General features: G+C 43.3%; 1 protein-coding gene across 2 annotated transcripts; it reads left to right on the forward strand.

The window, feature by feature from the left end:
* The first annotated feature begins 9,863 nt into the window (after positions 1-9,863).
* On the forward strand, positions 9,864-120,325 carry MIB1 (MIB E3 ubiquitin protein ligase 1). 2 transcript variants are annotated; one of them, XM_040354054.1, is made up of 22 exons: positions 9,866-10,300; positions 18,922-19,093; positions 22,756-22,885; positions 38,030-38,134; positions 42,888-42,954; positions 50,118-50,322; positions 51,701-51,884; positions 55,859-56,003; positions 58,111-58,244; positions 58,333-58,440; positions 63,169-63,366; positions 73,403-73,554; positions 96,481-96,613; positions 97,159-97,245; positions 103,296-103,460; positions 106,971-107,152; positions 107,785-107,977; positions 110,550-110,628; positions 114,412-114,525; positions 115,987-116,087; positions 118,439-118,572; positions 119,132-120,325. In XM_040354054.1, the coding sequence occupies exons 1-22, from the start codon at positions 10,072-10,074 to the stop codon at positions 119,178-119,180; spliced, it is 3,066 nt and encodes a 1,021-aa protein (XP_040209988.1). In that variant the 5' UTR covers positions 9,866-10,071; the 3' UTR covers positions 119,181-120,325. The 2 variants fall into 2 exon arrangements, with proteins under 2 accessions (XP_040209989.1, XP_040209988.1); XM_040354055.1 differs by lacking the exon at positions 119,132-120,325 and having other exon boundaries at positions 9,864-10,300; positions 118,439-118,579.
* Positions 120,326-144,179: the final 23,854 nt, after the last annotated feature.

Here is a 144,179-nt window from a genome sequence, read left to right on the forward strand (position 1 = left end):
TAAATCGCTGCTAAGACCCCTTTCACACTGAGGCGCTTTTCAGGCGCTTTGGCGTTAAAAAAAGTTTCCTCAATGGGAAGGGGGCTTTAGGAGCGGTGTATTAACCGCTCCTAAAGCGCTGCAAAGAAGCTGCATGCAGGACTTTTTTTGACGCCCTGCCAGCTCAGCGCCTCAGTGTGAAAGCACTCAGGCTTTCACATTGGGATTGCAGATGCAGCTTCTTTCAGGCGCTTTTTTTAACGCTAAGACCACTTTCACACTGGGGTGTTTTTCAGGCGCTTTAGTGTGAAAGCACTCGAGCTTTCACATTGGGATTGCAGATGCAGCTTCTTTCAGGCGTTTTACAGGCGCTTTTTTTAACGCTAAAGCGCTTGAAAAATGCCCCAGTGTGAAAGGGCCCTTACTGTAAATCCCCCCAAAAAAACAACATAGTAAATGATGAAAAACTTTATTTTAAAAACAGCAGTCTAACGTGAGTTATATTCTGGAAGATGAACAGAGACCGAAAATAATGTGTACCATATACACAGAATTTCCCCAGGCGTGGCCAGCTGTGTCCCGAAAACTGCATTGGCATTTACAGATTCTCCAGCCACTTTCATTGCCCCAAGCTGCATGAAAACACCCATGCGTACATTCTTCGCCACTTTCACAAAATAGCATCGACCTCCGAGGAGCTTCTGAAGCTAAGCCTAACAGAGTTTGAGGATCTCATCAACAAAGATGATCTTGTTGTTAAAAGGGAGGAAGTCATCTTTGAAACAGTCATCAAATGGATTGAGCATCACCCAACTCATTGTAGGCAATACATCACCACCCTACTGCCTAAGGTAAGGTGGACAACTCCATTTACCCATTGGGGTTGATTTACTAAAACTGGAGAGACCAAAATTGGTGCATCGGTGCATGGTGTTCAATCAGCTTCTAAATTCAGCTTGTTCAATTAAGCTTTGTTGAACTTTTTTGAGAAAAATAGAGAAAGTTTTCAACTTCTTCCTGTCTGCAGTTTGTACAAATGTACGCAAAATGTTATAGGTAATTTTAAAGTGGAACTCCATCCTAAGGGAAAGTTCCGCTTTAGGTCCCCCTCCCCTGTCACATTTGGCCCTTCATTTTGTTGGGGGGGAGCAGGTACCTAGTTTTGACAGGTACATGCTCCCACTTCCGTTCCGATCTCCTAGGTGATCTGAGCAGAAGTTCTCCTCTCCATCCCCACAGTCTTCTGGGACACGTCACAGGTCCCACTTTAAGTAAGCAGTGTTGGAGGTAACATGCTGGGGTTTTTTTTTTATAAATACACATATTTATATGCCATGTACATTTAGTATTTTTTAACTAAGGAGCCTGGAAAGCATTGCACCTGTCATCAGTGGATTGGGTACAATGGCAGACAAGCCATGACTTTCAGGGCTTATAAAAGAACTATAAGGCCGCTGATCAGCGACCCAGCAGTTTATTCAGAACTACAAGCCATCAGCCACAAAGCCTGACAGTACTTGTAGTTTATTTATCATTTAAAGCCAAACTCTGACACAAAAAATAATAAATGCTTGTTCAGCCTAAGGGGTAAAGCAAGGGGCTGCATTATCTACACGACTCTTCACTCCACCACTGCTATTTTCTCCTTGAAGCTCCGATCTGTGCATCATCACATACAATGCAGGGCTATTAACCATGTATTGTACATGGTGGAGTTAGGAGTGTGACCACAGATGGGAATAGCTTACCAAGGAGACTATAATAGATAGGTAGCTTGCTGGAGTAAGGAATAGATGCCTAACTTCTAGACTTAGTTTGGCCATAGATTATGCTAAAATTGCTCAATTCCCCCATCAATACAGTCAGTGTTGATGGGGGAATCTCTCCCTCTGAGCCATTGTTTTCTCCCGATGGGAAGCCGTCCCTGCTAGGAGAACACAATGGGGTGTATCTACTAAAACTGCAAAGTGCAAAATCTGGTGGGGCTCTGCATGGTAGCCAATCAGCTTTCATCTTCGGCTTGCTCAGTTAAGCTTTGACAAAAAAGAAAAATGGAAGCTGATTGGTTTCTATGCAGAGTTTCACCCTCCAGTTTTAGTAAATCAACACAAATTATTATTGCTTGTAGCTATAGCCGCTGGCAAAAACTGCATGTTAGAAATCAGACTTTAAAGTGTGGGGGGAACCACTGCATTTTTGTTTTTTACCCGGAGTTAGGTTTTAAGAGCAAACTCCTCTAGATACATTTTTATTTTTTTAGCCTTATTGGCCTGTGACCTGCGTTTCCTTGACTTTATAGCTAAGCTCCAACAATTCCCATGCCCAAGCCCATTGAGAATGCCCTTACTGACCACCGAGGCTACTTCACTGAAAAATGGAATGGACAACCTACAAGGCTTAGCCAGTACATTGTGGATAAGACTTGGAGATTGTCCAGTCCATCGATCAGTGAGGCAGTCTTAGCATCAGTAAGGGTATTTTTATTGGACATGGGCATGACAGTTGGTGGAGCTTAGCAATAAAGTCAAGAAAATCAAGTCAATAAGGCCAAAAAAGTAATAGCAAGAATCTAGAAGAGTATGCTCTTAAAGCCCAACTCTGGGAACAATAATAAAAAAAGAAAATACAGTGGGCACTTCCACACTGCAAGGGTTACATGCTATATTTAGACAAGGTCTTTCATGTTAAGTTGACCTTTAAGACCATACTCATCATCCTTGTGAATCCTGTTTGCCACATGAAGTAGAACACAGTAACATGTGTTGTCTCTTACAGGTCGGAGGATGTAATGGAGTCAACAGACTGCGCAGTGCCGAGGCCTATAACCCAGCCAACAACAGCTGGACCGAGATTGCCTCAATGTTCAGCCCACGCAGCAACTTCGGGATTGAAGTACTGGAGGATCGCCTTTATGTGACTGGAGGTTTCAACGGTTTTGAAACAACCTTCGAAGTAGACTACTATGACAGGAAGACCGATGAGTGGTATGGCGTCCACAACATGAACATCAATCACAGTGCCCTGGACTGCTGCATTTTGCCCGGCCTCCCCAACATCCGGGATTATGCCGCTAGTCGACACACATTCTACAGAGAGGAAGCGAGGCGGACATTATCCAACAACTCTTAATAAGTGTAACCGAATTAAGTGACTCTTTAAAGAACATCAATATAAACTGTAACTGGCAATAAACTATAAAACTGAACTCAAATATTACTGTTATTCTTTGCAAAATAAAGAGAGAACTCGCTCTAGGCATCTGTACCTGAATTCTTCCTTGCCAAGGGTGCCGGTTCAGTATGTAGAATCTATATGAGAAAATAAATATCTGGATAGTCGTTTCCTTTATTGTAGATACAGTCTGTATAAAACAGATTAAAATTGAAAACTGCTAAAGCGTTTAAGTAAAAATCGTCCCAGTATTTGCATTGGCCCCCTTACCCCCCTTAATACTTACCTGAGTCCTCACTCATTCCAGCACTGTGTCCATCTGTACTGGCTCTCTTCTCTCTCCTCACTCTCACAGGCTTTGCTAAGGCAGCAGACGCCATTGGCTCCTGTTGCTGTCAATTAACACTTAAGGACCGGAAGGATTTGCCCCCTAAATGACCAGGCAATTTTTTGCGATACGGCACTGCTTCGCTTTAACCCACCTGGCGGTATTCCCGAGTCTGGCTCAGGGTGGAATTTCAGGACCAAAAACGGTAACCCCCGAGCCAGACTCGGGACCGCCTCGCAGAGTCCACAGGCACAAGTTACTTACCTTGTCCCTGGATCCTGCGATGCCGCCCCACTGTGTGATCGAGCTGTGTCCTCCTCGCTCGATTCACAGTGCCGAGTGCCGCCGAGCTCCGTTCCCTGCGCCAAATTTAAAAAAGTAAATAAACACAATACATACAGTATACTGTAATCTTATAGATTACAGTACTGTATGTAAAAATACACACCCCCTTTGTCCCTAGTGGTCTGCCCAGTGTCCTACATGCACTTTTATATAATAAAAACTGTTCTTTCTGCCTGGAAACTGGAGATTGTCCATAGCAACCAAAAAGTGTCCCTTTATGTCAAAAGTGGTTTTAGATCAGCTAAAAAACAGCGATAATAAATTAGAATCACTCTCAGAATTAAGCGATAGCGACTTGTGGGGAAATTCGTCATCAAAAAGCTATGATTAAGCACTAGATAATAGTGCGAAACGCGTCAACTGTTTTACCCCTGTGTCGTGTGCTGTGACTTGTAGTGCATTTTTCCTCTTTTTAAATAAAGACAACCATCAAGATTTTTTGGAGTGCGGCTGTCCATATTTCCTCTTTTTACTTGTTGCCTTGTGCATTGCCAGCACCCTTGATTTCCTGAGACCATACTGATCATCTCAACACAATCCACCTGGAGCGGTAACTCTCTCTCTTTCAATAAATTATAATCACTTGCAGAATTGAGCGATAGCTATTTGTGGGTAAATTCGTCATCAAAAAATTAAAAGTAATAATTTTTATTATTATTATATTATTTGTTATAATTATTTATATTTATTTATTGTATTATAATTTATGATTTTGTGTTTAAAATGTTTTATTATGAAAAAAAGGGTGAACAGATATCTGCGCTAACTGAAAAAACAATGGTATTGAAACAGAGCAGCTAGCACAGTTTGTAGATAAGGCAAACAAAAATAGTAAAAGTTCAATAGTGCAGCGCTCCAGTGAAATTAATTGGTTAATAATGTCCAAATGAGTATGATCATTAATAAAGTTGAAATGAAGGACCTCCACCAAGACTTCAGTGTGCAGACATAGGGGTAGATTCAGGTAGATTTGCGCATTTCTTACGGAGGCGCTGCGTACCGTTTTAACACTGCGCCTCCGTAAATTACCTGCGCTACGCTTGATTCACGGAGCAGTAGCTCCGTAATTTGCGTGTGCGTTCCTGAAAACTGCCCGGCGTAAGCGCGCGTAATTTAAATGATCCCATAGGGGGCATGGATCATTTAAATTAGGCGCGTTCCCGCGCCGAACGTAGTGCGCATGCTCCGTCGGGAAACTTTCCCGACGTGCATTGCGGCAAATGACGTCGCAAGGACGTCATTTGCTTTAACGTGAACGTAAATGGCGTCCAACGCCATTCACGATTCACTTACGCAAACAACGTAATTTTTCAAAAACGCGACGCGGGAACGACGGGTATACGTAGCATTGGGGCAGCCTTACACAGAAACCGACGAACGCAAACGACGTAAACTGCGTACGCAGGGCGCGTGTACGGTTGTGAATCGGCGCAGTCGTAAACTATGGTTACGCAGAAGCAATTGCTTGTTGAATCTAGGCCATAGAAACACACCACACCCTGTACAGTCAAACTACTTACCAGAAAGACATCATTATGGGCATAAAAAATCTAATAATGCAATGGCAATGGCAGTCAATGGCAGTCACACTTCCAACCGGATGTATAGGTAGAAAACGATTATCCACAGACAGCATCAAGGACAAGGAGCATCCAAAACACATAAAGATCCAAAGGTGTATATTGCGTTCATCAGCAAGAGTGTAACCAAAAATGCAGAGAGGAAACAGCAATAGTGAAGCCCGTAGGTAAAAGCAACACGCAATTTATTGTATGGTACTTACAAAATACAAACAGGTAAACAGGCATCAAAACATCAAAGAACTCCGCGACCTTAACTGGAACAGCGGCTACAGCGGCACAAGCTGATGAGGTAAGCAGGTTAGTATGTAACTGGAAACAGCAGGGTCAGGGAGGCCGGGTCACAACGTGTAATCAGATGAACAAATGCGGAAGGTTGAAGCGTAGTCGTGGTGCAGGCAGGTGGGTCTGGCAGCGGTGGATCAATCAGAAGGGTAGTCAACAGAAGCCGGGTCAAGGGTTGGAGAGGTACGGGTGGTCAGCAAGCCGGGTCAAAAGGTTCAATCAAAGTTCAAGCAGATTATCAGATCTCAGATACAAGTTCACTCACAAACTGCAAATCAGGCAGCAATGTGCTGGACACAGCAGTGGGGTTTTAAAGTGGATTTGGCGCCAAACGTGCACGTGCGCGCTCCCGATTACTGTGCACGTGCGCGCGCCCGCTGAGCACGCGCACAAGCGCGGAACGCGCGACGGCGCGCAAACACAAAGGAACACTGCTGTTTCCCCTAAATGGTGGATGGACGGGATCGGAAGGTGAGTCCCTGACACAGTCATTTCAGCATAATTTTTTTTTTATTTACAACTTTCTTTAACCACTTAACCCCCGGACCATATTGCTGCCCAAAGACCAGAGCACTTTTTGCGATTCGGGACTGCGCCGCTTTAACTGACAATTGCGTGGTCGTGCGACGTGGCTTCCAAACAAAATTGGCGTCCTTTTTTTCCCACAAATAGAGCTTTCTTTTGGTTGTATTTGATCACCTCTGTGGTTTTTATTTTTTGCGCTATGAACAAAAATAGAGCGACAATTTTGAAAAAAATTAATATTTTTTACTTTTTGCTGTAATAAATATCCCCCAAAAATATATATAAAAAAAAAAAATGTTCCTCAGTTTAGGCCGATACGTATTCTTCTACATATTTTTCGTAAAAAAAAATCGCAATAAGCGTTTATTGATTGGTTAGCGCAAAAGTTATAGCGTTTACAAAATAGGGGGTATTTTTATGGCATTTTTATTAATATAGTTTTTTTACTAGTAATGGTGGCGATCAGCGATTTTTTTTCGGTACTGCAACATTATGGCGGACACTTCGGACACTTTTGACACATTTTTGGGACCATTGGCATTTTTATAGCGATCAGTGCTATAAAAATGCATTGGATTACTATAAAAATGCCACTGGTAGTGAAGGGGTTAACACTAGGGGGGCGTGAAGGGGTTAAGTATGTCCCTGGGTGTGTTCTTACTGTGGGGGGGGGGGGGTGGCCTCACTACGGGAAACACTGATCTTCTGTTCATACATTGTATGAACAGAAGATCAGCATTTCCCCCCCCCCCTGACAGGACCGGGAGCTGTGTGTTTACACACACAGCTCCCGGTCCCCGCTCTGTAAAGAGGAATCGCGGGTGCCCGGCGGCAATCGAGCCCGCTGGGCACACGCACGGGAGTCGGGGGCGAGCGGGGGGCGTGCGCGCGCATCCGGCGGCGCACACGCGCCCCTAGTGGCCGCTCAAAGAGCCGCCGTATAGCTACGGGCTCTCGCCCAGGAGAGCCGACCTGCCGCCGTATAATGACGGTGGCTGGTCGGCTAGTAGTTAAGGTGAAAAAACATCTGATAATGCCGGCCCCTCCCCGAGCCGCTGATTGGCTAGAGCGTATGGATGGTGTGTAGTTTGTGTGGGGAGGACCAGAGACAGCCGCCGAGGGACCACAGAAGACATGGAGCGGGGCCACTGTGTGCAAAACGAACTGCACAGTGGAGGTAAGTATAACATGCTTGTTATTTTAAAGAAAAACTTTTTTTCCTTTATTAACCCTTTAAATTGATTTAATTTGTTTTCGGAATCCATTTTGTTTATTCGAATACAAATCGATTCAAATTTTCCGAATTCGAATGATTTGGAATTTCATTAGAAACTAAATTTATTCTATTTGAATTTTGGAAGATTGTTATATACTTTCTATTCCATTCTATTCTTTTTTTCTATTCTATCCTTGTTTTCTATTCTCTTCTCTACTTTTCTATTCGAATTTTGGAAAACTTTTTTTTTTCTATTTTATTGGTTTGCATTGTTTATTCTATTCTATTTAAATTTATTCTATTCAAAATTCCAATTTTGGAAGATGAATATATTCATTCTATTGTTTTTTGTATAGTCTAGTCAACTCTATTCTTTTATTTTCTATTCAAATTTATTATATTTGAATTTATTCGATTTGAATTTTGGGAAATGGTTATATTCTTTCTATTCTATTTTTTTTATTCTATTCTTTTATGTTCTATTTTTTTATATTCTATTCAAATTTATTCTATTTGAAATTTGAAAGGTTTTAATTATTTTCTATTCTATCCTAATATTTTCTATTCTATTGTATGTGAATTTAAATGTATTCTATTTTAAATTCTAATTTCAGAGGCTGGTTCTATTCTCTTCCTTTATTTTCTATTCTATTTTATTCTGTTTTTTTATATTCTATTTTATTTAACTTGTTTCTTTTCTATTCTATCCATTTATTTATTATTATTTTATTATTCTTTTATATTATTTTATTCTTTTATTTTGTTCTGTTTTACTCTATCTTATTTTCTATTCTATTATTCTCTACTTCATCCCTTTATTTTCTGTTCTATTTTATTCTCTTCGGAAATTTGAATTTGATTACGATTTTAATTTGATCCAAAAACTATTAGAATTTTGTCCGAAAATTTATTTTGTTATTTTAGATTTGTTTAAATTCGTTACTATTGTAATCTGGAGATTTGGATACATCCGAATTTCCAAATAAGGAAAAATTTGCCAGAATTACAATTCGGAACGAAATGAACTGCACATGTCTACCATTTATTTTGGCCATTGGAATGAATGAAGGCTCATGAACTTAACGGGGCAGATCCTCAAAGAAATTACGCCGGCGTATCTGTTGATACGCCGTGTAATTTCCAATTTTGTGCGTCGTATCTTTGTTTTGGTATCCCCCAAACAAGATACGACGGCATCTGTGTTAGATCCGACAGGCGTACGCCTTAGTACGCCGTCGGATCTAAGATGCAATTTTCCAGCGGCTGCTGGGTGGCTTCACGTCGTAATCCGCGTTGAGTATGCAAATTAGCTATTTCCGACGATCCACGAACGTACGAGCGGCCGTCGCATTCTTTTACGTTGTTTCCGTTCGGCTTTTTCCGGCGTATAGTTAAAGCTGCTATCTGGTGGCGTACTCAATGTTAAGTATGGCCGTCGTTCCCGCGTCTAATTTTGAAAAATGTACGTTGTTTGCGTAAGTTGTCTGTGAATGGGGCTGGACGCCATTTACGTTCACGTCAAAACCAATGACGTCCTTGCGACGTCATTTAGTGCAATGCACGTCGGGAAATTTTAAGGACGGCGCATGCGCAGTTCATTCGGCGCGGGGACGCGCTTCATTTAAATGAAACACGGCCCCTACCCGCCGCGTTTGAATTTCGTGCCCTTACGCTGCGAGAAATACACTACGCTGCCGTAACTTACGACGCAAATTCGTTATGGATTTCAAACAAAGCCAAGTAAGTTACGGCGGGCGTAGCGTATCTTAGATACGCTGCACCGGTGCAGATCTTTGTGGATCTGCCCTAACTTGTCTAGCATTTTTAGGCTGAATGCGCTGGCTGTCCTCTGCTGAATGCGCTGGCGGTCCTCTCCTCTCCTGAACGCGCTGGCGGTCCTCTGCTGAACGCGCTGGCGGTCCTCTGCTGAGCGCGCTGGCGGTCCTCTGCTGAGCGCGCTGGCGGTCCTCTGCTGAGCGCGCTGGCGGTCCTCTGCTGAGCGCGCTGGCGGTCCTCTGCTGAACGCACTGGCGGTCCTCTGCTGAACGCGCTGGCGGTCCTCTGCTGAATGTGCTGGCGTTCCTCTCCTTTCCTGAACACGCTGGTGATTTTTTTTTACAGCCAGTGAGATTGGCCCTATCTTGTTTGGGCTGGAGGTCTGCTTTAACCTGGAACTATAAATGTACTGTGAAGGTTGATGGTAAAAAATGAGGGAAATGTTCTTTGTTCGGTGAAATGCGGCCTATTGTGACCATTTGAATGCCATGAAGCCTCCATTGTAATGAGAGGACAGATAAGACACAACAAAAGCTCAGACGTTTCCGAGGCGCCCGCCCGGGCCTCTCACACAGCCACGCGCGCTCCCGAAGTCTGCCATCAGCGCGGGCGCGCTGCCGTCTCCTGAGGCAGGGGGCGCGCCGGGGTTCCCACGCCTCTCTGGCTGCTGCGCAGACTCAGTGGCGCTGGGCTGTTGGTATCGGGGCCCGGATCACTGGCCTGCTCTTCTCTCAGGGAAAGTTTATTTTCCAGGACTGGAGCGCCGTACCGGAGGAGAGCTGCCCCGCAGAGCCCGCATTACATAACCCCGGTACCGGGGGAAAGACAGGCGGCCGGGCCCTCGGTCCCTGAACCCCTCCCGGGGAATGAGCGGCTCCCGCAATAACCGGGTCATGGTGGAAGGAGTGGGGGCCAGGGTAGCCCGGGGCCCGGACTGGAAGTGGGGGAAGCAGGATGGCGGAGAGGGACATGTGGGCACCGTGCGCAGCTTCGAGAGCCCGGAGGAGGTGGTGGTGGTCTGGGACAATGGGACCGCCGCCAACTATCGCTGCTCCGGGGCCTACGACCTCCGGATACTGGACAGTGCGCCCACCGGTAAGACCACTGGAGGGGGGTAGGGTCTGGAGAACTGGGATCTACTAAACGGGAGAACTGGGATCTACTACACAGGGGAGTCGGGAGAACTGGGATCTACTACACAGGAGAACTGGGATCTACTACACAGGGGGATCAGGAGAACCGGGATCTACTACACAGGAGAACTGGGATCTACTACACAGGGGGATCAGGAGAACCGGGATCTACTACACAGGAGAACTGGGATCTACTACACAGGGGGATCAGGAGAACTGGGATCTACTACACAGGAGAACTGGGATCTACTACACAGGAGAACTGGGATCTACTACACAGGAGAACTGGGATCTACTACACAGGAGAACTGGGATCTACTACACAGGGGGATCAGGAGAACTGGGATCTACTACACAGGGGATCGGGAGAACTGGGATCTACTACACAGGGGGGTCGGGAGAACTGGGATCTACTACACAGGGGGGTCGGGAGAACTGGGATCTACTACACAGGAGGGATCAGGTGAATTGGGATCTACTACACAAGCAATCAGGAGAACTGGGATCTATTACACAGGGGGTTGGGTCAGAAGAAATTGGATCTACTACACAGGGGGTTGGGTCAGGAGAACGGGGATCTACTACACAGGGGGTTGGGTCAGGAGAACTGGGATCTACTACACAGGGGGGTCAGGAGAACTGAGATCTACTACACAGGGGGATCAGGAGAACTGTGAACTACTACACAGGGGGATCAGGAGAACTGGGATCTACTACACAGGGGGATCAGGAGAACTGGGATCTACTACACAGGGAAATCGGGAGAACTGGGATCTACTACACAGGGGAATCAGGAGAACTGGGATCTACTACACAGGGGGTTCAGGAGAACTGGGATCTATTACACAGGGGGATCAGGAGAACTGGGATCTACTACACAGGGAAATCAGGAGAACTGGTATCTACTACACAGGGAAATCAGGAGAACTGGGATCCGCTTTATTGGAGGCACCAGGAGCACTGAGATCTGCTATATAGAGGGATCAAGTGCCAGCACTGGGATCTGCTATGTTATAAACATTCAGCTGACACTATGGAGGGTCCTGGTGCACCATCCCCTGGTTTGCAGTCTATATCCTGTTACTGAAGATTGATGGTGATTTCTAGTAATCCAATGTTAGGCCTTTGGCTGCAGGTCTGGTCACACAAGCTTTCTCTCATGTAAACATTGTATCAAAGTGGGTGTAACATAAATTCATATTTGTATGGCATATCTTTATTATACCTGCATTATTTTGTAGTAGGTTTTATAGGCACAACGTTTGTCCTTTTTATAAAGTCATGTTGACAGGAGTATTCTGTCCTGCAAAAATCCGATGTCAGATGTGACCCTCTGACAGAATAATCTTAAAGCGGAAGTTCCAGCCACTTTTACAACTGAAAGGAAAGGCCATCTCCACCCCTAGTTTTTGGATAATGATTTATTTTTATTTTTTCTTTCTTTCCTACCTTTTCTGAAGTACATAATGTAGCTCAGCCGCGGCCCAGTGCGTCAATTCTTCCTGCCCCCCCCTTCTGGGACCTATGTGTGTGTCCCAAAACGTGACCGGGCTATTCAGAAAGCGCAACACGATTCACACTTGCGCAGTAGGAAACCAGCGTGAAGCCGGTTTCACTTAGTTACAATGACGGCGCCTGCACCCGATCTCATGGGCAGATCGGTCTCAGGGGGCAACATAGCGGGCTCCCTGGACAGGTAAGTGTCCTTATTAAAAGTCAGCAGCTACAGTGTTTGCAGCTGCTGACTAAAAAAAATTGCGGCTGGAACACGGCTTTAACTTTTTTCTGTCATTGCACATCTTCAGTATTGCTAGTCCAGTTCCCAGCACAGTGCAACTGCCCAATCAGGTGCAAGGAAAATAAAAATGAAAAAAAGATATTTGCTTGTGCATGATTGGATGATGACAATCAGCAGAGCTGGGCCACATTCTTAAAGTGATTGTAAAGTCTCACTTTTTTATGTTAAAAATAACAAACGTTTTACTTGCCTGCCCTGTGGGGTGGATTTACACGGAGTAGCCCGCATCCTCCTCTTCTCGGGTCCCTTTTTGGTGCTCCTGGCTCCTCCCTCAGCTTATGGTGAATAGGACACATTGGAAATTATTATTTTTAGTTTATCATATGTCCTTTCATTGATGTGCTAAAACGCAGATCAACGCACTGGAGTGAATTGGCCCTTAGGCAGTCCATCACTGGAAATGCACATTAGGCCTCTCGCACATTGCAGCTTGAAAAAAACAGTACCCTTTTTTTTTTTACTGTGCTAAAATAGAGCCCAATTAATTAAAGTGGAGGTCCACCCCTTTTTTTTTTAAAGCCAGCAGCTACAAATACTGCAGCTGCTGACTTTTAAAAAATGGACACTTACCTGTCCAGCACGTCTGTGATTTCGGCAGACGAGGCAGAGCAATCGTTCGTCTCTCAAATGCTGCCGCCGCCATCCTCGGTGAGGGAATCGGGAAGTAAAGCCTTGCGGCTTCACTGCCTGGTTCCCTACTGCGCATGCGCGAGTAGCGCGGCACGCTGTCACTTGTCCTCGCTCTCTCCTGGGACCAGTGTGTTTCCCAGGAGACAGCGGGGGGGGGGGGGGGGGTATTAGTCACATGGGAGTCTATGCCCGGAAGTGGGTGCAAATACCTGTCTGAGGCTCGATTCACACCTATGCATGTTTCTTTTGATGATTTTTGCGGTGCTTGCTGCATTTATCTACATGCGATTTTACCGCGATTTGTGTTTTTATTTATTTTTTATACATTTTTTTTTTAGCCCCAATTTTTTTTTTTTTACCTTTCCTTTAACAACCAGCTATAAACGGGTAAAAACAAAAAAGCAAATCGCTGTAAAAACACGGTACTTGCGTTTTGGATGTGGGTCCATTGAATTCTATTACATGCAAAATGCTGCTTTTTGCGGGAAAAAGGCCCCAACTCTTTCTAAAAACGCAGAAGCACAAAAAAGCATTGATGTGAACATGTTCCATAGGAAACCATGTTAAAAAATGTCCCTGCAAAATGCATCAAAAACACATTAGTGTGAATGGAGCCTTAGACAGGTATCTGCACCCCCCTCCCCCTGAAAGGTGGCAAATGTGACACCAGAGGGCGGGAGGGTTCCGAAAAGCGTAAGTTCTGCTTTAACTGTAATGTGCCTATGTACACGGGTTCGTAAACGAGCGCTGTGCATTCTTCAGTTACATTTTTTTTGAAAAATCTACATTTTTGGTCAGTAATTTACACCTCATGTGTGCAAATGTATGAAAATGCCAATTTGCATACTGTGCAGAACGAGAATGCGTTTTTGCGCGAAAATGCACAAAAACGTGCGCAAATACATACGATGCAGATTTTTCTAATTTTGTTTACTGAAGAATGCACGGCGCTTGTTTACGTCTGAAAAAGTAGATGTTTATTTACTGAAGAATGCACGGCGCTTGTTTACGTCTGAAAAAGTAGATGTTTAAACAGGAGTATGGTGTGGCCTTGTAATGTAAGAAGTAAGCAAAGTATATTTTGGGAGTCTGGAGTGTTTGGCCCAAGCTTTTATTTTGTAAATCTGTGTTCTGCTCACTTATTGCGGAAGGTGAGGAAATGTATAACTTTTTCTAGCGTTAAAAGAAAATAAATAAATGGAGAATGACTGAAATGGAATTTGGTTAAATGTACCTTTTTAAATGAAAGAAGTTGGCAATTAATGTTGATGATGCAAGAATAGTAATCCATAAAATGCGTTGGATGCTTCTGCAGCTTATGTGCTTTTCATTCATTCATTGATTCTATACAATTTAATGAGCAGCTGTCACATGGCTTTCTTGGAGCAGTTGGTTCATTTCAAATTGTAACGACCAATCATTTGGCAGCTATCAGGGCTGTCAGCAGTGATGTCATTCTTTGTCTAATGGTGGAATAATTTGGGGACGCTGTGGGCACAGAAATGAGAATCTGACAAATCTTTTTAAACTCCTTTATGTGACACAAGTTATGGGACAAAAAGCAGTGGCAAAGGCGCTATCTTTTTTTAAAATTTTATTATGGTATTTATTTTTCTTTGAGTGTTTTTGATATGAATTTGTTTTCATTTAATAAACTTTATATATATTTTTTCATTTCTTTTTTTAAGGCACTATCATTTTTGTTGTGTGGATTAAAACCTAAGAGCAGAAACTTTGGTTTATGTAGCTGCTTTTTTTTTGTTCTTCCAGTTTTCATTATTCAGCATCAGTATATCTCAATGGTCCTTTTTATTTGTATAATATTGACAGATATACTTGTATCAGAACATCTGTTTATAGTGTTATACATATTTGGAAGAAAGGGCCAATCAGTCTGGTGCATTCAAAAATACTTGCTTACAGTAGTTTGTGTGGTTTTGGATGGAGTGAGACTGGATTAGATGCCCTGTAAAGTTTTTCTGCTATCCAGAGCTCTGTTTGAAACAGTCTGCAAAACATTGGTGCAATCTTGCTGCATTGTTAATAAATTTAGTAAAGGCTTGGACTTCTTGTTATACAGAGATGGCAGCTAAGTTCTAAGGGCATGGCTTTTACCATGGGTGCTTTTCGTTTTGCACCAGAAAATATTCCTTGCCTATAAGGCAGATCAGATGTGTGATGGTGTCAGGTTCTACAATGCAGGATTCTCATATAGATGCAACCTATGTATAGCACAATACCTCTTAGACCCCTTTCACACTGAGGAGTTTTTCAGGCGGTACAGCGCTAAAAATAGCGCTGCTATACCACCTGAAAAACTCCTTCACTGCCTAATCAATGTGAAAGCCCGAGGGCTTTCACACTGAGGCGATGCGCTGGCGGGAGAGAAAAAAATCTCCTGTCAGCGGCATCTTTGGAGCAGTGAGAGGAGCGGCATGTATACCGCTCCTTCACCACTCCTTCCCATTAAAAACAATGGAAAACCGCGGCAATACCGCCCGCAATGCGCCTCCTATAGAGGCGCATTGCGGGCAGTATTAACCCTTTATCGGCCGCTAGCGGGGGTTAATACCGCACCGCTAGCGGCCGATTCCCGCGGCGATCCCGGCGGTATAGCGCCGCTATTTTTATTTATTTTTTTAAAACTTTGTTTATTAGTTTTCTGCATTTACAATCATCAAAAAAGGGGTAAAGGTACATTAATCAGTACAAAATTGGCAGAGTTCAACCATCACATATTTGTCAACATTACCTCCCTCCCTCAAAGTACTTAACCCCGTCCCTCAACGGAGGAACAAGAACAACCTTCGTTTCGGGGTAGTCCCCAAGGGCCAAACGTGGCCACCTACCACAGATCCCCATGTCTAGTAGGGCTACCCAATAGGTACAGAACAGTACCCTCAACACTCTCTCACACACACACACACACACTCAAGCATCCCTCCAGACCTTCTACGCTCTACCATGCCCCCCCTCCCACCCCCAGACTGGCCACAACCCACCCCCTCATCAATCACCAGAACCCCCCCGCCCGTAACCCTTTATGGAGCGCCGATATTTTTAGCGGCGATATACCGCCACCCGGTCCAATGTGAAAGGGGCCTTAGTGCAAGTGCAGGAACACCAATTCCTTTTATATGTGACAGGAACACTAACCATAGATTCCTCTCCAAAGATGCTTTCTAGCATTTGGCGAGTGGATTTAAGCTGGGGGCGAGTGATGACAGGGCTGCATGACCAATGTCCCTTCAATCTGTGCCTACACTTAGAGCCCCGATGCGATTGGCGGCCGAAGAGGAAAGGTGCATGCTCGGGAAAAGTAGTCTGGTGAGCCGTGCGCAGGCAGAGCAGTACACAGGTGCTCCCCTTACAATTCTCATTAAGCCATGGGACCTAACAGTATGACCTCTCTGAGCCTGCCCCCCTCCCCCCAGGCCCCGACCAATGTTGCTAGAGAGCAGGGAGCAGGAAGTAATGAGTTAGGTGAAGGATTGCGAAAATTACCACTCGGGGTGTCCCAGGTAGGCAGTGCAGCGCTCACTGAAAGTTGCCCTGACATGAGAGTGGCAGCCTTCCAGTTTGTGCAGTTTTCTTCTCCTTGTGCTCTATGTAGGTGTCCAGCAGTTCAGCCTGAGCACTGTGAGCAGACTGGTCTCAATGTGTGCTGTGCAGTGTCAATGTGCGCTGTGCTATGGTGTCAACGGCTGTGCAGCGTGGAGCCGCACACACAGGCTCCTGATGATGAGATGAATAGGAGAGGGAGAGAGAGGATGGATGGATGGGAGTTGCAGAGGAGACAGCAAGAGAATGGGGAAGAGATCCAGTTCTAGTGCCCTGTCCCTCTGGTCTGCCCCCAGTGCCCTGTCCCTCTGGTCTGTCCCCAGTGCCCTGTCCCATTTTGTTAAAGTTGTTTTTGGTAATATTTAATTGTGTAACTTGATTCTGCATAAAACATTTAACAGTGTCATTCCATGAGATAATCTACAAGGGCGTGTTTAGGGGCGCAATTAGGCGTGGAGCAGTGTATGAATTAGGTGGGGCAACTGGTGGCGAGTAACTCTTGAGGCCTGGCTAGTAGCTCAGGGCTTGAAATTTTGAGCCCTGGTATAGATATAGTAAAACCTTGGATTGGGAGCATAATCCGTTCCAGAAACATGCTTGTAATCTAAAGCGCTTGTATATCAAAGCAAATTTTCCCATAAGAAAAAATAGAAACTCAAATGATTCATTCCACAACCATTTTTTCATAGGTCTTTCAGTTTATAGTCCATATAAAAAGATTATAGGAATGTGATCGGATGTGTAACCATAAAATGTCCATCCACAAGGGGCTTAGAAGAGAAATCCAGAGCTACAAAGTAGAGAAGAGAGGCGCCTCTAAGTGTAGCAAATATGTTGCTGTTGTACATTCATTAAATGTAACCATATTGCTGCACTTGGAGGAGCCTATCTTCTCTTTTGTACTCAGTTGTGACATGACGCTACTCTTATATCAAGACATCACTTGTATATCAAGTCAAAATGTATTAAAAAATGTTGCTTGTCTTGCAAATCCTAGAGAATAACGTGGCAGTTGTTGCGATATTTTATGTCTCATGGTATTTGCGCAGTGATCTTTCAAACGCAATTTTTTGGGGAAAAATACACTGTGCTGAATTAAAAAAAAAATGGCACATTTATTGATATTTTTTTATTATTTTTACACTGTTCCTTTAAAAAAAAAAAAAAAAAAAAAAAACTCTCACTTTTATTGCTGTCGCAAGGAATGTAAACCTCCCTTTTGACAGTAAGGCCACAGTCACACTGAGGTGCCTTACGTAAAATAGCGCCTCTCCTGTCAGTCTAGTGTGAAAGTCCGAGTGCTTTCACACTGGAGTGGTGTGCTTGCGGGACCGCTCCTTAAACGCTCTGCCCATTGAAGTCAGCGAGCAGCACTGCCGAAGCGCCACTGTGCAGGCGCTATTAATCCTGTCATGGATATGCAATAAAGTCTGGCAGCTTACCTGTATCTGTTCATTAGAGGTCTGACTCTGTTCTGGTTCCCTTTTTATCACTTCTCCTTCCTGTATGGCCCCACCCAGGCCATCCCAGGAAGTCTATATTAACTGTTGCACTACAGGTCTGCAGTGCTGTTCAACCGTGTTGTTAGCTTATGTTCCTGTCTGCAGTGTTCTACAATTACCTTCCTGTGTACCGTTTTTGGCTCGTCCCTGACTTCTCCTGTTCGCCTGTGACCCTGACCTTTTGCCTGTCCCTTGGTTACCCTTGTCTGCCTGTTGCCCTGACCTCGGCTTACCCATCACTATCGCTTGTCCTGCTTGCTGCTTCCCCTCTCCCTGCGAAGCGTGACCTAGGGGATCCCAGGGGTCGCGACCTGGATCCAGCTGCGGCGAAGGCCATCCTCACCACTAGAGGCTCTGGTGAACACAAAGCTGGGTCTTAGTCCCCGTGCCCTGGGGAATCTTGGGTTCACGCTTCCTCTCCGATAGAAGTCGGCTATAGGGTTAACTACCCTGTGGTGCATCCCTGACCCCAATGGGGTGCACTTGTCACCTGGCCACAGGTGACCTGACAACTCCCTCCACTGTAGCCAAGACACACTTGTCTTTGTACTCCTCACCTGGTTGCCAACACACACTTGACACCATCTATTCTAAACCAAATGGGTTTATCTTGTGTGGCGTATGGTCTGAGCATTGACAGGCTGACCTCTGCAGCAATGCTGGCAGCACTTATACGTCTATTTCCCAAAGACAACCTCTATATGACGCTGAGCACATGCACTCAACTTTCCTTGTTACAGCTACTTGTCAGCTGGACTTGATAATGTTCTTTCCATATGTAGATATGATGCTCATAAAATGCATACAGATTGATCCCCTTCACCTTCCTACTTGTCAGTAAATGCATTTAACATCGCCAGAAGCCTAATATGAGTAACGTTTATTTGTAATTTCTTTTGGTGTGTTTGACTCTGAGTCATTTTAATGCCGAGGGGTTTTTAGATGAATAACTTGGTTAGAATGTGGCTGGCTGGACCATCTATTTCTCTCTGCTCCTTTTATTTATACAAAACACATTGTTATTTTTTTAATTCTTTAATGCTAAAAAACGTCTATCCATCATGTATTGAAATTATATATATTTTTTTTAAGGTGTCAAACATGATGGGACAATGTGTGATACATGTAGACAGCAACCAATCATTGGAATCCGTTGGAAGTGCGCCGAGTGCACAAACTATGATCTATGCACTTTGTGTTATCATGGAGACAAGCATCATCTGAGGCATCGATTTTATCGAATCACTACACCAGGAAGTGAACGGTAAGTACAGTTTTGAGAGGGTTTGCACTTGGACGATTGTACTTTTGATAGTTGTCCATAAAGGGTAACTCAACTTTTGTGTGAGAAACATAGCAAATAAAAAAATATAGCATCTATTAGGGTTGTCCTGATACCACTTTTTTAGGACCGAGTACAAGTACCGATACTTTTTTTCAAGTAGTCGCGGATACCGAATACCGATACTTTTTTTAAATGTGTCCCCCCACATATGCAGCCATGTCCCCCCACATATGCAGCCATGTCCCCCCACATATGCAGCCATGTCCCCCCACATATGCAGCCATGTCCCTCTAGCCATGTCCCTCACATATGCAGCCATGTCCCTCTAGCCATGTCCCTCACATATGCAGCCATGTCCCTCTAGCCATGTCCCTCACATATGCAGCCATGTCCCTCTAGCCATTTCCCCCATACCTTTGCCGCCGCATGGAGAAAATCACAGCATTCATTTGAATAGCTGTTTTGGCCGCGCGTATAGACACTCCCCCTTGCTCTGGATTGGACAGATCACCCATCCAATCCCGAGCAAGGGGAAGTGTCTATACGCGCGGGAACACTACAGCTATTCAAATTAAAGCTGTGATGTTCCCGCAGGCCGTTTAACCCATGCGGCGGCTTTCAAATGCTTCGGTGCGATGCGGCGGCTTTCGATGCGGCGGCGCGATGCAGCGGGGGGGGGGGGGGAAGTATTCTATTTAGGTATCGGGGGTATTTGCGCGAGTACAAGTACTCCCGCAAATACTCGGTATCGGTCCCGATACCGGTACTGGTATCGGGACAACCCTAATAATATCAAAAGATTCTGAGAATCTGGAGAAATCTCTGTGCGCACGGGACGAGGCCAAAATGCAATATTGGATGCCCGTGATCTTCGGGCACTGATACGGCACTGCATTAAAAACAGGCATGATTCTGTGGTGGACATCAGTGCATGAGCTCAGGAATACTCCCAAAAATGACTGTTCTGTGAACACAGTTTACTGTGCCATCCAAAAATGCAAGTTAAAGCTCTAGCATGCAAAGAAGAAACCATATGTCAGGGATATGCAATTAGCGGACCTCCAGCTGTTGCAAAACTACAAGTCCCATCAAGCCTCTGCCTTTGGGTGTCAAGCCTGTGGCTCATATGCCGCATACACACCATCACTTTATGTGATGAAAAAAAAAACGACATTTTCTGTGAAGTAAAAAATGACGTTTTTGAAACTTCAATTTTCAAAGACGAAGTTGCCTACACACCATCGTTTTTCTCACAATGTTTTAGCAAAGCGAGGTTACGTTCACCACGCTTTTCCATTGAAGCTCGCTTCATAAGTAGCTTCTGGGCATGCGCGGGTGAAAAAACGTTGTTTTAAACGACGTTTTTGCTACACACGGTCAATTTCTGTGAAGTAAAAGTTGACGTTTTGAAAAACGACACATAAAATTGAAGCATGCTTCAATTTTTTTTGGTCGTTTTTTAGAAGACATAAAACAACGTTTTCCCCCACACACGGTCAATTAAAGTGACGTTTTTTAAAAACGTCATTTTTTTTTCATCACATAAAGTGATGGTGTGTACGGGGCATCAGAGTCTTGCTATGCCTCATGGGAATTGTAGTCCTGCAACAGCTGGAGGTCCGCTAATTGCATATCCCTGCCATATGTGAACATGATCCAGAGACATCAACGTCTTCTCTTGGCCAAAGCTCATTTAAAATGGTCTGCTGCAAAAAGGAAAACTGTTCTGGGCCAGACCAATTAGATTTGACTTTCTTTTTGGCAACCATGGGCGCCATGTCCTCCGGACTAAAGAGGAGAGGGCTTGTTAATGGCATCAGTTCAAAAGCCTGTATGGGGGTGCCTTAGTGCATATTGAATAGACAGCTTGTACATCTGGAAAGGCACCATCAATGCTGAAATATATATCCAGGTTTTAGAGCAGCATATGCTTGCATGTTTCAGCAGGAGAATGCTAAACTGCTGCATCTATGACAACAGCATGGCTTCCTAGTAGAGTAGTCCAGGTGCTTAATTGGCCTGCCTGCAGTCCAGACCTTTCACCAACTGAAAATATTTGGCGCATTCTGAAACTAAAAATATGCCTGACGACCCAGGACTGTGGTGCAGTTAGAATCCTATATCAGGCAAGAATGGGACAACATTCCTCTCCCAAAACTCCAGCAACTGGTCTCTTCATTTCCCAGATGTTTACAGAGTGTTGTCAAAGGAAGAGGGGATGTGCTGCTGCCATCATCTTCAAAAATTACCTTTTTTTTTTTTTCTTAAAATTATAATTTGTTTTTTAGTTAAAACATTTTTGATGTTTTCCAGGGCTCAACATTTCAAGTCCTGAGCTACTAACCAGGCCTCAAGGCATACCCGCCACCTGTTGCCCTGCCCAACCCCTACCATGTCCCGCCCCCTAATCCCGCCCCTAGACCCGTCCTCATAAATCTCATGAAATTACACTTTAATTATCTTATGCAGAATTAAGTTATAAAAATAAATATTAACAACAACTTTATCCGTGCCCAAAAATGCAGCCTGCCCATGTCTACCAATGCAGCCGGGAGTCCCGTCCCCCCCCACTTTGCAGCCGGGAGTCCCGTCCCCCCCACTTTGCAGCCGGGAGTCCCGTCCCCCCCACTTTGCAGCCGGGAGTCCCGTCCCCCCCCACTTTGCAGCCGGGAGTCCCGTCCCCCCCCCACTTTGCAGCCGGGAGTCCCGTCCCCCCCCCACTTTGCAGCCGGGAGTCCCGTCCCCCCCCACTTTGCAGCCGGGAGTCCCGCCCCCCCCCACTTTGCAGCCGGGAGTCCCGTCCCCCCCCACTTTGCAGCCGGGAGTCCCGTCCCCCCCCACTTTGCAGCCGGGAGTCCCGTCCCCCCCCACTTTGCAGCCGGGAGTCCCGTCCCCCCCCACATTGCAGCCGGGAGTCCCGCCCCCCCCCACTTTGCAGCCGGGAGTCCCGTCCCCCCCCACTTTGCAGCCGGGAGTCCCGTCCCCCCCCCACTTTGCAGCCGGGAGTCCCGTCCCCCCCCCCCCACTTTGCAGCCGGGAGTCCCGTCCCCCCCCCACTTTGCAGCCGGGAGTCCCGTCCCCCCCCCCACTTTGCAGCCGGGAGTCCCGTCCCCCCCCCACTTTGCAGCCGGGAGTCCCGTCCCCCCCCCCCACTTTGCAGCCGGGGGTCCCGGCCCCCCCCCCCCTTTGCGGCCGGGGGTCCCGTCCCCCCCCCCCACTTTGCAGCCGGGGGTCCCGTCCCCCCCCCCCACTTTGCAGCCGGGGGTCCCGTCCCCCCCCCCCACTTTGCAGCCGGGAGTCCCGTCCCCCCACTTTGCAGCCAATCTGTGCTGGGTAGGAGAGGAGCCGGAGCCGCTTTTTTTCAAACCGTGGAGAACATTACAGCTTTCAATTCAATAGCTGTGTTCCCCACCGCGCGCGTCATATACAGCCCCTCCCCCTTGTCTGGGAAACTTTGATAGACAGATCACCCATCCAATCCTGGGAGAAAGAGCAAATGAAGAGCAATATCTAAAATAAGGATATAGGCAGCAATAAAAATCTGACTCTAACCCTTCTCTGTTCTCTCCATGATGAAACAAAATTGTTTGTCTAATGTTGATCTTTACTCATCAGTTGGAAATTCTTTCTTTAACCCTCAGTGTGCTTTTGGAATCCCGGCGCAAGTCAAAAAAAATAACAGCACGGGGAATTTTTGCTGGTGGTAGAGTTGTACGTGGAGTGGACTGGCAGTGGGAAGACCAAGATGGCGGAAATGGGAGGCGAGGCAAGGTGAGAATTATAATACTGAAAATATTGAGTATTCCTGAACAACAGGCTATAGCAAGAACCTATGTTTATGTTAATCGGTTAAAGCTGAGCTACACCCAGAAGGGGATCTTCCGCTTTAAACATTCCTCCCCCCATCCTATGCCACATTTTGGCATGTACATTTTTTGGTGGGGAAGCGGGTACCTAATTTTCTCCCGCCCCCGACCGGAAGTTTCCTCTCCCTCCCTGCAATCTTCTGGAATACTTCACAGGTCCTAGAAGATTGCCCGACCATTAAGGAAGTGCAGCGCAGCTTGCGCATGCTCAGTGTGCACCCAGCTGTGAAGCCGCAAACTATCACAGCCGGTTGCCCACAGTTGTAATGCCAGCGCTGGGGAGAAGGGAGGGAGAGAACCGAGGGTTCAAGTGACCACATTGCTGGTTTGTGGGACAGGTAAGTGTGTGTTTATTAAAAGTCAGTTTTTGTAGCTGCTGACTTTCAAGAAACATAAAAAAGCCTGGAACTTTTTAAAACTGGGTGTATTACGCAAATATATATATTTTTTTTTTTCCTTTTTTCTCTGATTTGTAAAGTTTCTAAGAATGGGCCAAACATGCCTCCTCTGTGCTTTGACATTTCTTATATAAGTAAGATGGCACCGCCCCCTTCTGACATCACGGACTGGTGCATACAGGGCACGTGACATCCTGTGGGGGCGGGGCCACCATGTGACGTAGCTAGGTCACCCCGTCCGTTACCTATACAAGAAATGTCAAAGCACAGAGGAGGCTTTCAGCGGGAGGCCTCCCAGGAGATGGGAGCACTTTTGTTTTGTTTTTCGGGTCGACGAGTAGTGTGATTGACAATGGATTTACATATCGAAGGTCACTTTTTTTATTTTATTTTTTTTAAACATTTTTTTAATAAAGAAAATGTCAAACTGTCTCTTGTGTTTTTATTACTTTTAGAATTTTTTTGGAGAAAGGGTAGGGGTACTATGTACCCGATACTCATTCACATAGGAGTTAAAGCACCCACCCCCCATGTTGAAGGCATGTGGCCTGGTTATGGTTGAGGAGGGTGGCCGTTCTCTTAAACCCCCCCCCCTCCCCTTTCCTGACCTACCAGGCTGCATGTCCGAATAGGGGTCTGGTATGGATACTGGGGGGGGGGGGGGGGGGCTATGGTGCAGAATGCACTGTGCAGAACTCGGTGCATTGCAGGGTGTTCATCGGGGGAAACACCCTGAAAATGTGGTGTTCGGTGAATGTACTGGCAAAACCGCTCACCCATCTCTAATTTTTATTCTCACACCAGCTTTTATTGTTTTGGTACAACGCATAGCAAAATTAGTCAGAAATTATGTTTTTCCTTTTCATTTGCTTATTCAACAAAAACTTTACAAAATGAATTAAAACACATTATTATTTTTTTTCGTTCTTTAATGAGCCGTGAAAAATATCTAGCTTAGGAGAGGGTGGCGTTGAGGCTGAATTCACCCTGACTTGCGATAAAATGCAGGGAAAATAGATGTACAATTCCACCCGTTTTTTCTGCATGTTTTAACACGCTGATTCGTGCAATGCACTGCATTTAGCAAGATTTCCTGTGACATCACATCCTATGGGTCAGCGAAGGAGTGCGTTAAGATCTGATCTTATCTTTGTAATCTTTTTGCTGGGTGTTGTACAGGATTTTATGTGCCGGGCTACAAAGTCCTGACATGCTGACAGAAAGCAACTGCTATTTTCCTCACTCTCCAGTCCCCCAAAGATGGCTGCTGGTATGGGTGTTTGTAAGGGACAAAAACACAAAGCAAACTTGGCTTTCTTTACTTGCGTTATGCTGAGTTCTACATGCATTGACCTGTGTTCTGTTGTATTGTAATGCAATGCAGGTCAATGTTGCAGTTGTTACTAAGGCCCCATTCACACCTAGGCGTTTTTACGCCTGAAGCGCACTGCTCACAAACGCCAGAGGGGAGAATTAACATTATTCCCTATGGTGACTGTTCACACCTGAACGCCCAAACGCCTGTCGCACGAAGCTCAAACAAGTCCCGGACCTTTTTTTGTCGCGCGAATCGCGCGACAGCGGCGTTTGAGCGTTTTTTTCCCCCATAGAAAGTAATGGGAAACGCGCGTATTGAGCGTATCGCGCGACAACGGGCGTTTGCTATGGGCGTTTCGTCGCTTTAATCAATAGAACTTGTCGCCCATGCAGAAGATTAAAAAAAATCTACCAACATAGCAACAAGTGATGAAAAGATGATAATTTTTCCTATTGGCTAAAATAAGAAACGCCGAAGTACAAAAACGTCGCACGACGCTGTATGCAAACGCGCAAATAAGCATGAATACGCCCGAAAAAAAACGCCTGAAAAAACGACCGAACGCCCTACGCTCAGGTGTGAGAGCTGCCTGTATTGTATTTGTTGACATTTAGGGGTTTAACTTTTGCCAAAAAGTACCTAAAGCAAAAAATGGCCTGGTCATGAAGGGGGGGGGGTAAATCTTCTAGAGCTGAAGTAGTTAAAAACCTAACTCTAGGAGTTGAAAATATTTCACCCTTGCAGTTGGCTACACCCCCCCCCCCCCCCCCCCGCTTTCCTTCCTGAACTTCAAGGATTATATGCTTGTTATGTCTAGAAGTGTCCTGTAAGGCTAGGTTCACATCACGATTTTTCCATCCGAAAAACGGACCGTTAAATCGGATGGAATCGTATCTGTCAAAATCGTATGTAATCGTATGTCAAAAAAAATCGGATCCTGATTTTAAATAATGTAGGTTTTTTTTTTTTTTTTAGAACAAGGTTTCCCTTTCTGTAGCATAATATACAATAAACTGGTTCCCAACAAATCCGTTCCTAGTAATTTGTGTTGTCTCCCATTAGTAACATTATATCAAACAGTCATTGATTTTTTTTCACAGACTTGTGCGATCTGATGTATAAATTCACTGAATAATTTCACTCCGCTTGTTTTTTTTTATAAAAAATAAATTAAGAATATATATCCCTCTACCCTCTGCTTATACATTTCCCAAAGTTCCCAAAACTTACATTGAGCTATCACCCTATTGGCTGTAAATGAGAAGATGTTGCCTTTGGAATAAGTACAATTTCAATAAACATTGTAACATTGTATTTTTAAATGTACTTGCTTCTAAAGTAACATTTTTGCAGAATTTTATATCGGAACTACTGAAACAGCTTCAAAATCCTTACGGCTGATCACTGTATTTTAATTACAAAAAAGAACATTTGGAGATAGATAACCATAAAAGTCTGCTGTTGTCAAATGAAGTAAAAATCCGATTATTGTAATTGTATTTTTAAACGGAAAATTTAGTTCTGTGGCTGCAGGGAATACTGTATTAGCATGGCAAATGTTTTACCTTTATCGCAGCAGTTCTCTTTAGTACATTGGCGGCGTTAGCGGAGAATATCTTGTCACCCTGCAGACTTTTTGGGCACTTTTTGTGTGTTGAGAATCCAGCTGTGAACGGAGAGGGGGTCCTGTGTTTCCCACCATGAGTAGCCCGGAGTAGATCTCATTGTGCAGGTCATTGGGGACAGTAGCAGCAGAGAAAGTGGAAAAGTCATTACCAGGCGCTACAACGATGGTCCTGCTTATTCTGCCGAACATGGCAATCATAGACTGTCCTCCAGGGAGAGATCAGCTTCATCTTCCCTGAGGGCTAGAAGAGTTCTCCTGCCGCTTGCTGTCACTTCACTTCTCCTGCTGCTGCTACTGTCCCCAATGACCTGCACAATGAGAACTAGAAGAGTTCTCCTGTCGCTTGCTGTCACTTCACTTCTCCTGCTGTTCTCACGATTGTAGGTTTGAAATCGTATGGCAAACGGATCCATTCACTTCCATTCATTTAATTTAGGTCCCCAAGTGCATCCGATTTGATCCGCATCCGATTGTAATACGATTTTAAATCGGGACCAAAAATCGTGGGCAAACACGTTTTTTGATACGATTTTAAATCGTATCAAATCGTATGCGGATCAAATCGGATGCACTTGGGGACCTAAATTAATGAATGGCAGTGAATGGATCCGTTTTGCCATACAGATTTGGACGATTTAAAAGCAAAAATCGTGAGTAAAAAAAGGATGACAAAATCGTGGTGTGAATGCACCCTAAGCTGTGACCAGCTCTGGCCACACTCTAGCCCAGTATTTCTCAATTCCTGTCCTCAAGGTACACCAACAGGTTATGTTTTCAGGATTTCCTTTAGATTAAACAGCTCAGGGCTGTGGAGTCGGTAGATAAATGTTCCGACTCCGACTCCTCGGTTTTATGTACCTCCGACTCCGACTCCTCTGTATTAATATGCGAATGTATTTTATACATTCCTTGAGGGAAAGAAACGCAACCTACCACAGGACTACTGTCTGGGAAGCCAACAGTCTACTGTATTGCACAGTTTAAGCAAAAGACAAACACAATGAAAACAATCAAGTGGCTGGATAGTAGCAGCAGGCATAAACATCAGGAACAGGATCTTTACCAGTTCAAAAATACAAACCACATTATTTGGTTGTTTTAGAACAAAAACAAAGCTTATCTATAATGAAACAAAATCTGTAAAACCTAGAAATGGTTTATATTAATCTTGAAATGTAGTTCTAGGCTTAGCAAATGCAAATCAATTCAATGTAGAGTTCTAAGGAAGAGAATTGCCTCTGCCAGATCCTCTTTCATAGAGGCTCTTAAGTCAGACTTTATTATTTTTAGGGCTGAAAATAATCTTTCGACACTGACTTGGGTGGGTGGCATTGCAGTAACTATTCTGGCCACATCACTAACGATCTCTGGATAAACAAGGATGGCTTCTTCAACAGTAAGTTTTGATGAGCGATCATACTTTTCAACTTCTTTTAGTGCTTTATAAAACTCCTGTTGGAATTTTTTTATTTGGACACTTACTGGTTCTCTAACATGCGTTCCCTGTAAAAGCAGAACACAACACTATGGAAAGTATAAGTATTGCAGCTCCTAATTGTGCGTTGCGTGCCATATAGTGAAGCACATGAAAAGCGCGCTTATTCACGGTCACTTAACCTGTTCGTTTTGCGGTTACGTGAGGCACTGCATGCATTGGTCTTTATTCTTACAGTAGAGAAGTCATTAATTATAACTTTTTGTGAATTGGGACATTTAAACTTGCTTTTTTTTATTTTTTATTCCAATCTAAATTTAGTAGGAGTCGGAGTCGGAGTCGGTGCATTGTTTGCCGACTCCGACTCCAGGTACCCAAAATTTCCTCCGACTCCTCGACTCCGACTCCGACTCCACAGCCCTGAAACAGCTGTGGTAATTACTAAGGCAGTGAAACTGATCAAATCACCTGTGCAATATAATGGAAAGCCTGAAAACATGACCTGTTGGTGTGCCTTGAGGACTGGAATTGAGAAACACTGCTCTAGCCTTCTTAACGTGCAAAACAGGGTAATGTCCATGTATTGTACATTACATGGAGGCTCCGCCCACAGACCAGAGCTTGGGGAAGAGGGGGTGGGTTCAAGGACTGAGTGTATGGTAAGTTCAGGCCTTTCCATGTGGGGAGGCCCCACTGCAAGGGTACATTAAAAGAAAAAATATTAAAGTAGATGTTAACCCTCACATATACCCAGTGAAATGAACAGCCTCAGATGATGCACAGGGATGAAACAAATCTCCCTACATAGGTTTTATATGTATCTCGGCTGTCTTAATCTTTACAGTGATGAAAATAAGTATTTGAACACCCTGCTATTTTGCAAGTTCTCCCACTTGGAAATCATGAAGGGGTCTGAAATTGTTATCGTAGGTGCATGTCCACTGTGAGAGACATAATCAAAAAAAAAAAAATCCAGAAATCACAATGTATGATTTTTTTAACTATTTATTTGTATGATACAGCTGCAAATAAGTATTTGAACACCTGAGAAAATCAATGTTAATATTTGGTACAGTAGCCTTTGTTTGCAATTACAGAGGTCAAACGTTTCTTGTAGTTTTTGCACCAGGTTTGCACACACTGGAGGAGGGATTTTGGCCCACTCCTCCACACAGATCTTCTCTACATCAGTCAGGTTTCTGGGCTGTCGCTGAGAAACACAGAGTTTGAGCTCCCTCCAAAGATTCTCTATTGGGTTTAGGTCTGGAGACTGGCTAGGCCACGCCAGAACCTTGATATGCTTCTTACAGAGCCACTCCTTGGTTGTCCTGGCTGTGTGCTTCGGGTCATTGTCATGTTGGAAGACCCAGCCTCGACCCATCTTCAAAGCTCTAACTGAGGGAAGGAGGTTGTTGCCCAAAATCTCGCAATACATGGCCCCGGTCATCCTCTCCTTAATACAGTGCAGTCGCCCTGTCCCATGTGCAGAAAAACACCCCCAAAGCATGATGCTACCACCCCCATGCTTCACAGTAGGGATGGTGTTCTTGGGATGGTACTCATCATTCTTCTTCCTCCAAACACGGTTAGTGGAATTATGACCAAAAAGTTCTATTTTGGTCTCATCTGACCACATGACTTTCTCCCATGACTCCTCTGGATCATCCAAATGGTCATTGGCAAACTTAAGACGGGCATTGACATGTGCTGGTTTAAGCAGGGGAACCTTCCGTGCCATGCATGATTTCAAACCATGACGTCTTAGTGTATTACTAACAGTAACCTTGGAAACGGTGGTCCTAGCTCTTTTCAGGTCATTGACCAGCTCCTCCCGTGTAGTCCTGGGCTGATTTCTCACCTTTCTTAGGATCATTGAGACCCCACGAGGTGAGATTTTGCATGGAGCCCCAGTCCGAGGGAGATTGACAGTCATGTTTAGCTTCTTCCATTTTCTAATGATTGCTCCAACAGTGGACCTTTTTTCACCAAGCTGCTTGGCAATTTCCCCGTAGCCCTTTCCAGCCTTGTGGAGGTGTACAATTTTGTTTCTAGTGTCTTTGGACAGCTCTTTGGTCTTGGCCATGTTAGTAGTTGGATTCTTACTGATTGTATGGGGTGGACAGGTGTCTTTATGCAGCTAATGACCTCAAACAGGTGCATCTAATTTAGGATAATAAATGGAGTGGAGGTGGACATTTTAAAGGCAGACTAACAGGTCTTTGAGGGTCAGAATTCTAGCTGATAGACAGGTGTTCAAATACTTATTTGCAGCTGTATCATACAAATAAATAGTTAAAAAATCATAAATTGTGATTTCTGGAATTTTTTTTTTGATTATGTCTCTCACAGTGGACATGCACCTACGATGACAATTTCAGACCCCTCCATGATTTCCAAGTGGGAGAACTTGCAAAATAGCAGGGTGTTCAAATACTTATTTTCCTCACTGTATATGCTGTTTAGAAAGTGCACATCATGTTAGAATTTTCACTTTTTCATTCAGCAGTAGCAGTGTAATGTTGGATTACACAGGGAGAGGGCTGATTTGGAAGAAAGGCACGCACACCTCCCTCCACATAGGCAGAGACTTTCAGAGCTGTTCTGTGAGTAGAGCAGCTTTCTGCTAATCTATTTATAGCACCCACCCTGAAACAAAATTCAGGCTTGTTTTATCACGTGTGTCTGAGAACTTGTCATAAGTTATGCTGATGACAGGAGAAAGCCATGGGGACATAGGGCTTTGAAGAGAGATAAGAAAACACTGCAGATATACAGTGCCTTGCGAAAGTATTCGGCCCCCTTGAACTTTGCGACCTTTTGCCACATTTCAGGCTTCAAACATAAAGATATAAAACTAATTTTTTTGGAAGAATCAACAACAAGTGGGACACAATCATGAAGTGGAACGAAATTTATTGGATCTTTCAAACTTTTTTAACAAATAAAAAAACTGAAAAATTGGGCGTGCAAAATTATTCAGCCCCCTTAAGTTAATACTTTGTAGCGCCACCTTTTGCTGCGATTACAGCTGTAAGTCGCTTGGGGTATGTCTTTCTCAGTTTTGCACATCGAGAGACCAACATTTTTGCCCATTCCTCCTTGCAAAACGGCTCAAGCTCAGTGAGGTTGGATGGAGAGCGTTTGTGAACAGCAGTTTTCAGTTCTTTCCACAGATTCTCGATTGGATTCAGGTCTGGACTTTGACTTGGCCATTCTAACACCTGGATATGTTTATTTGTGAACCATTCCATTGTAGATTTTGCTTTGTTTTGGATCATTGTCTTGTTGGAAGACAAATCTCCGTCCTAGTCTCAGGTCTTTTGCAGACTCCATCAGGTTTTCTTCCAGAATGGTCCTGTATTTGGCTCCATCCATCTTCCCATCAATTTTAACCATCTTCCCTGTCCCTGCTGAAGAAAAGCAGGCCCAAACCATGATGCTGCCACCACCATGTTTGACAATGGGGATGGTGTGTTCAGGGTTATGAGCTGTGTTGCTTTTACGCCAAACATAAAGTTTTGCATTGTTGCCAAAAAGTTCGATTTTGGTTTCATCTGACCAGAGCACCTTCTTCCACATGTTTGGTGTGTCTCCCAGGTGGCTTGTGGCAAACTTTAAACAACACTTTTTATGGATATCTTTAAGAAATGGCTTTCTTCTTGCCACTCTTCCATAAAGGCCAGATTTGTGCAGTATACGACTGATTGTTGTCCTATGGACAGAGTCTCCCACCTCAGCTGTAGATCTCTGCAGTTCATCCAGAGTGATCATGGGCCTCTTGGCTGCATCTCTGATCAGTCTTCTCCTTGTATGAGCTGAAAGTTTAGAGGGACGGCCAGGTCTTCGTAGATTTGCAGTGGTCTGATACTCCCATTTCAATATTATCGCTTGCACTGTGCTCCTTGGGATGTTTAAAGCTTGGGAAATCTTTTTGTATCCAAATCCGGCTTTAAACTTCTCCACAACAGAATCTCGGACCTGCCTGGTGTGTTCCTTGTTCTTCATGATGCTCTCTGCGCTTTAAACGGACCTCTGAGACTATCACAGTGCAGGTGCATTTATACGGAGACTTGATTACACACAGGTGGATTCTATTTATCATCATTAGTCATTTAGGTCAACGTTGGATCATTCAGAGATCCTCACTGAACTTCTGGAGAGAGTTTGCTGCACTGAAAGTAAAAGGGGCTGAATAATTTAACACCCAATTTTTCAGTTTTTTATTTGTTAAAGTTTGAAATATCCAATAAATTTCGTTCCACTTCATGATTGTGTCCCACTTGTTGTTGATTCTTCAAAAATAAATACAGTTTTATATCTTTATGTTTGAAGCCTGAAATGTGGCAAAAGGTCGCAAAGTTCAAGGGGGCCGAATACTTTCACAAGGCACTCTGTGTGCCCAGCTCAAATTTCATGAATCAGGTTTACATCCACTTTAAACCCAAAAGCATACATTTATTGCTGTTTACCAATTCTTTGATATGATGGCTGCATTAATTTTATTTTTCAGGCTTGCTTTCCTTTATTTATTTTTATCTGGTGATCCAGCCAGTAAGTCTGTTGCTTTTCAACAGAACATGCTGTCAAGCAAATGTAGCAGAGTGTTGAGGCAAACCATTTAACACTGACAGGGGTGATAACAATTTTATTTATTCCTCTTTATTCCCAAAGAAAAAAACAGTTGCTGTAACTGCAGTGAGAATTGGTGTGGCTTCATTTTGATAGTGTATCCAAAACAGCTAGTACATCTAACATGACTCCCCCCTGTCCCAGACTGACAATACTGCTGTCATCCAGAGTGGAGGCACACTAATACAGGAGGCTATTGGGTTTAATACCACTTTTAAATTCCTGGAGTTGGACTTTAAGATGAGCATTTTATTTATACATACAAAGGGCCAGATTCACAGAGCAGATACGACGGTGTATCTCGGTTTCTATCTATGCGACTGATTCATAGAATCAGTTGCGCATAGATAGCCATAAGATCCGACAGGTGTAATTGTTTTACACTGTCGGATCTTAAGATGCAATACCGCGGCCGCCGCTGGGGGGAGTTTGCGTCGTAAACCAGCGTCGGGTATGCAAATTAAGAGTTACGGCGATTCCCGACGGTTTTTCGCGTTCGCTACTTTGCCGCTAGTCTAGTTTCCCGTCGCAAAGTTAGTCGTTTTTTTTGGTGCCTTAACTTTACACAGCCATCGTATTGCTGTATAAAGTATGGCCGTCGTTCCCGCGTCGAAATGTAAAAAAAAAAAACGCTGTTTGCGTAAGCCGTCCGGGAATACGGAATTACGCTACGCGCGTCGCCGTTCGAAAAAATGATGTCACGGCAGGAGTTCGGAAACGGAGCATGCTCGGTAGGTCCAGCGCGGGAGCGCGCCTAATTTAAATGGCACACGCCCATTTAAATTGGCCCGCCTTGCGGCGTAGGTTTTCATCGCAAGTGCTTGGTGAATCAGGCACTTCCGATGAAAAATTGCGGTGGTGTAACGTATCTACGATACGTTACGCCGCCGCTGCCCTACGTGAATCTGGCCCATAGGTTTTTGTATTTTTGAAATGATTTGCATGTTCAGAGACTGGCTTGAAGCTTGAAATAAAAGGGTAGAGGAAGTGTGCTCCTTATGCTGTGTTTTCATTTGACTTCATATGTATGAATACATTTCATGCTTTGTGTGACCCTTTCACTAGCTGTGACCATTAATGGGTGAAAGTGGCATATGGTGTGTAATTGTGACAACTACAGAGGCCTTTGAACTAGCTGACTCAACCTTTTATTGGTTAGCCACATAATGTTCATTGAAATGCAAATTTTCAATATCCAACATCTGACTGCCCATTCCCTGTGTGTTTGCTAAGCAAATGTAGTAGTTTAGGTATTCCATTGCTAAGTAAACCAACAAAAATAAAGCCACATTTAAATTAGAAGGCATTTTGAGTTTATCTATTGAAACAGATCTACCTTTACCTGTCGGAAGTCAAACTTGTAATATGATCTTCTTGTGCTAACCCTGCAAACAGTAAAATGGTTGTAAACCTCAGTCATGAAATATGAAAACGGCATATCCTTGTATAGTGTGTACTTGGCAAAGCACTAAGCGTCATTTCTGTGTGCTGCCTCTATCTGCATGGGTCACTGCTGACTAGGGTTGCACCGCCGTTACCACTTTTTAAAAACCGAATTCAAGTATTGATACTTTATTTTTTTCAAGTACTCACCGATAGTGATACTTTTTTATTTTATTTTTTTGTGACCGTTGCACTAATATGCAGCACTGATGACACTGGGTCACAAATGTTTTATTCTTTTCTTCTTCTTTTTTTTACTATTTATATCTTTCACAATTCATTATTTTAAGGGGGGGGGGGGGTCAGTGTTTTTTCAACCTAAAAAAAGATAATTTTATGTGTGTGTGTGTGTATATATATATGTATGTGTGTGTGTGTGTGTGTGTGTGTGTGTATATATATATATATGTATGTGTGTGTGTATGTGTGTATATATATATATATATATATATATATATATATATATATATATATATATATATATATATATATATATATATATATATATAGGTAGATCTCAATTTTAAAATTTTTTTTACAGCCCGGGAGGGGGGGCTTTGGTGAGATATTGGGGGTTTAAACCCCCCCCCCCCCCCAAGCATCTCCCCTTTGAGAGAGGAAAGGGGACTGAGGACAGATATTTCACAGTCCCTTTCTCTGTAGCCTCAGCTGCACTGAAGATGAATGGAGAGGAGACGGGCTCCTCTCCATTCATAAACTGAGACATCGTAAACAAAGTTTACAATGCTCAGTTAAGGAAGGAGCCGGTAAATGACAGATTTACCGACTGCTTCCTCCGCTCTCCAACCTGACAGTTTTGCAACAGAGGGGGCGGTGGAGGAGCACAGAAGGGGACCTGGAGGAACACAGAGAAGGGCACAGTTGGGGATGATTGGTGTGGCGAGTTACAAGCATCGACCTCCCAGTATAGTTTTCAATAAAGCTGAAGGGGGGGGGGGGGGGGAGAAGAAAGAAGCAGCCGTCATCTGCTTTATTGAAATCTATATAGGGAGATTGGTGCTTGTAACTCGCCGCACCGATCTTCCCTGACTGGCCAGGTATCGGGTCAAGCATCGGAGCATTTGCACAAGTAATGCTCAGTATCTGTACCGATACTAGTATCGGCATTGGTGCAACCCTACTGCTGACAGTTTTTTCTGATACCACGAGAAAAAAGGTGCCGGGGGGGGGGGAGCTCCAGCACATAGCCTGTGATTGACATCCTCTGCTGTGTTCCTGTGTGCTGTGAGAAGGGATGGGGGGGGGGTGCCCCTTCCCTCCAATTAGGAGGGGTTCAGGTGTTCACCTTTAAAAAAATAAATGCAAATAATGAACTAAAATCATCTTATGCCTGGAGGGTACCACCACTCCTTTGTTCTTTTATACGCTCCTAACATTTGTGTGTAGAGAAGTATACACTGTAAAGTTTGGGGGCAATCTATAGCTCAGTAGGATTAAGTGCATAAACCGTTTGGGGGGGGGGGGGGGAATACTTTATTTACAGACAAACCAAAATAAGGCTTTGCTCAGCACACAGGGAAAACTATAACACAAAAGTCCGCTTAGCTTCAGCATCAAATAAAAGTCTGCTTGTCTTCAGCACAAAAATAAGTCCAAACAAAAGCACATACAGTTTGTTTGTAGACGGGTCTTCGCCCCCGAATTTCAACAGTCCTCACTGTATTCTTAACAGCTCCCAGCAGACTGCCAGCTCATCTTCACAGGTGCAAACCCCATACTCCTCCACACACCTCCAGCGCCACTTCCTGTTTTATGAGCTGTTCTCTAAAAGTGTTAACTCCCTGTGTGCTGGCTCCCAGTGGTCAGGGGTGGAGGCTCTTTCCCACCCGAATAGCACTTAAGAGCCTCAGAAATTCCGGGCCCCAAATGACTCTATCAAGACAGAGAGGACTGTGAGCCAGTCCTCTCTGGATTAACTCTTACGCCGGGAATCCCTCATCCATTTTGGGTGACCCCCCTGAACACTCTCACAGCTCTTTAAAGGGACCATAGCCCAAATAGTGGTGCTGTATAGCACCTGTCCAGGACCCAACCCTGGTGTCCTGTACAACACTTATACAGAATATTGATATACCAGTTCTCTAATATCAATTTTTTCCAATATATTGTTACTATTGTTTTTGATTTTTTTTTTCCACCCAATTATCTTGATGCTAGGACGTGCAGAAATATTGTGCTGCTCATTCAGTATTACCAATGAATTATTAACCGCTTGCCGATCGTATAACTTGCATATAAGACCGCAAGGTGGCTCTGCTGTGCTGGATCACTTACCTAGTAGGTGATCCGACATTTCTGGATGGGGGGAGCACATGTGTGTCGTCGGCAGTGCCCTGCTCCTGCTGTAATTATACACAGCAGGAGCAGATCTGTGAGAATTACAGACTTGATGTCCGCCGGCACTCGCCAATCATCCAGCAGAGAGCCAGAATGACTTGCTGTCTATGTAATCAAGTAAAAGCACCTCCCACAGTATGGCTGATATCCCATCGAACAGAGATCGCATGTGATTCACATCCGATGTTGGTCATCGCTGCAGTTTGAAATGGTACTTGGAACTCTTTCGCACTGAGGCAGTTTTCAGGCATTTTTCAGGTGCTTGAAATGTGCTATTTCAAGCACCTGAAAACTGCCTCCCATTCTCTGCAATGGGTGCTTTCAAACATGGATGGTGCGCTTACGGGACGTTTGAAAAAATCCTGCAAGCAGCATCTTTGGGAGCTCTGTATACAGCACTCCCAAATCGCCCCTGCCCATTACAATGAATAGGCAGTGCTTCCGAAGCGCCTGAAAAGTGCTTTGAAATCACCGCAACACAGGAGTTTTTAACCCCTTCTTTGGGGTTAAAAGCACTCGCTAGCGTCCGAAAGAGGCGCAAAGCAAAAACGAGCAGTGCTTTACTGCCAACGACCAGCGCTTTCAGTTTGCAGCTTATCAGTGCAATTTAGTGCCTGAGAATAAACCTGTTTTTGTAAGATGCGTATGGGTGCCTTTGAGAATTAATCAAACGCATCTCCTGCACATCAGGGTTCTTATAATTTTCTGTATTTCTGAATCCGAGGACAATTGAGCCTAGTACACACATGCTGAATCTTCTTGCGGCATCAGCCGCTTCAATAGAAACCAGCCAACATTTGGCCCATGTGTATGGCAGCTGGTTGCCAAAGGGTCATGTCCGAAAAAGGTCTGCCAACTGGTTTCCTATTGGAGTGTTTGGGACGACCCCCTGTCAAAACACAATAGCACAGCAGGGGAGATGGCTGTACCAACATTGAATTGTTAGTATGGTGGCTCTGACCTGCTGGATTGAACGATAAAAAGCTAGTAGTGTGTACAAGGCTTTAATAATGTACAAATTATTTGATCTTTCAGCCAAAGTAGCTAGATATTTTAGTTACATTATTGTGTTAGTGATTTACGTGTAAGAATTGCTTAGTAATTGGCATTGATAAACACAATGATTTCATTTTTATATGCTTTTGTATTCTCTGTAAAGAAAAAAGGTTGTTGTGTTTGCCTTTTATTTTTTTTATTTTTTTTTGTGTATTTTGTGCGTGTACTCGAGAGAGGAGCCGGACTGCAAGAGTTGGGAGTAGGCAGGCCTCCCCCAGAGGCAATCTGCCACCTTTCTCCATGCCCCAGGTGGCAATGGCGGGTGTGTGAGGGGGTCCTCCCACACAGCCCGCCCTACCTGCTCCGCTTTGAAGCCCAACGGGGCAGAGGGACTCCCTATATAGGGAGTGAGAGGATTAGCCCGCTCAACCAGCCCCGTTAGTCCTTTGCCTCTCTTTTTAGGGACTGCGTGGTCAAAGTGCGTGCATGTTAACCCAATTTCGAGTGCGTGTGTAAGTGTGGTGTTTTTTTTGTGGGAGGGGGGTGGGCGTACTAAGCGCAGGCTTACCTCGCATAGCACACCCACCGGGAGCCGGGCTGAGACCACCTAACTCAATCCACATGTAGCCGAGACCGGGATCCGAACCCCTAGCTGCAGAGGTGAGTTGCTTGTCAGCGCAGTGCCAATCGCGTTGAGCCACCGCAGCTCCCGTTTGCCTTTTATTTTACCAGTTTAGCAAAGATTATATTTGGTCTAATATGTAACTTCTGTTAATATTGTTTTTCTTTTATGTGCTTTCATTTAGCCATGTCTCAGATTTGTTATTCTTTACAACCCCCTTTAGGTGACGGAGATACAGGACTGGAGTGCATCAAGTCCACACAGTGCTGCTTATGTTCTCTGGGACAATGGTGCTAAAAACCTCTACAGAGTTGGCTTTGAAGGCATGGTAAGTAGTTCCAAGATTACATAAAAACAAGGAATGTTAGGAGTGGGGGAGGTAAGTCTCTAATACAGTGGCTTTCTTTTGTATGCTCCTTTCTCTTCTGTCTTTTGTTACGTCTGCTACTAGTTTGGTGCTTCATTTAAGTTCCTTTGTCAGCTAAGCAATTGATACTTATTCAATAGGGTTGAAATGGTTGGTGTTTTGTGTATTTTGATCATCACAGCTGTTCCAATTCTACATTTGTATCTACTTAAGCTGGTCAGCAGGGACCGATTCAAACTAATTTATGGCCAGGCTGATCCATCGATCGACAACCAGCTTGTCGGATTTTTACATGCGATTATTGCTAGCAATAATCTGTGTTCTCAAGGGATGCAGGGACGGCTCCTCGCCCCCGGGAGAACACAATGACACCGCAGGATGGATTCCCCCACCAACACTGATACTTTTGTTCAGGGAATTGAGCGATTTTCTTTTCTGCAACCCGAGGTTGTAGAAAATTGCAAGCATCGTTTTTTTGCTGGAAAAGCATAGCATGCTGGAAAATTTCTGTTTGAACTTTTCAGTAACTTTACAAACCTCCATTAATAGATTCCTGACGTCACAATATACATCAGTAGTATCATTTTGCAAACAGACTGTAATTTTATGATTAAAAGCAGTCCTTGACCTCCTGCCAGGTGACTTTGCCAAGGCTGAGATGATGTTCTCTCGTGATGGAGGCAGGACAAAGCATTTTCCACTAAGCCAGGCATACATCGAACACAATTTGTTTGGTTCAGCAGCGAGTGAACCACCACAGAAAGCCATAAATGTTTGTTGCCAACATTCCTAAATTGTGGAAAATATATAAATATCCCCCCCAAAGGTACTAATGGGACTTTAAAGCGGTGTTTCACCCTAAAAAACAAGTTTTTAGCATGCCATCAAGCATACTAGCGCGAGCTACAGTATGCCTTTCTTTTTTTTTTTTTTTGAGCCGTACTCAGTTTAATCCTGTAGTGAAGTTTCAGACTCCCCGCTGGGGATGGGCGTTCCTATGCAGAGGGAAGATGATTGACGGCCGACTATGGCGCGTCACGCTTCCCAAAGATAGCCGAAATAGGACTTGCCTCTTCACGGCGCTATACGGCGCCTGCGCACAGACATCGGAGCTGACTGCGCAGGCGCCGTGACGAGGCAAGTCCTATTTCGGCTATCTTCGGGAAGCGTAGCGCGCCATAGCCGGCCGTCAATCATCTTCCCTCTGCATAGGAACGCCCATTCCCCGCGGGGAGTCTGAAACTTCACTACGGCAGTAAACTGTGAGTACGGCGCCAAAAAATAAAATAAAGGCGTACTGTAGATCGCGCTAGTATGCTTGATGGCATACAAAATTTTTTTTTTTTTTAGGGTGAACCCCCGCTTTAAAGGCAACTCCACACATAACACAAAAAGATCACCTGGTCTCTTTCCTCCCCCTTTTTTCTTTATAATAGCTGGCCATGCTCAGTGGTTCCCAGGGGGGATCCCAGCGTGGAACCCCGGCTGTCTGTTTGGGGGCACCTGAGACAAATCAAGCTGTGTCACAGTGAAACTTCTTCATACACCTTTGACAATTCACAAATGCTTTTCATAGGGATGAACTACATTTCTGTGACGTTCTCCTAAACACCCCTGAAGAAAGGGTTGAACCCTTGCTAAAAGGCGTCACGTTTATAGAGAAGACAGTGTCACCAATATGTACATACCCTAACACAGGGGTGTCAAACTCCATTTCATCGTGGGCCGCATCAGGAATTGCCCCTAAAAGGGCAGGCTGTATCTGTAAGATTAGATGTCCAGTGCATCCTCTCCCCTTACATTAGATGTCAAGCGCCTCCCCACCATCAGAAGTTGTCCTCCACTCTCCCTTACATCACAGTGTACCCCCCTTTACTTATGCTGCTGCTGGGAAGAAGCTGGAGGCATTGCTTGAAAGCAGAAAGTAAGGATCTGGAGGAGGACCAGAGGAGGGCTGGAGCTCTCCTGCAGCTGCAGCAGAGGTGCGAGGGCCACATGAAATGGCCTGGAGGGCCGGATTCGGCCCGTGGGCCTTGTGTTTGACACCTGTGCCCTAACAAGTTGACAATTTTATCGCTTATGATTTTGTTTTTATCATTCATGCTGACGATGCACTATACTGTTTTATATGTAGGTAATAATAAAGGCTTTATATTTTATATAATACAAGTTTGATAGTACGTTGCCTTTAAAGTGCCATTAGTACCTTTTGGGTGTTTATATATTTTCTGGTTCAGCAGAGAGTGGTCGAATTTCGATTTGTCTATGGGCTCTGGGTCTGTACAGAAGTTGATATACCAATCGACGTCTGTACAACTACCCTGTTGGATCGCTCTCACTCGATCAGTGCTGCAGGCTATAGCCTGCAACTTTGATCAGTGTATTCTGATGGCAGGGAAGTCTCCCTGTTGTCGGACTACAAAAGCTCCGTGAAAAGGATTCCCTCATCCACTTTGAATGTGTGGATGGAAGGAATTGAGTCTTTTTTTTTTTTTTTATTCAACCCAATGATTGAATGAAAAGAATCTTGACTTCTCCTCTATGGGGTGCCTTAGTAGACTATACACCAATAATCTAAATGCAACATTCTAGCAATACAACAAGTCACAAGGTGAAAGGCTGCAGCAGGAGCTGGTTTGTTTCATTTCTGAACAGCCACAAAAACATTTGATGTTAAAGGGTTCGCTACCACAACATTTCATTATCCTGATATGTGCCTGCTGTAGCATGTGAAATGTAGCAATATGAAAAAGTATCCTGTTCTCTTTTTATTGCTTCCTTTATGTGAAGTCCCTGATGTTCCTGCCAGTCCCTATGCTTTCCTAATAAAAACTGACCACACTAAGCAGGATAACACAGTGGTCCGTTCTCTAGCTGTGCTGCTCTTCTCCAATGATCAGACTTGTCCCGACACGCCTCCCCTGCACAGCCATTCACTGGGAAGCTCAGTGTGCTGCCACTTCTCCTCCTCCCAGCTCTTATGCAGCTGAGAACAGAGGGAACGTGATCACTTAAATAAAAGGGGAAAAAAGGTATTTGTTTTTTATATCTATACACAAATGTTTTGCCTTTCATTTCAGTTTTTAACCGTGTTGTTTTACAAGGTGATAGTTTTCAATCATTGTAAGTTCACTGTAAAGCCCAACTTCTGACATATTTGTATAGTGGATCCTGTCCAGGAGCTTTAAATTTATTTTTCTGCCTACCCCCAACAGTGACAAAACTGCTGCCACTCTGGGAATACCTATTAATATATATGTTACCTCTAATGATGAGCATCCTGCATTTGTATGGCTTCCGTTTACTGTACGAATTCTATTTTCCTTGATGCCGGATACTACAAACTGCTCTCCTGGAGAATCCTATTGTTGGCTCTCTCCCCTTCCTCTTTCCTCATCCATCTGCAAAAAGTTTGGTATTCTTCTCACAGAACGCAAGGTGCTCTGTGAATGTACAAGGGTAAAGGAGAGAGAGGCTATTAAACGGCACCTCCCTTTGTCTGTTCAAGAAACCCCCTTTGGGAAGTGAATACAAAGCTTTTTGTAAAAGGGTGTGAGGAGAGGCAATACCGGGATCTTTTACTGTATGAGAGATGTAACTTTGTCACATCAATAGAAGAGCACTGTGAGTAATATCCTGCATCAATGACGATAGGTTTTTTTCATTAAACAGTCATCCAACAGAATCGGATATACTTTATATATAATGCTTCTTTCTTTTACATGTACTATTACATCTTATACAGTGTAAACACATACATTATATTATGTAGCTGGCTGGCCAACAAAAATGGACAAATCTGTGTCCTCTCAGTTATGTAGTTATCTCAGTTATGTAAAATGAAAATGTTACTTTTTGTTTTCAATAAAAATAATCTGAATTAAAAAAAAAAAAAAAAAACGATCATCCAAATATACAATACTTGTCATTAGAGATGACATTAGTCATTTACAGGACAGTAAAAAAAAAAATGGAATAAAACTTCCTGCTATTATTGGGTATCCGCATCAAACCCACAACTGGTTTGCCAAGAGTGATAATTATTAAAGCCTAAGTGCAGCCAAAATCAAAAACAGAAATATCAGCACAATGGACATAACTTAGTCAAATATGATGTGTCCCTTCTGCTGATTCCCCTGATGTTTAGTAGTAAAGATCCTCCATTCTGGTTCCCCGCTTCTGTAGTCTACTGGTGCGTCAAGAGTTGTTAATACGAAGGGGCTGTCACAGGCTCTCCTCAAGAGAACCTGACTATGCCTGCCCTTTCCACCTAGCTTCTCCATTTATTGAAGCTATACCACAGCTTCTGTGACTGAAACAGGATCTATGAAGGAAGGGGGCAGAGCTATCGATCATCTGCCCATCCTTAATTCTTTGATAGTGTTTCATTCATAGAAGCAGTCATATGGCTGCATAAAGAGGCAGGCATAGTCAGGCTCTCTTGAGGAGAGCTTATGACGGTTGTAATAACATCCACCGCACTGTAAGATTACAGCAACGGGCATGGAGGGGAGCAGGGTATAGGAGGATTACTAACTGTAGGAGAATCAGCACAAGGGACATATCCTGCCAACACTAAGTTAAGTCCTTTGTGCTGATTTTACCGTTTTTGATTTGGGCTGAACATAGGCTTAAAATGTAAGTAGTTTAATGAAATTCTGTAAAATGTATAGTTTAAATGCTTGAATATGTATTTGTTCTGTTTTTCTTTTAGTCGGATCTGAAATGTGTGCAAGATGCCAAAGGAGGATCGTTTTACAGAGACCATTGTCCTGTACTGGGTGAGTGAGGATTCATTTTTATGAAGCCACCAGCAGTAGTTGTTAGGATCGCTGTAGCATCCAAAAATTGAAATTCTAACTTTACAGTAAGGGCTCTTATTGTTTTATTTTATGCAAAGCCTTTATACCAAATGGAACAAGAATTGTTTCTATAACAGCTTAAAAGGTGTTGGATGGAGTTCAGCTTCAGTTTGTGAGTCAGGTAGTCAATCTTCTCCACAGATTGACATGGCTGCTTCTTTCCTAAGGTGTCTATGTTGCTTCTGCATCCAGAGTAGAGCAGCAATAAAGCCCCGTACACACTGACCGCTCAGGTCGGAGCCACGGTACTAACAATCCGATGTTTGTACATCATTCTCCCTTTCTGTGCTATTGTGTTGGAGGGGGGGGGGGGGGAAGAACACTCCGGTCAGCGCTCTCTGCCATTGGCTGAGAGGGATGAGTGGGGGCTGTTCAGCTGACTATTTTTGGTCATGACTCTTCGACAGAAGCCGGCCGACCGAATGTCGGCTAGTTTCTTTTGTCCCAGCTGATGCCGCCCAACATTCGGCCCATGTGTAATAGGTTTAAGATAGTAAGTGAGTTAATGGCTCGATCATTGGGTGAAAATAAAGCAAAAAAGCAAAAAAAAGAAAGCAGCTATGGCATTTAAAGGAACACTAAAGGTTTGTTTTTTATTAGATCAATTGATTGCTGTAAGCTAGAGCATTTAAATATCACTTGCCTCGTTTTTCCTTTTGACCTCCAAAATACAGTAAACCAGGTTTGAAAATGCCATTTCCTGTCACTCCTCTTCTTGCTTTCCACCAGCATCTGAGCCGTTATGCATGGTGGAAAGCAGAATGTGCTCACCCCCTCCCTATGACTACAGCCCTGCGTGAGGATGATCTCTTATCCCTCACAGGTATGGAGGCTAAGCCTAATGGGAACTGTAGGTCCCATTAGGCCGTGGTGTAGCAAGAATGAATGCGCACCGCAAACCAGGAAGTCAGTGAGATTCAGGAGTGACGGAGGTGAATAAAACGGCTCGATTTGAACAGGTATCAAACTAGTTATAATGCAAAACATTACTTTCTCTTATCGTCCATGGACGGACACAGCTCCTTAAATCTTGACAAGTGGGTTATGTTCCCTGTTTACAGGAGAGGACTAGGCAGAAACATGTTAAATAGTTAAATACATGTTACATTAACAGAGTTGAACAGCCCCGCCCAGGGGGCGGTCCCTCCAGACATAACCCTCCTCACTGCAGCTTGCAGCCTCAGTTTCGTTCTGCCTAGCAAAGGAGAAGGACGTATGGCTCCCTTTGGGCCCAGCGCCCTGAGGAGAAATTTTATTTTATTTTACTTTACTTTTTCTTGAAGAATCTTCTTTCAACTGTTGGCTGAGAGACAGGCTGGATATTATAGATCCTTGTAGTCTACTCAGTCCGACCAGCAAGCGTGGGCACACCTTTGCAAAGAGGCTTGGTCTGCCACGCCATACCTCATGACTCCTGAGGTGGCCGGTGAGCTTTGCTCCGAGGTCCACATATGACTGAGCTGTGGTGTTGTCTCAATCACAGTGGACCGGGCCGACAGCTACCTCCATTGCGGTTGTAGGTCTGTCAGGAATGCGTCAGCGAGTCCTCGCTCGGACGGGTAAGTACAGTCCCTCCTGCTTCGGTGGGTTGGTACAGCTGGGCATTCCTGGGGTTTGGGGGTCCCTTCTCCCTTCCCTGCTCCTTTCCCTTGCTGCATTGCTAACATTGCCGCTGTCAGGGGGGAGGGGGCCTTCCTGAGGGGACTGTGTTATCTGGCCTGTGCTTTTTCTTTTTTGTATTGGGCTTTCCTGTGAGGTAAAAAGCCTTGGGATGAGCACAGATGTTTATGATTATACTTCAGCAGACGCTGACTGATTGGTGACACCTGTAATGGTTTTGCTTTTTATGCTGTATCTGTGACTTGTCCTTAAATAAAACAGCCCTAGGAGGCTTTTCCTGTTTAAACACAGGTCCCTGCAAAAGTTACCTCACGGTTCTTTTCCTCTCACAGGCAGCACTGGGCAGTCTCCTCCTGAGGGAGTCCCCTGGTTACCCCTGGTCAGCGCAGCAAGTGAGTGAGAGGCCCTGTATGGGGCTCTAGGAGCTTTTGTCTATTTGTATGGACAGGTGTGCATATTATAATACACACTATGTAAATATTGGAGTCAGTATCTGTGTCCTTCCCCACATGCTGGTGGTGGCAGCAGGTGTTAGCACCTGTGATTCCCACAGAGTTTTTATTGTTAGTCCTGGACACAGTTTGTGCCAGGGTGGGGGTGGACTGCGGGCGGGCGGTAAAAGAGTGCCCCCTTCCCCCGTTATCCCCTGGGGAATGCTCTGTTATGGAGCCATGGACTAGGTACCTAGTTAAAAAAAAAAAAAAAAAAAAAAAAAGGCAGAATAAGGCATTTATGGGTGCGCTTTTTACTGCTGCAAGGGACTCTCCTAAGCTGCATAGTGCAGCTGGGTTTCCGCTGAGGGCTCGGTCTTTTTTGGATCACACAAATCAGACCGCTGGGTAGGTTTTTTCCTTCTGTGCCCTTCTTTGATAACTTCTGAGATGCGGAATGAGAAAAGCCACTGAGGGCTTTTGTAGTCCCTCACCGCCGGGCGGGAACCCCTACTTGTATGGATCTGACTGATAGAAGATCCGAAGTACTGACCCGTTCCATGTTTACCATGCTGGGGTCTGGCTTGCGGCCTATTGTGGCCACTACACTGGGGTCTCAGTGGTCGCTGGCGCTATTTTTTTTGGGAGATTTTTCAATTACATTGAAAACTCCCATTGGCGCCCATTTTGTCGTAGCCACGCTATGGCGCAGCTTACATTGTGCTGGCCTTTTTCCTGTGGCCGCGTTCTGAACGCTCGGCGGCCATCTTGGAGTAGTCCTGACCCCTAGTGCTGTATACAACTCACAGAGTGAGCATTTTGCACCAGACAGTGGAGGAGCACCGACTCTCTCCTGAGGTTATTAGCCTAGCGGACCAGCTGGTCCAGGGCCTCATATAGGTCTGTGATGCTTCATTGAATGCTGCGCCCTTGTTATCCAGGGCGTCTGTTTCAGAATGGTTTTATGCACACGGTGGTGTAGTGCTTAACTCCATTACTTGGCAGCAAAAGAGTCATTGGTTCAAATCTGCACACTGACGCCAATCTGCCTGGAGCTTGCATTGTCGCTCCCTGTGTCTGTGTGGGTTTCCTCCGGGTACTCCGGTTTCCTCCAAAGACATGTGTGCATACACCTACATAATATACATACACACTATGTGTGTGTGTATTATTTAGGGGCAACCCTCCCAGGCCGTCAAAGGCCCAGCTGGGGGACTAATCTGTCCCTGGGTGCATAAGCCGATCACGCCGGCACCCAAATCCTGCCAATGTATATAGCCTTCCCTCCCTGTCTCTAGGTGGGAGGGGCGGCTTGCAGGTTCACAATTCAGTGAAACCTCCCTGCTCTACGACTAGTGGGTCTGCGAGGTGGTCTCTTCGGAGTACTAGATAGGGTTTCCTCCTATCCACAGAACAAAGTTCTGTCCTTGTGTCTTCCCCTCCCGGCACGTCGGTCTGCCTTGGGCAGTGTGGGATTTGCTAAGCTGCAAGGTAATTTTACCTTTCCTGCAGGACGAGAGTTTTGGGGTTTTCTATGGGCCTCAGGCCCTAAATACCTTTGTGAACGTCGGGTAGTTCCGCATGGAATCCATTTGTTCGGTGGTAGCTGCGCTTCATCCGGGGGATGTCCTGACGTCCTCGGACATCAGGGACGCATACATGCATGTCCCGTTTTGCACATGTCACAGTGTTTTTTTCTGTGCTTCGTGATGAGAGAAGGGTCTCTGTCAGCCTGTGGCCCTCCCTTTTGATCTGGCGTCAGCACCATGGGTTTTCAGCTAGGAGCTCGCACTTATTTGAATTTTGTTGGGACAGCGAGGCTTTGCCTCATTGGCTACTTTGACGACTTTCTTCTGAGAGCAGCTTCTGTCTCCGACCTAGTGGATAGGTTATTCCCATTCAGACCCTCCGAAGATTCGGGTGGATGTTAAACGTTTAGGCCAGAAAGTGTAGCTCAGTGGCAGCAAGCCTGCCCTACATGTGTGCGACCCAGGGTTCAAATTATGGGCATGCTAGGTTCCGACTCAGCGTTGGAGTATCTAGTGTTGATCCAGACTCCTCAGTGGCAAAGGTCCTTCTTCCCCTGGAGAAATTGCAGACTCTTCAGTCTGCGGAGAAGGTATTGGCATCACGCAATCGGTCTTCTCTCCGGGCGCCTGCTGGTTCATGGTCTGTGGGTAGCCTACTTCAAGGTGGTACAGTATTCCCAGTTCCACACCCTGGTTTTCCAGTGGAACTACTGTCCAGGTGGTAAAAATCTCTTGTCTCTGAAATCATTAGATTCCTGTGCGCCACCTAGTCAGAGTCTCTCTGAGTTGGTGACAGAGATTCCCGACTCTTCGGTCCGGGAAGTTGTTCCTTCCTTCCAGTGGTCGGTGTTTACGACGAATGCCAGCTCACGGGTTGTGAACCTGGAGGTTCACAAAACTGGGGGGTCCAGTCGGCCCTGAGTCGCTGGACTTGCGTGGACCTATGACCACACCTCCTTGAATGTGTCTGGTCTCGGTAGCTACCCAGGGTCGGGCCTGGCTAGTGCCTGGTGGAAGACCGCCTGGGAATACCAGGTGCTGTCTACTGTTCATTGTCCTACTATTTTAGGCGATCAGGCTATGCTTCTCCTTGTGGTCGACCAATCTGGTTTCAGCCGGACAACGCCACGGCCGTGGCTTCAGTCTACCATCAGGTATGCCGGCAGGCAGACTACTGGAGTCGCCAGATGCTGGACCAGGGCGACTGGTCTTTGTGCTTGGGGTGTTTCGGCTCCCTTGCAGGAGGTGAGCCTCACATGGCATGGATCTCCTGGCAGCTTGTCTCCGCCGCAAGGGTGTCAGTTAGTGGCCAGGTCTAGTGATCTTGTACAGACGCGTCAGTCGCGCTGGTGGCCCTGTGGGGTCTGTATCGGTGATTTTTTGCCATTCCTCCATGGTAGTTGCTTCCTCGGCCGCTCCACAGAGTGGATGCTGAGGAGATCCCGATGATTCTAATCGCTCCAGATTACTCTCGGCGTCCTTGGTACGCTGATATCGGGCGCCTGGTAGCGGAGGCACCCTGGCGATTGCCAGGGCAGGAGGTTCCTGTCTCAAGGTCCCATACTTCCTCCTGTTGTACAGTCACTGACTTGCTTAACATGGTTATTGGAAGCCAGACTTTAGGTGACCAGGGTCTGTCTGACTCGGTCATCTCAACAGGGCACCGTAGTCTTCTTCCGGAGGATCTACCGTCGCACCTCTCTTGGTGCGAAGGGATGGAGTGACGTCCACGGGCGTACTTTCAATGTCCAGGGTCCTGCTGTTTTTAAAGCTTGGATTGGATCTAAAAATTGCTTAAAGCACCGTTTGGGGGCAGATTTCAGCCTTGGCTGTGTTCTTTTAGTGGCCTTTTTGCGGCCCGTTCCCTGGTGGGTCCCCTTTTTTTGTGTGCAAGGGGTTTGTCATATACTTTCCCCTCTTGGCCCATCTCTTCCCCCATGAGTTTTGACTCTGGTGCTCTCGGTTCTTCAGGAACCTTCCTTTTGGAAACATCAGAGAGATTTTCTCTTGACACTATCTCAGAAGGTGGCCCCTTTAGTGGCCTTTACCTCTGTTAGAGGGGTTTCTGAGTTGGCGGTCTTGTCTTGCAAGCCGCCATGCTTGATCCCCCATAAGGATTAGGTGATGGTGCGCCCGCGACCTTCCCTTCTTCCGAAGGAGGTTTCGGCCTTTCATACTTTAGGCGTGGTACGCGCTTTGCGGGTATACCAGCCTACTACGGCTCCATTTCGGAGCTTCTGACTCTCTTTTGTGTCGGTGTCTGGTCCACAAAAGGGCCTGGCGGTCTCGTCGACCACCATTTCTCGGTGGATCGGGCAGGCCGTCATACAGGCCTATGCTCCTAAGGGCGGGCCCCCCTTTCCGGTCACGGCACTTTCGACCAGGGCAATTGGTGCTTCCTGGGTTTTTTTTTTTTTTTTTTTTTTTTTTCCCGACATCATGCGTCGGTCTCACAGGTGTGCGAGGCGGCGATTTGCTCGTCCGTTCACGCTTTTTCCAGAATTTACATGGTTGCTGTGAGTGCATCTTATGATGTTTTTTTCAGCCGCTAGTTTTTGCCGGCGGCTGTTTAAAGTTGCACCTCCTCCGTTGAGGAGCTCTGCTTGTTTTGGGGTGAAGTTAAAATTGTTTTTACTGATATATTTCCCACCCCTCGTTTTTTGACACTGCTTGGGGACGTCCCACTTGTCAAGATTTAAGGAGCTGTGTCCGTCCATGGACGATAAGAGAAAATAGGATTTTTTGTACTCACCGTAAAATCCTTTTCTCTGAAGTCCATGGACGGACACAGCTCCCACCCCTCCTTTTTAGGTTTGTACTGCTTGTTACGAACTGAGGCTGCAAGCTGCAGTGAGGAGGGTTATGTCTGGAGGGACCGCCCCCTGGGCGGGGCTGTTCAACTCTGTTAATGTAACATGTATTTAACTATTTAACATGTTTCTGCCTAGTCCTCTCCTGTAAACAGGGAACATAACCCACTTGTCAAGATTTAAGGAGCTGTGTCCGTCCATGGACTTCAGAGAAAAGGATTTTACGGTGAGTACAAAAAATCCTATTTTTTACTTTATCAGCTACTGTCAGACTTTAATTTAAGAGGAAAATATTTTTATCTTTACAACCCCTTTAAGGATTGGTAATCTGCGGTATTTAACATTTTTTTTTGTTTTTGGGGTTAATGCTGCTTTAAATTTTACAGTCACAGAAAACCTATATTCATACTCTGTCACAAATGTTTTGTGAGATTTACAAAATGTTCCCTGGACATTGAGGTACACCACAATAACAGAACCAAGGAATTTACATGCGACTACAGGAGCAGGGCGTTGCAGGTGGTCAAAGGATGTCCCATCCATATTTTTTTTTTTTGCCCAATTTAAAAGATTAGACGTCAATGAGGAGGGTGGCACTGGAATGGAATTTATTTATAGGTTTAGTGCATTTTCTTGTACATTGATATTTGCTGGTGCTCTTAAATTCTTCTTTTTTTTTTTTTTTTCTTTAGGTGAGCAAAATGGTAATCGCAATCCAGGTGGTCTGATCATTGGTGATCTTGTGAATATTGATCTAGAACTTGAAATTGTTCAGTCATTGCAACATGGTCATGGAGGCTGGACTGATGGCATGTTTGAAACACTTACAACTACGGGCACAGTCTGTGGCATTGATGAAGATCATGATATTGTAGTACAGTACCCAAGCGGAAATAGGTAAGCTCAGAAATTCACACATGGCTTTTATTAGTAAGGTGCTTTTCTATTTTGTAGAACAAGCCTTCCAGCCTAAAGCTGTATATGCACAGGCGTTTAGCCACAGTGGGAATCCCAGCGGAAGGAATCTACTGATTCTTGCTGCTGGGTTTGATAGTGGGGAGTGGATTGCTGCAGCCACTGAACCTGTACACTGCAATGATAGTCTGTTGTAGGGCAGCAACTAACGATTATTTTCATAGTCGATTAGTTGGCCGATTATTGTGTCGATTAAATGGATAATGGCCTTAAAAAAAAAAAAATAGCATTTTTTTTCAGACCAATTTGTTGGGCAGATTACAAAACACAAATTGCCGCAAAAACACATTACATGCTTTTCTGCAGCTTCTCCATTGAAGTATATTGAACCAAAAAATAAATAAAAATGGCACCGTTTTGGGTTAAAAAGTTTTTGCCCTTTCCAAATACGCAGCAGCTGAAAAGAAATCATGGATGTGAACGTGTCCCATAGGAAAACATGTAACTGAACTGTAGTGCGTTTCTTCCAAAAGCACAAAAAAACAGAGGTGTGCCTGAGATGTTTAGTAACATAATGGGGGTTAAAAAAAGTACAAAAAGAGGAAATAATCGCTACTGTAAGGGGTTATTTTTTTTACTGTGGGACAGTAAAAGTAATATTTACAGTAGCGATTTACTTTTTTGTACTATAAAGGGCTAATTTTTATTTTTTTTAACCCCATTATGTTACTGGCCGATTAATCGATTATGGAAATTGTAATCGATTAATTTCATAATCGATTAGTTGTCGATTAATCGATTAGTTGTTTCGGCCCTAGTCTGTTGGTGGCTGCAGCTATTTGTGGCTGTTCACACAGCCAGCAATTGCCTGAGTGTACAAAATGGCTCATAGGGCCTGGCAGCTAAAGGGGTAAATTGGATAAAACAAAACTGATATACTTTAATATAAAAGGCCCTTTTAACACTGGAGACATTTTTCAGGCACTTTAGCGCTAAAATCAGCGCCAGAAAAATTTACACTGGGGCGCAGCGCTGGCAGGATGTAAAACAAAGTCCCGCAAGCAGCATCTTTGGGGCGCTGTTAAAATCAATGGGCAGCGGGACTTTAAAAAGCAATCCGCTAGCGGCTGAAAAGCGCCTCTAAAACGACGGTAAATCGGCACTAACGCGGCCACGCTGTCAGTGTGAAAGCTCTAAATGGTTGCTTAACAGTTGGTTCAACCTACATATATACAGTACATACACATACCACACTTTTCTTGTGTAGGGTGATTGTAGTTGTATTTTGTCTGTGAAAAAGAGGTTCTAATAAATTTACCTTCACTATTACAAACATTTAATCTCTACTTTGCATTTTTAGGTGGACATTTAATCCAGCTGTTCTCACCAAAGCAAATGTTGTTCGAAGTGGTGATTCTGCACAAGGAGCAGAGGGAGGATCCTCGCAGTTTCAAGTAGGGGATCTAGTACAAATTTGCTACGATCTAGAGAGAATAAAGCTGCTTCAGAGAGGTCATGGAGAATGGGCCGAAGCCATGCTTCCTGTAAGGCTCTTGTTTTGTTCTTATATACTGTATGTAACATTATAGGGAGGATGTATTTATTTTGTAACGTATGAGCTGTCTGTAACTCTCTATATAAGGATAGAAATATGGTTCAATGGAATTATTGGTTTTGGACGGTCTAGAGGGCTTTTTTTTTTTTTTTTAATGCCCCCTTAGGGCAATTTCACCCTATTTATATGTCCTGTTGACCAACTATCATTGAAAGTGGAAGAAATTTCGGGTCGTCCCCTGTATAGTAAAAGTAATGAAGGGGAAGTTTTTCAGTGGAGACACTAGGTCTGTCGACAACCAGGGATTGCTGTGTGTGTGTGTGTGTGTGTGTGTGTGTGTTTCAGGGGGAAAAAAGTTCCACAGCCCCCTGCGTATAACACACAGGTACAGTTTACCCTCTATTTTCAGGGTAAAAAAAGTGGGTGTTATACACCAATAAATACAGTGTGTGTGTGTGTGTGTGTGTATGTGTGTATATATATATATATATATATATATATATATATATATATATATATATATATATATATATATTATCTATATATTATTGTAATTTTATTGTCTCCCTTTTTATATTGTAAAGTGCTGCTTAAACTGTTGGCGCTATATAAATCCAATATAATGATAAAAAGTCTACTTTAAATGTTAAAATGTCAGCTTTCTGTGATGTAAAAAAAATGAGACATAGATAAATAATTTCAGAACTTTTTCCACCTTTTTAATGTGACCTATAAACTGTACAACTCGGTTGAACAACCAACTGAAATCTTTTAGGTGTGGGAAAGATGGTTGCATAAGTGTGCACACCCTTAAACTAATACTTTGTTGAATCACCTTTTGATTTTATTACAGCACTCAGTCTTTTTGGGTAGGAGTCTATCAGCATGGCACATCTTGACTTCACAATATTTGCCCACTCTTCTTTGCAAAAACATTACAAATCTGTCAGATTGCGAGAGCATCTCCTGGGCACAGCCCTCTTCAGGTCACCTGACATATTTTCAATCGGATTCAGGTCTGGGCTCTGGCTGGGCCATTCCAAAACTTGAATTTTCTTCTGGTGAAGCCATTCCTTTGTTGATTTGGATGTATGTTTTGGGTAGTTCTAATGCTGAAACACGAAGTTCCCCTTCATGTTCAGCTTTCTAGTGGAAGCTTAAGGGTTTTGTGCCAATATTGACTGGTTTTTGGAACTGTTCATAATTCTCTCTACTTCGACTAAGGCCCCTGTTCCAGCTGACGAAAAACAGCCCCAAAGTATGATGCTGCCACCACCATGCTTCTCTGTGGGTATGGTGGTGTTTTGGGGATGTGCAGTGGTGTTTTTGCTTCAAACCTATCTTTTGGAATTATAGCCAAAAAAAGTTATAACAGCATCTGCCGAGTGAGGGGAAGATGGCCATATAATTGCAGAGCGGAAGCGGCGTCAAATTGTCACTTCCGCCCATAGCTCTTGAATTGACATTTTTTTTTAATTTATTTTTTTATTACATTTTAGTGTAAATATGAGATCTGAGGTCTTTTTGACCTCAGATCACATATTTAAGAGATCCTGTCATGCTTTTTGTTCTATTACAAGGGATGTTTGCATTCCTTGTAGAAGGAATAAAAGTGGCACAATTACATATTTTTTTTTTTTTAAACAGTGTAAAAATAAAAAGTGCAGAAGCAAACACATACCTGAGTTGTGCCTGCATATGAAAATGGTGTTCAAACCACACATGTGAGGTATCACTGCGATCATTAGAGCATTAATTCTAGCCCTAGTAACTCAAAACGTGCAACCCTGTAGATTTTTTTTTTTAAATGTCGCATATGGAGATTTTTAATGTTTGGGGGTTCCAAGTAATTTTCTAGCAAAAAAAAAAAGTCCAAACAATAGGCCTGGTCTTAAAGTGGTTAAAGGTGGAGAAAGTTTTGAAATAGTTTTTTTGTCTCTTTTTTTTTTTTTTACATCTCAGAAACCTGACATTTTAACAGGGGTGTGTAGCCTTTTTTTTTTTTTTATCCCACCGTGTGTGTGTGTGAGATCACAAAAATGAGTACACCCCTCACGTTTTTGTAAATATTTTATTATATCTTTTCATGTGACAACACTGAAGAAATTACACTACAATGTGAAGTAGTGAGTGTACAGCTTGTATAACATTTGCTGTCCCCTCAAAATAACTACACACGGCCATTAATGTCTAAACCACTGGCAACAGAAGTGAGTACACCCCTAAGGGAAAATGTCCAAATTGGGCCCAATGTGTCAATATTTTGTGTGGCCACCATTATTTTCCAGCACTGCCTTAACCCTCTTGGGCATGGAGTTCGCCAGAGCTTCACAGGTTGCCACTGGAGTCATCTTCCACTCCTCCATGACGACATTACAGAGCTGGTGAATGTTAGAGACCTTGTGCTCCTCCACCTTCCGTTTTGAGGGATGCCCCACAGATGCTTCATAGGGTTAAGGTCTGGAGACATGCTTGGCCAGTCTATCACCTTTACCCTCAGCTTCTTTAGCAAGGCAGTGGTAGTCTTGGAGGTGTTTTTGGGGTCGTTATCATGTTGGAATACTGCCCTGCAGCCCAGTCTCCAAAGGGAGGGGATCATGCTCTGCTTCAGTATGTCACAGTACATGTTGGCATTCATGGTTCCCTCAATGAACTGTAGCTCCCCAGTGCCGGCAGCACTCATGCAGCTCCGGACCACGACACTCCCACCCCCATGCTTGACTGTAGGCAAGACAAACTTGTCTTTGCTCTCTTCACCTGGTTGCTGCCACACACGCTTGACACCATCTTAACCATATAAGTTTATCTTGGTCTCATCAGACCACAGGACATGGTTCCTGTAATCCATGTCCTTAGTCTGCTTGTCTTCAGCAATCTGTTTGCGGGCTTTTTTGGGGATCATCTTTAGAAGAGGCTTCCTTCTGGGACTACAGTCATGACGACCAATTTGATGCACTGTGCGGCGTATGGTCTGAGCACTGACGGGCTGACCCTCCACCCTTTCAACCTCTCCAGCAATGCAGCACTCATACATCTATTTCCCAAAGACAACCTCTGGATATGACGCTGAGCAGGTGCACTCAACTTCTTTGGTCGACCATGGCGAGGCCTGTTCTGAGTGGAACTGCTGTATGGTCTTGGCCACCGTGCTGCAGCTCAGTTTCCGGGACTTGGCAATCTTCTTTATAGCCTAGGCCATCTTTATGTAGAGAAACCATGAATTCTTTCAGATCCTCAGAGAGTTCTTTGCCATGACGTGCCATGTTGAACTTCCAGTGACCAGTATGAGTGAGTGAGAGCGATAACACAAAGTTTAACACACCTGCTCCCCTTTTCACATCTGAGACCTTGTAGCACTAACGAGTCGCATGACATCGGGGAGGGAACATGGCTAATTGGGCCCAATTTGGGCATTTTCACTTAGGGGTGTACTCACGTTTGTTGCCAGCGGTTTAGACATTAATTGCTGTGTGTTGCGTTATTTTGAGAAGACAGCAAATTTACACTGTTATGCAAGCTGTACACTCACTACTTTACATTGTAGCAAAGTGTATTTTTTCAGTGTTATCACATGAAATGATAAAATATAATAGTTACAAAAATGTGAGGGGTGTACTTACTTTTGTGGGATACTGTATATACTTACTGTGTGTGTGTGTGTGTGTGTGTGTGTGTGTGTGTGTGTGTGTGTGTGTGTGTACACACACGAAAGGGTCAGCAACTTGATCTGTTGTAGAGGCTGACCAGAAAAAAGGTGGCCACTTTGCATCAGAAAAACACATTAGTTGTTGTTTTATTTTGTATTGTAATTTTAGTGCCATAATTTAAATATTTTTTCTTCATATATTTGCTTTCATATTCCCAGTTGCATTTCCACTTCATGACATTTTTCATTATCTGACAGATTAGTTACAGTATTACTTTTACCTGAATATGAGCAATTGTTTACATTTTTTCATTCAGACCCTTGGAAAAGTTGGAAGAGTTCAGCAAATCTATTCAGACAGTGACCTAAAGGTGGAGGTTTGTGGAACCTCCTGGACATACAACCCAATTGCTGTTTCTAAAGTGGCCTCTGTGGGATCAGCAATAAATAGTGCCACAGGCGGTATGTTTCACTTATCTGTTTTTAAAGGGGAAGTCCACCCTAACACTAAAATCGCTACATCTACTTGCATCCACAATCTAAGACTAACCTATCTAACCCTGTAAAGAAGAAATCCTTATACATACCTTTTTTGAAGCTGCTCCGGGTCTGGTCTCCAGCGGTGGAAGCTCTGCAGAGGAGACACTCGCCCACGACTGTGAAATGAATGGGAAGTGACGTCACCCATAGAGTTACTATGGGGCTTCTGTTGTCTGCTGCTGCCTGTCCTGCCTCTCCTGCACATGCCACCACAGCAAAGCCACCGCTGATAGCTCAGCGTAGGACCGGAGCGGCTTCAGAAAATATGTATACTGATTTCTTCTTTACATGGCTAGATAGGTTAGTCTTAGATTGTGAATGTCTGTAGATGTAGTGATTTTAGTGTTGGGGTGGACTTTCTCTTTAAGTCTATTAACTTTTTTGTTGTTAAATGTATAAATGGCAGGAAAACTAAAGCAAAATTTACTGTTGCCTAGTTTAGACTGTATTAGAAATATTCCTCTTGCTGCTGTAGCTTTGAAATCTTTCTAACCGCAATCAGTGCTTGTATGGTTTATGTCAGAACATCCCTAGCCGCAAAACAGAGAGAGCTGGGACATGCTGCTTTACATTGTTATGTGGCACAAGTAAATGTTGGCATTGGTTAAAAAAAAAAGTGCAGCGCTAACTTACTTCTCAATAATGGGGGAACCCTCTAATATGGAAATCTCAATAAGCTTCAATATCACCACAATACCGGTCTCTGTGACATGTAAAGTCGCATATAATACACATCCAGGCTGAAATAAGACATAAAAATGAAACTTATCAGTTTAGCCTCATAAGTGCCCATAAGTGTAGCCTTATCAGTGCCCATAAGTGTGTCATCAGTGCTGTTTATCAGTGCAGCCTGATCAGTGCCCATAAGAATCTACTCCACTTACTGTTAGACATTTATTAATATTTATGGGCACAAATTCTGTAATTTATTTTCCTTGCCTTAAATCCATTGTCACATGGTTATCAGCAAGGCCTCTTTCTGTAATGGACACAGTGCAAGCTGCTGCCTGTAAGTGACTTGTCTCATTATTGTCCCTTGCTCCCTGACCCCAGCCTGGTAAGCTTTGATTGTACAATAAAGGACAGTAAAGTAGCTTCTCAGCAAAAGGACAGTACAGATGGGCACTGCTGGAACTATCTAAAGCGGTCTGTCACATGCTGAATTTGGGGTACTAATTACCGTATTTGTCGGCGTATAAGACGACCTTTTGGATGCAAAAAAATGCATCCAAAGTCGGGGGTCGTCTTATACGTTGGATCTGTCTCCGTCAGGCTGCGGACATCCATGTTTCAGGCTGCGGGCATCTATGCTTTAAAAGCCGCGCCTCCTCCTCAGACTGTTCCGTGATAGGCGGAACACTCATTTTCCCAGCAGGGCCTCTGTTTAGTGTTCCGCCTATCACGGATGCCTTCTCATCCTCGGACGAGAGGACGTCCGTGATAGGCGGAACACTGAACATGCATGGGATGGCACAGTGGGGTCATGGGATGGCACAGCACAGTGAGATTTGAAAAATGCCTGTTTCTGTCTGTGGTGCCTGTCAGTGGTTGTTCTGGCTACCCCTCAGCTTCCAGACAGACTAGTAGGAAGGGGGTAGTCTTATACGGCGAGTATATCCCAAAACCAACATTTTTCCTGAAAGAATAGGGGGTCGTCTTATACGCCCAGTCGTCTTATCCGCCGGCAAATACAGTACTTTTTTTTTCTCTGTAAAAATGACAGATTGCCTAAGATTTAAACAGTGTTTTTGTTTTCTTTTTTTTTTTCACAAGCCTGGAGTTCAGGTTTAATGCAGAGGTAGTTTGGAAAATTTCTGTGTAGCCTGGTGCTGATTGTTGTCTTGTCTGTTAGGGCAATGGAAATAAGCTTGCACAGTGTTTACTCCCCATTTGGTCATCAGTCAAGTCAGAAAGACATAAGAGATTTCCCAAGAGGAGATTCAGTAGATGTTGTAGGAATGTCTCACTCTATATTCTCCACAAGGCATCTGTTCTAAGACCAGTCTTGCTATTCTTCTTGACTCCACAGAGAGGTTATCCCAACTTTTAAAAAAATTGTTTGAAACACAAGAATCTGGCGATCTTAATGAAGAGCTTGTGAAAGCTGCTGCAAATGGAGATGTCGCCAAAGTGGAGGACTTACTGAAGAGGCCCGATGTCGATGTGAGGAACTTTTCAATTCAATCTTTTTCTCTTATGTAAACCCCTGCTGACCAGATGTTTAATTTACATTTTTTCTCAACATTCTAAGGTAAATGGTCAGTGTGCTGGACACACAGCCTTACAAGCTGCAAGCCAGAATGGACACGTTGACATATTGAAGTTGCTTCTCAAGCATAATGTAGATGTGGAAGCTGAGGTAATATTTTTAAAGATTTTTACTTTATTTTTTTTAGATAAAGCATCGTTCATGTTCTAGATTTCTTTTTCAAAAAGAACCATTGTTTGGTAATTATAAAATTATATTAAAATATGAGATGAAAAAGTGAGGTTGAGGCCTCTAAAGACTGAATGAGACATTTGTTTATGACTAGCATATGTTAGTTACTAGAGACACAGCTGCTTTGCGGACACCTTCACATCCCATATTTGACAGGTACGCAGGAACTGGTGCACTGCCCCAAACCCAGTGTGCATCCAGGATCGTATACCAATCCCTTTACACGCGTCAAACTTGGATTGTGTCTCCGTACAGTCGAGTCATCTCCTTTCACTAACATAGGCTGACTGCATGTAGCTCTGGATACCCAAGAATGTTTTTATGGTTTAGGGGTCTCTGTGCCCATGTAAATAAGGCCCAATTTTTCTTTGCTACATTTTTTGTTTTTGGAATTACATCCATTGCATTTCACAAAACAGTAGTGAAGAACAGTCAATGGTTTGAATTAAGCATGCAACACAAATAGCTTTAAAGAGCGTACATTGATGTTACAGCTTGCAATAGCCAAAATATTTACATCCTACTCCTATGCAATAAATTGAAATAAGTCAATGCAGCCCTCGAAGTGCTAGATATAGCATGAGCAACATCAGAATTATCCAGCGAAATATAGGATAACTGGTAAAAGTTAATGAACAAGTTTAAATAAAAACAGCCCACCAGAATCCATTGTATAAGACTGAATCATACTGGGAATGGTCAATACAGTTATATGGATAGTGGCTTAGAAAGAGAGAACCATTATTTAGATTGGTCCCATGCATCCCATCACTTTATGGAATGAATAAAATATGTCTGTTAAGGTTGCGGTGAGGTGCTCCATGCCTTGAACCATAGTTATAGTATCTATGAGATGGGAGAGAAGTGGAAAGCCAACACCTAGAGATGGCTCATCTAGCTGCTGTTAAGATATGATTGGCAAACTTATTTGATTGTTAAATGCCTTAAAAAAAAAAAAAAGTAGCCCAGATCCTCCTGGCGAGTGACCCTCACAGCAACGAGCTTGCAATCTGGGCACCCAATCCAAGCCGCCTCTTTGTGTCCATTTATACATGGAAATTCATTTTTTTTTTTATTACTCCCATGCCGATATAGCTCGGGAGATGTCATTGTAGGACAACCCTATATTCCCACGTCTGTCATTTGTTATAGACTACTTTATTTTTGTATGCATTCTTTATTAATAGAACGTTTGCACAATACAATAAGCAGAAACATATTAAAAATACACGAGATATAGAGCTAATCATCCGCGTACAAATTTAGAAAAGGTACCATTAGGATACCACCATAAGTCTAGGTCAAGAATATTCAATATAGGTACAACATAAACCCATCTTGGGCCAAAAGTATACCCCAACAGACTTCAAGTAACTTCAAGTAACTAGATGGTTTAATAGTCCATCATGAAACCCAATGCAGTGTAGAATAGACAATAAAAAGTGAGAAGGGATGAAAAAGGGGGATGGGGAAGGTGAGGCATCAGTGGGAAGAGTAACAAGAATACTCCTGTTGCCTAAAGTATTTACGCTCGGCAGACAAATGGGGTTCAAGAACGCAAAGGTTCGACTATGTAAGGAGAGTGTAGCAGTGCAGGAGATAATTTAGCCAGAATCTCTTTGAATCCATCCACACAGAAAAATTCAAGTCAATAGAATCACATTTTAGAAAACCTTTCAGTATCTTCACTTTAAGGATCATTTGCTGTAGATGTTTGCTGTAAATTTATTGCATATAGATGATTTAAAAGAGGGTCGAGATTTTTTTTGCATATCCATGATTTAAAAGAGGGTCGAAATTTGGGCAATATCTGGGTTGCCCAAAATTGGATAGTAAGGCGCTGGAGCTGGGGAGATACCATAGATGCGAAAGGCCTTAGAGCAAATCTTCCAGGTGGATGCTATGGTGGGATGTTGAAGCATTGTGGGCAAAGGAAGCGTAGGACTCCAAGAAAGAACAGCCAAAGGCGATACTGCTTGTTCCACTGTGACCTATTGTTTTACCTTGGTGTTCCTGCACCAGTCCAATACTCTTACCTTACTATGGAGGAGTGTGGGGTGTAGCAAGATGACGGCGACGGAACGTTGCTTCCTTTACACATTTTGACGGGTCGCCTAATCTGATAAAACACCTGTAAGCTTATTGCTCTTAAATGGTTACAGACCCCCCCCACACACACACACACGCACTCTGCCAGTGTTGTGCGCAATTTACCAGATCATACCTTATGAGTTATTTACAAAAATAGGCGTTGTCCTCATACATATGATTAAAATCTGGGATGTGTGGTGTGCATTGATCTGAAATCTAGAGATTGAACACACCTATTTTACATACATTGGTACAGTTTTTCTTAGCCATAGTGGATTGGAAACAATAGTTGTTATATATTATATATGTCAGAATATAAATAGACTCACGGCAACAATTGTTGATTCGTTGTTTGTTTTATTCTTTATTTCACCTTTATCATCTCTATTGGCTACGTATATGATGTCTTGTCCGATACACTGCAATAATGATGTCTTTGTACCTCTATTTTTGCAATAAACGGTTCTAAAAATCAGTTTTTTGATCATGCATTACAGCATACAGATTCAGAGACAGCTAGGATATAGACAGTTAGACCCTGACAAAAAAAAACTGTAATGACCCCCATATAACCCCTCCCACTCCCAAAAATCTTTAGTTCTTTGCTAGTGTCTTTAGGTGTTGGATGTATTCTATCTTAATGAGTCTCCTCTGATTATTTTCCTTCAATTGTCGTTCCTCTGTGGCCACAGTGTCATCTTGCGCAGTTTCCCAATCGGTGTCCCACTGCAAAAACTTTGGGACTGTACCCAGACCCCACCTTTGAAGATGCGGGGCTAGCCTGCAGTGTTGCTTCAGACATTGGTTACTGCATTTAGGAACCCACCTGTGCACGTGGTGTGTTGTGTTAGCAGCAGGGTGCTATACACTTCCAGGGCAGAGGCATACCATAACATTGTCACCCTGTACCTGAAGACTTCCTCCCCTGTGGGATTCCCTCCTCCAAAGGAGTAAGTGTGTTGGCTGTATTAATACATAAAGTGCTGTGCTAATACACGAAGCAAGTCCTTATAGGGGTTGTAAAGGATCGATTTATTTTCTAAATAGGTTACTTTTAAGCTAGGCATTGTATATTGTCATTTTCAGGGTTTTTTTCCGCCAAATGTTTTGGCCCTTCACGTAAAAGTATACATAAAAAAAAAAAACTGACATGTCGCTTTTGCCAGATATTACTGCAACTGAACGTGACCCATGCAAGTATATGGGGTCATCCTGCAACTACATGCAGTGCATGTGATTACGGCATGTAAGGCTGCATTTAAATCATGTGGTAAGGAGGCACTGACTGTCAAACGCTTCTGCAAATAGATCACTGGAAATCACTATTGAGAGGGATGACAAAAGTTGACGCATATGTGAATGAGTCTTTAAACTTCTTAAATACCTTCAGTTGTTGAGCTGCCTATCAGCTCTGTACATGCCTCCTGCCAACTTAAGGAGTGTGCATTGCAGGCTAATATGCTTTTGCTATTTGTCCAAACCGCAAAATATTACACTTACAATGGGGTCTTGCCTGCACTGCAAGGACAGAATGCTTGCTTGTTCAGTCTAGGGAGAGTGGAATAAGCCGTAGATATTTGCCTTATTCCACATTCTTTTGCAGGTTTCCTCCACATTGTGCAATGGTTTCCCCAAATCCGATTTCTCTTGCTCTGCCAATAGCAGTTTTCTGACCTTGTCACATACAACGCTAGACAAGCATTCTTCCATTTTATGTGATGACAAGGGTACGTCCCCATTCCAAAGCATTGAAGAAAAGGGGAGGGCTCCAGCTGATTGGGGGAGTAAGGAATATTTCTCTGCCTCCAGATTCAAAGAGCTATCCCAGAGTTCGGCTTTAAGAAAACTGTATACAGTAAGGCATGATGTCAAACATATTGATAGTAGATTTGGGGTTTACATGCATGTTAAAGTGGAGTTCCACCCAAAAATGGAACTTCCACTTTTTGGAGCCCCCCCCCCGGTGTCACATTTGGCACTTTTCAGGGGAGGAGGAAGCGGATACCTGGGTAATACAGATATTTGCTCCTACTTCCTGACATAGATCACAACGGTGACATACATCATGTCCGGCGCCTACACTTTCCTCCCCCGCTGTCTTCTGGGAAACACAGAGGTCCCAGAAGGTAGCGAGGACCAGTGAGGAGATGCAGTGCGCCTTGTGCATGCGCAGTAGGGAACCGGGAAGTGAAGTCGCAAGGCTTCATTTCCTGATTCCCTCACAGAGGATGGCGGAGGGGGCAGCCCAGAGCCAAGCCATTGATCGGCCTCGGCTGCTGACATTGCGGGCATCCTGGACAGGTAAGTGTGCATTTATTAAAAGTCAGCAGCTGCTGTATTTGTAGCTGCTGGCTTTTTTTTTTTTTTTAGACGGAGCTCTGCTTTAATATTTCATGCTTATGTAGCTTATCTGTGTTTACACATTTCTGTAAATCTCTTGTCACTATTCCATGGTGGTTTACAAGATTTTTTATGTATAATATGTAATTGAGGTTTTTGCCTCTGTTTTAGTAAGTTCCATATGAATTGGCTAAAATTCTTCTATAAATTTTGTAGGATAAAGATGGAGACCGTGCTGTTCATCATGCTGCATTTGGAGATGAAGGTTCTGTGATTGAAGTGCTGCACAGAGGTGGTTCAGACCTAAATGCTCGTAACAAGCGCAGACAGACCCCACTACACATTGCTGTTAATAAAGGCCACTTGCAAGTTGTTAAAACTTTACTGGACTTCGGCTGTCATCCTAGTCTTCAGGTAAATCCTTTTATTAACATTTATATAATACTAATTCCTAAGTCTTACTAACTATATATTGTCTCAGTCATTTTAGTCTATTACTGTCTATGCTCTGCTACAGCTTTGATAATGTGATATGCTTTAGGGCTTGTTCACATGGGGCGCATTACTGCAGGCCTGTGTTTTCCTGGCAAGGGGATGCACAGAGGCTACATGCATCTCCGGGTCAGCATCCCATTAATTTCTATTGGGACATGTGGCTGGACAGACACATCCGCTTTGTCCTAATATGGCATGGAGGTGAGTGTGGGTGCAGATCCCCTAACACATACAGGGTGCGTTTGGGGACCGACACTCGTCCACATGTTGTATTAAAATGCAGCTGCGTGTCCCAATAGAAATGAATGGGACGCCAGCACAGGGATACACTTAACATGGGAGGGATGCATGGGTTGTGCAGTAAAACGCAACATGTGAATGAGCCTTTGGTTTATTGGTTTGGCTGCAGTAAGAAGTGTCATTTATGTTAACTTGCAAAAATAAAGAGTAAATGATTTAGGCAAGCAAGTTGGTCTGTCCACTGACAAGATAAAGGGGCAACAGTCTGGCAGCTGAAAATGTCAAAATCTAATAATGACAGATTTTTCATCAGTTTAAACTAGAATGCTCACTACATTCTAAGGGATATTCTGTAATTGTTTAACCACTTAAGCCCCGGACCAATATGCTGCCTAAAGACCCAAGGGGTTTTTACAGTTCGGGACTGCGTTGCTTTAACAGACAATTGCGCGGTCGTGCGACGTGGCTCCCAAACAAAATTGGCGTCCTTTTTTCCCCACAAATAGAGCTTTCTTTTGGTGGTATTTGATCTCCTCTGCGTTTTTTTTTTTTTTGCGCTATAAACAAAAATAGAGCGACAATTTTGGAAAAAATTCAATATTTTTTACTTTTTGCTATAATAAATATCCCCCAAAAACATATATAAAAATGTTTTTTTCCCTCAGTTTAGGCCGATACGTATTCTTCTACCTATTTTTGGTAAAAAAAATCGCAATAATCGTTTATCGGTTGGTTTGCGCAAAATTTATAGCGTTTACAAAATAGGGGATAGTTTTATTGCATTTTTATTTTATTTTTTTACTACTAATGGCGGCGATCAGCGATTTTTTTTTTTTTCGTGACTGCGACATTATGGCGGACACTTCGGACAATTTTGACACATTTTTGGGACCATTGTCATTTTCACAGCAAAAAATGCATTTAAATTGCATTCTTTATTGTGAAAATGACAGTTGCAGTTTGGGAGTTAAACACAGGGGGCGCTGTAACATTTAGTGTTCATTTAGTGTGTGTTTACTACTGTAGGGGGGTGTGGCTGTAGGACTGACATCATCGATCGAGTCTTCCCTATAAAAGGGATCACTCGATCGATGCGCCGCCACAGTGAAGCACGGGGAAGCCGTGTTTACACACGGCTCTCCCCGTTCTTCAGCTCCGGGGAGCGATCGCGACGGAGCGGCTATAAACAAATAGCCGCGCCGTCGTCCCGGATCGCTCCCCGAGGCTTACCGACCGCCGCATGTATCGTGGGGGGAGGGGGGTCCCGATCGGACCCCCCACCCACGTCAAGCAGAGCACGTACAGGTACGTTGATGTGCCTGTCCGTGCCATTCTGCTGACGTATATCTACATGAGGAGGTCGGCGAGTGGTTAAGTAACCTTTCTTTGCTAGTTAAAGCGGGGGTTCACCCTATTAAAAAAAAAAAAAATTTTTTTTTTTATTCTAGCATTACATTCGGCATCGTAGCGCGAGCTACAGTATGCCGGTCTTACATTTTTTATCCCCGTACTCACTGTGCTATTGTACATTGAAGATTCCGGGGAATGGGCGTTCCTATGGTGAGAGAAGGTGATTGACGGCCGGCCCTGGCACGTCACGCTTCTCCGGAAATAGCCGAAATAGTCTTGGCTCTTCACGGCGCCTGCGCATAGCCTGTGCGCAGGCGCCGTGAAGAGCCGAGACCTACTCCGGCTGTCTTCGGGGAGCGTGACGTGCCAGAGCCGGCTGTCAATCATCCTCCCTCTCCATAGGCACGCCCATTCCCCGCGGGAGTCGGAATCTTCAATGTGCAATATCACAGTGAGTACGAGGATAAAAAATGTAAGACCGGCATACTGTAGCTCGCGCTACGATGCCGAATGTAATGCTAGACTGATGTTAAGGAGGGTGAACCACCGCTTTAATAGAGCAAAACACAAGGTCATTGTCTATTGTATTAATACTGCAATTTTTCTTTCACTGCATACTGTGTCTATACTAGACTAAAGTGGACCTTGCAAGAAAATTGTTGGGCTTTCCTTATGGGTGGTCTCTCTGTAGTGGTCCTGCATCCACAATGGTGCCATCTCTGTCTTCTAATTGACTTTACATTTTAGGTCAGGGCGATAGTCTTGGGATTCCTTGTTAGGTATGAGGATTAGGGCTGTGGAATGTCGTATATAAATCATCTGGGTGTACGGGGGATTTACCATGTACTGCATTTGTTATATGCAGCATAATGGTACAGCATTTTGTTAGTATTGTCTACTCTATTCGACTGGATCTTCCCTCCTCTTTATTTTAACTAGGCGCTGTTTTTCCTGTCAGCTGTGCTTTGTTTCTCCCAGCCAGGAAGTGATAATTTTCCCGTTTAACTTTCCTGCTGTTTTCTTTGAACCAGAAAAGTGCAACGCAGATGATATCACTGCACGTTTGTGCCCCCTGATGACTGCTTCATGCTTATGCTCTGCTGTTTCTTCTCAAAACATAAACTGGCAGAGTTGTGCACCCGCCCAAACTGGGCCATTGGCTCCAATTGCTGTCAATCGCAGCAAATGATGAGGGAGCCGAGGGCGGGGCTGAGTCCTGCTGTCTGTGTGAATAGATGCAGACAGCGAGGCTCAAGCTGCTTTCTGTGGGGGCTTTTGGCAGGGGGAAGTAGCCAGGAGCACTGGTGGGGGACCCGAGACAAAGAGTATAGGGGCTGCTCTGTGCAAAACTATTGCACAGAGCAGACAAGTATGAAATGTTTCTTATTTGAATAGAATAAAAACTTGGGTAAGAATCACTTTAGATTTAGAGACCTGTCGCAGATGGGGAAGAGAGGTCGAGTGGAAACAGTGAATTGTCTCAATTAATTTTAATAACCCAAACGTAACCAAAGAAGTCGGTAATCTCAAGGGCGGCGTGTAGAGTAGCAGCAGTATCTTACAGATACAGCAATATATCTGCATACATGGATATCTTTTACACCCAGGGGCCCACCAGCAATCCCGAACGGAGTCTGTAGCTTGTATTGGGTTTTCCAAGGAGTTTTAAAGCTAGGGCAAAGAATTCAGGGGAAAGTGGGCATTTCTGTTGTGTACCCCAATGCAGCGTAAAGGGTTGTAAAAATGTGTTGTTGGTTTGGCCTTTAGGTGCTGTATATAGTGTTTGCAACCATGAAACAAAATTGGGCCCAAAGCTAAATTTATAAAGGTATTTCCACTCGACCAAATTAAAAGTATTTTCCTGTGTTAAGGGAAACAACCACTCTGAATCCCCCAAGCGAGTTGGCTACAGAGATGTTTGTGAAGAGACAAATATTTGTCTTTTCCTCTACCTGGATTGAAGACAGTCTGACGATCATGGATCAAAGTGAGAATCGCCTCACTTAACCTATTCGCAAGGATTTCGGTCATAATTTTGGCATCTGCACTTAAAAAAAGAGATGGGGGCTATAGGAGGCACTGGGTCCTTTCCAGGCCTTGGGATAAATACTATTACTGCTGACATGACAGCAACAATTTCCGACCCTTCTGAGCCTTAATTATAGTACAATTGAAGATGCAGTGTCGACTCCTCCATTTAAAGCGGTAGTTCACCCTCTAGTACTTGATGTTACCATCGAGACAGGCATTGTAGCGCGAGCTACAGTATGCCTGTCCCGATTTTTTTAACCCCGTACTCACCTCGTAGTCGTCCATCGTAGATTTCGGCTCCCGCGGGGAATGGGCGTGCCTATGGAGAGGGAGGATGATTGACGGCCGGCCCTGGCACGTCACTCTCCCCGAAGACAGCCGGAGTAGGTCTCGGCTCTTCACGGCGCGTGCGCACAGGCTATGCGCACGCGTCGTGAAGACCAAGCCTATTTCGGCTATTTCCGGAGAAGCGTGACGCGCCAGAGCCGGCCGTCAATCATCCTCCGTCTCCAGAGGCACGCCCATTCCCCGGTATCTTCGATGGACGACTACAAGGTGAGTATGGGGGGAAAAATTCGGGACAGGCATACTGTAGCTCGCGCTACAGTGCCTGATTTAAAGGTAAAAGAAAAAAAAAATTTTTTTTTCCTGTCGATAGGGTGAACCCCCGCTTTAAGTTTAAACAAATACTATCAGTAAGCCATCGGGCCCAGAGGTCTTTCAAGGTTAAAGAACAACTATAGCCTGTTGTACTTCCTCTACTATGATTGGAATATCTAGGTAGTTGCATTGGGCATGGAAAAGAATCGGGAGGTCTAACGTATCAAGATAGCGAATCAAGTCAGTCCACTTGTTTTGTATCTAACCCTATAAGTGTTTACAGTGTTATAGTAATCCGCAAGCCATTGGTTAGTAAGGGCAGGGTCCAGGACCAGGGCACCTTCCAAGATCTGTATACTAGCTATATTGGCAATTGGTGTGTGTTCTTTTTATAACCAGACTAGTAGCTTCCCTTTCTTTTTTTGTTGGATAAAGCATTTTTTTTCTAGTAATGGAGGTCTGTAATAGTAAAATGTCCCTATATGCCACTATCAGTGTGTCATATGTGTTGGGGGTCTGGGTTCTGGGCAAAAAGGATTTCCAGTTGTTGAGCCTGAGCCTCTGTCTGGACCAGTTCAGACTCTTTCCTTGTGTCTTGTGTCAAGAATCCTGTCCTTTCTGCAGCTGGATTTGAACCAGCATTTGACGGTCAGATGTCTGCCTGTCTTATCTTGCTTGAGAGAGCATTTACCTCCTTGATTTAGACCTTTTGTACAGGGAGTCTCCCATGTAGCCCCCCGCCCCCCCATTTATTACTCTGTGGGATCTGAGTCTGGTTCCCTCTTCTCTGCAAAAATAATTCTATGAACTAATTATAATCTTTCCCCCTCTCTGCTCTGAACCTCTGTTTTTTTTGTTTTTAAGCCATTACCTCTACGAGCCGAGTGTGTGCACTGGCAGCCTTGTCCTGCAAGGCCCCTTCTTATTTTGCTTAGTGACATGGTGGTGTTGAGGACCAGGACTTCCTTTTAGCCTAGGGTGGACAGTGTAGCTATCCACCACTACAGCTCGGCACCACCTGCACGGATTTAAATGCGGACAAGTGACAGCATCATTGGGGGGGTGGTTGTCGACAAATGTTTTCTTCTGTTACTAGGTGGTCTCTAACCTGTTCTGTGTTGGCATTATCAAAGTATTCCAAAAGCTTAGCTTAAAGCCGAGTTCCACCCAAAAATTGAACTTCCGCTTATCCGCCACCTTCCAGGGAGGAGGGGGGAGCAGATACCTGCCCAATACAGGTATTTGCTCCCACTTGCGGCGATCTATGCCATGTCCAGCCCCCCGCTGTCTTCTGGGAGACGCACAGGTCCCAGAAGACAGTAGAGACCAGTCAGGACGTGCAGTGCGACTCGCTCTGCGCAGTAGGGAACCAGGCTGTGAAACCGCAAGGCTTCACTTCCTGATACCTTTACTGAAGAGGCCGGCACCTCCACCCAGGAGTCGAGGGATGGGTCAGGTTCGGGTCAGGACATCGCGGGCGCCCTGGGCAGGTAAGTGTCCTTATTTTAAAGGTTCAGCAGCTGCAGTATTTGTAGCTGGTGACTTTTTTTTTATTTTCTTTTTCTTTTGGCGGAACTCCGCTTTAAGAACAAGGCAGCCAGTATAAAAAGTCAGCAATGGCAGCCTTTCTGCTTCTCTCAGTGAAGGTTCCCTTTTAAGACCCAAGTCCAGCTTTTCCTACCGGCTCGCAGAACAATTTCTGTGTTAAGCATTTCTGCTTGCACGGTTTTCATGCGATTCACTGCATTTTTTTCCCCCTCCCTTTTTTTTAAATTTTTTTTCTTATTTGTCCACCCTCACCTGCAGCCTCTTGGCATCCTGTTGCCAGGACCAGCCTGCCTGTACTACACACTAGGGAGTCGTCTATGAGACATCAGGAAGTGTCAGCTAGCTTCCAAAATCAAGATGGCGGCACGGATGTTCAGGAATCCCAACAAATAAATGGCTGCGGGGAAAGACCATGCTGGATACCATAAGCTATCAAGTACCCGTTTCTTCAAAGACAGATACAGTGATTGTTGGGTGTCCCCACTGTCAGAATACACTGAGGAAAATCTGACAGGGAAATCTACTGATGGACCTCTGTACAACTTCCCTGTCCATACAATATATGGATGGGAAGTCAGCCGGTCAGTGCTGAACTGGCTGAATTTCAATCCATGTATGGGTGGCTTAAAATTCATCTCCATGATTAAAGGCTGCACTGACCAGTAGATAGAAAGGGGTGGATCAGACCCAGCGATCTGGGGGGGCGGTCACTGTTTGCTTTTCAGAGCTTCATCGGAACTGACAGTAGGGGAATCTGTCATATGGGCACCCAGAGGTCACTATTAACTACTTTAAGTGTCAGTTTTCCTTCTTAATTCTGTCCACCTACTATCCCTTGGAAATGGTGCTTATTTTAAGCTGAGATCAAATCAGAAGAAAGTGATGTTTGGCTTGTGTTGCAATGCTTCCAGATATGGCATAATCTGAATGCTGCTGTATTAAATGAAGAGGAAAATTCCATTAAATTGGAAACTCTTGTTGTTTGCATCCAGAAAGACATGTTTTTGTAGAATAATAACAGGCCACCCAACCACTTGGCTGAAAACAAAGTATCTATGTCTACTTCAGCCAAATGATGCTGAACATAAACTAGTGTCTTTTTAGTCCATTTTCTGAACATGACCAGTTATTCTATGCAGCAATTATTTTTTTTTTTTTTTTTTTTTTGTGCACAGCAGATTGTTCACTTTGAATTATAAACTTAGCGTGTGGTATGGAATTAAAGGTCAGCTCCCGCTTCTTTAATTTTGAGTAAAGTGGAGAAGGTTTAAAAGCTGTTTCAGGTTTTTATTGTGATTTCATTGAAATGTCCCCCTTACCTTTTATTCGTGACACCAGGACGAGAAATGAGAGGAATTGGTGTGACAAGAAAATGGTCAGCAATAACAACCTTCCCTTTTTTTCACTTTTTTTTTGCGTCCCCTGTAACTGTTGGGGAGTTTTTTTCTAAGGTTGTCCCGATACCACTTTTTTAGGACTGAGTACAAGTACCGATACTTTTTTTGCATGTACTCGCCGATGCCGAATACCGATACTTTTTTTAAAAATATGTCCCCAACAAATGCAGCCATGTCACCCACGAGAAAGCCAAGCACCCCCCCCCCCCGCCGCCGTCGCCTAGTTGATCAGCGCGGGGAACATTACAGCCTTCATTTGAATAGCTGTGTGTTCCCCTGCCGCGCCTCGTCATATATAGCCCCTCTCCCTTATCCGGGCACTTTGATAGACAGATCACCTATCCAATCCTGGGACGGGTGATCTGTCTATCAAAGTGCCCCGACAAGGGGGAGGGGCTATATATGACGAGGCGCTGCGGGGGAACACACAGCATTTGGGTGAAGCATCGGGAGCATTTGCACGAGTAGAACATAAAACATGGTTTGGGACTTTGAATGAGGCATATAGACACATGCCTCCATCCCCGAAAATGGAAAAAGAGAAGAAGTTGGGACTTTAAATGAGATGCGATTTGATGCAAACAGTAGTAAAGTAATAAATGCGTAATAACCAAGCTCAAACTTACCACCCAAACAGCAAGCCAAATTCAACGGTCTAACTTGTATGTTAAAAGCAGAGGATTGGTTGCACACATTTGCAAATGCATGGGTAAGCTACAGGCCTCTTCAAGGCTCTCTGCGTATCTGTAGTCCTAACTAAACTGATATAGTTTCCTCAATAGGAGGCATACAAATACTAATGAGTAGATGGAGGACAGGTGACTAGGGGTATGTGTCCCCGCCTCCACCTAAGATGGTATGGTAGTGAGAAGCATTGGAAAAGACGCATAAGGGTAATTATATAAAAATATCAAAATCGCATCTCCATCCCTGTAATATGACATAAAACATGGTTTGGGACTTTGAATGAGGCATATAGACACATGCCTCCATCCCCGAAAATGGAAAAAGAGAAGAAGTTGGGACTTTAAATGAGATGCGATCAAATCGCATCTCATTTAAAGTCCCAACTTCTTCTCTTTTTCCATTTGCACGAGTAGAAGTACTCGCGCAAATGCTCAGTATCTGTCCCGGTACTAGTATCGGTATCGGGACAACCCTATTTTTTTCCCAACATATCCGGTAACTGAGACACTATGGATTTTACTAAAATTGGAGAGTGCAAAATCTGGTGCAGTTCTGCACAGAAACAAATCAACTTTCTTTTTTTTTTTTGTCAGCTTAATAGATCAAGCTGAAATTAGAAGCTGATTGGCTACCACACACAGCTGCACCAAATTCTCCCCCCCCCTCCAGTTTTAATAAATCAACCCCTTTATCATCAGAATAGGAAGTGAAGGGGATCTCTCTTAGTTACATAGTTGGTAAGGTTAAATAAAGACACCAGTCCATCCAGTTCAACCTGTGGTGTGTTTGCATGTGTTTGTCAATAGTAAATTGTATATCTCTTTATGTTGTGATTGTTAAGATGATCAACTCAATAGTTTTTTGAAACGATCGATGCTTCCTGCTGATACTAGAGCTGGGCGATTTAAAAAAATAAAATAAAAAATCTGCGTTAACTTGATTCGTGATTTTGAATTGAGTATTTTTTTTTTTTTTTTTTATGGATTTTGTGGCATCCAGCCTCGCGGACTAGGCCGAAGCCACGGCCTCGCCTAAAAACTTCTGCCCGCAGCTCTTCAGGACTGGCACGGTGTCAGCGCTGGTCCTGGTGAAAAATAAAAAAATCTATTTTCTGAAAATCTGAATCGATTTGACCTCTCAATACGATTCAGGTTTCAAATCGATTTTTTCCCCCAGCCCTAGCTGATGCCACTGTTTGTGGAAGCAAATTCCATATCCTTACTGCTCTGATAGTAAAGAACCCTTTTACGCAGTTTAAGGTTAAACCGATTCTCTCTAATTGGAACAAAAGACAGAAATTAAACCTTGAGAGGGGTTTTATTACTTTCCTATTCTATGCAAAACAAAGTTATTTGTGGACTTCAAACCTTTATGTGAAATTCATTATTTGTGAAGCTTGGAAATTGAATCTGACCAATACTGTCCACATAAAGAGTAAGATATGTTAACCTACCTTATAGTAATGGTAAAAACATCACCTGACATACGCTTTTACCTCAAGGGGGTGGGGTAGATTTGTGACTGTGTGAATGGACACAGAGCAACGGCTTGGGAGTGAGCCCGCTTGGGTGCCCTCAGAGCAAGCTGCTTTCTCTGGGGGCAGGAGGGGAGGGGCCAGGAGCGCTGGCCCCCATGACGTCTTTTAGGATAGCATGCCGGCGCACCTCACTCTGACACACTGTCCGATCATGGTAAGGAGCCTCTGACAGGTGCTCCTGACCACGTGATCACATGTGACCAATCACGGCATGAACCAGGAAGTGCCGGTAAAATTCTTTCCTCAGTTTGAGCTGACAGGAAGAGCCGTTCGGCGGCTCTCCCTTATTAAAGGCTTACCTGTAGCATGAAGGGTTTACAACCACTTTAAAGTGATTGTAAACGTTAGCCAACAAGCATGTTTCTCTTGCATGCAAATTGCACTGCACTGGCACTCCAAATCGAATGTAAATATTGCACCGCATCAGTGTGAACCTGGGAGGGTGAATTTTGAAAGTAGCAGATATTATTCATACATAATCTATGTTGTGTTTTTTCTGTGTATTAGTTCCTGATTTAAGATGGCTGTAATTAATCTAAGTAATTCAAATTTCTCTGGTTTGAAGGACTCTGAAGGTGATACTCCCCTCCATGATGCAATAAGCAAAAAACGAGATGATATCCTGGCTGTGTTGTTAGAGGCTGGAGCAGATGTTACCATTACCAATAACAATGGATTTAATGCCCTTCATCATGCTGCTCTAAGAGGAAATCCCAGGTAATGTCTTGATTGTACTTTTTTTTTTCTTATACATAGTATGTTAGAGACTCTAGTACTGAACACTGACTGTCGGACCATACATACATACGGTATGTTGATTTTAGTATGGGTGCCTGAGCTTGCTGTAAAAGTCAGCAGACGTAGACAGTGGCTCCATGGACAGACCCCAGTTTTCAGCTTGTCGGTTTATTTAAATACATGCTGATAACCTCAGAAGTTACTTTTTTCCCCATGTATGGGAATTTCTATAATATAGTGGACTTTGATTTTTTTCTTATTTAGGCTTGTTTTCATCTGGTGGTCCTCTCAGGAACACACTTTCTGTCCTAGAGTTACAACATTCACTCATATTGTATCCGAGGAGGAGCTGCGTTGTCATTCTAGGAAAGGAAACGCCGGGTCTAGAGAACTCCTCCTTCTCAGTTCCATAACTTGGGGGAAGGTGTTCTGTAGTGCACTGATGAGAGCTGGGCACCTTGCCACAACAAGATTTCACAGGCAGAGAGCACAAGGATGTGATGAGCTCAAATGATTTCTGGCAAAGTCAAAAAAGAATTGTAACCACTTCAGCCCTGGAAGGTTTGCCCCCTTCATGACCAGGCCATTTTTACGATACGGCACTGCGTTACTTTAACTGACAAATGCGCAGTCGTGCGATGCTGTACACACCCCCCCCCCCCCTAAATAGAGCTTTCTTTTGGTGGTATTTGATGTATCAATGAAAAAAATCAAATTTCTTCATCAGTTTAGGCCAATATGTATTCTGCTACATGTTTTTGGTAAAAAAAATCCCAATAAGCGTATATTGATTGTTTTGTGCAAAAGTTTTATAGCGTCTACAAACTAGGGAATATTTTTATGGAAAGTGTAAAATAGATCAATAATAGAAAGTCCAAGTAGAATCTTTTCTAAAGTGACTGGTGATAAGTAGAAGTCATGCAGGTGCTGTAGCGTGGAAATAAGTAGAAACACCTCCACCAATGGTAGTAATGGCCGCTCACCTCACAGATATGACCCTCTGCTAGATAAGGTCATAAACAGCATTCCCATAAGGGTATCTCCAAAGAGGAAATCCAGCAATGATATATATGGTCGGTATATTTAAATGTATAGATATGAAGCTGGTAGCACAGAATGGCAGTTCATGGCTGCAGAGCCAGTCTGTTGTGTAAAGCATCCACATCCAGCACAGGTGAGATCATTCTATTTTACATTTACTCTCAGGAATTTTAATTGAATCCCAGTGTTCAGCTGCTTGCTTTTTTATGTGGTTTATTGCGCTGATTATATTTTCTACTTTGAATATTTTTATGGAGTTGTTTTATTTAATTTTTTTTTTTACTAGTAATGGCGGCGATCAGCGATTTTTAGCGGGACCGGGACATTGCGGCAGATAAATTGCACACCTAACTGACACTTTTTGGGGACCAGTGACACTAATACAGAGTGATCAGTGCTAAATAATGTGCACTATTACTGTACTAATGACACTGGCAGGGAAGGGGGTCAACATCAGGGGCGATCAAAGGGTTAAGTGTGCTTCTAGGAAGTGTTACATAGGCTGACCGCCATTCTGCCTCTCCTGTGAACAATTTCTGGTGGCTGGCGGCCATCAGGATCGCCGGCCCCGCTGCTTAGCTCCCACTGTGTCCAATCACAGCGGGAGCAGGTTGCTGGCAGCGCACACGCACGCCCCAGACCCACTGTACGAAATCGCATACCTGTACCTAAATTTGCGCAGGAACCTGCTGCAGTAAATTTGCGGTGGGCTGTCCAGAATCGTTTTGGGAGACAAAACATAAGGAAATGTACGTCTGTTGTAGAGGTGTACTGTGTTTTTGTTTTTTTTTTATAAAAATTTTACCCCCAAACTGCTTTTTAAAGTTTTTTCAGAATGGGCTTGCTGGGTACCCAGGGAATTACAAACATTTTTCTTAAAGTAAATTTGCCATCTTGGGTTGTTTGATTTAACCTGCCCGTTGTTTAGATCCCTGGTACCTAAACTTGTTGGTATATTTTTATTCATTGTGGACAGTTTGCCATGTTTTGTTATGCTGTTTCTCTTAACAAGTAGCCTGTGTTGGTATAATGTCTCTAAAGTTGGTAAATCGGATTGAAATGGAGTATTTAACATAATTTATCATTTATGGTGAGCTTGTTATGTCCACCAATGTGTGAAAATGGCCATAAAGGTCTATCTTTAGACCAGGAAATACTGTACATGCGTTAGTCAAACACTATTTAGATTGGAGAGCCACTTTTAGTGGTAAGGGTACTGAAGTGATTCCATGAATTGTGACATCAATTATGTAATCGAGTATACAGCACTAACAGTCTCCTTTCTTTAGGAAGGATGTTTATATACATGTTTGTCATGTTTAACATAGGTCATTATTTAGAAACTACACGGGGACCTTATCTCTTTATGCTTCCCCGATTAAAGAGCCCTTGGTCCCGAAACTTTTTTTTCACAAAACAAAAACATTCTGATTATATACTGTAAGCCTGTCATTATATCAGGGGAGGAGATCCAGACTCTCTATGGAGCTTTGACTACATCCCTAGACCCATAGGCATAGCTTCACCTTAGAAACTTTCTAAAAATCTGTATCTGGACATAACTTTATTAACCCACCACCCACTTTAATGTTGTCTGTAAAGAGCAGACCCCCAGGACACGCTTGCTCTCTTACGTCATGCAACCCCATCGTGAGGGAACTAAAGTTAAGTAAGTAGGGTTCCTCCTGCCTCGGCAAGATTGAACAGCTCGGCATTCCTAGGAAGGGGGTTCTCCTGTCCTCCTTCCCTTGTGGGACTCGCTGCGACTGGGGTGTACCTTTTTGTAGGACTACAGGTGCCGGTTAGGGGCTGTGGGGTTGTCCAGGCCCGCTCTCTGTTGGGGGTAGTCTTTTTTTCTCTGGAAGCCTCCACCGTGGCCTTCTCGTCCACCTCGCTGTGTTTGGGCGCCATTTTGGTAGAGCCGGCGCCATTTTTCTATTGCCTGTGTTTTAGCAAGGGAATTCCTATTGACGGTCATTTTGCCGTGGCCGCGCTGTGACGCAGGTCAGCATTGCGGGCGGCCATTTTCTTGTGGTCCGCACCCTTTTACTCTGAGGCATTCGTCCATTTTGGAGTGGATTTTTTGGCCTCTAGTGCTGGATTAGCTTCCTGAACGGATCGAGCAGCGCAATTCTGGCTGGGTTGTGAGTCCCCTGGGTAAAACCCCCCTGTCATACCTGAGGCGGCAACCGGTGCCCCTGCACCTGCGGTTCCCTTGGATACTCTGTCGGCAGTCCTGAAGTCATTTCTTGCCATGGTGGAATCGGCGTTCGGGCGTAAGGGGGTAAAAAGCGCCCCCTTCCCCCACCATCTTCCGGGGAATGCTCTGACTCTGATTTGGCTGCGACACAGGACCCAGTTCTGGACTGTCAGAGGATGCGGACCAGGACCTTCCCTATGAGGAGGATCCCTTGTGAGTGCGCTTATCAATGCTGGGAGAGACTATCTCATGCGGCAGGATACAGCTGAGACATCCACGCAGGGCTCTCTCTTTTGGAACCTCTGCCCATCATTATTTCTGAGACATTCTGACTCTCTAAGGCAGCGTTTCTCAACTTCAGTCCTCAAGGTGCTCCAACAGGTCATGTTTTCAGGATTTCCCTTAAATGAAACGGCTGTGGTAATTAAGGCAGTGAAACTGATCAAATCACCTGTGCAAAATAATGGAAAGCCTGAAAACATGACCTGTTTGGGCACCTTGAAGACTGGAGTTGAGAAACACTGCTCTGAGGTGCCCTTTTTATACCCAATAATGTTACTGACCTGCTGCCAGTTAACCTAATTACAGTACCCCTTGAAATGTTCTACATTTTGTCATGTTACAATCAAAAATTGTAAGTAAGTGATTTTATGTGAGAGACCAACACAAAGTGGCACATAAATGTGTAGTAGAAGAAAATAGTTTTACTTTTTTTTTTTTTTTTTTTTTTTACAAATATGTGACAAGTGTGAGTCAATACTTTGTAGAACCACCTTTCGCTGCAATTACAGCTGCAAGTCTTTTTGGGGATGTCTCTACCAGCTTTGTACATCTGGAGAGTGAATTTCTTGGCCATTCTTCTTTGCAAAATAGCTCAAGCTCTGTTAGATTGAATGGAGAGTGTCTGTGAACTGCAATTTTCAAGTCTTGCCACAGATTCTCAAATGGATTTAGGTCTGGACTTTGACTGGGCCATTCTAACACATGAATATGCTTTTGATCTAAACCATTCCATTGTCGCTCTGGCTGTATGTTTAGGGTTGTCCTCCACCCCAGTCTCAAGTCTTTTGCAGACTCTAACAGGTTTTCTTCTAAGATTGCCCTGTATTTGGCTTCATCCATCTTCCCATGAACTCTGACCATCTTCCCTGTCCCTGCTGAAGAAAAGCATCCCCACAACATGATGCTGCCACCACCATGTTTCACGGTGGGGATGGTTTGTTGAGGGTGATGTGCAGTGTTAGTATTCCGCCACACATCGTTTTGCTTTTAGGCCAAAAAATTCAATTATGGTCTCATCTGACCAGAGCACCTTCTTCCACATTGTTGCTGTGTCCCCCACATGGCTTCTCGAAACCAATTTTCCACCAAATAGCAAGAGGTAGGAGCCTATAATAAAGCTTGCTTTATACTTTTGCCATTTACTGACCCAGAAGCTGATGAAATAAGTGCTATATGTAGACAACATGATAAGCATTCTGGGAACTGCACAACCCAAAAGAAAACTGGAACCGCTATGGGTTGCCCTCACTAGGAGCAGTAATGTTATTTTTTTTCCCTACCTGTTTGTTTTTTTTAAGCCCCCATTCTGTTAATTTGGATGACCAAACACAGTTCAAAGCAAACTTTTTCCCAACACACTTGGATGGTGGAAACTAGAACTGTCAAATACTATATTTACTCCTGTTCAGCCATTTTGCCTACTTTGGAAAATCCAACAAAATGCATAACCACATGGCTGGTTAGACTGATCCCTGCTTTAGTTAGAGATATCGGGGTTTTAACTTACAATTGTTGTACACACACACACACACACACCACCTTTCAGTTCTTCTGGTGTATGTCTGTCAGACAAGTGCTTTTGTGGTGAACAACTGCTGAGAACGTATCAGTTAAAGCGGATGTCCGCTGAAAAAAATATATTAAAAGCCAGCAGCTACAAATACTGCAGCTGCTGTCCTTTTAATATTAGGACACTTACCTGTCCTGGAGTCCAGCACCGTCCGCAGCAGAGGATGAGCGATCGCTCATCACTCTGCTGCCCCCCGCCATCCGCGGTGAGGGAACCAGGAAGTGAAGCGCTCCGGCTTCACTGCCCTATTCCCTTCGGCGCATGCGTGAGTCGCGCTACACCTGCCCATTGGCTCCCGCTGTGTACTGGGAGCCGAGTGTTCCCAGAACACAACAGGGGGGGGGGCAGGGATGGGAGGTGACGTCATGCCCGCAGTTTACCCGAGACTGTGTGGCCAGAAGTGGGTGCAAATACCTGTCTTTAGACAGGTATCTGCACCCCCCTCCCCCCTGAAAGGTGTCAAATGTGACACCGGAGAGGGGGAAGGTTTCCGATCAGTGGGAGTTCCACTTTATTGTGGAGCTCCGCTTTAAGAGAATGACAGTCTAGATGAGCAGATATATCACTGAGGCCTGGTTCACACCTATGCATTTTTTTGTGCATTTTCTGTTTTTGCAAAAACGCACTGCAGTCCATTTCCTATGGATGATGTTCACACCTGTGCATTTTATGGAAAGGACCAGGGACTTTTTGTGGTTTTTGGTTCCATAGACCTCAATGGATCAAAAATGTCTATTGAAAAATGCAAAATATAATTTTTACGTTAAAGTATATGGAATGAAGCAGGGGTGTTTTGTGTTATAAGGTGGCATGAAGTAGGATACACAGGCCATTGTAGCAGTGAGACAAGGGGACACTTTGGTTTTGAGTTATTATGTGTACAGTCCAATTTATGTTGTGTACCTCTGTAATATATGTTTATCATTTTAAGGAGGTAATGACCACCTATTTTGTAAACACTGCTATATTATGTTGACCCTGTTCATTCCTGAAAATTTTTAATAAAATGTATATTTGGGGGGGAAAAAAAATATGAAAAATGCAAAATACACCTAAAATCTGCAAACCGCAACCTGCAAAGGTGCGAACCAAACCTATGAGCAAATGGCATTGATACATCTGCCAGTTTTTTACTTCACTATGAGGGACTACTGTTACTTGTCAACTCCCCACATGACCTGATCATTCCAACCGTTGCCAGATATCCTGTATCGGTTTGTGTATGGGCACCTTCTGTTTAATGTTAATTTAGACCCCTGTTAAAGAACAACAATTAGTGAGACATATGTCTACCTTCAACTTATCTGCCAAAACCTGCCACGGTCTTCTCTGCGCTTCGACTGAAGGGCATGATTAGTTTGAGTGGAAAAACGTTTTGTTTGTTTTTTCCAGTGAAAAAGCAGGATTGGCTAATGGTTGCAAAAAAGTCTTTCAATGTGTTGAAAAATCTTTTAGCAAAAAGGTTTGTTTCTGATGATTTGCCATACTTGCATTTAGTGGGCTTTGTTTGACTCACCCACTGAGACGGGAACTTTTCATGCAAAAGGGTCGTAATTAGTTCTGCTGAATTTAGATACGTACTAATGAAACAGTACTTTAATTGCATTGAATTGATTGAACATGCATTACAAATACGGTCTGAACTTGTATTGGTTATTACCGTAGTTGCTCAAAGCAGTCCATAAACTGGTAGCTTTTCGTACCAACGTTTCATACAAAATATCTCGTCAATACATTCTATAATGCTTGATAAATATCATTGAAACATTTTGTTTGCTTTTAACATTTAATTTTGGCATGAATTAAATTTCCGAAATGAAATCCACATACACAGTTAGAAATTCATTCATTCCAGAAATGTTTTCATCCTGATCTTGTGTGTTTTTTGCCACAGTGGTCAAAGATTGTGAATTTGACCCCATTAACTATTAGAAAATTGGATAAATGTTTAGAAGTGTAACTTTTCTAAATTAAAATTCCACTTGTGTATGGCCAGTTTTATTAGAGAGGATTGCCTGTTTTAAATACAGGTCTGGTTTTAGAGTGACGTACTGTAGGCAGAATTATAGGCGAAATATTTTGGTTCATTGGGAATTTGTAAATGACTGACAAACACTCAGGGGAAAAAAAAGGCTAAACGGAAATCTTTTTATGTTTTGGATGTTTGGTTGCCTTTCTTTGGATGTTATCTGTATTCTTATTAGTGATTTGATTGGTTTAGTTGGCTATCCTGATGTTTTTTGTAGAACACTTTACGGGTCCATGTACACTGGGATTAAAAAAAAAATGCAAGTTCTTTTGATAGAATTTTGTTTTTAATATAGATTGTTTTTGTACAGGCGTTTCGAAGCAGTTAGGGGGTCTTTTTTTTTTTTTTTGTTTATTTATTTTTTGCCAGAAAACTCCTTTTTAAAAACACAAACGAGAAGAGTTTTTTTTTTTTCTGCCTCTAAACGCTGAACTTAAAATATGTCTCTAAACATCCATGGATACATAGGAGAATATTGAGCTGCTTCTACAGGCTAAACACAAAACTCCTGTAGAAGCAACATTTTTAAATCCAGTGTGCATGGACCTTTATACTTTGCCATTCTCTGCTTTGTTGCAAATGTCTTTACACTAGTGTGGAAGGTAACTGACATCCGCTGGTTTGGTTAACCTGGCTTTCTCTGAGTGATGAGGTGCTATGTATTTATTGGTGTGACACACACCTCCACAGCTGGAATCCTGGTACAGTTTATGCCACTTATTGTATGTATATTTTTTTGTGTATACATTTACAGTGTGATAAACACAACAAACATGGATTTTTTTTTTTACCACTACTAAAGGACTTTACTTATTCTGGACTGTACAGTATTTTCTGCACAGTCCAGAATACATGAAACAATATGTGTAAAAAAACAGATTTTATTTGCCTTCAAAAGACAAGTTAAATATATAACCCAACTTGGAGTCCTAGTCTGTGTTGCAGCGTTTCCTGTATGTATATCCATATATCCAGACAGAATACAGTACCTGAAGTGAGCAATCATGCAAATGTGTGGAATAATTAGTGATCCATGGACTTATTAGTGATCTGATGTTTTCATGGGATGTAGCCCACCTTTCATTGTGCTCATTGGCTTGTTCAAGAAAAGAGTAGAAGCAAAGGTGCTGCCACAAGAATAATGGAATTGTGGAATGTAATAATATTTTTTTTGAATTCTTCTTCTTGAACTATGCAGTTGTGTTTACATGGAATTTAATTTTTTTGCTTTTGTCCTTGTGAAATACAATTGTTCTTGTACACATGTAGAAGAAATGTGGGTAGTACCTTTGATATAACCAGCATTGTTTTAGTTGTAGATATTCATTTAGGTGCTTATATAACATGTGTTGATAAAAGGATATGAAATGAGCTTAAAAAAAAAAAAAAAAAAAAAAAAATATATATATATATATATATATATATATATATATGTGTGTGTGTGTGTGTGTGTGTGTGTGTGTGTGTGTGTGTGTGTGTGTGTGTGTGTGTGTGTGTGTGTGTATATATATATATATATATATATATATATATATATATATATATATATATATATATATATTTATTATAGAAAATATGTCCATTCATAGATCCTATTTTATAATTTATCATGTGTATATTGTGCACAAAAGCATAAGGTACCATGCACTTCAAAATTGGGCCCTTCTACCACCTGGTAAGCAACCCCTGACATGTCAGATGGCGTGTAATAAACACAAGCAGGTTAATTAACACAGGCTGAAAACAGGTCAGCTGCTTTTACCTTACTTTTCTTTTGTTCACCCAAAGGGTTCTTTATTACTGGTATGTAACAATGTTTTAATTTGGTGCAGAAATTGTAATGTCTAAATGTACCAATTTTATAAACTTCCTCCTGTGGTAAGCTTATTTACAAAAGACGCATACAGCGTAAAGCCCAGAGATTTCAATTTTTTTTTATGTTTTTGTTTTTTTGAGGCGTTTTGTTTTTTATTTGTAGTACATATTTTCTTTTTATTGGATATTTACAGTTTTTTTTTTCTGCTTTGATAATTATTATTTCACAATGTTGCATATTGATACAGTTCAGAAATGGCCCAGTTTTCAGCCTTTGCTAATGGTAACACTCGTTGTAGGGTGAATGAAAAATATCTTGATGTATTGCCAAAAACCTTAAAAATTGCCCTTTTTATTGAGGGGAAAATTCAGTATTGGAACTTGCATGCAAAGAAACGTGACCAATTGATGACTTTTATCCAAACAAGTAAAATTTTATTGCATTTTCCACTTACAGTAAGACAGAGGCCACATTGTCATGCTTTATTAACATCTAAAGAAGCATTCCACTGCAGCATTGTGCTGGATTGCCAGCGTCTCCTGGATGGTGTAGTCCTCAATGCAATCCTACAGCTGGTTGAAGGGGACCAAATCCATTGAAGAGGTGATTTGGTTCCATTTTACCAGCTTTAGCAAAGCATTGCAGTGAAGTGGCAGTTGGGGGGGAAAAAAAGATATGAGCAGAAAAAGCATTGACACAGGGTGCATAATAAAAAATAAATACATATATATATACATGGCAGCAGCTTGTGTTTGACGGTTACAGCATTTTCCGTGCTCTATACTAGACCATTTGCTGCAAGTATACATACTGCAGTATCTAGGCATGAATTTGTATTCCGCTGCCAGACAGACGCTGCTAACTCGCTCCGCCATCCCTCACACCACATGGTAATTGATATGCAAAATATTGTAAAGGAGTTAATGAGAATAACTACACCTGAACCTTTTTAGCAGTATTAAACATTTTTATATATTTTAATACCTAGGTATGTAACAATGACATGCTTTGGAAATCTATAAAATATTTGAATAATGAGTTCTTTGCTATTCCTTGTATAGCGTGTCTCATGTGTAAAGGGATTCTTGTGTAGCCAGGCATGAAAACATTACAGTAAAGTAAATGTAGAGCTTTTTACTGATGGTTTGTAGGATTAGAATCTTGTACAGAAACTGGTAATGTGTTGCATCTTTTACTGCAGGGATTTGTTTGGTATTCTAAAGCACGCGAGGGATTGTTGTATGCAGCATTGTAAGAGGTTATTCTCATAGTATTGATTATTAATTTATTATGTTATTTGACAGCATCATCTCAAATTCTAACAATACTGCTTCTACTTCCTAGCATACAGCGCTATTCTACCACATTTCTATGCTATGCGTGTTAATGTAAATCTACTCCTTTCGTCATTCATGGCCTAATAGGAACGTAGCAGGTGTTGTGTCTCCCTGAACCGAGCAATAAAGTCAGCACTAAAACTGGAAGCTATTTATACCCGTTACATGTGAACTGCTCTACAGATCCAGCTGCTCAAGTGTGCTCTTGGATGGCAATTCACTTTCATGCATTTGCCATATCAGGGCAAGAAAGGGCCATGGAAAAAAAAAAGCACTGCAGCATTTGATAATGTCAGCATCTGTTCCCCATGTCAGTCAGGCGTTTGAAATGTTTGAGTTACGACCGTGTCAGCACATGCTCAGAGTTCAGACTGTACTTGCTTTAAAAGGGAACAGCTGATCTAAGTGATGGATTTGACATTCTAGAGTGACTTCATATCCTTTCAGCTAGAGGTTCTGCTGGTTGACTGAGCGGAATCTCAAGGTGGTATACTTAAATGTATTGCATGTTCATGGGTTAAAAAAAAAAAAACTTTTTTTTTTTTAACACATTATGCATTATTTGTGTGTTTAAGCCAAGTACTATTAGGTTTATTTTATATAGCAGTGTTTAGAAATGTGATCATGCCCAAATAACAGTAACCCATAGCAACCAGCTTTAAATTTTTCGGTGGGAAGGTCACTTGGGAGGGTTTCTGGTTAGTTACTGCACTTTGCTTCTCTTTAATACTCTGCATCGGCTTACTGAATGAGCCCAGCTACGCTATAATGCAGAGTCTAGCAATGTATTTACATTGTCATTCTTGGAACTTTTTACCATTTGAATTTTTTCTTCGTCTAGAAATAAATCAATGGTAAGAGTTTTAGTAAAGTATAAAGTGATATTCTGTTTTCAGTTGGAATATCAGCAGCTGTATTCTAAGTACACACTTTCCTGCAAGGGGAAAAAAGCTTTATATACCTTTTAAGGGAAACTTGGAGTTTAATTTGTTTTACACTGAGCTTAACAAAATAATTCTTTGTCAGATGTGCCCATCTGTGTCTCATCAAAGGTACATAATGTCCATTTATAGCTTTGGTTGTCTGAATCCTATTGTTTTGTTGAGTTTAACTCTGTGATTGCAGACAGAGGCCTTTGGTAGTGCAGAGTGCATCAAACCTACAATCGTGTGTCTTTTCCCTAAGATATACAAATGTGGACTGTTGGCTATTCAGCTCAGTGTTTTATGTAAACGGTTAAAAAGCATACTTTGACACCTACTCTATGAATATAATGTGTCGGCATATGTGCATCAAATAAGGCTATTGTGAATATATCCTTTTTTTTTTTTTTATCATTACTGGCTTTTACTAGGCCGAAACTGGTTAATAAAATACAGAATATGTGTAACTATTTAGTAGATAATTGAAATAAAAATTGAAATAAAATTAAAATAAGCTTTGGGGTCCTGTGTGGCCATGTTTCTCTGCAGTATATAATCTGTAGACACATGCAGACACATGCAACTTTCTTCTTAGTGTTGAAAAGTAAATGTGTATTAAAATAAATATGTATAATATAAATATATAATATAAATAAGTAAATATGACTGTACAACAAAAACGGATTGATTTTCTTGGTTTTGTACCAGAAGGAAAAAAAAAGTAAAATCAACTCAAAGGTCAGCAACTATAAAACAGTTTAAAGGATACATATCGATGTAATAAATGCATGGTAAAGCCCCCCTAACTGATTACCTTGCTGTTTTTTCTAAGCACAGTGTTGCAGTGTAAGGAGGCCCATTAGATCCCAGGGCTGTTTGCACCTGGAGAAAATACATACTTCTTTACATTCCATAGCGTTATATGTTCATATGGGTACATAAAGAAGTATGTACTCTACACAGGCAGGTAGGTCATCAGAAGAAGCTGCAAAGGAAAGGAAACTTTTTTTTTTTTGACAGTCATTAAATCTGAAACAAACGGCTACATGGCCTAATGGTACTGCATTGCTGTTGTAAAAAAAGGCCTGTAAGAAAATGTGTCAATTCGATTAGCTTTGTTGCTTCTATATAGTTTACTTATAAGACACGATCTGATCACATTCTAAAAATCCATCACTTAGAACTTGAAAACAAGAAAATGCAGAAGTGCAAGTACTTTAAGAGATAAGAATTCAAAAAAATACTTTACATGATTTGAGGCTCAACTAGTCCAGTTAAATAAAGTTATGTTAAATATATTAGCAAGTACAACACACTACCTTGCTCGACCACAGTAGAAAACGCTGTGCATTCTAAATGTCAGGCCAGAACGTCACATGCAGCAGCAAATGCAAGACTAGACTTTTTTGTGGCATATTTATTAATTAGCTGAGGGACTCACCTGCATCTGCCTCTTGCTAGTCAGCAATCTTTTTTCCTTTGTACTGAAGACTGCAAATATTGTATCTCGCCATGCTCCCCTAGACACCGGCTTGCATTCTGTAATCTCAGAAGCACTGAAATGACCGGAATGATGTCACACTGCTGGTGAGCTGTCACTTCATTTGTGTTTCGTAGAATTAGTGTTTTTGAAATGCAGACAGCAGGCTCCTATTTCCAGAAGGCTCTTGAAATTAACAGCGCTATGGGTTAGGTGTCCCGAGAAAAGGAAAGATGAGCCAAAGTAAAATTCCTGCAGAGCCTGACAAAGCTAGTGCATGCAGCTGATAGAGAGCAAATCAGAGAGTAGCTGGTGATATAGCACAGTAATACAAGGAAAAACAGCATTGCAGCATTACTATTACAGCATACACAGTCAGGATTTAAATAGTTAGCAAACTATTCAGACTGCCTTCTCCCCAGACACAGCGCCCACCTCACGTTTTCCATTTACGTGAACTTTTTGCATGGGTTTTCATTTGCTGCTGCTATATTACAGCGGTGAATGTATCTGTGTATAGATATTTTTTTATACTATTATTAAAAGCTAGATTTCTATTCAGCGCAAGCTTGGTGCAGAATATTGTGACTTACAATATCGTAATAGCTGAACTGGAAGTTGTAAGTGTCATTTACATTTTTTAGCAGTCATGCATGCAACATAATGTTAGTAACCCTTTGCTATCCTGGTCATTATAATACAGATTAGGACAATATAAAGCATAGACAGAGCTTTTGGACCTATGTGGATATTGTCAAATATGTACATATTATAATAAACTAAGCATTGGCAAGGTCAAGTCTTAAATGTTCACCTACTGTTTTAGTAACCCATTAACTTAGGGAGGGGAAGCACACAGTAACTCACCTTCCATTGTCACTTTAAACTCAAGAGCATCTATAAGTTGGAAAACTCATTGAAGCAGTGCACCTGATTAATGCAGCGCGGTTTATGCCACGTGGCAAGTGCTTTGCCAAGACACCAAACATAAAAGCATCAAGGGGTTAGTATGGTTTTCCCATGCTTGAAGAAAAAAATTCAATGAAGTGTAAAACTTCCTTTGTTTGCAAAAAAAGAAAAAAAAGTTAGTTTTACGTCTTTCCTCGTTTAACAGTGCATCTTGGTTGATTTCTTTTGTTGAAGTCCCCGGATTGAACTGCAAACAAATCAGTTGCAAGCGACTTCTCCTTGGGGTCAGTGAAGCCAGTTAGCGAGGTCAGGACTCCCACATGCAACTATAGAGATGAGCCATATCCCCCCCACTCAAAGGGCACAAGCTAAACTGTTAGAGCTTTATAGGCAGCTAAGCATTTGAAACATGCAATCCCAGGCAAACGTTCCCTCTAGTGCCTCTCTCTTCCCTGACCATATTTAGTCAACCATAGCAAAAAATAGTCTCTCAGCTGTCGATTGTCGATCCAAGAGCTCTGGGAGCTCCTATCATGCTTTCTGCTTATTGATTGTTCATCCTGCCGAGCCCCAACACTGCTTTGCCATTTGTTCAGCTATTTTTAGCCCTGCCAAATAAAGCGGTCTCTCATGTTTCCACTTATATTACTCATATTTTCACCGAATGCGTACCGTTGCTCCTACAGCGTGTTGTGACTGTCACTAGAATGTTGCAGAGTGAGCCTCAAGTCTTTACAGATATGAAATTAATAACCCTACGTCACCATAACAAATGGGGCAACAAGATTTCTGGATGTCAGAAGTGGAGTGTGAGCTGAATAAGAATGCTTTTCAGCTGCATTGCTATTCGGCCAGTCGGAGATCTGCTGTGCATACATGTCACACTTTGTATTCTGTTCATTCAGATAAAGAATTGTATTCTGTAGTAAGCCAACACTGGGTGCTCTATTTTCACATTGATATTTAATTTGTTAATGATTAATCAATACTAAGTATGCACCATGGTTACTGGGCACGAGGGGTAACTTGTATTAAAACAACCGCAGTTTAGTGTTCTCATCTCGCTTTTCTAACTTGCAAGGACATACTGATCCTGCAGTAATTTTTTTTTTCCCTTAGCAGAGCTCTAAATACATACTCATTTTTGTGTGTAGTTTGGCCTTTTAACCATTTTAGTGAAAAACGTGGTCATTGTGTAATGGACAAGGAATTGGCTTGTTACTATTTACAGTAGCTTAGTGACTGGACTTGCAGCACTGGGGTCCTCTCTTCAAATTCTGAATAGGACATTGCATGTAGTTTGCATGTTCTTCCTGTAGCTGCATGGGTTTCCTCCCACAATTCAAACACATGCTGGTAATTTTATTGGCTCCTGTCTAAATTGGCCCCCAGTATTTATATGTATACATGTAAATCAGGTTGAGCAAAAAAAAAAAACTCAAATCCCTGCAGTAACGCACGCGATGTTGAATGCAGGGACCTCTCCCGCTGAGAATTTGTATTTCGACAGCAGGGACTCCCCCTGTAAGAATACACTGCTTAGTGCTGCAACACGCTGATTAACCTCTTTAACCCTGGAAGGTTTTACCCCCTTCATGACCATGGCATTTTATGTGATGCAGCGCTGCGTTGCTTTAACTGACAATTGCGCAGTCGTACAACGCTTCACTCAAATAAAATGAATGTAATTCCCCCCCCCCCCCCCCCCCCCGCACAAACAGAGCTTTCTTTTGGTAGTATTTGATCACCTCTGCTGTTTTTTTTTTTTTTTCTTTGCGCTATAAACAAGAGACAATTTTGAAGAAAAAAAAAAACACTTTCTACTATAATATCCAATAACAAAATAAAAAAAAATCGAATTTCTTCATTAATTTAGGCCAATATGTATTCTGCTACGTATTTTTGGTAAAAAAAAAAAAGATTCCCAATAAGCGCGTATATTGATTGGTTTACACACAAGTTATAGCGTCTACGAATGATGGGATATTTTTATGGATTTTTTCTACTAGTAATGCCGGCGATCAGCGATTTTGTTAGTGGGACTACGACATTGCGGCGGACAAATCGGACACCTATAACTGCCGAGGTGTGATGTGAAGGGGGAAGAGAACACTGTTATGGGCAGGGCCACATAGCAGTGTCCTCTACCACCCTTAACATTACCCCCACCCGATCCCTGCGTTCTGAGCCCAACGCATTCCCGAAACCCTGCCTTCTGCATAATAAGATATGTGCAGTGTGCATAGGAATTCGTTCATATTTTTTTCAAACTGCAGTCTGGCCCACCAACAGTCTGACGGACAGTGAACTGGCCCATTGTTTAAAAAGTTTGAGGACCCCTGTTCTAGGATCTCTTCTGTTATAAAAGCCCTGCCTGTCAGTTGGTTTTTACAGAAGAAAGTTTATTACCACTTTAAATTCATGTCTGTTACGACGCATTGGCTGTGTCTGTACAGCCACTGCATCCCAGTTTACATGAATGGGACTGCTGAACACCAGTACATACTGTGAAGCGCGTATGCACTTCCGTACTGCCATACAAATGAGTCCTTAACATGCAGGCTGGTGTCTCTTTTGGCAGTCATTGAGGTCACAGTGGGATGCGATGTTTCTAGTGTAAGTGAATGGAACGGTCCACTACACAGTGAAAGTGCCATACATTTTGGTAAAACTTGCATTCTTCTGTACATTACTGCATTACACAGGTCTAAAGGGGGCCTAAAAATATTAAACGTGACCTGTTAAAAGCTGGTCATACTCCATACAGTTTAAATTGTAAAATGTCCTAGACAGAGGCGGCTCTAGGCTTTGTGAGGCCGTAGGCAAACGTTAGACATGAGGCCCCACTCACGCCCATAATGGATAAAAAAAATTCAAGCAAGTATATATGGCTGCAGAAAGATGTGTGGATCTAGCACACAGGCGATCAGCACCACTTCCAGGGCACCCATCAGACATATGCAGCCAACACAACATCTGGAACCCAGCAAGGTGACAACCCCTCTAGGATTTTCAACTGGGAGAATGGGAAGGGGGTCACTGAATCAATCCACATACACAGAGGAAGGAGAGTGGGGGGGGTCCCAGCGCAGAGAGAGGGAGGGTGAGAGGAAGAGAGAGGAAGAGCAAGTGAGGGAGAGAGGGTGGGGGAGGGGAAGGCAGAGAGAGGGCGGAGAGAGGGGGCAAAGAGAGAGGGGAGATAGGGAGAAGAGATGAAGGGGAGATAGGGAGAAGAGATGAAGGGGAGAGAGGGATCTCTAGCCCCGTCCATGTCTGCAGCCCCTCCTGTGTACCAGTCTGCAGTGCCTGTCTGTGGGAAGATGTGTGTGATGCTTGATACGGTACCTTTCATGACAGCAGGATGTTCATGACGGCCAGTAGCAGGCAGGGTCCGTTCTCATTCTGGGTGGGGACAGTGTCCTGCTCCTTCTAGAGGACCTGTTTGCTGTGAGATGGAGTGGTCCCGATCATCTTTACCTTCCACTCGTCAACTTTTTCCGGCCCCAGTCAGCCTGTCCTCCAGTCCTGGGAGGTCTTTAGAGCTCTTCTCCCTCCAGAACTATGGATCCTTGCAAGCCTTGCTGCTCAATTTGCCGGCCAGGGGAAAATTGGGACAAAAAATAGACTGAGCAGCCTGTGATAGCGGTGCCTTCCTCGCTCCCCAGCCTGAGACCCCCCTAGCAGCCGGAAGGAAAAGAGGGGGGAACCTAGCTGAGCTGCCAGGGGGTGAGGGGGCCAGAAAAGAGAACAGGGTGGCGGAGAGCACAGGAGTGAGGCTGAGAGCAGCAGATGGGGGGGGAGGAGGAGCGTGTGGAGGGCAAGGGGGGAGTGGAGAGCACTGGGGGGGTGTACTGGCGGGAGTGAAGAGCCTGGCGGGTGCAGAGAGAACGGGGAGGTGATGGAGAGTATAGGGGCCAGAGAGCACTGGGGGAGCTGGATAGCACAATGTGGTGGAGAGCATGGGGGGAGCACAGGGGGGGTGGGGGTTGTTGTAAAGCACTAGGGGGAGCTGGATAGCATAGTGGGGTGGAGAGCATGGGGGGAGTCGGGGAGAAAAGTGGGGTCTGGAAAGCACAAGGGGGGAGCTGGAGAGCACTGTGGGGGGAAGCTGGAGAGCACAGGGCAAGTTAAAAGCACAGGGGGAGACAGGGAGTGCCGCGGTGGGGGTTCAGAAAGCACCTGGGGAGAACTGGACAGCATAGAGGGCAGAGAGCACTGGGGGTGCAGGGTAGAACTGGGAGGGGTTAGGGAGCATGTGGGGAGCAGAGAGCTCTGGGGGGCTGGAGAGCAATGTTGGGGGAGCAGGGGGTTGGAGAGCACTGGGAGGGAGTATGGGGGGGTAGACAGGGAGGACCAGCGAGCACTGTGGCGGGGATATCAGTGTGGGGGAGCCAGGGAGCACAGAGCACTGGGGGGAGGTGAAGAGCTATTGGGGGGGTGACGACTGGACATTACTGTGAGGGGGAGAGCCAGGGAGCACAGAGGGGACCAGAGAGCACTGCGGGGGATCTACAGAGCAGTGGGGGGGGGGGACTGGACAGCACAGTGGGGGGAGCACAGAGAGGACCAGAGAGCACTGTGGGGGGGGGGGAGAGCACAGGGGGACTGGACAGCACAGTGGGGGGAGGGACAGGGCAGCACAGTGGGGGGAGCACGGGGGCCAGAGAGCACTGGGGAGGAGCCAGGGAGCAGAGGGGGTATGCAGGGAGAACTGGGAGGAACTAGTGAGCACATTGGCAGTAAAAAGTTGGATAGGAGAAGCTCCGGTGGATGGATCACATCCCGGCGCCTGCTGCAGCCTGACCGACCCCCCCCCCCCCCCCCCCCGGCCGTGCCGCCCTCCTGTGTGCCTGGATGGGAGGGGCGGCGGGGACAGTTGCACATGGAGGAATTGATCTTTCCATATTCATCCTGCAGCCGCTGAATGACTGCTTCTTCTGCGGGCGTTCATTGGCTGCAGAAAGAATATGGAAAGATCAATTCCTGCATGTGCAGCTGTCCCCGCCGCTCCTCCCATCCAGGCACACAGGAGGGCGGCACGGCCGGGACACACTTTCTTTCTGGGGGGTCGGTCAGGCTGCAGCAGGCGCCGGGATGTGATCCATCCACCGGAGCTCCCATCCAGGCACACAGGAGGAGGGCGATCCCATTCTCGCTGGGCGGTCGGCCAGGCTGCAGAAGGCGCTGGGAGGGGGATCCATCCACCGGAGCTCATCCGCAGTCCTTCCCCTTCGCAGATAGTCAGAGGGCAGGGATAGTTTGCGCCGCCTTGCCTGACTCGAAAAGTTAGCCGGTCAGACGTGAAAAAGGCAGGTGAGCGGCGCAAGCTGAATGAGCAGCTCAGCTGCTTTATGTGTCGTAATCCTTCCTGTTGATCAGTCCAGTGATGAGCTGAGGCAAATTAGGAGGCCGCAAGGCCCCTGTGAGTGCGAGGCCTCAGGCGGCCACCTAATTAGAGAGCCGCCTCTGGTCCTAGATCTTTGTCAATACCTTTTTTGTATAGTGTGGGGGGGCCTATCTGATGGAATGTATTGAAAGGTAGAATTATGCAGTACAACAGCCTTGGTAAATGTAAAGGAGATAGTAAAGAGATTGTACCATCCATTTATAACATGTGTCAATCCTATTTACATTGCAGTATTTTGACCCCTGCCAAGCACTCTGCAAATGTAAAAGTGAGTACTGCAGGGCAAAATTGTAATCCATTCATAATTTTCTTTAAGGCTTCTGTATTCTTCAGTTGTTTTAGAAATATATCAAGAAATTGAAAAATAAGCACCAGCACTTTTTACAAAATACATTTGTTTTGAAAATACTTATTTTATGTTTACTTTAATGTTATGGATTATTTATTGTATAGTTTTTATACAATTTTTTATGTACAGGGTTTTTAGCAGTGAGAGACAGTAAGAGTCGGTTCACATAGGGGCCGCACGACTCGGAAAGGCGATCTGCCCACGACTTCAGAGGCGACTTGCAAAATGACTTCTGTATTGAAGCCAATGCAAATCGCCCTAAGGTCATCCCAAAGTAGTACAGGAACCTTTTTCTAAGTTGGAGCGACTTGAGTCGCTCCTATTAGAAAGGTTCCTATGTACAGGATGGAGCGCGACTTGCTAGGCGGCTAAGTCGCCTGACGAGTCGCGCCTGTGTGAAACGGCTCTAAGCGATCATAATACCGATCATAATGTTATAGCTTAGTAATTGAACCATGCATTCAAACCGGTAAAAGTGATCTCTGGTGGTTTTTGTCTCTGGCTCTTTGCTCATTTCTCTTTGCCTTAGTGAATGAGCCTGCTTTCTTTCAAACATGCTGTTTGGCTTTGGCAAGCTGGCAATATACAATTCACAGACTACCATATTAATGTGTCTCCATACAGTCATGAGAAAACATATGCTTCTCTTTTTTAGTAATAGCTTTTGAATAAAATGTCCTTGACAAAAAAAATAAAATAATCACTTTTGTTTTTACTGAATGAAAAAGGGTTTACGGTAATTTCATGTATAATTCATTAAATATACATTGGAGTGTTGTTCGTTGCATCCAGTCAATTGGCTTTATGCAATTAGGAAAATAAGCCACTATCTGTTTACCTCTACTTTTTAACTCCTGTTTCCTTATTTTAAGTAATTTTTCACAGCAAGCAAGGAGTTATGTATAATAGCTTAATAAATGTTTGTCTACTCTCCCTAACGAAAAGTAGGCTGACGGGGAATATGCAATATCCTAGTAAGGAAGAGGTTAACATACCTGTGGGTGGGTCATCTTGTGTATATTTGTCACTGTCTCATTAGTCTGAGGGTGAGCTAACGAGAGTCTATAATTAGAAGTTTCAAGCGTTGCTTTTTTTTTTCTTCAATACACAAAACGTGCATGGCTTGGTTGCTGGTTCCCAGTGTCACTCTGAACATCTGTCGTTTTCTATAAGTGCATACTCGCAGAGTAAATTACTATCTACAGGAGGCATGTGTCACACAATGCTATGTGTAGTCACAGGTTGCCCTGTCCACTTGCTAACACAATTTAAAACCTAGAAACATAAGCATGAGATGTTTACTACTTTCACCAGCTAGGGCTTTATTTTGGAAAATGTTAGACGTTGCCTTTGCTTAAAGTGGACCTCCAGCTACAGACAATTATACAAATATGCAAAACTGTTATTTTTTTTCAATAGGCTGAATACACTGTATTTATTGGCGTATAACACGCACTTTATTACGCTAAAAATTGATGGTAAAATATATATATATATATATATATATATATATATATATATATATATATATATATATATATATATATATATATATATATATATATATATATATATATATATATATATATATATTTTTTTTTTTTTTTACCAATGGGGGGGGGGCGTTTCGCCCAGGTGCCACCCCGCCAGCATACTTTACAGTTAAGAAAACATTAGTGCCAGTCCTTTCTCATACACTGCTCCTCCTGTGCCACCCTCAATGTAAATGGAGGCCTCTAAATACCTCAATTAACGCTGCTCTTTCTGGCCGCTCTCCTCCTCTTCCCACTCTGCCTCCTTGAGTGTAGCTTTTGATTGGAAGAAGAGAACGGTCATGTGACCATCAATGAATCAGCAGAGAAGAGCAGTCACATGATCGGGTACACGAGAGAGCTGCGTTGAGGTTTTTAGAAGCTTTGATTTACAACAGTGACACAGGAGGAGTGGTGTATGAGAAGAGGCTGACAGTAATGTTTTCTTAACTTTAGAGTGTGCAGGGGGGCTTTATAATGAATGGGGGTCCGTGTAATGTGCAGGGGCTGTGGAAAGTTTTTTTTTTTTCCCCCTGAATCTTCCCTCTTAAAGTTATGGTGCGTGTTATACGCCGATAAATGCGGTAATAACATAATACCTGGTCCTACTGATTAGATATGCCTGGCTACTCTGTCATGTCTTGCAAATTAGGGTACTCTACAAGACATAAAAATCCTCCAGAAGTATGAAATTAAAGTGGATCTATAGGCAACATTTATTTTCCCATTTTGGATAGAGTAAGGGATGGTTATAACCCATGTCTGTTTTTTTTCTTTTCTTTTTTTTGCCATCTTTGTCCCATTTGGCTTTTTCTTCACTTGTCTTATAGCTAAATCAACGTGAGGGAATCTCTGATTGTCACCAGAACTAATGTCCTCATTGAAAGATTTACCTTCCTGTTTCTGGCGACGGCCCAATAACTGGAATTTTCTATGAAAATAGAACTAAAAAGCAAATTTTTGTCTTGTTTTGTTTCATTTTGGATAGAGTAGGTAAGGGACGGTTCTTTTTCCTCCCAATTCCTAGTCAAGACGGGAAATGAGACAAAATCTCTCCAATGATCTCTCCAATAATCCCATTGTAAGATTTCCCCTCTATTCCTGTTCTGCTGACCACTGTCAGAGATAACAGTAACCCGGACTAATAGAGAGGGGGGGATCTCCCTCTGAGTGAAGGAGTGCCAGTGTGACTGAGGCCTTATTCTTTGGCGATGCAGAAGCCCAGTTTTTTTGGATAATAATGAACGAGCATAGGTTGTAGATAACTTACATTGCACTGCCCAGCTTTGTCAGTTCACAGATGGACACATTCCAGTAATCCGTATACAGGCTTCCCAGTCTAGATATCTTTTTAATGCTGGTCTACTGGCTCCTGGGAGTTGCTGAGTCATGTACTCTGAACATTTTGCAATAATCAAGCAATGTATAGGTCAGAAACTACTTTAATTCCACTCTCAGATGTGTCATAAATCTGTATTCCTTCTGGCATTTTTTTTTTTTTTTTAAGACTATAATTTTTTTTTCCTTTACCTGCACATTATTCAGTCTACAAAAATAATAAACAGTGAAATTTATAAACATGCTGTCTTCCTGTACAGGATTTTCAGTACACCGGGGTTCACAGGAACACAGAGACCTGACTGAAATGTTACACAACATCTCAATGTCGGCACCACTGTATGGCATCTCCGTTGCAGCCCATTGCTGCCGTAGTGGTGGTAAAATTCTGAGCACAAATGATGTCAGGTGGCTTTTCATTATTTGTGCCTGGCTAGTGTAGATATTAAGCAATAATCCTTGCCCTTCCAGGCCTGCTCACTGCTATGTTGTGGTTGAGTTTAAAGCTGTGGCACCGCGTTGGACAGCAGAACGCGTTTAGGAAGTTGTTCCTGTCCGCTGAAGGATAGCATAAGCATTTATACATGTGCTAAAAAGTTTTACGTTTTGATGGTGTAATCTCTTTACATGTTTTATGGGTCCGAAGATTTCATTGTATTCAGTTTTTTTTGTTTGTTTTTTCCCCCCGCCAGCGCTATGCGTGTCCTACTTTCTAAATTGCCTCGTCCATGGATCGTTGATGAGAAGAAGGATGATGGATACACTGCATTGCACCTGGCAGCACTCAATAATCATGTTGAAGTTGCTGAATTGCTCGTTCATCAGGTATGTTGTATGATTCCCTGCACACTTTTCCTTTTTATAAGTACTGTCCTTTAAAGGCCCTTGCTTTGTAACTTGTTTGTCATTTTTTTTTTTTTTTTTTAAGGGTCAGTTTACTCAATACTCACTTTGTTTTTACATCTGTTGGGCATGAGATCTTTGAACCTGGGTTTCCAGGTCCACCAAGAACACTGGGTCATTGGCACTATTCTGTCTTTTTGGAATTTTTGGTGATTATGGAGCAGGCCATAAATATGAGCCTACCAAATTATGGGGTGTAGAGCTTAGGAACTCTGGTGACAAGATTTCAGATGTAAATTGCAAGTAAAAAAGCCAGTATATGTGACTAAAGCCATTAGCAATGACCTACTATCGAAAAATGTGTTTTTGGTGATGTGTTAAGTGGCATATTTTTTTCTAAAACAATATGTACTGTATTTACTGGATTAATATATATGTTTTAATATTTTAGGATGCAAATCTAGTATTGAGTTGAGCTGGATCTGTTTTTTTACCACTTTACCAGCTTGTCTTGCTTTGCCTTTCAGGGCAGTGCAAACTTGGACATTCAAAATGTAAATCAACAGACCGCTCTTCATTTAGCTGTTGAACGTCAACATACACAAATCGTCAGGGTAAGTTGCATATTTCAGTCAGTCTGGCTTTTAGTTTAAATAGTTTTGGAATAATTAAAGGCCAATTCAATCCAAAATGGGCACTTCAATTTTTGGTGGGCACTGAATGTTTAAATTTAACATTTTCAAATAACTATTGAGGACTCCTTGGGTGAGATTTTCTTGTGATAGTTTTTGTTTCTATCTCTGCCCACAAAACCATAATTGCAGTTGAACTCCTTGTACTATATGTATTACTCTACAGAGTACCCATCGGGGTATAAAATACTATCATTTGATTTTGGCTGTGGGAGTGAGCTGGAGCTTGTAGTTCTTTTGGAGATTTTGCTTTACCAGAGTCATTCGAGTAAAAACAGCTTGTAATTTAACCTTGCAAGCAGCTTTTTTTGGCCACAATATCCAATGATATTTCTAAATATTTTTTGCTGAGGACACAAATACAAAATGGTTATTTTACTTGGACCCAAAAACCCTTCACCTTTTTTCCATCACTACACCCCCCCTGCTCCCCTCTTCTATCACTGCTTACCCAAAGTGTTAAAACATGTGTGTGTGTATAGATATATTTTTATTTATTATAAACACACTTTTTTTTTATCCTCAGTTCCCTCTTCTTGGTCATGGCAAAAAAAGTTTTTCTTAGTTTGTTATAACATTTTGTAAATAAGTAATTTTTCTCCTTCACTGATGTGCGCTGATGACTCTACACTGATGGACTGATTACATTCATTGCACTCATCAGTGCAGATGTCCCCACTGAGAAAAAACGCTTATCAGCTCGGCTCTCCTCACAAGCTGTCAGTGTGAAGAGAGGAATGCCAATGACCAACACTTCCTATGTATCCTGTGATGAGACACAGCTGATCACATGGTAAATGGCCTACATCATAGACCCTTTACCATAATCGGTGATAAGGTGTGTCCGAGCTGCACACCACACCACAGATCGCCACGTGCACGAGCGGCTATTCCGAAGGTCATCCTATGACATACACTCCAAACAATGAAACCCCGCCCGGCCGTCAATCTGTTATAGGCTGAGCAGGGATCTGGTTAACCACTTGACAACCGCCCCATAGCCAAAGTACGGCTACAGGGCGGTTGCTTAACTCTGGGAGGCCGTTAATAAACGGCCTTCCAGAATCGCGCTCCCGCACGCCCCCCTGGGGGCGCGCGCACATGGGAGTGTCCGTGACAAGAGGACCCGTTGCATCACGGATCACGGTAAATCGCCGCTGATAGCAGCGGTTTACCACGTGATCGCTACGTCCAATGACTGAGCGATCACTTGTAAACAAACCGGCGTCATGTGATGATGCCAGTTCCTCCCTCCCCTCTCTGTACCGATCGGTACAGTGTGAAAGGAGAGGGGAGAGAGCGGAGGCAGCAGCAGTGCTGTGGGCTGGATCTGTGACAATTGCAGTCACAGATCCAGCCATCCATCCCTGTGCAATACTCTGCAATACCCCATGCGCAATACTCTGCAATACCCCCTGTGCAATACTCTGCAATACCCCCTGTGCAATACCCCCTGTGCAATACTCTGCAATATGCCCCCCTCTCCTGCTTCTACCGACTCAACAATACGATCGAAGCCAGGATTGTTTTTTTTTATTTCAGCCTAGAGGTGAGATGTGGGGTCTTATTGACCCCATATCTCACTGTAAAGAGGACCTGTCATGCTATATTCCTATTACAAGGGGAGTTTACATTCCTCGTAATTGGAATAAAAGTGATCAAAATTTTTTTAATTTTTTGCGGAAAAAACGTGGCAAACTAAAATAAATAAAAGTAAAATGAACAATAAAATATATATTTTTTTAAAGCGCCCCTGTCCCCGTGTGCTTCGCAGAAGCGAACGCATACGCAAGTCCCCCCCCACATGAAAACGGTGTTCAAACCACCTTCTCTGTAACTAAAAACATATAACCAGTAAAAATATTTAAATCGTCGCCTATGGGGATTTTTAAGTAGCGACGTTTGGCGCCATTCCACGAGCGTGTGCAATTTTGAAGGGTGACATGTTGGTTATCTATTTACTCGGCGTAACTTCATCTTTTATATTATGCAAAAACATTGGGCTAACTTTACTGATATATTTTATTTTTTTAAGCACAAAACTTTTTTTTTTTTTTAAATACGTTAGAAAAATTGCTGCGCAAATACAGTGCGAGATAAAAAGTTGCAACGACCACCATTGTATTCTCTAAGGTCTTTGCTAAAAAAAACATATAATGTTTTGGGGTTCCATGTAATTTTCTAGCAAATAAAAGATTTTTACATGTAGGAGAGGAATGTCAGAATTGGCCTGGGTGCTCCAGAACGCCTGATGGTGCTCCCTGCATGTTGGGCCTCTGTATGTGGCCATGCTGTGTAAAAGTCTCACATGTGGTATCACCATACTCGGGAGGAATAGCGTTTTGGGATGTAATTTGTGGTATGCATATGCTGTGTGTGAGAAATAACCTGCTAATATGAAAATTTGGTGGAAAAAAAATCTTGATTTTGCAAAGAATTGTGGGAAAAAATTACAACTTCAAAAAACTCACAATGCCTTTTTCTAAATACCTTGAAATGTCTTCTTTCCAATAAGGTGTCATTTGAAGGGTATTTGTACTTTTCTGGCATGTTAGGGTCTCAAGAAATTAGATGGACCGTCAGTACTTCAGGTGTGATCAATTTTCAGATATTGACACCATAGCTTGTGGACTCTAACGTTCATAAAAACCAAATAATATACACCGATTTGTGCTTATGTTTACCAAAGATATGTAGCAGTATACATTTTGGCCAAAATTTATGAAGAAAAAATACTAATTTGATAAATTTTATAACAGAAACAAAGAAAAATTCATTTTTTTACAGAATATTCAGTCTTTTTTCTCTTGGAGTGCAAAAAATAAAAAACCCAACGATGATTAAATACCACCAAAAGAAAGCTCTATTTGTGTGGAAAAAAAGGACGAAAATTTCATTTGGGTACAGTGTTGTATGACTGAGTATTTGTCATTTAAATTGTGAGAGCACCGAAACCTGGAAATTGGTCTGGTTATTAAGGGGGTTTAAGTGCCCAGTGGTCAAGTGGTTAAGTAAAAATGGTAATGCACAAGTAATTTTTACATGAGGGTTTCTACATAGTTATTTGACATAGTTCTGGACTCTTAACAACATGCTGGACGTTGCAGATGGAACAAATTAATTTTGGTTAGTGTTCTAAAAATATAACCAAGTCCATCACTTACAGAATTTATATAACTAGTCTTTGAAGTTGGCTAAACAATAATTCTACTGATTGCTACTGGGATTTCCCCCCTTAATGACCACGCCATTTTTTGCAATACCGCACTGCGTTACTTTAACTGACAATTGGACGTGTGACGCAAATAGAGCTTTCTCTTGGTGGTATTTGATCACCTATGCGGTTTTTATTTTTTTGCGCTATAAACAAAAAAAGAGCGACAATTTTGAAAGAAAAAAAATATTTCTTTCTGCTATAAAACACACCCAATCATTTTTATTTATTTAATTTATTCATTAATTTAGGCCAGGGGTCTCCAAACTTTCTAAACAAAGGGCCAGTTTACGGTCCTTCAGACTTTAGGGGGGCCAGACTAGGGCCATTGGGAGTAAATAATTCCATATCTTTGGTGACAGTGGGAGGACTAGTGCCCCATGGTTGGTGTTAATGGAAAGAATTGATGGTGTCAGTTGGAGGAATAGTGCCCCATTGGTGTCGGCAACCAGAATTATGCCCCATTTAAATTGGATGGAATAATGCCCCAAGGGCCGCATTATGGCAAGCAAAGGGCCACATCCGGCCCCAGGGCCGCAGTTTGGAGGCCCCTGATTTAGGCCAATATGTATTCTGCTATAGCATATTTTTAATATAAAAAAAAAAAAAATAAGCATGTATTAATTGGTTTGCGCAAAAATTATAGCGTTTATAAAATATGGCATTTATTTTTATTTTTTTACTAGCAACGGCGGCGATCAGTGATTTTTAGCTGGATTTTTAGCTGGATTGCGGCGGACAAGTCGGACACCGAACTGACACTTTTTTTTTTTTGGGAACCAGTGACCTTGTTGCAGTAATCGGTGCTAAAAATATGCACTGTTACTTTACTATTGACACTGGAAGGGATCAAGGTGTCAAGTTTGTCCCTAGGAGGTGTTTGCTTACTGTTTGGGGGTTGAACTGACTGGGTGAACACAGATCTGTGTCCACCCGTCAGAATGGCGTTCTGCCTTGTTTTCATAGGCAGATCACTGTTCTGCCTCTCTGTGGAATGATCGCGGGTGGGGGATGCTGGATGTTGACCTTCCTGCCACTAGATTCAACAACAGACTGGACAGGGATCCTCTAGCCGATGCAGTGGATGCTTTGGTGCCTCTGGGGGATCAGTACACCCCTGATCTATGTCTTACCTTCCCTGAAACTGTTTACTCAACTGCTTTGCAAAATTAAGATGGAGGGATCCTTATTGCTGAGGACTAGCCGAGGTGAATGTGGTATGCTTACCTGAAAAGACTCTTGGCAGATGCTCTGAGATCTGCTGGATCATCAGGATCTTCTGTCTCAAGGACCCATTTGTCACCCTACTTCATGGTCGCTGGCTTTAATGGCATGGCTGTTAAAGGCTATATTTTTATAGAGGTATCTCGGAGTCTGTCATTATTACAATTCTAAAAGCTAATTAATATACCTTTTGGTAAGCAGCATTTGGTCCACAACAATATCAAGTATCAGTTTTCTGCCCTTTCTTTTCTGATTCAGAGATTGTTGGCCTCTTACTCTTTAATTAAAACCTTTGTAGAGGGGTTCTCCCATTTAGCTCTTCCCCTTGTGACTCTGTTGGATCTGAATCTAGTTCTCTATGGGCTTCAGAAACTGTGGTTTGAACCCTGTAAAGACATTCCTCTCTGTTCTCCTATCCACAAGCTGGTTTTTCTTGTAGCCATCACCTCTACAAGTATTGCATAGGGATTAGCTGGTGTTGGGCTTTTCTGCATAAAGTTAATGTTGCTCACATTTTCAAGGCTGCCATCTGGTCTTCTGTCTGCATGTTCTCCTAAATTTTACATGGTAGATGTTTCAGCCTTCTCTGATGCCAGCTTTGGACACAAGGTCGCTCATAAGCTTTCTGAGTCATCCTTTTGTCTGTTTTTTTTTTTTTTTGCTTTGTTGCCCAAACCTCAGTTGGGCTGCTTTTGGATGTCCCGAATGTTAAAGTGGATGTAAACCCACTCTCATCCTTTCTAAACTACTGCCATAGTGCTGATCTATAAGGATATACATGCCTCCTGCATGTATCCTTACCTGTCAAATGTCTCCCCTCTGTCTGAAACCCTGCAGATTCTGGGGGGTCTGTTGTCTGGAGCTCGGTGGGTGGAGTCGTGATGTCAGGCTCCCCGCCCACCTCTACACTCCCCTTGTCAACATGCATTTTCTCTTGTGTATTCCTTACACTAGATTCTGCTATAATCACTAACATCCAGTCAAAATCTAGAAAAGTAACCACATGACTTCAGAAAAGTAGTGGGGTTGGGAATTAAAAAATGCCTGTCTCAGGCTAGTGCATGAGATATGTAAATAACATGTCATTCACAGCAAGGGGGAGGATTTGACAATCTTTCTCTGTTTGTCAGATTTATGTCGCTGAACAATAAGAGGATTGCTTAGAGCTGGATTAACTCTGTGTGGCAGAACTGGGCACAGATGATAGGAAATCTTGCACTCTAAATTGTGCCAGGGGAAAAAAAAAATTTGGGTTTACATCCACTTTAAAGATTTCCTGGGTTCCTCAATTGACGAGAAAGGAAAACCAGATTTATATGCTCGCTATTAAACACCCTTTTTTTGCACTTGTACAGATATAAATACAATTAAAAGATCAAAATAAGCAAATAAGAGAAGTTCATTGTCTGTCTGGGGTTACATACAATTTAAATAATAAAAATAATAAACAACTCAGACTTCATGTGTCCCTCAATGGACTCCCATGAAATGATTTTACTGTGAGTAAAAAATACCCCCTTTTTCCCCACTGTAGTTGTTGGTGCGTGCTGAAGCAAAACTGGATATCCAAGATAAGGATGGTGATACACCACTGCATGAAGCCCTTCGACACCATACATTGTCTCAACTGCGACAGCTTCAAGACATGCAGGATGTTGGCAAAGTTGACACCACTACATGGGAGCCCTCAAAGAACACTGTAAGTGCTTTTTTTTTAATCTGTTGAATTAAAGGGTCACTAAAGGATTTTTTTTTTTTTTTTAAATAACAAACATGTTATACTTGCCTCCACTGTGCAGTTCGTTTTGCCCCCCATGTCTTCTGGGGTCCCTCGGCGGCTGTCTCTGGTCCTCCCCGCAATTGGTCACCACAATCATGTGAGACCTCGCACGGTGGTCACTAATTGCGGGCGCACTCCCGTGATACAGCGAGCGGCCATAGCCGCTCACTGTATGACTCGGCCCCACCCCTCGGCGCGCCGCGTCACTGGATGTGATTGACGGCAGCGCCAGCCAATGGCTGCGCTGCTCTCAATCCATCCGCTCTAGCCAATCAGCGGCCAGGCTGAGCGGCGAAGAGGATATCGGGACCGCGCGGGACTTTCGAGGGGGTCAGGTAAGTATAACGGGGGCTCATTTTATGAGATGTGTTAGCAGGCATAAATACAGGAGTTTATATTTTTTTGCATTCATTAAAAAATATATATATATATATATATTTATTTTATTTTTTTCAGCTTGCATAACATACATAGAATGTGTTATATGTTTAATTGCCCTTGACATACTATCAATTGTATTTGATGAAATTCATATAACGGACACATTATTTTCCAGTATCAATGCCAGCATCGAGGTTCACACTTCAGCACACACAGCCCATTAGCTAGTTTGTATACTGGCATATACTATGCCCAGCTTATGTGGGTTAACCTGTCTGCAGTATACATGCACTTTTACCTTATTGATCAGCTTCAAGAGCATGTGCATAAACCCGCAGTGGCTAGTCAGCAGTATATACAGTGAATATAGAAAAGAATCGCCCCCCTTTAAAATCACATTATGTTGCTTTGCAGCCTGAATTGAAGGCAGACACAGTTTTTGTTTTATTCAGCCGTATTTACTAATGCAACTTATAACATTCACGTGAAAGATACAACATCAACATGTCAGAAAAAAAACAAAATTCAAAAACAGAATTACCGAGTTGAAAAAAGGATCACCCCCTTATGTCAGTATTTTGTTGGACCATATTTTGCTTTAATTACAGCCTTTAGACCCCATTTTCTGCAGATTTTTGTCTTCAGATTTACCAAAACCATATAATATGAAGCCAAACCTTAAGTGTTTCCATTAGTATGCTATCAGGCCGGGCCTTGCACTATATGGTTTTGATAAATCTGAAGACAAAAATCTGCAGAAAATCTAATGGTGTGTATGGGGTCTTCTTAGTCTGTTGGGATATGTCTCTACTAACTTTGCACATCTAGACTTTGCAATATTTGGCCACTCTTCTTTCCTGAACTGTTCAAGTTCCATTAAATTTGATGGTGACTGTGGACTGCAGTCTTCAAGTCATTCCACAGATTTTCAGTGTGGTTTAAGTTTGGCCTCTGACTAGGCCATGCAAGGACATTCACTCTTTTTTCCGTCAAAATTCTTGTGGAAAATCTGCTGCCCTCTGCCAGAAAGTTATCAATGGGAAGGATTACTTTCCAATATGACAATGACCCAAAGCACACAGCAAAAAGACCACGCATTTGTTGAAGGAGAAAACGGTGAATGTCCTTTTTTTTTTTTTCTGACATATTGGTGTTCTACCTTTCACTTGGATGTTATAAGTTGCACTATTAAATATAGCTGGATAAAACAAAAACTCTGTCTTAATTTCAGGCTGCAAAGCAACAAACTTTGATTATTTTAAAGGGGGCGATTCTTTTCTATACCTATTATTATATGTATTAACCCCTTAGTAGCCTCTGTGCATAAGATTTAACACCTTAGCAATGTGTTATTCCTTAAAATGGAAGCTCAGTAAAAATCGAACTAAGGCTAAAACCGCTGCCACCCTCATTCTAAGACTATTCTATCTACCCTATGCAAGAAAAGATGCTTAGACTTACCTGCTCTGAAGCTATTCTGGTCCGGTCACATAATCGGGTCCCAGCATTGGCTTTAGTTTTCACGAGGGAAAGCGGACATTGGATGCCCCCATAGTAAGCCTATGTGGGACATCACCACACAGGCATTTGCAGCTGTTGGGGATCTCTCCTCTTCACTGAAGCCGCCTCTGGAGGGATCATGTGATCGGAGCGGCATTAGGATAAGTAAGTATAAACATTATTTTTTTAATTGAAAATAGAGTAAGGGAGGATCATAACCCCCTTCAGTTTATTTTTTGCAATCTGTGTCCCATTGGGTAGATTTCCGCTCACTTCCTGTCCCATAGTCAAAACAGGAAGTGAGAAAAACCCTGCAAATGAAAGGGATTCCCTTGGGGACCCCAGGTCACCAGAACCAGTGTCCCCGTAGCAAGATTTCCCCTCTTTTCTGGGGACAACCCAAAATTTCACTTTCAATGATAAACTGGGCAAATGGATAGAGTGAGTCTCCCTAAAGGGAGCACAGAAAGCAATACAAACCTGACGGGTTCTAATCCATCTCCACTCTATCCAAACCTAAAAACAAAACGTTTGGCCTTTTGGTTGCACTTCAACCACTTCCCGCCTGGTGGTTCTGTTATCTTGACTAGGAGTCTTATGACGTCAAGCAGGATAACATGCCGGGGAGCACGCCCGCGGGGGCACGTAGCGCGGCGATCGGTGGTGCTGTGTGTCACTCTGAGACACCGCATCTCCGATCGTGGCAAGGAGCCGCTGACTGAGGCTCCTTACCACGTGATCAGCTGTGACCAATCACAGCTGTTCACAGCATGCACTGGGAAGTGCCGGTAAACGGCTTTCCTCAGAGTTCATGCTGACAGGGAGAGCCTATCAGCTGCTCACCCTGTCAGAGTGGGGGTCTGCGCTGATAATCGGCAAATTGATTAGCAGCGCAGCTGCCAGTCTGTGCCCCATCAGTGACGCCTGTCAGTGCCCTTCAGATGCCAATCAGTAATGCCCATCAGCTCCTCATCAGTGCTGCCTATCCATTGCCCATCATTGCTGCATATCAGTGCCCATCAATTCTATATATAAGTGCCACCTTATCAGTTCCCTGTCAGTGAACGTGAAAAATTTTATAACCAACGAAGAAAAACTAAAAATGTTTAAGAAAGTTCCATTTGTGGGAAGAAAATTATAAAAATTTAGTTTGGGTACAGTGTTGTATGACCGTGCAATTGTCATTCAAATGGTCACAGCGCTGAAAATTGTCCTGGGCAGAAAGGGGGGAAGTGCCCTGTATTGAAGTGGTTAAGCACCCAACCCCCTGCTCATGTACCCATAATTCAACCACATTACCTGCCATGATTTAACTTTTCAGCACCTAGCATATGTGACTTATATACATTAATCCCTCAGCCAACACTACCAGGTGTATGTGCGTTAACCCTTTTTTAAAATACATTTTTCAGCCTGCCCAGTGGACACGTTTTGCTAATCTACCGTATATAATATATTGTTTTTATTGTTTTACTTTATTTAAATTTTATATTATTTCCACCTATAATGCTAATCTAAAGTTTTTTTTTTTTTTATTTTATTTGCCAGCTTATTATGGGCCTTGGAACTCAAGGGGCTGAGAAGAAAAGTGCTGCCTCTATTGCTTGCTTTCTGGCAGCAAATGGAGCAGATCTTGCCATACGTAACAAAAAAGGGCAGTCTCCGCTTGACCTCTGTCCAGACCCCAGCCTGTGCAAAGCCCTGGCTAAGTGCCACAAGGAAAAATCTAGGTATGGATTGATATCAGGTTATGAATGTAAATCATTACTGTTTAGCACTGTAAGAGAAGCAAAGGTATTAAAGACCAGTATTACTCTCTGTACCTAAAGAAACATACAAAATAGCATTTTAAGACACGAGTATGCCAAGTCACAAATCTATTTAAAAGTGAGCATTCATTTAGGTTCACTTACAGCTCTGCACCCCTTATTCGGTACCCTCATTCTCAAAACTAACAGACAGCACTGTCCATAGCTATAAGCCAGTGCAACACAGACCCTGCCCTCCATCCTCATACTCATCTTCTCTGTCTGTTGCACATAGATATGTAGACCACGCTCTTACGGCATGCAATTGTAAGAGTGCACATAGGTACTTGTTTCTTTTTCAAGTTTTCCAATTATACTATTGGGTAGTTTCAGGGATGCAATGTGCTTAAATGTATACTTATTCTATAGGCAATACTTGTGTTATTGGTCAGGAGTGGGAAGCATCAACACCAGCCACACAAGTTGGTGACTAGTGTTAGGTGCTTCACTTTTACTGGGTAGTGTTGGGTATGGTAATTCAGAAGAGTAGAATTAAAATTGGATGATGGTAGGTTTCATTGCAACCTTTCTAGCATCTTACTTTCTATTTTTAGTGGTCAAGTTGGATCTCACAGCCCATCTATGATTAACAATGATTCTGAAACTCTAGAGGAGTGCATGGTGTGTTCCGACATGAAGAGAGATACACTTTTTGGACCTTGTGGGCATATTGCAACCTGCTCTTTATGCTCCCCACGGGTAAAAAAATGTCTCGTATGCAAAGAGCAAGTACAGTCTAGAACAAAGGTAACTGATATTTATTTTGTATTTATTTTTCTAAATAGAAACACCATATGTTTTTTCAAATACGAATGTTGTGACCAGTCTGTTAATAAAAAAAAAATATATATGTTTTGTCTAAATGGTTGGAAACAAAAATGAGTACACTCCTAAGTGAAAATGTCCAAATTGAGCCCAAAGTGTCAATATTTTGTGTGGCCACCATTATTTTTCAGCACTGCCTTAATCCTCCTGGGCATGGAGTTCACCAGAGCTTCACAGGTTGTCACTGGAGTCCTCTTCCATGACGACATCACAGAGCTGGTGGATGTTGGAGACCTTGCACTCCTCCACCTTCCATTTGAGGATGCCCCACAGATGCTCAATAGGGTTTAGGTCTGGAGAAATGCTTTGCCAGTCCATCACCTTTACCCTCAGCTTCTTTAGAAAGGCAGTGGTTGCATTGGAGGTGTTTGGAGTCGTTATCATGTTGGAATACTGCCCTGCGGCCCAGTTCCTGAAGGGAGGGGATCATGCTCTGGTTCAGTATGTCACAGTACATGTTGGCATTCATGGTTCCCTCAATGAACTGTAGCTCCCTAGTGCCGGCAGCACTCATGCAGCCCCAGACCATGACATTCGCTTGACACCATCTGAACCATATAAGTTTATCTTGGTCTCATCAGACCACAGGACATGGTTCCAGTAATCCATGTCCTTAGTCTGCTTGTCTTCAGCAAACTGTTTGCGGGCTTTCTTGTTCATCATCTTTAGAAGAGGCTTCCTTCTGGGATGACAATTTGATGCAGTCTGCGGCGTATGGTCTGAGCACTGATAGGCTAACCCCCACCCCTTCAACCTCTGCAGCAATGCTGGCAGCACTCATACATCGTTCCCAAAGACATCCTCTGGATATGACACTGAGCACGTCCACTCAACTCTTTTGGTTGACCATGGCGATGTCCTGTGAAACCGCTGTATGGTCTTGGCCACCATGCTGCAGCTTAGTTTCAGGGTCTTGGTAATCTCCTTATAGCCTAGGCCATCTTTATTTAAAACAATAATTTTTTTCAGATCCTTGGAGAGTTCTTTGCAATGAGGTGCCATGTTGAACTTCCAATAACCAGTACAAGGGAGTGATAACACCAAATTTAACATACCTGCTCCCCACTCGCACCTGAGACCTTGAAATCCTAAAAAGTCACAGAAAATCGGGGAGGGAAAATGGCTAATTGGGCCCAACGTAAACCTTTTCATTTAGGGGTGTACTCACTTTTGTTGCCAGCGGTTTTGACATTAATGGCAGTGTTATTTTGAGGGGACAGCAAATTTACACCGTTATCCAAGCTGTACACTCACTACATTGTCGTAAAGTGTAATTTCTTCAGTGTGGTCAAATGTGAGGGGTGTACTCACTTTTGTGAGATACTGTATGTGTGTGTATTTTTTTTATATTTTATATATATATATATATATATATATATGTGTGTGTGTGTGTGTGTGTGTGTGTGTGTGTGTGTGTGTGTTTGAAGCCTGAAATGTGGCAAAAGGTCGCAATGTTCAAGGGGGCCGAATACTTTCGCAAGGCACTGTGTATATATGTGTACCGTATTTGCCGGCGTATAAGACGACCCCCTAATCCTCAGCTAAAACTTTGGTTTTGGCATATACTCGCTGTATAAGAAGACCCCCCTTCCTACTAGTCTGTCTGGAAGCTGAGGGGTAGCCAGAATAACCGCTGATAGGAAAAAACGCTGACAGGAACATGATTTATTCAGCTTTTTCAAATTTCACTGTGCCATCAACATGCCTCACTGTGCCATACCTTTAGTCCTGTACTGCGGGCGTCCATTATTCAAAAGCCGTGCCTCCTCCTCATGCTGTTCTGTGATAGGCGCCTGTGTTCTGCCTATCACGGAGGTCCTCTCGTCCGAAGCTGAGGATGAGAAGACATCCGTGATAGGCGGAACACCGAACAGAGGCTCTACTGGGAAACCAAGTGTCCCGCCTATCGCGAACCTCCACAAGGAGGAGGCGCAGCTTTTGAATAATGGATGCCCGAGATCTGGTATAAGATGACCCCCGGGTTTTGAGGCAAGGTTTTTAAGTATATATATATATATATATATATATTAGTGTGTGTGTGTAGGGATTTAAATCAAATCCACCCTGATTGAAAGATATACTGGATAAGCCTTATGATGTCATACATATAGGCTGAACATTGATTATACGTTGTATTCTGGAATATCTTACCTCTTAGCAATATGCAGTACTGTGTACGGTTTACTTCTGTGTTTGATCACTATGTATGTTTCTTGATCCGATCTTGATAAAACGTATAAATGAGTAATCGAAGATAAAAAAACGACCCCAACAGATAAGTAACATTTTTCCATTACAATTGCTTAAATGTACAAATAGTGATGAATATTAACTCACAAGTGACACTTGTCCTGTGCAAAAGATTTCAGTGGAATTTTAATGAACTGAGACCTTTTGCACACAACAGTTGTCTCTTGAAAATTATTATTTAATATATTGTTTTATGTAATAAACAACTAGTTATTTTACGGTCACATGTTTCCTTTGTCTTCAGATTGAAGAATGTGTTGTGTGTTCAGACAAGAAAGCAGCCGTGCTCTTCCAGCCATGTGGACACATGTGTGCCTGTGAAAGTGAGCATAATAAACTCCTTTATGTATTAAATGTTTCCTAACTTGAATTGCGGATTGAAAGAATACAATGTGATAAGGAATTTGCAGACAAATCAAATTGCCTTTTAGTGGCCCCTGGCACTGCAAGTGTTAAAGCGTAATTTTGTCCCAAATTGTATTTGTTCTCATTGCATATTATACTATTTGTTCTACCTGTGCTGTATCTTTAACCTTCCCTTCATTATATGCAGTTCTGGCAAATACCTCTTTGATACTGTTATTTCCCAAGTCTTCTGAGTGGCAAGGATATCACAGCAGGGCTTCTATCTTTGCCACTTATGTTCCTGCATTGCTCAAGCTCTGGTTGTTCCCTGTGAGGAAGCCCCCCACTAACTTCCTCATTTCTCCCCCTGGATGTCACCCCAGATGTTACGATCTCCAGCATCATGTAGGATTTCTCCAGCATATGTGATTGATAGTCTTCTTTCACTCTGCTGGAACCCCATGTTGAATGTCTACTGTATCTTGTGGGCAGGTACAGCAAAGGCTATTGGCAGATTCATCACATCACAGGGGTTCCAACAGATGCAAGCTCAAGACTGATTGCAGTTTTTATTTCACATTAACAGAAAGGCTTCCCTGTTCTTCGCTTAAAAAAACAGATATGTTTGGCTTTTTATCTTAATGCATAAAATGCATTATGATAAAAAAAAACTGTCTTTGCAACCACTTTAAAAAAAGTTACATACTGCTCTAATTTTATATATAGATATATTTATAGATAGATGGAGAGAGAGAGAGATATAGATAGAGATATTTTTATATATATATATATATATGAGATATATATGGAGATTATATATATATATATATATATATATATATATATATATATAATCTAATAACAATATGCACTCCTGTATAATGCTCTGTAGTCCGTCCCCTTTAGATTGACATTGGCATGAGGACATTTGAACACTCTATGAAAGGTGACAGTTTTGTTTATGTCCTAAATTATGGCTGCACAGTGTAAGAAGTCATAAGGGTGCATGTTTAGCAGTAGATCTGCGATCAGATTAAAGTACATATAAACCTCAAAACAAAAATGTAATATATTGCAGCCACCACAATCAATCCTTGATTATGGTGGCTGCCTTTGTTTTTTATTTTTAGGCCTTTTTACCTTTAGCACTCAGACAGGATTTTTGCTTTCCTGCTCTGAACATCAGAACTTCTGTCGGGAGAAAAGCTACGACAACAAAAACATGCATAAAGCCACGTATTGCACATGCGTTTAGTGTATTTGAACGTTAATAGATTTTATTGGCCAGAATATGAATTTATTCTGACCATTGGAATGCATTTCACGGTCAAAGGTGCCTAAATGCTTTTAGCGTTTAGCTGCATTTACATGTGTTTAGGCATGCCAAGCGTTTTTCTGTTAAACTCCTCTCCTGAATGTGTGTGTGTATTTTCAGCTTGTAAAAAAAAAAAAAAAAAAACGTATAAAACAGTGTTTTTTTTTTTTTTTTTAAGCCCTATGTTCATGAGCCCTTCATTTCATCTGGTGTTTATGCCAGTAATGCCCTTCCTGTCCTAGGGTGGCTGAACTCAATGGAGGAGCACATGCCACCCTTGGACAGTAGCATTGTCAACCTGTAGCGAGGGTAGTGCTCTAGCAGATTTACTTGAATTAAAGAAAAATTAAGGCTGAACTCCAGCTAACACTTTTTAAACAGTCACAGCAACAGTTTTTTCCTTATTGGGATAAAGACTTTAACACAGATGTGAAAAACTAACCATTATAAGCCCCAGTTTCAATGGTTTGTCTTAACCCCCTAACTGGCACCTTTGCTGGAAACTGGTCTGTTGAAAAATGACACTTATTTGCTGGATCACAAGCTTAAAATTAAGGAAAAAAAGCTTACAAAAAAAAAAAATTAATGCCGTCACCACATTTAAGGATTGGTAAGCTGCAGTATATTTAATTGTTGCTTATGGAGTTCAGATACGCATTAAGCTTCGCCTCCTTTGTCTAAAAAAAAAGCTTTCCATACATGTTAGTCTGATTGTACAATCAATGACCTTTAGATTGACAACCGTGTAGTAAACATGTATACCTAACCATCCAATCCATTCAAATCGGCCTCTAGCCCCTTGGGTAGCAGTTAGTAAATCTAAAGTAGATTGTACAGCTAGTTTGGAACATTTGGCCAGCCTAACATTCCCAAGGTTACAGAGGCTCCTTACTTACCCTGTTGTATTCTAAAAATATAACACCATATGTTTGGTACTGTTAGTTTCAACGTCTTTTATTTTAGTTTTCCTTGTGCTACCGTTTCGAAATTCCACCCAATGTTTGTTGCTTTTTAGGGGCCGTTTCTATTCAAATTTAAAATAGCATTTGTTAATTAAAAATAAAATGTGAATTGGATTGGCTGTACAGGGGGAGGTAAATTCACAGAACTATTTCATGTTGTCAATCATTTTATTACTGTGCAGACACAGGCAGTGACTATTTTATTTATATCTCGGCATCACTAAAATTCTGTCAAAGGTACATAAAGTATTGGAGCCCTTTGAGTTCAAGTGGAAACGTCTAAATTCTTCACAGGGGAGCAACTTGAGGCTAAATACTATTTGCACTGATACACGTCAACTTGTGGTGTGTGGAGAATCTCTCCTCCATTGTGACTGTAGGTTGTCATCTCCCAAAACAGAGCTTTGACAGACTCAAATTTTGGGGCTTGTTGACAAAAATTATTTTGTGCACATGAAAACCTCCAATTGGAGGTGTGCAGAATGCGTGAGCATATGGCAACACAAAATGTCTCTACGCTTTGGTTAGATCCACTTGTACAAATCCTGTGCAATAATAATACTGTACTTTAATTGGACTGATAATGAGATCCATTTTATTTTTCATGTGTTTTATTGTAGGAAAACAAGCAGTTAAATATAGTTATGAGATTCTTGCAATTTTATTTGCTTGGAATACAAGAAGCCCCAAAGCAGCCAATACTTGGCTATACATGGTTGCAGGGAAGACATTTTGCTTGGTTCCCCCATCAACACAGACTGTGTTAATGCGGGAATCCCTCCTGCCGGGCCATTGTCTTCTCCTGACGTGGGAAGCCGTCCCCGCTGGGAGAAGACAGTGGTTATCGCTAGTGGCTATAGCAGCTACTAGCCATAATCGCAAGAGAATCCGACAGGCTGGTTGTACCCAAGTTGATCGATCGATCAATTAACTTGGCACATTCAGCTTGCCCATTAACGGTTCGAATCTCAGGCAATTCCTGCTGAATCGGCTGAGATTCAAACCGTGTATGGCCGGCCTAAGTAACTTAACTTGCAAAATGCTAATATGTGCATTCGTGTTGTCAAGCACATTGTAGTTTCTATTGAACTGATACATTTTTCCTGTTGCAGCTTGTTGGATGTAAATATTGGTTTTATCCATTGTTCTTCCTAATTTTATAAATCAACAGTCTACGCCACAAACTGAAAGCTGGCTATGTATTAAGCTAATGTTTTTTTCCACAAGTGGATGTACTCACATGTCCAGTTTTAGGCTGCTGACATATGTGTTGGCACTATTCAAGTTCTCTCTGACCTTGGGAATGCATAACTAAAATACTGCTTCCTCCCTTACATAAACCAATCTGTAAAATGACACATGCTTGTTTTTTTTGTTTTTTTTCTAGTTCATTTTATTTAAGTTCTACTTTTCCATTTATTTCTTCTCTTTTTAGTGTTATGGTGATATTTGAGTAGATACTTTTTGGTGTTTTCTCATTGCAGATTGTGCAAGTCTTATGAAAAAGTGTGTTCAGTGTCGTGCTTTAGTTGAGCGGAGAGTGCCTTTTGTCATGTGCTGTAGTGGAAAAGCAGGAGAAGATGTCACAGATGACACAGGTAAGAAGTGCAAGTTTCTTTGGGTTAAAAGGTTTGTCACAAATGGGCCCGAAACAGCTGTCATGATGCAAATACATTTTTTCAAAATTTTACTTGTACTTATACTACAGCTTAAACAGCATACAGCTACACACCATTATTGAACCTAATATTTTATTGATGTGAAATCAAGACATATGCCAGTAATGTTTCTACTTTTAAGAATGCCAGTGTAGCAGTAATTGAGTTAAAAAGAAAAAAAAAATTATAATAATTTCTACTATGTCTGTGTTATACATTTATATTCATCACTGGCTGCACAGCCATGTATTGTCTGTTCAGCCTTTCTGAATTTTACTGAGCTTTATGGGACCAAGGATATGTACCACAGAATTGTATTGACTGGGTTTCTGACCATTTCTTCAGGAGAGCACCTCTGCTGTTTTATCCACTTGGAACAGTACATTTACAGCGACAGCTGCAGGCACAGTGATGCTCTGGTATCTCACTGAGCACATGCGCACTGGTGCGCCCTGTGACTGTTGTGTTCACAGCTGTGAGTGACTGGGGGTATCGCGTGATCACTATGATTGCATTGCGATTGCAACAAAACAAAACAGTTGTTCATGGCTTACATTCTTGATTGTTTTGCTTATTGTTATGTGGTGATTGGCCCACAGCTATCACATGGTGCCTGCTTAACCCCTTTCCATAAAGGGGTCATTTTAGGTGGTATTTGTACCATCCTGGCATTTTAGGGCCTCAAGAAAGGAGAGGCCATCATTTTATCAGCATTGATCAATTTTCAAATATATATACCATTTTGTAGCCGCTATAACTTTCACACAAACCATTTAGTATACTATACTTTATTGGGGGTTTTTTTTTTTTTTACCAAAGACGTAGCAAAATCCATATTTTGCATAAATTGTAAAAATAAATCTGATTTTATTGCATATGTTTTATAACCGAATGTAGAAAATATAGTTAAAAAACTAAACTCGTTTTATGTAGCTCTATTTTTATGGAAAAAATTATAAAAATCGAATTTGCGTAGTGTTGCATGACTGTGCGTACAGTGTTGAATATGTATATATACACCATTAAAGTAACGGCGAGCATCTTCAATACAAAGCATGAATTGTAACATCTTTACATCAGTGTGCTAGTCCCGCTAATTCTGCCTTTACTCATTTACATCACAGCAGATAGCCCCTCCCCTTTGGTTCACAGCGACCCTCTTTACATCAGTTTTCCCCTACTTTTCCAACATTGAAAAGTGGGACAGCTTCAATCATTTGTCCAGACCTGTCACTCCTCCCGCCCAGCTCCAGTGGTCCCAACCTTGGTAGTCTGCCTGCGTGATGCCTGCTCTATGCTTTAGAAATAATCAGCAAAATCCAGATATTGGTTTTGCATCCATGTATATTGACCATACATCACTGTGTTTTGAACTCTAACACTGTGTTTTATATCTTACAGCAGGGGGAAACATTCCAGTTTTACAGAAGGACAAGGACAACACCAATGTCAATGCAGATGTGCAGAAGCTACAGCAGCAATTGCAAGATATTAAAGAACAGGTGATTCTGTATTTATAGTGTTTTATTCTTTTTAAGAGCAGTGCATTAGGAATTATGATGGATAATTGTTCTACACTGTCAAGGCTTATGCTTTTCAGTTTTAAAATTTCATGTGTTTTAGGTAGATTTTGACACTTTATACAAGAATTTGTTGCACTTCAGCACCCATGAATACTACATTTTCATGTACAGGATATGCCCAATAAAATGCACAAAAAAAACTTAAAGGGTCACTAAAGGAAAACATTTTTTTATATAACAAACATGTTATACTTGCCTCCACTGTGCAGTTAGTTTTGCACAGAGTGCCCCCGATCCACGCCTTCAGGGGTCCCTCGGCGGCTGTGTCTGGTCCTACCCGAAATTAGTAACCACAGTCATGCGAGAGCTTGCATGGTGGTCACTAATTGCGGGCGCGCTCCCGTGATACAGCGAGCGGCCATAGCCGCTCACTGTATCACTCAGCCTTGCCCCTTGGCGCGTCGTGTCACTGGATGTGATTGACAGCAGCGCCAGCCAATGGCTGCGCTGCTCTCAATCCATCTACTCTAGCCAATCAGCGGCCAGGCTGAGCGGCGAAGAGGATATCGGGACCGCGCGGGACTTTCGAGGGGTCAGGTAAGTATATCGGGGGGGGGGGGGGGCGGCAGCAGCAGATGTTTTTTCAGCTTAATGCATAGATTGCATTAAGATGAAAAAACATTTTCCTTTACAACTCCTTTAATGCATAAAACTAATAAAAATGTGTAGAAAAACTTATGCCCTTTTAAAATGCAAAAATGTCGGTGTTTTATCCTATTAATAGATATACTCTTTAAACGTTGGGTTGTATGTTTTGCTCAGCAGTGGCTCAAATTACATGACACTCACAAGGTCCCATTTACCTTCCTGAACATGGACAACCTGGCTGCCAGCCATCACAGTCTGTCTCCACTCTTGAAAATAGGGGGGAAAAAATCAGCCACACTTCAATTGGCTCTTCTTGCAATGTTTTTAAAAATCAGTGAATTGACTGCATGCACTAATGTCCCCAAGCCAAACTTCCTTGACGTATGTCACTCCTGGCTTACTCACAAGGATGGGGGCAATGCACATGGTTGCTTGGTGGCTGCAGCTAGGCCCCTTTCACCTGGCATTGTGCTTCCTGCCATGGCCACAGCATGTGTATAACCTTGGCTGCTGCCTCTGCAGCTAAAGGGGGAGCAGTTGGTGTGGTAAAAGTGCAACTCAACTGCATGATTTTAACACCCACGCCCCCATCCTGCGAAATCTGCCATATGAACATATGTGCAGCTGCATGTAGGGCAGCCCATTCATTTTAATAAGCGTCCCTACCCGCCACACCGAAAACGCACCGCGTTTACCAATGCGGGGGAGTATTGTTAGGAATTATTGACACTCCTATGTGTCTGCTAAAGAGCATCTTGTTTGTCTTTGCGTCAGGCACACACGTGATTTTGCACATGTTCCCCAACACACAGTAATGTGAAGATTTAGACTCGGTTGCCTTGAGACTGAAAATACTTTTCAAGGGTGCTTGGACTGGGAAAAGGTTGAGAAATGCTGCTGCAGGCATCATCCCAGTATTGTTTTTTTCATCTGGCAGTTCGCTTTCTTGTAAAAGCAATCCTAGCAGCCAATTAGCTGCTTGATTGCTTTTGCTTTTACAAGCAGTGGGGTGTGTGTGTGTTCTGTCCATCCCCCCCGCCTTCTGGGGCTTTCCCACCGAGAGACCCTGAGCATGCAGCCAGCGGTTTGGCCAGCTGACCATAGAGCTTGTTAGGGACTGGAATGGCTCTGATCATCTCTGTGGTTTAGCTGAACGCAAGCAATGGAGCATTTCATCACATCTGTTTTTGTGGTTGTAAACAAACCCTTGGAGATTTGAATAAGTATTGGATCAATGATGATCTGGGTACGATCCAAAGCTTTTAAAGGCGGAGGAGAGATCTGGGGTCTAAAAGACTCCCAGATCTCTCGGTAAAGAGTACCTGCCACTCCCTTTTGCTATCACAGGGGATGTTTATTTTCCCTGTGATAGCACTAAAAGTGATAAAAAATAAATACATTTAAAAGAGACAATGTAAAAACAAATTTGCCTCCAGGTGAAATCCAGAGTCTCCGGACATTGGAGACCTTTATCATTCTAAGTTCTTCTGTACTCCAGCTGGCATGCAATGTAATGTCAATGCTACCTGCATAACACGTTTCATCTACCTAGGAATTTTCTTTTATCGGTTATATGCAGATAATAATGGTTAAAGAGTTTGAACTGAACTGGCTTATAGACATTGTACATTTTACATAGTTTACATCTTTTTTTTTTTTCTTTTCTTTTTTTTCCCCTGTAGACCATGTGTCCTGTGTGTCTCGATCGGCTTAAGAATATGATCTTCATGTGTGGACATGGAACATGTCAGCTCTGTGGAGATCGGATGAGTGAATGTCCCATTTGTCGGAAGGCGATAGAACGAAGAATCTTATTGTACTAGACTCCTCATTATATTATTTTGTATATTTTTCAAGTTGCTTCAGTTTTGGTAGCACGGATGAGTTGGCTTTCATGCTGCGTTCGCTGTTAACTTGCTGGAAATAATGCAAAAGATTGGCTTTAAAATGTGTATTGGATCCTGCCACTGGTCTTTTACAGAATCTCAGCATACAACGGTCTTTGTTATTAGTACTTGTGTGTCCGCTTACTTTGTGTTGTGTAAAATTAGAGAACACAAACGCATTCTTGTCTAGTATTTGTGAGCTTTAAAAAGATTGGTGGCTCTATCAAATCCACATTTTCTTTTCTTTTTTTTTTTTTTTTGTTTCTTTGTTAATGCAAAAAGTATTTATTTTCTAAAGTTTTTTAAATTGGCAAATTTAGTCATATACTGGGGGATATGTGCAGCCTATGTCAGCAGACAGCATTGCTTTCTAATAGGCCTGCAAGTATGCCTTGGCCTGGAGATTCCTTTTGCCGTATTAGACTTTCTATTTTTTTTTCCCTTTTATTTTTCAGAATGAGTAATGGAATGTTTTTTATTCATTTGCAGATACAGTATGTCAGAGGTTGAGCTCCCAAAGGCAGAAAAAAGAAGCTAACTAACTTTTAGAACACTATGAATGTAAATCTATTCCAAGCCATGTTTCTGAAAAAAAGTAAAACAAATAGGCCATTCCCATTGCTATGCGCACAGATACAAACTACAAAAGATAAAGACGTAGCACAATATATCACATATTGCTGCCAGAATGTAAGCTGGGCTTTGCTCCCCTCGTTTTTAAGAATTACCGTTTTTCTTCTGTTCCTGTTAGCTAGAAGACAAAGGTTTTAATGAAGCATGTCTTTGGATGGCCATGGTAGACAGATTTACATCTACTGAACCCCTCATATAATTCTCCTTTTGTTTCCTCACCGACCTTCAAGTTGAACAAAAGGAACTCATGACAATGATTTTATTTTATTTTTTCTGTATTTCGAACACTGCAGTGCCCATCTTGAGCTGAAAAACAGTACAGTAGCTTTTTGTGGATGTCAGTGGAGAAATGTATCTTCTCTGACGTGCGTGAGGACCTCCAATTTGACCTTCTTGATAACCTGACCTATCTTTTATCATTTATCGTGGATTTCAAGCTTATTTTTCAATTTAAACATGTCGTTTTACATCAAGTTTAGCCATTATTTGTCTTTGCTAAAACGGCTACATTGTCTGAATCCTGTTGCCTGGTTATTTACAAAGGCCTTACAAATTTAGCAATGCTTCACCTGGATAATGTCAATACATGCTACTATTGCTACCCTTTTAACACTACTGTTTTAGTAGCTCCCCTTCACCTTCTGCATTTTAGATGTTACCTTGGTAAGGACTTGCATGAATTTAAATGACAAACTAAAGACGCAGGAAAAGGGAGGACTTGTCTAAGGAAAGGAGAAGCCTTTGAATCAAGTTGAAAAACTGGGCCAGTTTATTTAAAATTTTGTTAGTGTCTAAAACCTGTTTATGCGATGTCTGGGAATGGAACTAAAGCACAAATTGAACAAGAACTCAAGACAGATGTTAAAGCTGAACTCCAGGATAAGCAAATATTGTGTAAATACAAGAGTCGTGTGTATTCTGCCTTGAATCTTGGTGTGCTTTGTATATTTCTTCCAGATCTATGTAGTAATCCAGTGTGAGAATTTGCCTTTGTGGAGGAGCTTCCTGTAATAAAGCTGGTCATTGCTTTTCTCTTGCCTTGTGCAGGGTGTCTGGTCTCTTCTCCCTCCCGTGTTTTTTTTTTTTTTTTGCAGGGAATCTGTAGTGGGCTCTGCTCTTTGCACAGGCTATGTACAGAACAGTGATGTCACTGCTGCCTTCAAAAGGTAATATCTAGGTTTGCATTGGTGTTTCGTTCCCATAAAGTGGCTATTTAGAATTATATTTAAATGAAAGTTTTTTTTTTTTTTTTTTGTGTCCAGAGTTCAGCTTTAAATTATTACTAAAGGCAAAATGTTTATTTTTAGTTTTGGATAGGGTGGAGAGGGATTAGAACTCCTATCAGGTTTTGTTGCTGTCTGTGTCCCCATTAGGGAGATTCACTCTTTGTCTTGTTTACCATTTTCATTTAGGTAAAAGTAAAATAAAATCCCACATTTTGGGTTGTCCCCAGAAAAGTAATATTGGGGAAAATCTTCCAATGAGTACACTAGTTCTGGTGACCTGGGGGCCCCAATTGATTACCTTTAATTTACAGGGTTTTCCTCTCACTTCCTGGTATGGGAGAGGGCGTGAATATAAATCTCCCCAATGGGAAACAGATGGCAAAAAAAAAATAACTTGCAGGGGTTATAACTGCGCATCCTCACTGGTCTCACGATTATCTGGTTAGCGATTAGATTCCGCGATGCATCACGATAACCGACGAGCTCCCACTTCCACTTGGGCCGCCTAGGCGTCCCTTCCTCCCTGCGATTTTCTGGGACACATCACAGGTCCCAGAAGATTGCCCGGCTTTGCAGGACAGCGCAGTGAGGCATGCACACCTGGCTGTGAAGCTGCAATCTGTCACAGCCGGATGCCTACAGTAGTTTTGCCAGCGCCGTGGACAGGCGGGGGAGAAAATAGAAGGCTCGGGTGGCCACGTCGCTGGATTGTGGGACGGGAGTGTTTTTCTGCGCACACTTGTGGAATGGCGACAAACTACGGTATCTACAAATCTCCATAGGCAACGCTTTAAAAAAAAAATTAACGGTTACCAGGTTAGAGTTACAGAGGAGGTCTAGTGCTAGAATTATTAATCTAGCTCTGACGATCGCAGCGATACCTCACATGTGTGATTTGAACACCGTTTACATATGCAGGCGCGGCATGAGTATGTGTTTTCTTTGTTGCGCGAGATCGCAGAGATGGGGGCGCTTTAAAAAAAGTATTTTTGTTTTTTTTGTTTTACGTTGTGTTTAAAAAAATAAATAAAAATATGTTCACTTTTATTGCTGTCACAAGGAATGTAAACATCCCTTGTGACAGTAATAGGTGGTGACGGGTAGTCTTTATGGATGGATTGGGGGTCTAAAAGACCCCAAATCCCTCCTTTGCACTTCAAAGTATTTTTTTTTTATAGCTGACGCCATTGGCAGTCAAGTAAAGTGGAAGTGACGTCGCTTCCGTGTTTTAGATTCAGACTGGAACGAAGCCGACGCTTTGTTCCAGTCTGTCTCTAGCCGCTGAAGGTAGCGGCTCACGGATCGAGTCTCCCGGTGGGACGGGAAGCCCAGTCAGAGCGCCGGAATACTGTGGGGGGGGGGGGGGATGTCCCCTCCCGCTCCTCTGGGATAACAACCGAGCGGAATTTAGCCGCATCGGTTGTTATCACTGGAAAACCGACCGCCCGCTATAAAAACGGGGTTGCATGCATCGGGGACACCCAAATCGCGATGTGGCGATTAATTTCAGCACCCCTAGTTATAACCTTCCCTTTCTCTATCCAAAATTAAAAAGAAAAACCTTTGCCTGTATTTCTCATAGAATAGAGAAGAATTTTGTTGTGAGGCAAATGTGTATAAACATTATTCAGCCTCCCCTCCTGTAATATGGTGATGTACAATGTCATGCATTACAATGTATGTTAAGATACAGCTTACTTGACACTCTGTGTTTGTGTGTTATATGAAAACTTAAATTGTTCTAATCTGTGAGAGGTTGTAAGCGGGTGGAAATCTGGAGAGACTAGAGTCTAGTCACTAGACAAAGTTTGCTTGATTTTAAAATGAATACATCCGTGAAAAACATCAGCAGGGGTTCAAGGCAAAATAATAAAGAAAATCTGTCTCAACGTGAAATATATTATTTAATTAGGCTTCCTTAAGAGTAGCCATTCCCTGAATGAAGTGCCACATATTCCAGGGCAGCGAAGGCAAATCTCTTCACTGAGTTAATGCCCTAAAAATAGGCTTATTGCATGAGAGGGCCTAATCACACAAGTGTTCTGTTTAATCATGAAAACCCTTTAACCTGGAATATGAAAAAGTAGAGATTTGATACATGTTTATTTTATTACATCCTTTTGCCATTTTTCTTTTACACATTGTCTTAGAATATGAAAGAATAGCAGATTATAAAAGCTAAAATTTATTTCTCACAGTACACTTTTGTCACATTCCTGATTGTATAGGGTGGTAGAAAAATGAGACACACACACAACAATTTGCTGTTTTAAATTGATCTTGGATATATGACAGTTATATTGTATTTTTTATATGGTCATGCAGGGCATACAAAGTGATGCTGTATATTTAGAACTGTATATGTCTAGAAATCAAATTTGCAACAGTACAGACAAGATGAATATACTTAACAAAATATATATTGTAACATTTCTCTTGTTTGTAGTTTTCTATATGAATGTACTGTACATGTCCATAGACTCTTCTCTAGCAAAAAAAAGTATATGCACCTTCAGTTCAAAAAGGTGCATTATTTCTACTACGGAGAAAATAAACAAACTGGAAGGGCAAAACTTTTTTTTTTTTTTTGAAAATGGGTTTAAGCAAACTTCATGGCTGAGAAATACTTGAGTGATGGGTGGTTTAGTGAGTCAGGCATAGTCTCATGATGTATTCAACAGTTGTAATAGGAGAATACATTTTGGTAATGGCAGTCTACCACTCGCATAAGTAGTAAGTGACAGTACTGGGGGAAGTTTTGTGACAAAAATAGTGTACTGAATAATTGCATTTGTTATAAATGCATTTCTTTGCGTGTATTTAGAGAGATGGAGAGAGAAATCCCGCTGTACACTACCAGAACGTCACCTGGGTGTTCTACAATTGGTGAGGTATAGACAGTTAAGCCTGGTTGGATTTTTAATAGGGCTTATTCACAGTAGCAGTTCAAAAAACATTTACACAGCTTGTAATAAATTAATTTATTTAAAATATTTGTACTTGTCCTATTACAACAGATGTATTTTTGTCGTCTTCACATTATTGTAGTATCATTGTATGGCATCACTTACACTGCAATATTTGACCTGTCAGTTTTATTGCAGTATATCAAAAAGGTCAGTTATTTTTTTTTCCCCTATTCTCCAAACATTGTTATACTATTTCATGTACGAAATAGTTTTTGTCTTGAAATTGATTTTTTAAAATATATAGTATAGTAACAAATCGACATACATAAGTTCCATGCTATGGAATAAACCCCATATTCTAAGATAAAAAACAGTCAATCCTTTGCAAACTTTCACTTCTGGGTGTACACTTGTAGGCTGAATTCACCTTCTTGCTTCTGTTTATTTCATTATGCCTATAGTGTTCTCTATTAGGGTGTATTCACACCTGGGAATGCACTCTGCCTGCATTCAGATGGGAGAACCCCAGTGAGGTTCCCACGATTAGTTGAGAGTAGGCAGCCCCATTGGAAGCAAGTGGGCGCGATTAGCTGTGAGAGGTGGCAGCTTCGTATTGATCTCAATGGGGCTTCCTACTCGCAGGTAATCATGGGAACCCCGGGTGGGATTCTACCTTGAAATTGCAGGCAGAGTGCATTTGCAGGTGTGAATGCACCCTCATATAGAATTAAAAAGAGCCACAAAGGAACATGAGACCCACTTTTATTAGCTGCCGTATTGTCCTAGTCCATACTTCCTATTAAGGACCGTCTGTATAATCACAATATCTCAAACTCGAGGCTCAATATGTTGAGAATGAAGGATGCCCATTGATGGTCATTACCCATGAAGTTTTTTAAGCATTTTTTTTACCATTTTCTTTTTAAAGCTTGATGTAGGTTATATTAGTTTGTGTATTTTCATTTGTCTTGCAGTTTTGGAACCAAATAACTGTATAGCTAGGCCTCAAAATATTTTGTAAGTTGCTCTAAAGTTTAATTGCCTGTTATGTTACAGCATGGCAAATGCTTTAATAAAACTAACATTTTACAACTGGTATATGACTAGTTCAATGTGTAACCTCAGAGGGTTAAAATGATATTAAAGTCTTTTTTTTTTTTTTTGGATAAACAAGCTGCAAATAGAAATTACATGTGTATTTTTTTTTTTTTTTTTTTTTTTCTCATAATTTTGCTTCAGTTTTTACCTGGTTTTCCCTGTTGAGTTGTTCCTGTTATGCAATACAACATGCCAGGCTTAAAACGCAAGGAAAGCAGTCCTGTTGCATAAGTAAACAATAAAAAAAACTTGGATGTGCTATCACAAATTAATATAAATTAGAAATCTGAATATAATCGTAAATAATGACAGGCTGCTATAAACACCAATATATGTGATCCCGCATATAACTAATGTATTACAACAAAAAAAAGTATTTGATCCCCTGCTCATTTTGTACATTTGCCCTCTGACAAAGAAATTTTAATGGTAGGTTTATTTTAATAGTAAGAGATAGAATAACAACAAATATCCAGAAAAATTTATTTCAGAAAAGTTATAAATTGATTTGCATTTTAATGAGTGAAATAAGTATTTGATCCCCTATCAATCGGCAACATTTCTGGCTCCCAGGTGTCTGTATTGGTAATGAACTGAGATTAGGAGCACTCTCTGTACACATGTATGGAATAAAATCCGATGGAATTCTCCATCGAAAAAATAAATAAAACATGTTCTATTTCTAAACTCCAACGGAAAAAAGTCTGATGGGGCCCACACACGGTCCGAATATCCAATGAAAAAATTCCGTCTGACTTTTTTCATCTGAAATTCCAATCGTGTGTACAAGGCATTAGACACCTGTCCACAGAATCAATCAGATTTCAATCTCTTCACCATGGCCAAGACCAAAAGAGCTGACCAAGGATGTCAGGGACAAGATTGTAGACCTACACATGGCTGGAATGAGCTACAAGACCATCGCCAAGCAACTTGGTGAGAGGGTGACAACAGTTGGAGCGATTATTCTTAAATGGAAGAAACACAAAATAACTTAATATCCCTCGGTTTGGGCAAGATCTCATCTTTAATGATCATGAGAACAATGAGGAATCAGCCCAGAACTACACAGGTGGAATCTTGTCAATGATCTCAAGGCAGCTGGCACCATAGTCATCAATAAAACATATGTTAACACTACGCCCTGAGGAACCCCCTGTTGAAGAAAGCACATATACAGGCCCGTCTGAAGTGTGATAGTGAACATCTGAATGATTCAGAGGAGAACTTGTGCAAGTGTTGTGGTCAGATGAGACCAAAATCAAGTTCTTTGGCTTTAACTCACCGTGTTTGGAGGAGGAATGCTGCCTATGACAACTTCACTGCTTTAAAGAGACCCTGGATAGGACCATGTACCATTAAATCTTGGTGAGAACCTCCTTCCCTCAGCCAGGGCATTGAAAATGGGTCGTGGATGGGTATTTCCTGTATGACAATGACCCAAAACACAGTGCCACAAAAGGAGTGACTCAACAAGAAGCACATTAAGGTCCTGGAGTGGCCTAGCCAGTCTTCAGACCTTAATCCCTTAGAAAATATGTGGAGGGAGCTGAAGGTTCCAGTTACAAAACGTCAGTCTCAAAAACTTAATGACCTGGAGAGGTTCTGCAAAGAGGAATGGTACAATATTCCTCCTGAGATGTGTGCAAACCTGGTGACCAACTACGAGAAACATCTGACTTCTGTGATTGCCACCAAGTACTAAGTCATGTTTTTGCGAAGGGGTCAAATACTTATTTCACTCATTTAAAATGCTAATTACATGTATAACTTTTTTCAAATGCATTTTTCTGAATTTTCTGTTATTCTGTCTCTAACTGTTAAAATAAACCTACCATTAAAATTATAGACTGATCATTTCTTTGTCTTTGGGCAAACAAATAAAATCTGCAGGGGATCAAATACTTTTCCCCCTTTACTTTACCCCTCTACTCACCACCCTGCACTCACCCAACTTCCTAACAACCCCACCACTTCCCAAACCACCCCTCTACCTACTCTTTCTCAGCGAGTACTTGGGGGGGGGGGGGGGGGGTTTATCTGTACTCGGTGTTAAAAAAAAATGGTATTGGTGCATCCCTAACATAAATAGTGCTGCACTGCTAATATATACCGTATTTATCAGCGTATAACATGCGCCGGCGTATAACACGCACCCCAATTTAAGAGTGAAGTTTCAGGATTTATTTATTTTTTAAATAAACCTCTTTGAAGCAAAATGATGGTATCTGAGCATCAATGCAGCCTGATCTGTGCCCATCTGCAGTCTCCATGCAGCCTGATCTGTGCCCATCTGCAGCTTTAGTGCAGCTTGATCTGTGCCCATCTGCAACATTGCTCCTCACTGCAGCCTGATTAGTGCCCATCTGCAGCCTATACATTTACCAAAATGCCCTGCCTGTTTAGTGCCCATCTGCAGTCTTACCTTTCATTGTCAGATCATCCCTGCTGTCTCTGAGGGAAGAGGGGGAGCGAGCGCCACTGAATTACATAGAGCCGTGATCTCCTTCCTGTGTACCCGGCGCTCTGTCACTCACAGCCACGCCTCCTACCCCTGCTCATATGATAGACAGTACAGTGGTCCAATGCGGGGCCAGGAATCGTGGCTGTGCGCGACGGAGTGCCGAATACACAGGAAGGAGATCACGGCTCTGAGTGAAGAGGAGCAAGCGCCGCTGAATTACATAGAGCCGTGATCTCCTTCCTGTGTATCCGGCACTCCGTCGCGCACAGCCACGCCTCCTGGCCCCGCATTGGACTACTGTACTGTCTATGAGCAGGGGTAGGAGGCGTGGCTGTGCGCGATGGAGTGCCGGATACACAGGAAGGAGATCACGGCTCTATGTAATTCAGCGGCGCTCGCTCCTCTTCACTCAGACAGCATGGATCGGCATGTAACACGCACGCGCGATTTTCCCCTGATTTTAAGTGGAAAAAAGTGCATGTTATACGCCGGTAAATACACAAACTGTGTATAATAAACAATAAGTCCAAATTATTGTCAAAATCTTCAGTGTTCAAAGCATATACATTCATAAGTGGCACCAAAATAATCAACAAGGTCCCAATAATAATGTAAAATTGTCCATTGATGACGCTTCATACACACCAGTGCTGCCACCACCACATAGATTGCTCGCTTACCTTATGAATAGGACCCATACATAACTTTTTTTTTTTAATAGGGGTTCTTTATTGAGCAAAGAAAACAGTACAATTACAGTACCAGAAAAATATTCGGCTGACATAACCGATTGTCATGACAATACATATGACCAACAGGCAGATGAACAGCAACCATGATAAATAATGAAAATAACAGAGAAAAAAACGTACGCATAGAAGTATTGCAGACAGAATCAATTGGGCCAAAAATGAACTTGCTGAGAAGGGGAACCTCAAGGAAACATCACATAACCATAGGGGAAAACAAGGGAGCATGGCACATCATCAGAGATCCCACCACCCCCCAGAGAGAGAGGATAAGAGATATCACCCCTCTCCAGGAGACAACCACAACTACCAAACTTTGTCAAATTTCCATGGGCATCCCCTATTGATATACATCAATTTGTAAAGTGGGAGAGCAGAATTGATCATTGCCAATCAGGAGGACACAGATGGAGGATCAGAAGAGAACCACTTGCAGATAATCGCCGCCTTCGCATATTATAGCAAGTATGCTATAAGCAGCTTGCTATGATGAGACCTCTGCTCGTCATCGGGTATACCAAGAATGGACAGCTCCGGTGTCACGGGGAGTGAGAGATCAAATTTAAGGTTAACTAATTCAAACACCTCCCTCCAAAAGTTCTGAATTTTAGGGCAGCCCCAGAGCATGTGCATGTAATCACCCATCTGGACCAAGCAACGAGGGCAATGGGGGTCCCTGACAAGGTAGATCCTATGCATCCTAACTGGTGTGAAATATACCCTGTGCAACAGTTTAACTTGCAATAGTTTGTCGCGGGAAGAAATAACCAGCTTTGGACAGGCCTCTAAAGCATCATCCCAGTCCTCCCTATCCAGGGCCGGAATATCCTCTTTCCATCAATCCCAGAGCCTCTCTACCTTAGGCGAGTCTGTCCCATACAGAACTGAAAGTGGTTTCTGTAGCTCCTCCTGCGACAGGACATCCTCCACAGGATCCAGTTGTAGCGAACTGAGCTCTGATCGCGTGCCTAAGCTGGAGGTAGCGAAAGAACATCCAGCCCGGCAAGCAAATCTCCCAGCACAGCTGCGCAAACGTCAGCAGCCCACCATCTGGCATAATGTCCCGAAGGGTCCTCACTCCGTGTCTGGCCCAAACCTGCGGATCAGGGATCGTCCGGAGGTGGGGTAGAGCCAGATTTCCCCACAGGGGCTGGACCGGAGACCATCTATTCCCCCGAGAGAAACGCTTCCTACCTGCCACCCAGACTCTATACGTAGTAGCAGTTGGAGTCGGTACAGACTCATGCGCTCGACTGCCCCTGTAAGCAAAGTCCTGTAGATCCATTATGGAGCCCAGGCAAGCAGCTTCCAGACACACTGCCGCATTTGTACGAGCCCCCACAAACCACCAATATATGGACACTAATACAGCCGCCCAGTAATACACCTGAAGGTTGGGCAGAGCGAGGCCAGCCGACTGCGTAGGGAGTTGGAGAGTGGATTTAGCAAGCCTAGGGACTGCTCCCCCCCCAAATAAAGGAAGTATTGCACTTATCCACATCCCTAAAAATGGAGAATGGAATCCACAGCGGGCAGTTGCGGAACACAGAGGAATTTGAGCAATAAGACCATCTTAAAAATGCTAATGCAACCAAGGAGATTCAAGGGAAGCCCAGACCACGCTAGGCACCTCTCCTGTAGGTTAGTCAGCAGGGGAAGAACATTCCGGGCATAGTACTGGGCTATATTCCTCATCACCGCCACCCCTAGATGCTTGAACTCAGTAACCCAGTTCAGGGGAGAAAGGGCAGAAGCCTGGTCATTCAGTGGACATATAACTGACTTGGACCAATTTATTTTGACCCCTGAGTATTTTCCAAAGATATCAAATGTGTCAAGGGCAGCCAAGAGCGAGGGCCCCGCATCGTTCAGATACAACAGGGCATCGTCGGCATATAGGGATATCCTCTCCTCAAGCCCCCCCACCACGAGCCCACGAATCCTTCGAGATTCCCTGACCAAAATTGCCAGAGGCTCCAGTGCCAAGGCAAAGAGGCCAGGGGAGAGAGGACAACCCTGCCGAGTGCCTCTGAACAACGGAAAGGGACCCGAGGCCCACCCATTAGTACGGACACGCGCCCACCCATTAGTACGGACACGCGCCCACCCTCGGACTCACGTAAAGCATCTGTATCCAGTGGATAAAATTAGGCCAAAAACGAAACCAAGTAGGACCTCCCACAGATATTCCCATTCAACCAAATCGAAGGCCTTTTTGGCGTCAAGGGAAGTGACTACACGAGATCCGGTCGAGTCAGGGAGAGATTCAAAAATGGATGTCAAATATTGATGTCAGTGCCCTTACCCGGCATGAACCCAGTCTGGTCCCCATGTACCAGTTCAGAGATTACACCAGACAAATGCACGGCAAGAATTTTAGCAAGGACCTTAGCGTCCACATTTAAAAGGGAAATAGGCCTGTAGAAGGCACATTCCAAGGGATCCTTACCGGGTTTGGGCACCAACACAATGCCCACCTCAGCCATGGATTCCAATAGGGCCCCCTGTTTTTTACATTCAGAGAATAGGGACGTCAGCCTGGGCGCCAGAAGTTCCATATGCTGCGAGTAAAATTCCGTTGGGAGACCATCTACACCCGGGGTCTTACCTCCCTGCAGTCCCCCAATTGCACCCTGCACCTCCTCTAGAGTGATTTCCCCCTTCAGAACCTTCCTAGAGCTCTCCGCCAGCACAGGGAAGTCAACAGTCCCCAAGAAGACCCATACATAACTTGGTTAATGCACACCTGTTTAAATGGATGGTGTTGCCTCCACTTCTCATTACACCAGGCTCCTATATGCTGTACCATAGGTCTCTTTAAATGAATGGTACCACAACCACCGACTTGGGTATAGTGGTAAAAAAAGAAAGGAAATGCGTTCCACGGTGCAGTAATTTTTTATTGAGAAATGGAAATAAGGTAAGAGAAAAACGCTGTGCACATTGATGGGTAATATACAGTGATGAAAATAAGTATTTGAACACCCTGCTATTTTGCAAGTTCTCCCACTTGGAAATCATGGAGGGGTCTGAAATTGTTATCGTAGGTGCATGTCCACTGTGAGAGACATAATCAAAAAAAAAAAATCCAGAAATCACAATGTATGATTTTTTTAACTATTTATTTGTATGATACAGCTGCAAATAAGTATTTGAACACCTGAGAAAATCAATGTTAATATTTGGTACAGTAGCCTTTGTTTGCAATTACAGAGGTCAAACGTTTCTTGTAGTTTTTCACCAGGTTTGCACACACTGGAGGAGGGATTTTGGCCCACTCCTCCACACAGATCTTCTCTAGATCAGTCAGGTTTCTGGGCTGTCGCTGAGAAACACGGCGTTTGAGCTCCCTCCAAAGATTCTCTATTGGGTTATCCTGGCTGTGTGCTTCGGGTCATTGTCATGTTGGAAAACCCAGCCTCGACCCATCTTCAAAGCTCTAACTGAGGGAAGGAGGTTGTTGCCCAAAATCTCGCAATACATGGCCCCGGTCATCCTCTCCTTAATACAGTGCAGTCGCCCTGTCCCATGTGCAGAAAAACACCCCCAAAGCATGATGCTACCACCCCCATGCTTCACAGTAGGGATGGTGTTCTTGGGATGGTACTCATCATTCTTCTTCCTCCAAACACGGTTAGTGGAGTTATGACCAAAAAGTTCTATTTTGGTCTCATCTGACCACATGACTTTCTCCCATGACTCCTCTGGATCATCCAAATGGTCATTGGCAAACTTAAGACGGGCCTTGACATGTGCTGGTTTAAGCAGGGGAACCTTCCGTGCCATGCATGATTTCAAACCATGACGTCTTAGTGTATTACCAACAGTAACCTTGGAAACGGTGGTCCCAGCTCTTTTCAGGTCATTGACCAGCTCCTCCTGTGTAGTCCTGGGCTGATTTCTCACCTTTCTTGGGATCATTGAGACCCCACGAGGTGAGATTTTGCATGGAGCCCCAGTCCGAGGGAGATTGACAGTCATGTTTAGCTTCTTCCATTTTCTAATGATTGCTCCAACAGTGGACCTTTTTTCACCAAGCTGCTTGGCAATTTCCCCATAGCCCTTTCCAGCCTTGTGGATGTGTACAATTTTGTCTCTAGTGTCTTTGGACAGCTCTTTGGTCTTGGCCATGTTAGTAGTTGGATTCTTACTGATTATATGGGGTGGACAGGTGTCTTTATGCAGCTAATGACCTCAAACAGGTGCATCTAATTTAGATAATAAATGGAGTGGAGGTGGACATTTTAAAGGCAGACTAACAGGTCTTTGAGGGTCAGAATTCTAGCTGATAGACAGGTGTTCAAATACTTATTTGCAGCTGTATCATACAAATAAATAGTTAAAAAATCATAAATTGTGATTTCTGGAATTTTTTTTTCGATTATGTCTCTCACAGTGGACATGCACCTACGATGACAATTTCAGACCCCTCCATGATTTCCAAGTGGGAGAACTTGCAAAATAGCAGGGTGTTCAAATACTTTTTTTCCTCACTGTACAGTAGGTGCACGCGATATTGTGTCAATCTCGCTCCCTTTCTCGGCGAGATTGAGCACCTACGAGCCCCATCGCGGGAGCCAGCGCCGAGCTGGCTTGCCGCGATGGAGACAGAGCCGTCATAGAAGCGACGGGAGATCCGACTTGGATTCCCGCCAATTCTACACGTGTGCGGCGTTTGTTATGAATCCTGAGGGGAAAGTCCCCGCCGGATTTTAAATAAAAATTCGGCAAGGGTTCCCCCCTCAGGAGCATACCGGGCCCTTAGGTCTGTTATGGGTTGTAAGGAGAGCCCCCCTACGCCGAAAAAAACGGCGTAGGGGGTCCCCCTACAATCCATACCAGACCCGTATCCAAAGCACGCTACCCGGCCGGTCAGGAAAGGAGTGGGGACGAGCGAGCGCCCCCCCCCTCCTGAGCCGTACCGGGCTGCATGCCCTCAACATGGGGGGGGTTGGGTGCTCTGGGGCAGGGGGGCTCACTGCGGGGCCCCCCCACCCCAGAGCACCCTGTCCCCATGTTGATGAGGACAGGGCCCCTTCCCGACAACCCTGGCCGTTGGTTGTCGGGGTATGCGGGCGGGAGGCTTATCGGAATCTGGGAGCCCCCTTTTAATAAGGGGGCCCCCAGATACCGGCCCCCCACCCTAAGTGAATGGATATGGGGTACATCGTACCCCTACCCATTCACCTGGAGGAAAAGTGGTAAAAACACAAATAAAAAACACAGGTTATTAAAATATTTTATTAGTCTGCTCCGGAGGCACCCCCTGTCTTCTTTAGCTCTTTTACCAGGGGGAGCTTCTTCTTCCGATTTCCGGGGGTCTTCTCCTGCTCTCCGGGGTCTTCACCGCTCTTCTGTGACGTCTTCTCCGCTCCGGGGGTCTTCTATGTTCGCCGCTCTCCGCTCTTGACTCGGCGCACCCCGGTTCTTCCTCCCGCTGTCCGGTGCCTTCTCCTTCTTCCGCTGTTCTGTGACGTCTTCTCCTCTTCTTCCGCTGTTCTGTGACGACTTCTACTTCTCCCTTCAGGCCATTGTGCTGTGACGTCTTCTCTTCTTCTCTTCTCCCGATGTTGACACGCCGGGCTCTTCTTGCTGCAATGACGGGTGCGCGGCTTGCGTCGGACTTATATGGGCCTCACAGTCCCATCATGCTCCGGTAGGTACCACGTGGGTAGGTATCACATGGGTAGGTACCAGAGCATGATGGGACTGTGAGGCCTATATAAATCCGATGCAAGCCACGCACCCGTCATTGCAGCGAGAAGAGGCGACGTGTCAGCATCGGGAGAAGAGAAGAAGAGAAGACGTCACAGCACAGCGGCCTGAAGGGAGAAGTAGAAGCCGTCACAGAACAGCGGAAGAAGAGGAGAAGACGTCACAGAACAGCGGAAGAAGGAGAAGGCACCGGACAGCGGGAGGAAGAACCGGGGTGCGCCGAGTCAAGAGCGGAGAGCGGCGAACATAGAAGAAGACCCCCGGAGCGGAGAAGACGTCACAGAAGAGCGGTGAAGACCCCGGAGAGCAGGAGAAGACCCCCGGAAATCGGAAGAAGAAGCTCCCCCTGGTAAAAGAGCTAAAGAAGACAGGGGGAGCCTCCGGAAAATAAAATATTTTAATAACCTGTGTTTTTTATTTGTGTTTTTACCACTTTTCCTCCAGGTGAATGGGTAGGGGTACGATGTACCCCATATCCATTCACTTAGGGTGGGGGGCCGGTATCTGGGGCCCCCTTATTAAAAGGGGGCTCCCAGATTCCGATAAGCCTCCCGCCCGCATACCCCGACAACCAACGGCCAGGGTTGTCGGGAAGGGGCCCTGTCCTCATCAACATGGGGACAGGGTGCTCTGGGGTGGGGGGGCCCCGCAGTGCGCCCCCCTGCCCCAGAGCACCCAACCCCCCCATGTTGAGGGCATGCAGCCTGGTACGGCTCAGGAGGGGGGGGGGGCGCTCGCTCGTCCCCACTCCTTTCCTGACCGGCCGGGTAGCGTGCTTTGGATACGGGTCTGGTATGGATTGTAGGGGGGCTCTCCTTACAACCCATAACAGACCTAAGGGCCCGGTATGCTCCTGAGGGGGGAACCCATGCCGAATTTTTATTTAAAATCCGGCGGGGACTTCCCCCCCCCCCCTCAGGATTCATAACAAACGCCGCACACGTGTAGAATTGGCGGGAATCCAAGTCGGATCTCCCGTCGCTTCTATGACGCGCACGTTGGAATGTGCTGTCACTATTCCAGTGAGTGCGAGATGTCGGCGAGATCTCGGCACCATGTGGCCGAGAATCAGCGCGATGCTGTCGTGCTAAAAACACAATATCACAAACACCTACTGTAGATGCTAAAACAAGCTGCACAATGTAAACAGTGGTACTTCTGACCCCGGACTAGAAATAACCTCACCCAACTTCCTATGTTTGTCCCAAGCATGTTTTTGAATCCACCTATTGTTGACTGACTCACTACTACTTCTGGTGGAAGTCTGTTCCGATCCTCAGTTACTCCTTTAATAATAAAAAAAATACTTTCTAAGATTAGTTTTGAACTTTTCTCTTGCTAGTGTAAGGTTATGTCCTCTTAATCTTAACTTCATATTGAAAATACTCAACCTTATTACCCACCTTGATGTATTTAAAGGTTTCAGTCATGTCTTCCCTTTACTTACTTTTCTCCAGACTGTACATACAATTGTGCTCAAAAGTTTGCATACTGTATATCACCAATTCCCCAACGGTATACCACCAGAAAATATGAGTGAGTGGGTAAATTGTATTTTATTTCTTTTGGGATTCATATTCAACTGTAGTTCATAACAGAATGGCACCAAGTAAACACGTGACAAGATCCCTGTTCAAAAGTCTGCATGCCCTTAGTTCCTAATACTGTGTATTACTCCCTTTGGCATCAATCACAGCATGCAGTCTTTTGTAATAGTTGTCTGAGGCCCCAAATTTTTGCAGGTGGTATAGCTGCCCATTTGACTAGGCAAAATGTATCCAGGTCATGCAAAGTCTGGTTGTCTTGCATGAACCGCACGTTTGAGATCTTCCCAGAATGGCTTGAATATATTAAGGTCACAGATTTTGATGGCCACTCCAGAACCTTCACCCTTTTCTGCTGTAACCACTAGTGGGTCAACTTGGCCTTGTGCTTAATGTCATTGTTATGCTTGAAAGTCTAAGAGCATCCCATGCGCAGCTTTCATGTAGAAGAATGCAAATTGTCTGCCAGTATTTTCTGATAACATGCTGAATTCACCTTGCCATCAATATTCACAAGATTCTCTGTACCTTTAGAGCTCATCCAACCCCCCCCCCCCCCCGCGCTCCCAAAACATGAGTGTGCCACCACCATGCTTCACAATAGGGATGTTATTCTTGTCGCTATAGGCCTTGTTGACCCCTCTCCACGCCTATGGTTGTGACCATAAAGCTCAATTTTGGTTTCCTCACTCCAAATTAGTGTGCCAAAAGCTGTGATGCATGTCAGTGTTGTTGAGCATAGTGTAACTAGGCTTTTTTGTGGCATTGGCACAGTAAAGGTTTCTTCCTGGCAACTTGGCAATGCAGCTCATTTTTGTTCAAGTATCATATTCTGCTCCTTGAAACAACCACACTGTCTTTTTCCAGAGCAGCCTGTTTTTCTGCTGAGGATACCTGTGATTTTTGGCACTTTTTAATTAGTCGGCATAGGCCGATTGTTTTAAAAAAAAAAAAAAAGCCGATTTACTTCAGCGCGACTTGCATTGACTTCTATGATACAGAATGTCATTTGCAAGTTGCCTGAAGTTTCCCGTGGAGCGACTGGTCTCTGGGCAGCCTGCCAAGTTTGAGAAAAGAATACATTGGCCCGGATTCACAGACAGCGGCGCACATTTATGCCGCCGTAGCGTATCTCCTGTACGCTACGCCGACGCAGGGCAGAGAGGTAAGCATTGAATTTTACAAAGCCAATGCTCCCAAATCTGCGCTCGGTTTCCAAGGCGTAAGTTTAAGTGGGCGTGAGCCATGCAAATGAGGCGTGACCCCATGCAAATGATGGGCCGAGCGTCAGACAGATACGTATAACGAACGGCGCATGCGCCGTCCCATGGACGCATCCCGGTGCGCATGCTCACAATCACGTCAGAACAACTGCTTAAGATACGCCGGATCACTGCCTATGGCGTGAACGTAACCTACGCCTAGTCATATTCACGTCCAATGTAAACTACATACGCAGGCTTGTGTTCCCTGGTGCAGACCTTTGCATGTCTGCTGCTGAGTTACACCTCCTTTATGGGGCATAACTTTACGCCGGACTTATGACTTTACGCGCACTGCGTCGGGCGCACGTAGTACATTCGTGAATCGCTGTATCTCCCTCATTTGCATATTTGAATAGGAAATCAATAGGAGCTCCAAATGCATCCAGCGTAAATATGCGCCCACTCTACACCGGCGTAGGCAAGTTACGTCGGTGGGATGAAGCCTGTTTTGAGGCGTATCTTAGTTTTGTGGGCCCGGCGCAGAGATACGTTGGCGCAAGTGCTTTGTGAATCCGGGCCAATGTTTCTACTTATCAATGAACTGAACTCCATGTGTAGAAGTTCTCAGTTTAACCATTTAAAGACTAAATCTTTTCTGACACTTGTTGCTTACAATTAAAAATCCTGTATTTTCTACTAGAAAATCACTTGGAACCCCCAAACATTATATATTTTTTTTTTAGCAGAGACCCTAGGGAATAAAATAGCGATTGTTGCAATATTTTATGTCACATGGTATTTGCGCAGCGGTCTTTCAAACGCAATTTTCGGGGAAAAAATACATTTTAATGAATAAAAAAAAAAAACTAAACAGTAAAGTTAGTTTTTTATTTTCTTCGTCCAAAAGTTTTGATTACCTGTTTTTGTGCCTGCTTCCTGATTCCTTTACCGAAGATGGCCGGGGCAGCACCCGAGAGCCGAGGGAGAGATCGGTTTCAGGTGCCGACATCGAGGGTGCCCAGGGCAGGTAAGTGACCATATATTAAAAGTCAGCAGCTACAGTATTTGTAGCTGGTGACTTTTAATATTTATTTATTTTCGGCGGAACTCCGCTGCTTGCACAATGGAGCGGGCAGGCGCTATTCGGGTGCTAGCGGGGCGCTTATAACCCAGCTAGCGGCCGATGAAAAGGTTAAATGCGCCCGTGTAGCACTGCTGCAGAAGCGCTTTGCAGGCGCTTCGGCAGCAGTGCCCATTCATTTCAATAGGCAGGAGTGGTGGAGGAGCAGTATAAAAACCGATCCAAAGATGCTGCTTGCAGGACTTTTTTTAATGTCCTGCCAGCGCACCATCTCAGTGTGAAAGCACTTGGGCGTTCACACTGAGACTGCAGGGGAGCCGTTTTGCAGGCACTTTACAGGTGCTACTTTTAGCTCAAAAGCGCCTGAAAAACACCCCAGTGTGAAAGGGGTCCAACTGTTAGATTTTATGAGATGAAGGAGAATTTTTTTTTTTAATCGGCCTAACATATCGGCCCAAAAAAATCGGCATCATATATCGGCCATCAGCCACCGCAATTTCTAAATATCGGCCAGAGAAAAACCCATATCAGTCGACCTCTAGTATAGAAAAGAATCATCCCCTTTAAAATCATCATATTTTGTTGCATTGCAGCCTGAAATGAGGAAACAGTTTTTGTTTTATCCAGCTCTATTTACTTAGTGCAACTTATAACATCCAAGTTCTAACACCAACATGTCAAAAAAAAAAAAAAAATCAAAAACAGAATCACTGAGTTGGAAAAAGGATCACCCCCTTATGTCAGTATTATTTTTTTGGACCACATTTTGCTTTAATTAGTCTTTAGTCTGTTAGGATATGTCTCTAGTAACTTTGCACAGCAAGACTTTGCAATATTTCCCCATTCTTCTTTGCAGAACTGCTCAAGTTCAGTTAAATGTCATAGTGACCATTTGTGGACTGCAGTCTTTAAGTCATTTCACAGATTTTTAATGTGGTTTAAGTCTGGGCTCTGACTAAGCCATGCAAGCCTTTTCTCCTTCAACCACTGTGTGGTCATTTTTGCTGTGCGCTCTGGGTCATTGTCATGTTGGTAGGTAAACCGCCTTCCCAATTGACACCTTTCTGGCAGAAGGGAAGCAGATTTTCCTCAAGAATTTTATGTTTTTTCTCCCCATCCATTTTTCTTCTATCCTGACAAGTGCTTCAGTCCCTGCTACAGAAAATACCCCCCCCCCCCAAACAGGATATTACCACCTCCATACTTTACTGTAGGAATGGTGTTATTTGGATAGTTGGCTGTATTGGATTTTCACCAGACATATCGTTTGGTGTTGAGGCCAACTAAGCCCTGGTTCACACTGGTGCGATTTGACATGTCAAATCACATGTCAAATCACCAGCATTTGCCAGCACTGGCACCATCCTAATCGGTGCAACGCCGCATCTGCAGTGCTGCACCGATTTCAAAAAGTAGTTTCTGTACTACTTTTTGCGATTTCAGCCCACGATGTCTCGGTAATCCCAGCCAAAATCGGGATGGACAAGTCAAGCAGAAATGAAATCATGCAAGTTCAGCTGAACTCGCACAGCTTCACTCCCATAGCCCAGGCTAATTCAATTGTATTCTCATCTGACCACCTTAAACACACCTTGATGATTCTGAGGCCACACGGAAAAAGGTTTTATGGTCAGATGAGACTAAAAAACAATATGTCTGGTGGAAATCCAATACAGCTAGCCATCCAAATAACACCATTCCTACAGAAAAGTATGGAGGTGGTAATATCCTGTTTTGGGAGTTTCTCTGTAGCAGGGATTGGAGCACTTGTCAGGATAGAAGAGAAATGAATTGGGAGAAAAAACATCAAATTCTTAAGGAAAATCTGCTTCCCTCTGCCAGAACGGTGTCAATGGGAAGAAGGTTTACCAACCCACATGACAATGATTCAAAACACGCTGCAAAAATGGCCACACAGGGTTTAAAGGAAAAAAAGTGAAGGGTGTGTAGCACCCTCGACCTTAGGTAGGATGTGCGTGTCAGTGCAGGTAAATTTAGGCAGGCCTAGGCCTAGGGGACAAGTCCAGTCAAGTGGCCCATAGAGCGCGGAAAAGTGATGGATCGAGGAAAACAGTCTAAGATTTTTCATGATCACAAGAGTCCACACAGAGCCTCCCCTTACATCAGAGTCCGCACAGAGGCCTCCCCTTACATCCGAGTCCGCACAGAGGCCTCCCCTTACATCCGAGTCCGCACAGAGCCTCCCCTTACATCAGAGTCCACACAGACCCCATATACATCAGAGTCCGCACAGACCCCATATACATCAGATCTGATGTAAGGGGTGTTCTGGGAAACTTGATTTAATGGTGCATGATGTGGACTATTGTGTAAAGAGGGTCTCTGCTCAACAAAGCCTGCACCCCCTCCCCTTTAACAAAGTCCACAGAGCACCCCTTTTTATACACTGGGAAGCAGGGGAGACTACAGAGGGTGAACTTACCAGGATGGAGGCTGAGGTGCAGGTAGACTGTCTGATGCTTTTTTGGGTTCAAACTTCCTGTCCAGTGCCCACACAAATGCCCGGGGAGTGTGGGCAGGGCAGACTCAGAAGGAGGAGGAGCAGATGAGCTCTATCTCTCCTCGTGTCTGTGCCGAGAGAGAAGGGGATGTCAGCGCTGGTGTGCACTGAGCCTGAGCTATGTGTGAGACGAGACATAGCTCAGCTCTGCAGTCATCTACCTCGGAGCTGACACAGGCACGGCTGTACAGTGGGAGGTGAGCAGTGGCCATGACCTGTGTTAACAGAGCACCAGCAGGCATATTCCTGCTCTGCAAAAACACCATTTGGTAGTGGCGGCCGGTGGCTGTGCATAGTGTCACCAGCCCAGGGGGATATTTCCACCCTGCCCCCCCTGCCAGCCCTCCCCTGGGCCTAGCAGTGAGCTAGGCCTGTTTGTTTTGCTCTGGGAGTGGTTTTGAGGATAGCAGCAGGTGACTGACATGCACTTAATCTCTCTGGTGCCTCCTCTGATTCTGGAAGGTTCTGGAAAAGAGGCAGGGCAGAGGATTGGAGTGTCATGAAGTGTATCTGGGAGCCCTGACCAATCCTCAACTAGGATTGGCAGGGTGCAGGCCTCCTATATATACTCATGGTCAGCCTGCTGTGGGAGGATTAATTGGGTGGAAGACATAGTGATGCAGTGTTAGGCTGTCGTGGCCCTGTGGGAGCCCCCTTTCTGGGTGGGTCTGGAGCTGGGAAGGAACCCCCTTCATACAAAAGCTATCTTGGGGTGTGTTAAACAGGAGCAGGAAGAGGACAGCGTGGGAGCAAGGCCGGGCAAGTAACTAGGACGGATCCATTCTGGGGTCGGTGAGTGGCAGGCACAGTGTGGAGATTTGGGAGAGATATGCCAGGATTGGATGTGAAGCACGAGGACTGTGATGTTGCTGCAGTCAAGAGGGTTGGCAGGACTTACTGGGACCAGTAGCCCACCAAAATTCAGTTAGCACAAAAGTACTTATTTTCATCGCTGTTGGTTGCTACACCAAAGTGGCCTGCAGACCTCTGCCAGCAAATGGCGGCTATTGAAAAGTTGGGACTTATTCAGGGTGAGGCCTAACCACGTGCTAACTGTGACAGGAATCTAGAATTGCGCAGTAGAGGAAGTGGAGTTTACTCAAGTGATGTATTGGAGGAGCATGGAGGTTTAGAGGCTGCCAATATAGATTCAAAGTCGTTTAATTCTACAAGACAAATTATCTGGGCATCCCATGTCCCGACTTCCTTCCAGGTTCACTCTATCCGCCGGAAGTGCCGAATTGTGGCTCGGGTCTCCCAGTGGGATGGGAGGCCTATGATGAGTGGCGGAAGGCACATCGGTTGTTATCCCTGAAGAGCCGACCTCCTGCTCTAAAAAAACGATGCCTGCAGCTGCAGACATTGTCCCGGTATAACCCCTTAAAGCCGAGGCCGCATATGTGCATAAGGTCGGCGCTAAAGGGGTTTTAAGGACTGTTCATTTATCTGGCAACGTGTGACTGGAAGTGAATGCCTGGCCAAAAAGGGTGACGTGTGGAACTACTATACTCGGCGACCCCACGGGGGGCACTGCTACAGGTGTTTCTCTGCAGCAGGGACTGGAGCACTTGTTGGGATAGAAGGAAAATGGATGGTGCAAAATACCATCAAATTATTGGAAAAAAAAATCAGCTTCCCTGTACCCAAAAGTTGTCAATGTTGGAAGGTAAACCTTTACATGACAATGACCCAAAGCACACAGTGGTTGAAGGTGAAAAAGGTGAATGTCCTTGCATGGCTTAGTCAGAGCCCAAACTTAAACCTCATTGAAAATCTGTGGAATGACTTGAAGACTGCAGTCCACAAACGATCACCATCAAATTTAACTGAACTTGAGCAGTTCCACAAAGAAGAGTGGGCAAATATTGCAAAGTCTAAAAACAGCTGGATAAAACAAAAACTGTGTCTGTCTTCATATCAAGCAGCAAAGCAACAACATTATTTTATTTACCTTCTTGTCTATGCCCACTGTATATGAACACGTATTTATTTGTACATTTTTGGCGTTTTAAATATTTGATGATTTATACACTGATTAACACACAGTTTATACCGTCGTGTTATTTAACCACTTCAATATCAGGCACTTTCCCCCCTTCCTGCCTAGGACAACTTTTAGCTTTCAGTGCTGTTGCACTTTGAATGACAATTGTGCGGTCATGCAACACTGTACCCAAACTACATTTTTATAATTTTCTTCTCACAATTAGAGCTTTCTTTTGGTGGTATTTGATCACCTCTGCGTTTTAAATTTTTTGTGCTATAAATGAAAAAAGGCCACTAATAGACACTGATAGGTGGCAGTGGCACTGATGAGGAGCTACTGACAGACATTACTGAGTGGCACTGATTAGCACTGACGTGTTAATTATGGGGACAGGCTGACAGGTGTTGGACACTGATTGGCAGCTCAAGGGCACCTTTTTATGGGGGCTGTGCCGATAATCAATGTGCTTATTATCAGCACAGACCCCCTTCTGACAGGGAGAGCCGCCGATCAGCTCTCCCTGTTAGCGTGAACCAAGGAAAGCCATTTATGTTACTTCCTGGTTCATGCGATAAACAGCTGTGATTTGTCACAGCTGATCACGTGATAAGAAGCCTCTGTCAGAGGCTTCATACCACGATCGGAGTTGTGGTGTATCAGACTAATATCCTGTTATCCTGATCACGTTATATGACGTTCGATCAGGATAACGCAACCACTTTGCTGCTGTCATATTTTCAGTATCGATGCCAAAATGTCATGATTTCTGACAGGGTATGCAAACTTTTGAGCACAATTGTATTAAGTTCTTGAAGTCTCTACTGATATGTTTTAGGTCTCATGCATGCAGGACTTTTTTTCCCCCTCCCCTGAACACCTTTGCTCCAGGAAAGGTAAAAGCAGTGTAAAAATACACTTAAATGTGTTTGGGCGTTCATTCCATTAACCAGAATATTAATTCATTTGGGCAATTTGAATAAATGGATGCTTTAGTGCTAAATGCGCCTACCGGTTAAGCGTGTTTACATGTGCTTTATGTGCATCTAGCAAATTTTCTCCAAAACACTTCTCTCCTGAATGTGCAGGAGATTTTTTTTGTCCTCCCTCTAATGCACCTGCCTCTAACCACCTGTAAATGCTTATGTGTGCAAGGACACATAGGCTAACATAGAGGGGCTTTTAGAGGCTGGACAAAGGGTAAAATGCCTCTAATAGTCATGCTTTTAACATCTTGGGGGAGATTCAGATAGAGATACGACGGCGTATCTCCTGATACGCCGTCGTTTCTCTGAGATCCGACAGTCGGTTCTATGCGACTGATTCATAGAATCAGGTTCCACATAGATCTCCCTAAGATCCGACAGGTGTAAGTGACTTACACCATCGGATCTTAGGCTGCAATCTCCCGCTGGCCGCTAGGTGGCGCTTCCATTTGTATACGCGACTAATATGCAAATGAGGAGATCCGCCGATTCAGAAACGAACGGCCGCCCGTCGCTTTTTTTTTATGTCGTTTGCGTTCGGCTTTTTCCGGCGTATAGTTACCCCTGCTATATGCGGCGTATCCTATGTTAAGTATGGCCGTCGTTCCCGCGCCGAGTTTTGAATTTTTACATCGTTTGCGTAAGTCGTTCGCGAATACGGATGGACGTAATTTACGTACACGTCGAAACCAATGACGTCCTAGCGACGTCATTTGGAGCAATGCACGCTGGGAAATTTAGCCGGCGGCGCATGCGCAGTACGATCGGCGCGGGGACGCACCTGATTTAAATAGTAAACTCCCCCTACCTGCGGAATTTCAATTCCGCCGGGGGATTTTTAACGATCTGCTGGCGCAACTTTAGAGGCAAGTGCTTTCTGAATACAGCACTTGCCTCAAAAACTTGCGCTGGCGGATCGTAAATAAGATAGATTACGCGGATCTAAAGATCTGCTGATCTATCTGAATCTACCCTCGTATGTCTATAAGTCCTTCTCCCTCAGACCTTCACCATTTTTGTTGCCTGCTTCTGTCTTCAGCATCTTTTTGTAAGTGCAGTCTCCAGAACTCAAAACCGTATTCTAAATGAGGTATAACTATAGGGTTGCCGCCTCATCCCTTTAAACCCGAACACATATGAATTCCACAGGTTCTGAGGCTAATTTAATTTAGATAAGGCTCCACCTGAGTTTAATTACCACGTTTATCAGCCACAGAACCTGTGTAATTCATATGTGTTCGGTTTTAAAGGGATGAGGTGGCAACCCTATATAACTAAAGATCTTAATTGGGGGAAAAGGGACCTCCTTCCTCCCCCCCAGTGACCCCTCTAACGATGCTTCCTAGAATTCTTTTTGCTTTTCCCACTGCATGGCTACACTCTGGCTCATTTTGCAATCCTCTGAAACAAGTACCCCCAAAT

The sequence above is a fragment of the Rana temporaria genome, chromosome 5, assembly GCF_905171775.1.
Source record: "Rana temporaria chromosome 5, aRanTem1.1, whole genome shotgun sequence".
Taxonomy (NCBI): domain Eukaryota; kingdom Metazoa; phylum Chordata; class Amphibia; order Anura; family Ranidae; genus Rana; species Rana temporaria.

Coding starts and splice junctions, on each gene's coding strand:
- MIB1 (XM_040354054.1), top strand. CDS start 10,072: ATGAGCGGCTCCCGCAATAACCGGGTCATGGTGGAAGGAGTGGGGGCC. Junction 107,153..107,784: donor TGCCACAAGGAAAAATCTAG/GTATGGATTGAT, acceptor TTCTATTTTTAG/TGGTCAAGTTGGATCTCACA. Junction 107,978..110,549: donor AAGTACAGTCTAGAACAAAG/GTAACTGATATT, acceptor CTTTGTCTTCAG/ATTGAAGAATGTGTTGTGTG.